We start from the raw sequence: 128,415 nt of genomic DNA, 5'->3' as shown, positions 1-128,415 counted from the left end.
AGGCAACCTGTATTACAATAAGGTAACAAACATAAAAATCAACATAAACATCCCACAAATAAGAGCAATAAGGTCCACTCTAAATCAAGATTCAAATTAATTGCTTAAACATTACAAAAACCATATCCAATTTTGTTCTCTTTGGACATGTATATATAAAATAATAAGTTTATACTTTACTTGAGTGGAAGCAAAAAATCTATGTTGACCCAATTGATCAAATTCTAAAAAATGGATAATTAGCCATTACCTATATAGCTTTTTGACTTGTAGTGGCTTTTGCTCAGCTCACCAGACTTTAAATCATTCATCTGACTTTAGCAAAGCTAACCTACTTCATTATCATCATTTGAATGGCTCGAAAAGCCTGTAAATAGAACAAAGAATCCAAAAATAGTGAAAATTTCTTAAATACGACATAAAGATTCAATTTAAAGAATTAGGCTACAACCAAAAATAATTTTTTTATTATGTTGGAATTGTAATTACAATACTTTCAATTGTAGATGAACTCCTCCAATTTGTTCATATGGGAAGTACTTTTAAATGTGGTTAGCATCCTAGCTAAAAGGTGGAGAATTATCTTGCCATTCTTGTTTTATAAGTTGCAAGCATTGGATTTTTGTTCAATAACCAAATAGTTATGTTTGCATTGAAAACCAAGAAAAACGTTAAGTTAAACAAAACAATTAATAATCATAATTACATTGGTAAATGGTGAAAATAAAAACATATACCAAAGTTTTGGCGAATTACTGCATTATGAAGAATTATGACTCTATATTTTCTTTTATAATGATTATATAGATTTCCAACATCTTCAACTTGTTGCACTAAATAATTTACCATTGCAGTTTTACTAAATTTTGCAATCCTAAACAGTGGCGTTTCACCTAAATTATTTTGATCACCTAAATAGTTGATGCAATGCTACATAATGGGGGATTCACAATTCCTTATACATGGGATGTTATTCTCCATTTTATATGGTGACAAAAACAACAAATAAACTACATCCTTATTTTTTTTAGTATGGACATTATTTTCCTTTTACAATTTTCCCAACCTCATGTATATTTATAACCCTCATTCAAAACTGTGTTGACTTGAGAATTTACATAGTTGCGTTAATTCAATTCTAAATTGAAGGCTAATTATAGTGATCAGTTCAAGTTATAGTGTGTTTTTATCAAAATGTTTTACTTACTCATTTTTCTTCTTCCATTTTGACCTTGATGAAAAAGTACATTACTACTCTAGCAATTGCTATGGCTGTTTCTATGCCGGTCTGTGTTGAAATCTTATTCCATGTAAAAAGTAAATTGTTAGATATTAGCTCAAAAAATTTAAGTCCAAACATAAAAAAGCAAAACAATTCTTTAAAGGAGCATAAATGTGTAAGATATAAACCTATCAAAGACTAAGATTAAGAAGCCAATGACAAACAAATGTTTCAGCACATTGCCAACTACATGGGTAAGTGGTGCCACTTGTTTCAAAGTGTTGGTAGCCAATTGAAAAGCCAAAAAAAAAAAAAAAAACTTTATCTATTTAGTATAATAATGTTAAGATGCATTATGTCAAATAGGTTTGTATAAGGCAACAATAGGAATGGAGTTACTTGAAAACAATAAAACTTGTAAAAAAAATGTAAAAACAATGGTACTTGATTATAGAGATGGTAAATCATTCTCACCCAAAAGATATTAGAGATTAATTTAATCATACCCACTTGTGTAATAGTATCATTGAACACATGCTTCATTAATTAAGGACCTTTAAATTGTAACAAGCAGTTGGGAAAACATGGAATGCTTTAAAAGACTAATGCTTAATGTTTTAATTTTTTTAAAATCTCTAGTTGCCCTAAGAATAATTTTTACTTACAATGATGGCTGGTGGATTATAGACCAAGAGAGCAATGATGAAAATATAAGCATAGTCAATTGTATTATCCATATCGGTCTGCATATGAAAAAACAACAATTACTATAAAAAGTTTATTAGTTAAAATAAAAATTTTAAGTCATGCACAAATTGAGAAAATAAAAAGGATGTATATAAGAGAAGGAAATGAACAACTCTGTTTGATTCTTTTGAAAAAAAAAGGTAAGAGTTTTAAAGAAAGTCACAATGTGTTTCTTGGAATAAATACCCTTGTAAGTGAATGAGATGTTGGAAATCATTGCACTAATGAAACCTGTCTAGTTGAATAACAACTCAGTCATTGATGCCATTAGGGGTATAAATAATATATTAGTACTAGCAAGCTGTTCAGGTTCGATTCAAATAAAACTTGAATTTAGTTTGGTTATTATCGAATCGAGCTAAAGCTCAAGTAGTTTGAATTTTCGATCAAACCTAGTTTGAACATTCTTATACCAAGCTCGAATTGCTATCGAGCCTATTTGAGCTTTTATATTTTAATATATTCTAATTATTTTAATTGATAAAATATTTTGAATTTGAGTTCAAGCTCAAGCATATATAATTGAGTTTTTGTCGAATGTAAGAATCAAACTTATTTTTACATGTTAATCAAGCCTAATCGAGCTAGCTTGAGTAACTTGATTTTTATCTTGAGTCGAGCTCGAGCTAAAAAAATAAAATTTGATTAAGTTCAAACTGAGTTTCGAGCCTTAAATTTGAAGTTGAGCTTGAACTCGAGCTTAATACTGTATAACTCGAACTTGATCGATTACACCTTTAGATGCCATAGATACACCTACATTCATTTTGTAATTAATTGACACCCAAACATGGTGACACATTAACAATTCAAGTGCAATATGCTATTATAGTAATAGAGTATATAGTTTGTTTATCTACACAATTAGAAGGAGAGCCCATTAAGAGAACATATTTTACACTTAAACTGATTTGTATAATTAGGTGATCAAAACAACAAATAGAGAAAAAAATTAGCAAATAAAGTGATGTTCTATTTACTTTTTTTTTTTTTTTCCATACTAAACATCATCATCTTGATCCTAAGCCATGCTTTATCTATTGGTTTAGCAATCTTGTTGCCAGGCATAACATTTTGCTAACTCTTGCCTTGTGTAAAATCTTTTTTACTCTTATTTTTCTGTCAGTATCTATTTAATCCCATGCAACTTGTTCATACAACATGCTGAATAATTTGGCATATGATTTATCTAAAATGTGAATAAAATGCCAACTAAAATCGATCAAAACATTTATGTTCCTAGCAAAAGCAATTTACAAAGAATGGATAGAAGTGCTCATAAACATATTTTCTAGCTTTTCTCAATATTGCAAATTTGCATTCATCCTTTTGTATCAATTCAAATTTAGATAAATTCATGATAAGGTGTGTAAAATTATAAATAATCAAAAGTTCATACTTGCAATGTAGGTAAATTTAGATCTTTGGAGTTATCAAGGTCATAAATAACAACAATTTTGTACTTTACCTCTTCTTTGGGAACTTCAACTTCCCTGTAAGCCAAATGATTCCTATCATTAATCTTAACTCTAGGAGAAGTTACAGAAGACCCATTTGGTAAGTCACATATATTTGGAAGGGGTGGCTTTGTAGCTTAATAAGCTCATCTTAGGAGACCTACTATCAAAGCTACCATTATAGGTACAATCATTGCTGTAAAAGGAAAAAATATTATAAAATCCATCAAATCAGAAAGAATTTAAAAAGAAAAAAAAGATGGAATACCACTGTTAGAGCCAAATTTTTTATCATTTTTCTTGTGAAAAATAAAAAGAAAATGAAAGTAAACACAATTCAAAGAGCCAAAGATCACTTTTGTACCCAAAACATGGATTGATTTCCATTTCAATATGATATCTTCACCAAAATCCAACCCACCCATCTTTTCAAGCACTTTAATTCTCCAAATACAAAATCTTTATCATCCAAAAATGAATCTTGAGATTTGTATATTATTGATCTAGGTAAAAACATTGGAAAAAATACCACAAAGAACACAAAAACAAAAGCTATGCAAATCCGTTGAAAAAAAAACCAATCAATTAAACCTCTAATTTTTTTTTTTTTAAATAGACTTATAGTGCTTCTCATAAAATCATTAGCTTTTTGGCAATTACTTCTTTGCAAACAAAATAGACAAAGAGAAAAAGGAATTACCACGTTTTAATTTAAAAATTAAAAAAAAAAGGAAAAAAAGAAAGGAATAAAAAAATTATCACTCCTAAGTGAAGATTGAAGAGAACAGTAATGACGGATCAAGGAGGGTAGAACTGATAAGTTTCAAAATTTGCAATTGCTGTCAATGATCCGTTAAATAGAAGAGATACCATTGCTTTGTATGCTTCAATAGAAACTTTTGGAGAAGCTTTGGTTCAAGCTTTTGGAGAAGCTTCTAGAAAAGATTTTTCCAAAATTAACCCTTAATTTCATAAATTTTTTCCAAAATTTAACCTTCAATTGAATTAAATGACATTATTTAGCTGTCCCCATCTCATCTTAAAGTGACAGCTTTAATATATAGCTATAGTTTAGTCTAATGAGTAACTAGTTTTGGAAGCCATGAGAGCAACCCTAGACCTAGTAACATGATTCCGTTTCCTACCTTATATTTTTTTATTTCACTAGTATTCTGTCATACGTTTCTAAAAAATTTTGGAGCCAAAAGTTTTCTATGATGAAATATCGGTAATAGAATTAGAGATTTCTTTATCGGAGGGAGACGATCATGGAGGTAATGAGGAGTGATGAATAGGCTCCGACAAATTAGATAAACACGCCATTGCTTTTATTGAGTTTTATGTATATTAGACGTATAAATACATAGTGTATATACGGTAGTCGACAAAAATTTTTATAACCGTCCATCATTTCTTCATGAATAACAGACACATTTTGCACCTTTCAACCTATTACTATTCACCGGTTTCATCGGTGGATACCTTCCCAATTTCAAGCCTTATGTTTATGTGAGTGAGACCCACACATACTTAATCTTTGTTTTTAAAATTTGTACTTAACATATTTTTCTAAAATTTGTAAATATATATTTCTAAATTAATAAAAAGTATTGATATTTGCTTTTTAAAAATGCATATAAATATAATGATAACATGAATAAAAATTGTAAACTTATTTTCATTAATTTTTAACTATATTTTAAATTTATTTCTATAAAAAATTATTTTAATTAATTATTTTAATTTTATTTTAAATAATATTTTTTTATAGAATTTAGAGTATTGAGCTACACAATAAATTGCTCTCTCCTATTTTATAATTTCATTAAATTATCTCAAAATTTAAACTCGACATGTTTAAATTAAAGTTTTTAAATATAATAAAATTTTATTTTAATAATTTTAGATATATTTGAAAGAAAATTAAATAAAAATATATTTATTTATTAATAAAATAATTTAATTGAGCTAATTGAGATGGATTTAGACTTCAAAACTTATGCCTAAACTCTAGTAATTATGTTACAATCCAATATGGAGTTCCAAATATCACATTCTAAAGTTTGCATTTTAATAAATTTAAATACTTCAGCAATCAATAAAATTTAAAATGCAATACTAAATTCAATGAAATTAAAGTTCAATGGCAAAATCGATACTAACATAGTGATAAATGTATAGAATGGCACATTTAAGACTATCGTGAAGCTCGAGAATTTGAATCTTGAAATAAAAATAAAATATATGAGATGAAAGAAGACTACTTCTCATTATGAATGTAGACTAGTGTCTCTCGAGTAGTGACTTGTGGAATTGAGGCAGTGGCCCGGCGGGGGCGTGTGGCTCACAGCATGTAACTGCCTCCTACTGCCGCTGAAAGGTTATCTGGTCATTCACTCCTATCCACACATCTTTTTCACAGCACCAAAGCAGCCACGCCACTTCACTCAACTCTACCTCTTTCCTTAATTTCCTTTTATTTCATTTCCAATTTCCAACCGCTCTCTTCCCCTGCCACTTGTTCTGATATAAAGTTCAAACCATGTCATCAGCTGTGGTTGCAGGTGCCTCTTCTTCTTGTTCTGCCGCCTTCACCAGCAGGAACCACTCCTTCAAAGCTACCCCGACCCCATCTCCCAAGGCATTCGCGCCTTTTACTTCCCAGGTATGAATGAAATGCGTGGGTCATCAGATCCTTTCAACTTGCTTTTACTTCCGTATCCCATTGACAGAAACCTCTCTTTTTGTCCATGCATGTATAGAAAACCACACTCCTAGGCCTGACTCTTCAAGAGGCCAAAAGCGGTGTCTCAGATTTCTTCCTAGCTGAGAGAAAGGGCAGCTTCAGTTCCAGTCATGCAAGAAGAGGGATTGAGATCACTGCAAAAGCTGCTGGTGCTTCAAAAACTGTAGAGGTTGAGGTTGACAAGCCCTTAGGCTTGACATTAGGTCAGAAGCAAGGAGGTGGTGTAGTTATTACTGTAAGTTTCAGATTCGGTTCTCCTTCCGACATTGATACCAGTCATGAGAGTGTTTTGGATTTTTTCTTTTGTCAATTCGGGTTGCAGATGGATATTTACTCACTGTGGTTTTTGAATTGGATATAGGCTGTTGACGGGGGTGGGAATGCAGCAAAAGCAGGGCTTAAGGCAGGGGATCAGGTACTTTACACTAGCAGTTTCTTTGGGGATGAACTTTGGCCTGCGGATAAGCTTGGATTTACTAAAACTGCCATACAGGCAAAGCCAGATTCTGTCTATTTTGTAGTTAGCAGGTTTGACTTCTTATCTAAATTTAACTTCTTTGCTTTATTTGAATAATTTTGATGAACGTATAAAGGAAAAAAAGTTGTTGATAATTTGATATCAATCCATGGTACATTAAACAATTGTAGATAATTTGTAGTGATTATCTACAACTCTACCATGACCATCTACCGTCAATTGTAAATACATTTTATAAATAGCTTGTATATCCTAAACAGACGTGGAACATTAAAAGAAAAAATTGAAGTTCACAGTTAAACATAACAAGTTTAGGAAGTGAACATGATGTTCTGCTTTTCTCTAAAAAATAATAAAAAAAAATATTTTTGAATGATTTGAGACCCATTGACCTATAATGGAATGCAATGCTTATTCATTCTATATGATGCTTCTGAAGCATGGGTTAAGAATTAGCATCAAGCATGTATGATAAAGGAGATGAAAATGTTGCTAACCAATGAAAAATAATGTGATATTGAAGGAGTGAAGTTCCTTAGATTATCTATTAGAGATGTATGCCTATCAAAAAAATTAAACTAAACTTTAATTTGTTGGTAAGAAAACTTTTCATGCTTTATGGTTTATATTGCACGGTAATTCTAAGATATTATGTCTTTAAATTTTGGGTTTATGTAAAAAATTGATTTGCTACGAACAGTTAAAGCTTAGCAAAGAAAGAATATCACAAATGCCTGTGTTAGCATCTTGCAGATTCAGTGACTGGTGTCTGTAATGATAGATGCTCTACACACGTGACAAGAGGACCAATCACTCATAAATTAATGTGATAAATTTGGTAGATTGAGGGTAAGAATTATGTGAATTGGACAATGGGAATTTACATTCTTAGGATACAGCAGAAGTGCCAAACTGCATGCCTTGCTGCTCTGAATGAGGTTTTAGTGTTGCCAAATTGACTTGCAAGTCTGCGACTTCTTCTGTTTGCTGATTGATCATTGTTGCTTCTGCTAGGTTTTTAGGACGCAAATACTATCTCATTTCATAGATATAATATAAAACAAATAAATAAAACTAAATATTTTAGCTGATATGATGCAGAAAAAGACGTTCTTTTTTCTTTTTAGGCCAGTAAAAAGTAATGTTGGTATTTTTTAGCACCTTCACATTTTTTTGTTTTCAAGTTTATGTCATCTTCTGATAAAGCTCCAGTGTGCTGCCCTGGTCCTTTCTGCTTAAAAATCTTATAAAATAACTCTACAATGAGAAAAGATCAAGAGGGAGTGTATTTCAAACGAAAAAAAAAAATCATGCATCAATTAATTTTGAGTTAATACAGTTGCAATTTAGTTAAAGGTCCCTTTTTCCCATTAATTTACTAATAATCACTACCCTTTGCCTAATATGTTTACTGTATTTCTGTACTAGTATTAAAATAATGAAAAGAAAAAATTCAGCGAATTCTCTTCCTTCTTATCTTATCTGATAGTTCTCCTATTTATGTGATGCAGAGGTGCAGAAGTAGATGTTAAACGACTAACAAAGCGACCAGCACCTCCTCGGTTTGGGAGGAAATTGACTGAAGCTCAAAAGGCAAATATATATAGCTTTGGCCAACTAATATTCTACTTTACTTTTAAAGAATACAGATATACATACTCAGATACATTTATGTGTATATTTAATGAGATTACATTGCACATGCGGGAACTAATGGTATGCAGAATTTTGCAGGCAAGAGCTACTCATATTTGCCTTGATTGTGGATACATATACACTGCACAGAAACCTTTTGATGAGCAGGCAAGTTTCTATCCAGTTTCTGAGCAAAAATTAAACTTCATATCCAATTAAACCAAAGGCTTGTGGATGCTTTTCACCTAATAGTATCGCCCACATATATTTATGTTCAAAGTATTGGCTAATGTGTGTTCCATGTAAAACTGTTCTAGGAGATTACTGATCCTCGCATGATCATTTTTGTGAAAAAGAGATTTTCAAATTTTATCATGTTTAATTTTCTGCAGCCTGATACGTATGCATGCCCTCAATGTCGAGCACCAAAGAAGAGATTCGCACCATATGATGTAAATACTGGCAAAGCTATTGGCGGAGGGTTACCTCCAATTGGGGTCGTTATTGGTCTTGTGGCTGGTGTTGGAGCTGTTGGAGCTTTACTTGTTTATGGCCTTCAATGAAAACTTCATTTATTACCTTAAAACTCTGTTTATTCTATATTCTCTTATAGAAATGGCGGTACAAGTATGATTTTCTAACTCATATCTGGTTTCACTATCCAACACAAGGATTAATGAGTTGATAAGTGAATTTTTTAGTGTATTTTCTTATTGCAGCCTACATATTTTAAGTTAGGTTTATATTTGATACTAAATCAATAAATTAAATGATATTAGCATCTCTAATTTCTTTGCTATCTTAAAGCTACGGATTTGGTTAGCTAAACAAGTTCTTTAGTTCTCAGATTTACCTCATTGTATGATTAAAGATGATTCAAGAAAAAGAAGAAAAATCTTTAGAAAGCAAAATAAACGAGATGGTAGGAGATAGACCTGTCTTAATTTTTTAATCCATGATTGGGAGGGGATTACCCAAAGGCAAAGGAAACACAAGAATCAACAAAAAAAAAAAAAAAAAAGACAAATGCATAGAACACTTCTAGCGTTTGGCCTTGTCAATTTCTGAGTTAAACCTTTTTTATTCATTAATTACAATAAGAATTCCGAAGCACTAATTCCTTTTGTAGTCTAATTTTCCTGAACAATTGTTTGAGGCCCTCTTGGTCCTTCATACACTTCTTCCCATTTGTTTTGGCTCCACAAGTTATTTGTCCCTTTATAGCTTTCTAAAAATATAAACAAATGTGAGACTAACATGGGGAATTAATTCCATTGTTTGATTCTTATTAGAAAATGCACATATGTAAAATATCATAAAGCTAAACTCGAGTTAATCAATCGGTTAATGCAATTATAGATGTAATATTCAAGTTTAAAATTTAAAATTTGACACTTACAATCTAATTTTTTTTATTTGTTGGTGGTCTCTTTTATAAAAAAAAAAAATTAAAAATCTTTGTTCTTTCTGTTGCAAAAGAATCCAACGGAGTAAATTGATATTGTTGTTCTGCATCTCCATCAATTTTGGCTTTGCTTTAGAAGTCAACTCTATCAACCTAATCATCATAATTAAGAAAAACTTGTTTACAAATGTTGTTGAACGTTTCATAAAAAATGAGAAAATGCCGTTTGCAAATGTTGTTCAACGTTTGTCCTTTTCTTTCACATGATCGAAACAGTTTATCAAATTTAGGGTTGAGCTTGCTGAACTGTATACAGTTGCATCTGTATATGTTGATTATCTTCTATGTATTGACTTACAAACTAATTTATTGTTTCAGCTTGAGATTGAAACATGCTAAGACCTGAGTATTTTCTTACAAGAATATTGTATGATTATTCCCTTTGGCTTTAGATGATCTTGTCAATCATGGTAATTTTTTAATATTAAAATATGAGAAATTATTTTTATTTAGTGAAATTTTTAGATTTAAATTAGTAGGAAGTGAGATATTTATAATTTTTTAATCATACTTACAAAATTTATATTTGATACATTGTCAGTGTATAAAATTTATATACTATCAGTGAATCAGATGATCACATTTTATTAATGAGTAAATATCAACTTTTAAAATAAATGTACACAAATTAATATTTTTTAAAAAATTTACTCATTAATGAGTTATTATTATTTGATTTATATCATTAATTAAGTGTCATCATCTGATTCATTAACAGTGTATCAAATATAATCTAAAAAAAATATATTGATATTGTATAAAAATAAATTCTTAAAATAATCTAGATATATAAACAATTATGCAAGTTAATTAATTAATTAATTTAGATACACAGCAATGCACACTCTTATCAGAATTACCACCTTCTAATCAATTCATTCATAAATTTGTCTAATGTTATCATGTTTCAAAACTAACAAAAATCTAAAAAAATCTAAAAAATAATACATATTTTTTATATCAAATTAATATAATCCATGTTTGATACTAGCAAACTAGAATATTAGAGAGTTGTTTATTTTGCCTCTTGCTTCTTTTTTTCCTTATTAATTCTGGGCAATTTCATTCCTACATGTATACAAATTTCCCCATCACCTTGACTGAAATATGAGCAACAGTTGTTGATGCAAGCAAGAAGACTTGAGACTTAATGGTGCAAAAAATTGGCATAGGTTGATTACAATGGTTTAAGTTTTTTATTTTATTTTATTATATATATATGTTTATAATAACCATACATATATAATAAGGTCTTAAGTTTTTTAATTGGTTTCTTAGCGACACTGTCAGCACATGCCAGATTGGTAGCCGGTTGGTCTAACCATACAAACCTATACTTATTGTTGCAAATAAAATGAGAAGTTGGGTACTCAATTTTGCTTTATTAATTAAATGCCATTCTTTAAAATAATAATCATCTACTTAAAGCATATACTCCAACTTTTTGTATTTGTAATTTCTTTTTTTATTGTTTTATTTTTTTTCTTATTTTTGCAATTTTGTTTTAATGTTGGAATTTGGCATACCTTTGCAAAATTGCTTTTGTATGGTTATGCTCTGCCAAATAATTCATTACTAATATCTCTTATGCACCTGAGGAAGGCATGGGTTTGAATCTCTTTTCCTTCAAAATAATAATAAAAAAAAAAATTACCAAGGAAGCTAAATAGAATGAAAGAAATTGAGAGTACTGCGATTTAAATTTCAAATATACTGAATATTATTTATTAAATATGATTATATGAAAAAAAATATTTATTATATAGAAATAATAATTCTTTTATTTTTAAGTTCTAAGCCTCTAGTATGCCTGATTACATTATTTATGAACATTGTCATTATTTCTATTTCATTTTTTAACTTGAATTCAAGATCATTTAGGATCCATTTGAATATCATTGCACACCATATGCGATGGTAGTCAGGTTACTTTCTGGTCTCAATTGTATTGTGTGAATAGCACATCGCGATATAGTTGAAGCCATTGTCCCTCTGGTTGGAGATTGGAGACTCTAATGGTTCATTAATCCCTAAGGCAGTCGACTTTTCTATCTAAAACATTCAATTGGTTTTGAATAAAATTTAAAAGATATTTTTTTATGGGTAATCGTTTGTTTTTTATTGGATATTCAGCTATCTCATTTTTTGATGTGATAGTCGATTATCTTTGGTTGATACTTAATTTTTTTGTGATTGTCATGTTTGATTTATATACATATCTCCATCATCAATTTTAATTTTATAATTACAATATCAAATTTCATCATTATTGTTGTTTTTGATTTATTCGAAACAAATCTCATTATCAATCCAAATAATTCCTTAATACAACTCTTAATAAAAATAGCAAGCTGGAAGAAATTAATTTATTTATGATATATATCAGAGATGTGAAAGGGAGAATGAAATGTTTTCAAACTATTCGAAACAAATCTCATTATCAATCCAAATATACCCTTAATACAACTATTATAAAAATAGCAAGCTGGTAGAAATTAATTTATTTGTGATATAAATCGGAGATGTGAAAGTGAGAATGAAATTTTCAAAGAGAAAAATATAATTTTTCTAATCAAACTACAAAAAAATAATTAAAAAAAAAGGAGAAATTAACGTGTTTTACCCATGGGCAATTGTCATATTAATAAATATTAAACCATATTCTGAAATTAATTTTAAAAAAAGAGTTAAATATAAAAATAGTCCAAATATTATACACTTGTTGTTTGTTTGATACTTAAAAAAATAAAATTATCTATTTAATTAGTATTTGAACTTTTATTCGGTCATCACCTTAGTATTTTGGATTAACGTTATTTGTCCATTTGTTAACATGATATGAACATTTAATAAGATGATGACTAGCTCGTGGTGAAAAGTTTAGTTAGTATCATGTCATCAATTGTTACGTCAACATTAAATGAAAATATTTCATATTTTTAAAATTTTTAAAATATTTTAGATTTTAAAAAAAATTTTAAAATTTTTTTGAGATTATATTTTCATTTAAAATATTTTCATTTAAAAAATAGTGAATATTGAAATTATGTTTTCAAAATTTTAGAATTTTAATAAAAATCACATTTTTAAGATAAAAAAATAGTGAATGTGAAAATTTTATTTTCGAAATTCTAAAATTTTAACAAAAATTTTGTTTTAAAGATAAAAAACGTAATTGATGTTGACACTTTTATTTTTGAAATTCTAGAATTTTAATAGAAACCATGTTTTTAAGATAAAAAAAAATAGTAGATATTAAAATTATATTTTGAAATTTTGGAATTTTAACAAAGATTGTGTTTTTAAGATAAAAACATAGTAATGTTGAAACTATATTTTTAAAATTATGAAATTTTAACAAAAACCATATTTTTAATATAAAAAAATATTATAGATATTGAAACTTCATTTTTGAATTTTGAAATTTTAACAAAAAAAATATTTTTAAGATAAAATGTAGTAATTTTTACTACTCATAACAAAATAAAAATATAAAATATAAAATATCTTTATTTAATATTATTACATATAAAATCTAAAATACATTTACTTAATATTATTACATAGGGACATTCTTTGTTAATAATGTGTGGAAGGTCGATCCGCATATTTTATTTTTATAAGGATAATTAATATTAGAATAGTAGTTAGGATGATTAGATTATCTTGTTGAAAATATAAAAAAAAATTAAAATTTTTTATTTTTCACAAAGATAATGTATTATTCACGTATCACGAATTATTCATATGTCAATGTTATGAATGTCATGTGTTATTCACATTTCATCAAAAATAATATACTAAAAAACTTTATTAAATTATTTTACATTCTTCTAAATCAAACATAAAAAAATTTACATATCCTAAATCAACAAAACTTAAGAATCATAAATTTCCTTTTAGTATCACTTTTACCAAAAATCACTTTCCATCATGAAATCTAAAAATCAACGGACCAAAAGTTTCAAAATTTTTTTTCTCTATTTAATTATTAAATCAATATGTAATTTGTAAAAGTTTTATAATATATACAATAGGATGATCTTGATATTAAATAAAAAAAGTGATTATTTCATTTAGTTGCGTAGCTAAAAATTTATATAAGTGAGGTTAATATTATAATATTATTTTTTTTTATAATATTTTGTTATTTAATATAATATTGACAAAATTGAATATAAAAAATATCGGATAATATAATACAACTTTTAAATAAATATATTTTTTTACAACTTTTTATTTTGAAAATTTTATTTCAATGGTTTCATTATTGATGCTATATAAAACTTTTTTTTTCATTTTTCTATCGTGTCAATCAAAATATTAAAAAAATAATACAAGTATAATTCTTAAAAAAAAAATGCAAGTAGATAAATGACACAACTTTTTTAATTTTTTTTTATAATGAAAACATTAGACTTGTATTGTCCAATAACTCACTACTTATGAAATAATTATTACATTAAGTATATTAAACCAATCATTTATAAATTGGATCAAATTGAAAAAAAAAAATATAGCAGTTAAATGTGATGATAATATAGCAAAGAAATAATTTAAATGACATTAGTAAAAAAATCAAGCGAAGAGCTATGTTCTTTGCTATATTTAGTTTTGAAACCTTTTGGTTAATTAATAAATCCCTTTGATTTAGAAATAAAAAGTAAAAAATCAAAATTATAATAATACTAAAAATATGATTAATTAAAATTAATAGAAATACATGCAAAAAAATTTTCAAAATCACAAGTTAAACGTATATTTATAATGAAAAAAAATTATTAGAATTTTCAAATTAAAATGAATGTAAAAGTGAAGATAAATTTTATGCTTTTATTTTTAAAATAAATTTTAGTGATATCAATATAAAAACTGTTAATTTTTTATATTAATTATATATTTATTAATTTTTAAAAATTGAATGAGAACAATTTATTAGATACCCCCACCACTTATTTCATTTAGGATATATTTTAAATAAAATTTAAGAAATTATAGCATAGTATTACCAATAGTACAATTATTATAAATAATTAGAATCCTGCCTGCGCAATGCTGCGGGAATTCCTCTTTGCTAAAGAAAAAAAAAATTTGAATAGAATCATACCACACTAATTATGTATCAATTTATCAACAATAAAACTGAAAATCCTATATTATTAACAATTTCAAGAACAATTAATTCTAGAAAAAGAAATGGCTCGCAGAAAAATTCAAAGGATCTTCAAACTCAAACAAATATTCGTGTAAAAGGAGCTATATGATAATAATAACAAAATTAAAACTAAAAAGATTAATTAAGGCCATTTGATTATCCATGTGTTTAAAGTAATAACATTAATAAATTATAGTGTATAATAAACATCCACAAATATCAATTAAGTAATAACAAAATAAAATATAAATTTCTTATAATTACATATATCAAAATAATTACAACCGTGTATAACAAACCTACCAATGAGAAGAAAAATAAAATTTAATGAAATCAATATATATATATATATATATATATATATTAGAAACAAAGTCTACACTATCAACATCATAAAAGATTAATCTTACTTATCATATAAATATTGATTGAATTTCATAAGATAAAAGATTTAAAAATATTTTTTAAAAAAACAACACTATAAGATTCAAATAAATCCAACCTTCAAAGTATAAAAAAAATAAAAATAAAAATAGTTTCATATGCATTTAAAGAGCTCTAAAAGCCAACAGAGCATGGCAAACTTGCTAATTAAAAAAGAATAAAATTTAATAAAATCAATATATATATATATTAGTAAAAAATTTTACACTATCAATATAATAAAAGATTAATTCATAACTACCATATGAATGTAGATTGAATTTCCATAAGGTTAGAAAAATATTAAAGTATCTAAAAATGCAACACTATAAATTCAAACAAATCCAACCTTCAAAGTGCTAAAAAAAAAAAAATCTAAAAATCAAAATAGCTTTAGATACATTTAAAGTGTTTTGAAAAATCAACAAAACCTTGACAAAAAAAAATCCAAAATAACCATAAAAAAATTACCTACAACTAAAATAATTCTACCAATTTGAGAATAACTTGAAAAAGTAAACGAACAAAAAATTAGTTTACTAAACAAAAAAAAAACACTAAACAAATAACTTAAAAAAAAAACACTTGCACAAAAGTATGGAGATAAAAATCAATTCATTGTATCGAAAAAATATAAGGATCAAACCAAATAGTCAAGCCGTTATCACCATTTCTGTGGATTCACAAAAAAGAATTAACTTTTAACTTCAAATTAAACAATCAAATAAATGTAATAAACAAAATATAAGAATTTAAAAGAAAGAAAAAAAGAGGATAACATGCCACAAAGAAAATAATTAGCAAGTGAAATGGCTACAAACTTAAATTCAAAAAAAAAATGAAGAATTAATATTTCAATCATGAAATACATCTCTTTGGATGCTATTCAAAACATGAAATGAACCATAAATGAATCTAATTGAAACATTACCATAAGCTTACAATAACAAATTCATAAATGAATCTAATTGAAATATTACTATAAGCTTACATTAACAAATTCAAAGCAAAATAGAACTAAAGTAAAATCTTTATTTAACCCTATTGATTTAATAAGAAAAGTTGACATTTAATCATATTACAAAATGTTAAAAAGCTTTATAAAAGTAAAATAATTAAAACAAAAAAATTCGAGTTTAAAATCTCATATTTAAGGTAAAAATTAAAATACTTAGAATTTTATTTGTTGAAATAGTAATAATTATTAAAATTACTTATATTGAAATAGCAATAATTATTAAAATTACTTATAACAATAATGATTTTCTATCAGTCATAGTCATGCTCTCATCCATCAATGGAACAAAGTGAATCATCAATGCCTCTCTTTCCCATTCCCACTTTTGTTGATCCAAGTGATAACATAACATTCACTTTGGGTCAATTTTCATTGCTTAAAAAATATAGTTCCCTTTTAAGACTATACTTGCATTGCAATTTGCAAATAAAATAAAAAAAATCATCAATCATTTTCTGATTTTTAAAAAGAAAAATTTTTTTGTTTTGAATAAAATTTAGGCTATCAATATGAAGAAGCTTAGCTAACCACCCTTTAAAATCAACAAATAAATCTAATAATAATATCATGAAAGTGAAAGAGAAGAAATGAATAAAATGTTCTTGACCTGAAAAGTGAATTGTTTGTAACGAATAGGTAGCAGTAGTTCTTGAAAAAAAGATCCAAATTCTTTTTCAATTCCCTGACCAATCCACTCACAAAATAAGAAAATTATTAAGAATATTAAAGAAAGAAAACATGGAAACAAATAACCCAACAATAGATAAAAGCTTTGAAAAATTGAAAGGAAACTAAATTGTTGTGCTTTAGAAAATTGAAAAAGAAAAGAAAGAACATAAAATAAAAACAAAAAGCAAAGAAGCATGGATCAAAAGAAAGAAAAATAAAAAGAGCTTTCACCTACCCATTTCATTATTTTTTTTAAAACCAAAGAGAATATCTATTAATTTTTTCAAATAAAAAAATAAATCTCACCTGTCTTTTCTCCTCATCTTTTCTTTTGTCCTTTGTTACATTAAAAAAATATGATTTCTTTTATCCCCTGTTACGTGAAGATGTGGGTGAGGTGAAGAAAAACAAATTCAAGTTAAAAAAAAAAAGAAAGAAAGAAAAAAAAAACTTTGGATGGCACGTGGATAGATTAAGGTAAAGTTAACAGTAAGTCAAAGTTAGTAAAATTAATAGTACGAACAATATAACTTTCAAAGTGGGGTTGACAGATACATGCTTTGGCTTTTTCAAAATCACATTTCTATATAAGAAATGGGAATTTTGGATTTTTTGGATTGTATTTTAAAACTACTATCACAAGCAATATAAAGTTCAAAGTGAGGCTGACAAATATTGGTTTTGTCTTTTCAAAGATTACATTCTATATAATGGTTTTTGAATTTTTTTTCTTTTTTTGGATTGTATTCAAAAACTACATATCGAAATAAAGACTATAGTCTTTGTTAGCTTTTCAACCACATTTTTTTAGGTCAAAATGTGGTTTTTGTTAACTTTTCATGTCTGAAATCTTTTCAACATACTTACTTTATTAAAATACTTAAAATCTATTTTTTTTCAAAAATAAACAAAATTAAATATAAGGATAAGATTTAATAAAATTAAAAACAATAATTCAAATTTAATATTAAATTATAATAAACTAATAAATGAACCAAAAAATAATAAATGGACTAAAATTCCAAGAAATTAACATTTTCTTCCATAGGACTTGAAAAATATAGGCTTTGGCTTTTCAAAGATCACGTTTCTATATAAGAAATGTGGTTTTTAAATTTTTTGAATTGTATTCAAAAACTAAATATCGAAAAAAAGACTATAGTCTTTGTTATCTTATAACCTTTGTTAGCTTTTCAACTACGTTTTTTTTTTTTCATGTCAAAACGTGACTTTTGTTAACTTTTCATGTTAGAAACCTTTTACCCACTCTTATCTCATTCTTTCATTGGTTAAATTAAGTAACAGCTACCCCTTTTTTTCTCAAATATTTTTAGAAAGAAAAAAATCAAAAACCAAAAAAAATAAAAAGGACAACCATGAAATTGCTATGTGGCTTAATCTTTTTTCCTTTATTTTGATATTTAATTCTCTTACTTTTTATTTGTTTTGAATCATAAATAATTTTAAAGCTTATGAAAGTAATATAACATTTAAAGTGAGGCTAACAAATATCACATTTCTATATAAGAAACATGATTTTTGGATTTTTTGGCATTATATTTAAAAATTATATATCATAAGCAATATAACGTTTAAAGTAGGGTTGACAAATATGAGTTTTGACTTTTCAAAAATCATGTTTCTATATAAGAAACGTAATTTTGGATTGTATTAAAAAATTATATATCAAAAAAAAGATTATAATTTTTATTAGCTTTTCAACTATTTTTTTAGGTTAAAATATGATTTTTTGTTAATTTTTCATGTCAAAACCTTTTTACTTACCCCTATCTCATTCTTTCTTTGGTTAAATTAAGGAAAAACTAGCCTTTTCTTTTTCTTTGATATTTTTTGAAAAGAAACAAAAAGAAAAAACCATGAAACAATCATGTAACACTCCCAATGTAGAGTCTTATTCTTTGTAAATTTGTAAAATTCATTTTGTGGATGGATGGATTGATGAATGGATTTTTTTTCTTGCTTTTTTATCCTTCTTCTTTTTTTCCCTCAACCTTCTTTTCAATCAATGTTCTTTCTCACCTACTTTGCAGGATTTTACTTGCTCAACCTTTTCACTTTCTTTAAATGAGGTAAGAAAAAAAAAATCTCTTTTAAATCTATTACAAACTATCATACCAGTGAGAAACAAAATAAAAAGAAAAAGGAGAATGCTAATGATGCGGCAACTCTCAAAGAGGGAAGCAAAAAAAAAAAATGAATCAGTGAACCAAAACATAAAGAAGAAAGGCACGTTGAGACAAAAAAAATGGATGACGTGGATAGATCAAGAGTTCAACAATTCTTCCAAAATTAATGATATGAATGCTAGTTTGATGAAATATAATAGTACAACCTAAATAATAGAGGCTTGCAAAAAAATAGTTATGGAGTCGCAACTCATCACAATATTAAGGTCAAACATAACTTAAAAAATGAATTATAGTGTAACATTTTCAAACTAATATACTATAAATATTTACATTATAGATGTGAGTTTATATATATATTTTAAAAAATCATTGTGTGTTGGATTAAATAATAAAAAGTTATTCTGTTTTATTTTATAAATTTGCTTCTTTTATTATAAATTAAAATGAATAGAAATTTATTTTTGGTACACTAATAATAATTTTTTTTGAAAAAATTTGATGAAAATAAATAAGTACAATAATTAATTTTTAATAGTTCAAAATTTAAAGATAAAAATCTATGCATGCTTTATTTGGGTTCATTGTATTTTCATATTTTTATAATCTCCCTTTATTTAATAAGCTAAAAAAAAATCTACTAATTTTTTATTATAAAAAAATTATTTTATACACGAGTCTTTTTTTTAAACTTTAAAGTCAAAGTTAAAGGATTGACATGTGTTATAAAATTAATTAATCAATAAATTAACACACAAGTTAACTTTTTAATTTTAGTTGTGAAGTTTAAAATTTTTGTTTTTAAATAGAATAATATATTCCTCTATTATATCACGCTAGCCCCTAATTGGCGAGAAGAATATTAAAATTACATATAAAGACATCCCAAAGCCACACGCACAATTCGCAGCAGCAACAGCGACGCTTTGGTACCAAGCACCAACTTTTCGTCTTTTTTTTTTTTTTTTTTCTGTTTCCTTCAGACAAAGACTTCCTTAATCCTAAGGAACTTGTCTCTCAGACAAAGAGAAACTCTTAGTTTTCAACAACAAAGACGGTGAAGGAGAGAAAGAGATGGAAAGAAAGGGATTAGTTTTATGCAGTGTTGTGGCTTTTTTGGGAGTATTAGCAGCCGCTACTGGTTTTGCTGCTGAAGCTACTAGGATTCAGGTAAATTACATATATATATATATGGCGTTTTGATTAGATCTTCTGTAATGGGTTTCTTTTAAACTCTTTTCTTTTTGCTTTTTTCTATCATTTTCTTGCTTTGCTTTACGCCTACCCTCTGTTTAGGTGATTATAAAACTGCGCAAAAGAACAAAAACTGTTTCTTTCAACGGTAAATAAAAATCTATCGTGTTGTTTTTTTTTTTTTTCTTTTTATTTGTATGTAGTAGGGGTGAAGAATTAAATTTGACTTAAACAAAGCAGAGTTTCGGAGGTTCAATGGGTTTTTAGTAGAAGAGCTTTAATTCTTTTATGCTTGAATTTACTTGTAATTTCTTATGGCAAGTTCATTCATTTTGTTTATTCTTGTTCGCTCTTACATAATGTTTAGCTAAGTGTTTTTCTTTTAGTTTGTTTTTCCCACTAGACGTCTCCTGGAGGAATTGATGTATGAAACAGAACATAGAAAAACCAGATTCTCAATCTTAACCACAAAAAAAGTAGAAATTCAATGTATAGTTATTATTGAAAACGATATGTAGGAGAGAAATTAGTAAAACCGGGGTGGCATATGGAAATATTGGTGCTTCATTGGTCTGTTTACTAGTGTGAATTGATTTGTAGAATTTGAGGTCATTGGACGTGTCAATTAATGGGAGATTTTCCGACAATGTTCTGATAGGTTTCTATTTCTTTTTTCATCATTTGTTATCATCCTGGCATGTAGAATAAGTATTGGTTTAAATCACTTTCAGTTATACTGGTTTAAGTTTGGTTTTGTGCTCGGCTTTTAAGTTGATTTTGCTCAGGATCTTGCAACAATGATTAATTTGATTTGATTAGTTTGGTCTTTTTTTGCCCATGGAAATCAATTTATTTGTCTCCATTTTCACTATGTTCCGCCATTTTTATGGGGAGCACTATTATTTTTTATAAATGCCTGTTGGATTAAAATTTTTGGACCAATGCTTACACAAATGCTTCCTTGCTATTTTTCAAAGCCCGAGTTAAATTGTTAAAAGGCCAAATATATGGTGTTGATAGCATTATGCTACTAAAGATCAGTAAAGATTGAACAATTTGAATGTTTGAATGCAAGGTTTATTTTCTTCAGAAAAGTATAAATAGTGAAAAGATACTTGGTTTATCTATTTTATCCAAAGTATCTGCTGGTAAATTTTCTTAAATCAGTTTCAATTGGAGCATGTGAAACTGAAAATGCAAATGATATGCTACTACTTATTTTGATATGTTGTCAAATACTGTTTTGTGCATTAGGTAAGTTTACTTCAATATAGTTTTTTGGAATTCTTGCAACTTCCAACTCTTCCTTTTTCTCTTTTATAGGCTTCGGAAGTTAAGTTTGTCTCCACTACACAATGTTCTTATCCCCGGAGTCCTGCACTTGGTCTTGGCTTAACTGCAGCAGCAGCACTTCTGATAGCTCAAATAATTATTAATTTCGCAACTGGGTGTATTTGCTGCAAAAGGACCCGTCAAACTTGGAACTCTAACTGGACAAAAGCTCTTATCTTCTTTGTCGTTTCTTGGTAACTCTTGAACACAACTTGTAGATAATTATTTTTTCCTGATTTGTTGGCCTTCTATGTTTTTTTCCCTCTATTATTTTTGGTAGGGACTAAAATTTGGATCCATGATCTTGCCCTTCCTTCATAGGATCTGTAGCCTTTATCACTGCACTGCTCTAATGGCCTCTTTGTTCGGTTGGATTTCTTTATGATAGTTGTTATTATTTTTTTAACTAGGAGGAGGACACAATGACTCAATCACCCATATAATTTTAAGCCAAACTGGCTTGGTTTGATTTTTTTTTATTTTTTCTTTTGAGAGAAAAGAATAAATCTGTATTTGATGATAGACAGGTGTGTTTTTCTAAAATCAAAAGCTTCCCCCACTTGCCTGCTGCTGGCCTGGAATAGGGCATATTTATAATAATAATAATTATTATTATTAAAATCACAATACAAAAATTGTGAGTGTCATGCATTTTATACTGTCATATGTCTATGCTGTCTTAGGCTACCATATGTGCAGTATATCTTTTTAAATTTGTTAAGATGAAACAAAGAATTCTTAAGTTGTTCGAGTGTGGAAGCCATGGAGTTATCTTTCAGATAAGGATATCCTGTTGTCCTGATGTTTGAAGGTTATTATGCTGGTATCTCCTAATGAAGTCATATATGGCTAATTCATATTACTTCTAAGTCTGAAATGTTTCCAGTCAAAAAAAATTTTTTCGTCCAGAATCTTATCCTGGTTTTCTCATGCATGTTGCAAATATGCATGCACATACGCACATACACTAAAAAATGAAGAGCAGCCAATATTGATTGGTTTGCAAACAATTAGTTTTGAAGTTGAATGAATTTTTTTTAATTTTAAAAGTGGATTCATATTTCCTTTGAAGATGTGCCCAAATACACATATTTCCAGTTTTGGACATATTTTAGCTGACTTTGTGAGTTTGAACTTTTAGTAAGGTGCGAATTAAACAAAGAGGCGGATCCATGCTTTGAAGTAGGGTGTGCATGGTCACCCCCAAAGATTTGAAGGAAAAATTTCCCCTGGACATCATTTCCATCAACAAAATTGGTAAATTTGTCTGTAGTTTTTTATATATATTATAAGTGGATACCTCCAGAAAAATCCTAGATCCGCCACTGACTAAACATCTAGACACATTTTTCTTGGATGCTTGTACCCATGTCCATGTAATGTTGAATCATCTTCTTGATAAGATATTGGGAAGAAATTTCTTAATGAAATGCTAGGCATTTGGTGGGGCTATATCAGTTTTGACTTTACCTCAACACTTATTCCCAGAAGATTGAACCAAAATTTCATCATAGCGATTATGAGGACACCATGTCAATTGGTGCTTCCACACAAGTTGAGTTAGGAGTTTATAGTGACCTTATACTTTGCTTCGGCTTCTCCATATATTGGCAATTGGTTTCAACTGCTTAAAATGATATTAAAGCTTGGAGACTGGTATGTGTTGCCCTGTATGTTCTTTGTTGATTTATATTTATAGTCTGCATGTTAGGCCCATTTATTTCTGTAGGCATTTGGCCTATATGCTAGGGTGCTGATATGTGGAGTTGTCTTGCCAGTTTGGTTTGGGTCTTGTTGTGGCCTTATATTCAAATTGGCTTTATCATCTATTGCCTATTGGTTTTGGGGTGGATGCTCAAAAAGCTACTGCTTTTTGAATGCAACCGTTAAATAAAGGGATTTGGTTTGAGAAACATAGGGCTAAATCGTCAGTTATGTGGGCATTTCGGTTGCTTTTCAGTCCAGCATGTTTGTTACTGATTGCCTGTTGCTTGGGCCAAGGTTTATATGTTGAGAAGGTGCAGCCATTGGACTGTCAATGCTCCGGGAGAAAGAACTTTGAATTGGGGGATATGGAGGTGTATAGATTGCAATTTTTAAAGTATTCCATCTTGTTATCGAAGTGTGTGATATTATAACTTTCGTCCTAGTGTCTTTTTTCTTGCTACTGCAACCTGGGAATCCATTGAGAAATAAACTTCAAAGAGTGAATTGATATCATTTTCCCATGATCCAAAATTTTGACCTTTTTTATTTTTTTCATTTGATTGATATTTTACTGCAGACTATGTACAGGGATAGATGGAAGAAATGGGATCTTTAATTAGATAGGTTCATGTTGGTTTTGACTTTGTAATAAAAGCTTCAGATATTTTTAGTTAGAAAATGGTTAGTGAATAACTTGAGGGGAAAGAGCTCTACCTGTTGCTTAAATTGACCTCTGAAGCTCAGATCTGCAGCTAGTGATTGAAAAGAAATGCCTGAATTCATGTGAACTTAAAAGAGTGCAGAGCTGTTTTACTTGATGATACCATGCGAGTAGTCCAGCTTAGGCTTAATAGTTAAAAGAGTAGAGAATACTTTGTAGGATTACATTTCTGGTATTCCTTCTTTTACTATCAACAGTTATGTAGAGATTACTTTGATTTTATTTATAGGTTGGCTGTTGCATTGCAGTGTTCCGACTCTCTCTTTCGCATAATCAATGAAAATGCTTTTTCATCCAGGAGAAACAGAACTTGTTTCTTGATAAACTTTCATATGAACATTTCATAGCAACATTTCTTAATTATTTACATATTTGTATTGGTTGACAGTGTAGGCATTGATTGCATATTCATGCAGGTTCACATTTGTTATAGCATTCCTTCTCTTGCTAACTGGTTCTGCACTCAATGATCAACATGGTGAAGACAGTGTGTACTTTAGTAACTATTACTGCTATGTTGTGAAACCTGGAGTTTTTGCTGGGGGAGCTGTCTTAGCCATTGCAAGTGTCATTCTTGGAATCTTGTATTATCTCACCCTAAATACGGCAAAGAACGCAACTGGTCCTTGTGGCGATGCACCTGTTCCTAATCAAGGTAGCATGGCCATGGGACAACCTCAATTCCCACCCCGAAGCTCTCAAGATCCTGTTTTTGTACATGAGGATACTTATAACAGGCGGCAGTTCACTTGATCATAAAATTTCCCATCGAAACACTTGATGGATTTTCTCTGGGTGTCGGGCATTTTGGCTCCAGTTATTCTTGAAATCAGTTTCCTTGCATTTTGGGGACTCACCCCCATGGAAAGGGAGCAGGATGTTATCAAGCTTTTATTGAATTGCAAAAGTTCTTTCTTCCTTTTTTTTTCTTTTTTTCTTTTTTTTTAGGGGGGGGGAGCGGGGGTGGTGGTGAATGGGTTCTTTGCATATTGTATGTGAGACTGCTTTTGGCTACATGGATTGTTCGTTGTGATTTTTCTGTCCTGTTAAAAGGTAATTACCATAAAAATGTCCACTTCTATATTCAGAATCTACTTACATTGGTAAAACTAGAAATCCATTTCCTCACTGTTCAAACAAAAGCACAAAATCCAGAACATTATTGTGGTATTTAAAATTATGGAATAGGTTGGACTGACGAACCAGATATGCATATCCATGCAAATTCCAAACTGCCTACTTATGGTATAATTTCTCTTTACCTGTTTGCTACCCGACTATACTTCCAGTACCATTGATTCCTCAGAAACAGATGTCCAGTAAACGTGAAGGCCTGACAGAACTACAAGCAATGAATATAGTCATCATATAGAACTTCGCTTCTATGCCAATATATTCATCAGATATATTCATCTTGTATATTCATCATACATAACCTGGTTAATCAAATTATTGGAAAGAAGGCACCTCACCTTGACAATGCTGAAAATGTGGTGTAGGTGGGAATGCATTTTTGTCAAAAAGAGGAAATTAGCAAATGCTTATTTTGCTTACAATATTTAATGTTTCGTTGTATCAATGTACATTGTAATCTATGATGGATCTCTTACTGCATCACTAGTGGAGAGAATCATTTTACTAGCTGCTTTTGATGGTGGCCTATTGATCTTTTCAAGTAACCTACTGAATACTAGTTTGACAGGTATGCAAGCCACTGTTGTGGGTCCAGATGACTCATGTTTGATTAATCCATCCATTTGACAGTTACCACTATCATGTATGGGCTTAGAACTGAGATTACGTTCTATACCAATTGATGACAGAGTTCTTGTTTTCTGGCTAGAAGATAAGCTTACTTTCTTTGGTAACTTTCTTTGGAACTTCCTGTCGATAGGAGAGTGCAGAACATGAGAGATGCTCTTTTTAACCAGGCCTGCCTTATAATCGGAACTTCCTACAGTGTATTTCTTAAAAGGTGGTTTTCCTTCATGTTCCAAGGAATGATATTCAGCAGCTTCATAACTACCCAAAGCAAATGGTGGGTGAGCACGTGGGACCCTAAAATTTGTCCTCTTGGCAGTCCTCCATGCTGGGGGAAGTGAAGTACTTCCATCATGGCTAATTAGTCCATTACTGAAATAACCATTAGTGGGCAGAAGAGTATCAGTTGAACTGTCTTCTAGGGCTTCAATTGGAATGGGATACCCTATTATTGCCTTGCTATCCCATTTGCTCATCAATGAAACAAAAGGTACAGGTTCTTTCTGATAGCTTGCTTGGACCTTCAAATCCACGTCAATCAACATAGATCTTCTCTTCCCACCCAAATTACGATGGGCAGCAAATATTGGATCAAAGTGCCACATTTTGTCCTCCCACTCTCTTTTCACAGCAGCATGGTTCTCCCAAGGCATGCCTTCCCAATCAAGGGTGTTACGATTAAAACTATTTCTACTTCTGGAGCAACCCCTTGGTGTATGCAAATATCCTCTATCATCAAAACCAACCATGTGGGCCCCAAAATCTTTTGCACTCAAACCAGCCACACCAAAGTCATCATCAAAGTCATCATGATTTCTATGAGAACTCTGACCTAATTTCCTTCTTCTGAAGATTCCCCTTTCTTCATGATACATCCCATGAGCAGATCCATCATAACCTCTTATCTCAGCTGCATCCATGGATCTTTTTCCCAGATTCCGTATGTTCCTTTTCCCTTTTAGCTGCCATTTGGACACTGCTTCATTCACAGAATGATGATCATGAGAATAAAAGTGAGACATCTCACCAGAAAGAGATGACTCATCAGACTCCGCATGGCCTATACTTCCACCTCCTAGTGTGTCAGGTCTTTGAAAGGCACCTAATCGAGCATCCATGCGTACAGTAGCACCTGAATAGAGAAAATAAGAAATTAATAAGAAAGAATAATAAATGGATTACCACCAATAGTTAGACAGGGCATAATACTTTCATATCAAATTCCTCAGGTAACCAAAAGGGTAGCGATGGAGGGTACTTAGGACCATAGAGGGCCATGGCCCCCAAAGAGTTCACAAATTCCTACATTTTTTTTCTTGCAAATTAGGTCAAATTCAAAAAATTATATATATTGGCCCCATAAAAGTGTTAATCTTGATATCAAAATTCTGTAAATTATATTATTTTCTAGCATATTTTTATATTGGCCTCCCAACATGATATACTTGACTCTGCCACTGCAATAGGGTATTTAAGAACCAAGAAGGAAAGAAGAAATTTTAATTTCATATGTAGCCATTAAAACCCACTTTCAAATTTCATTCAGATGTCTGCGACTAATTAAGTCTAACATTAGTTTTCAACTATTAAATTTGACCACTTTACTCCATAAACCCTTAATTTAAACTAGACTGAAGGGTTAAAAATGCTCTTGAATTATAATTCAATAATCATTAAAACCCCTAACATTTTATTACAATCAATCAAACCCTTAGTTTTCTATTTCGACTCAATTGACCCCTTAGAGAAATCTTAAAGAGAGAGGAGAGAGAGAAAATACAGAAAAAAAAAAGAAAAAGAAATTATTTTATTTTATTTTCACATATATTGATTGCACCACGTAATAAATTTTAGTTTATTTTATTGATGTCACATGGAATTTTTTTTAGTTGGGATGTTTAACTTTTTCTTCTAAATAGAGGCTTAATTGGATGCAAATGCAGGTTGGAGGGTTTGATTGATTGCAATAAAAAAATAAGGGCTTGGATGATTTTTTAATTATAGTTCAGCGGTTTTTTTTACCCTTTAGCCTTTAGCCTTTAGCCTTTAAACTACAATGCATACAATATACAACATGAACAAATTTTATAGTAGTAATTAAATTTTTATAGAAAAAAAATGAATTTCAAATATTTCTTAACAACAAATGATTACCCGTACCTGCTTTCTCTACATTATCTCTCTTTTCTGCATTTCCCACTACCCATCTACTTATTTATTTTCATTATTTCTCTTTGCTTCATTAGTTTATTCAGCAACTTATTTATAATAGGTGGCACTAAGCTAGTAGAAACCTTCCAAAAACAGTCAACCAATATAACAAAGTTAGTTCAGCAGAAAACTAAATATAGTAAGGAAACACAAAATCATATACACGTTAAAGTAATTGACCAGAAAACAGAACCACAGAGCATCTTTAATCCAGGTTGTTTTTTGAAAACATATAAATTCCCTTTCCCTAACCACAACCTAGGACTCAAAGAACATAGGCACCTGTACTGCATACATGTCCAAAATTGTTTCAGAATCAATAATCTGAGAGCAGAAATCTGTGTCATGTTTAGAACTAAATACCATTAATGGTTTACAGAGAAGAGTTCATGAAACAAGGTTTTCAAGATAAATCAAGTAACAGCAAAAGCAGGATTGCATGTCTGTAGGGCTTGCACAATCCTAAATGTAGAAGAGAACATTTATCTGGGAGGCAAGATAATCTTTCCAAACAGAATGCATGAAACTAGAATTAAGAATAAGAAAAGTTAACCTGAGTGTGAAGTGATATCCTCATCTATATCTGGTTCAGTCTCAGATGAATCAGAATCTGACTCAGATTCTGAGGAAGTTGATTCAGAAGAACCAGATTCAACATCTTCCAAGAACTCACCAGTATTATCTTCAATCAAGTGACTAGGAAAAGGAAAAGATCCTGAATCACATTCCAGAAAACGGGAAGGTGACACCTCTATCTGGTTTGGAGGAATTTCTTTATAATCCAAAGCATCAAATGACCCAGGTGGCAAGTAAATGCATCTGCTCCTCTTAGCTCGGAAAACACCTCCCATCGGCTCTCCTCCTGAAATAGAAGTAAAAACCAGCACCAAAGTCAGGTTGTAACAAATGAGGGAATTCTAATTTTGCATTACTCTGCAATACTAGAACAAAAGGGTGCCTCCTATAATATCCCTTGACCAAAAACCCCTCAGTAAATCCCTTATGTAACCTTTTCCTTTCATCTAAAGAAGATTTACCGTTAATGTGAGTGGTTCTTCCCATGCTGGAAACCCTTCTTGAAGGAGATAGAGTATCATCAACTTCCAAAGCACCAAAAGATGTAAGCTTTTGTTTTGCAAATGCAGTCTTGGGCCCCAAGTCCTGCAATCCTCTCATCCGGGGTATGATTTCAGCATGATCATTTTCCCAACTTTGCTGATTTCTGACTTGGTCTTTTTGCAAGTGTACAGGGCTGCTCACTGTTTCACCCTTGATGGAAGTATCTTGACTCCTGGATTGATTTGATTTTGAGTTCCCAGGCTTTCCGTTACTAATATCTGAGCCACCAGAATCCTTTTTAGCAGAACCAGATGATTTACTTCTTGCATCAGAAGGTCTATCCAACTTTCCTTGTTTCCTCAACAATTCCTTCTCAAGTTCAAGTGCATGAAGGATAGCATCTTCCCGTCGAGCATATTTCTCTCTTTTCTTGGGTGGCATACCTTGTGAGGATTCTGCCCTTTCAATGCAATCATCAAACTCCCCACATCGAAATGCTTTCACACGCTTAGACTTTTCTAAGTTGTACCAATCACTGAGGAGACAAACAAGGAAGAAAAAAATATCTTACAAGAAGAAATAAATAAAATGGAACAGCAGATTATATATCATAAATATTCTAATCAAAATAAGATAAAAAGGAAAAAAAAAAACTTTTGAACCGAAATTCAGCCATGAAATTGTAAAGATTATATCCTTAAAAAATGGAAAATTATCCCATCCACCGCTAGTGGAGTTTTTTGACTCCACTGCCTTTTAGCAGGGTCACACATAACCCTTTAGGGTATACATTGAAAAACTAATATAAAAGGTAATGGGACATTTGGCAATATTCTAACACCGCTTGTGGAATTCAAAAATTCCACTGGCAGTGCATAGAAAATTAACTCTATAGGAATACACAAAAGAGAGGCAAGAAAGCAAAAGGAAATCTCATGAATTCTCTCCAAATAAAATGGGCACATAAGAATAGTTGCAAAACAATGGAAACATTGCAAGTCTAAAAGGTTATATGCCTCCAAGTTATTGGCACATTTTCCACATCAATTCACCAGAATGAGACAACTTAAAATTTCCACACCAATGGGGAGACAACTTGACTGGCAAGGAAAACAGCCCAGATAGGAAAAGTTATTCATATACAAAAGTTGAAGGGAAGAAGAGGTGACAGTGTTTCCATTCAACAGAAGAATTATTATCAAGGAAAAAGTTATGCAAATTGATTTATTAAACCTAGTGGAATTTATTCTAAGACCAGAAATTGTCCAAAAGATTACAGCAAAGTGAAAAAAGCATTTATAATGCAAATAAATAACAGCATTAACTGATTCTCAGTTAATGACTATCAAATTAGTATAACCACAGGTCAAAGGTGCCTCAAATATGCTACTCTCTTCGTATAGACTTCAGACATGCTAGTGCAAAGTTATTTTGTTGGTCTAAAACTTGAAAAGAGCATCTGCTAACTTATTATTGTGTAGAAAATGATTCAAATAACTACATAAATAATCTCTCAACTAATCTCTACAAATCATGTTTGACTCTCATCTTTCGTGGAAATATAGAATACATCAAAGTAGCATCTATTTAACATGGATGTTAAAGAAGCAATAACATAAAATAACACATATTTTAGGTCCCATTGTTAAGAATAAGGTTAAAAGGGCCATCACTAGGGCAATAAAAATTCAACAAGTATTATATAGGGGATAAATTCAAATCCTTTTGGTCTTCTTAACTAACACAACAGTCTAGACATTATTCTAAGGACATTAATGATGTCGAAACATTACATCAGCCTTTCATTGAGCAATATAACATATAATGTGCCATCAAGAAAAAAAATGTGCATGTGTTTGCAGTGGTGACGGTGTTAAGGTTTTATGAATAATTATCGGTATTTCTTTATAGGTCCAACATCCAAACAATAGATGAATAAAAGATTTGAATGGAAGTTCTGATTAGTCTTCCTCCCTCTTATTCTCCCTCTCTTTAATTGGAAATCATAAATAAACACAGAAATATGTCATTCAAACCCTAGAAACCTAGCAAGAGGGAGCTACAAGTACCTATATTTAGATATCCACAAAACTTTCTGCAGAGTAACAAAGGACTAGACTCCAGAGTAAACCATAGATCATTCACAACTTTCTAAGCAAATCAATGATGAATCAAAACTGAGTTCCACATCATAATGCATCATCAAAACACTTCATTTGTCCTTCACATCTTATATTTGTAGAGTCATTCTCACTTTTCTTTTAAAGCTCAGTTAAACCTTAACATGTCCGTAAATTAAGTTCATAAGACCCAGAACATCCTGACTTCATTTGCCCTAAATTCTCCTAAAATTGACATAAATCCCATTATTCTCTATCCTTCCAAAGTTCAATTCCATCCTTAGTGGCTTAATCCCTACTGCCCTAGGTGTATAAACATCAAGATAAAAACTTCTAAATTTGTAAATTTTCATTTTTGCAATGCTAAAAGTTATTAAGCCAGAAAAACTCACAAATTAAAAAAAATAAAAAAGCAAATAATAAGAGACTTACACGCTCGCATCCTCTCTGCCAAGAAGTTTGACTGGAGTTCCAGACCTTGGAGACGTAAGGTGAGACACCGGTAACTCTTCCGGCCCCAGTATCTTCCCCGGCCACCACGAACCGTTCCTCCTGCGTACCCACACGATTGACCCGACTCCTCCATCTGATCCTGCCCCACTCTCCATCTCTTTCTCTCTAAACACCCTTTCTCTCTCTACCTCTATCCCTATTTCTTTATTTTCCGTACAATTAACAGATTTCCCATCTACATCTATAAAAACAAACAGAAATAAAAGGAAAAGCAATAAAACTTGAATTAGAGGGGTAGCATAAGGGGGTTTAGCCGCCGGTGAAGAAGAGGGAGAAACGGAGGATCCGGAATCGGGAGAAAGCGAGGGATCTGAAGAAGGGGATTAGGGTGAGAGTTAGGGTTAGGGTTCCCATTCAGGAATTAGATTTGGGGATTTTTGTGCATTTCTAAATTTTTTTTGCTTGAATTTGGAAGGGGCTCTCCCCATGTTTTTTTTTTCTTTTTCAGTTTCTAGAAGTTTCTTTTTTTTTTTCTATTCCTAATTAGAATTATTTATTCCAAAAGAGTGCTAAACCTGTGTGTTGTTCATAGTAAAATCGTAATATATCGATCTTATCGTGATATCTCATGATTTGTTATGATAAATTGTCAAAATAATATAATTTAAAACAAAAAAAAAAAAAAACATCTTAACAATACATTAAAAAATATATACATAATTTTATTTAATTTATTAATTTAATAAATAAAAAATGATATATTTTTAATTTTATAATATCAATCTAATTTATAAAATCAACTTAATTAATTACGTTTAATAATATATTTTTATTTTTTTTTCATTACATTTAAAATTATTAATTTTTTTTTCGAAAATAAAATATTTCAAACTTATTTTACATATAATGATATAAATTTTACAATTATTTTTATCTTTTATATTGTCAAGTTAATTATTTATTTTAATTTTTTGTTACACTTGTTCTTACTTTTTATTTATTTAGAATTACCATAATTCTTTCGTAAAATTTTATAACGTCAAATGATATCAATTTTAAGGTTATTTTTATTTTTTATTTTTACGTTAACACTTATTTTTTAGTTTGAACTTACTTTTTATTTATAATAATAATTTTTTATATTACCAATTTAATTATTTATGTTATAAATATATATTTTTATACTTGTCTTTATCTTTTATTATGTTTAAAATTATCATAACTTTTTTTTAAAGCGTTACAATACTTCTAATATATCTTATGCTAAATAATACAAATTTTATTATTATTCTCACATTTTTATGTAAATATTTATTTTTTTGATTGAATTATTTCTTTTATTTATAGTAATTATTCTTTTATATCATCAACTTAATTATTTACGTTAAAATAATATTTTTTAAAACTTGTTCTTATATTCATTATATTTAATATTATCACAATTTTTTTAGGGTATCGGGATAGTTTTAATCTATTTTACATCAAATAATATTAATTTTATGATTATTCTCACATTTTTACGTTACGATACTTTTAATACATTTTACGTTAAATTATACTAATTTTATTATTATTTTCATATTTTTGTATTAACATTTTTTTAGATTTAAAATTATTTTTATTTATAATAATAATTTCTTATGTTGTTAATTTAATTATTTACATTACAATAAAATCTACTACATTTGTTCTTTCATTTTATTACATTCAAAATTATTACAATTTTTTTCATAAGTATTATGACACTTTAAACATATTTTCCACCAATTTATATTAATTTTATGATTATTTTCATCTTTTTAATTTAACACTTTTTTATTTAGAATTATTTTTATTTATAATACTAATTTTTTTACATTACAAATTTATTACATTTCAATAATATTATTTTACATTTGTTGTTATTTTTTATTACATTTAAAATTATTATAATTTTTTTGTTAAAATATAAAATTTCTTTTAACCATTTTACATAAAATAATATTAATTTTATGATTATTCTTACTGTTTTATATTAACTTTTTTTTGTTTAAATTATTTTTTATTTGTAATAATAATTTTTTTACATTACCAACTTAATTATTTACGTTATAATAATATATTTTTATATTTATTGTTACCTTTCATTACGTTTAAGAGTATCATAATTTTTTCTTAAAAGTGTTACAATACTTCTAATCATTTTATGTTAAATTATATCAATTTTACAATTATTCTCACTTTTTTATATTAAAACTTATTTTTTGGTTTAGAATAATTATTTATTTATAATAATAATTTTTTATATTGCAAAAAAAATATTATTTCTATTATAATAATATTTTTTTATACTTGTTCGTACTTTTTGTTAAGTTTAAATTATCACAACTTTTTGTTAAAGTATTACGATACTTCTAATCTAATTTACGCTAAATAACACCAATTTTATAACTATTTTTATCTTTTTACATATGACATTGTAACATATTTTACATCAAATGATTTCAATTTTCTAATTATTCTCAACTTTTTACGCTTAGAAGTATTTTTTTGTTTAAAATTATTTTTTATTTATAATAATAATTTTTTTATGTTATCAACTTATATTTACATTATAATAAAATCTTTTATGCTTGTTTTTATCTTTTATTTTGTTTAGAATTATCATAAAATTTTCTTAAGGTATTACAATACTTCTAATATATCTTACGTCAAATGATACTAATTTTTTTATTATTCTCACTTTTTTATGTTAACACTTATTTTTTACTTAAATTATTTTTTATTTGTAATACTAATTTTTTTACATTACCATTTTTATTACCTTTTAATAATATTTTTTTTACATTTGTTGTTACTTTTCATTACGTTTAGAATTATAACAATTTTTTTTAAGGTGTAACGATACTTCTAACTATTGTACATTAAATAATATCAATTTTACAATTATTCTCATCATTTTACGTTAATTCTTAACTTTTTATTTAAAATTATTATTTTGTTTGTAATAATAGTTCTTTTATATTGCAAACTTAATTATTTATGCTATAATAATATATATTTTTTTACATTTGTTGTTACTTTTCATTACGTTTAAAAGTATTACAACCTTTTTTAAAAAGTGTAATGACACTTCTTACTATTTTACATCAAATAATACAAATTTTACAATTACTATTGCTTTTTTATACTAATACTTATTTTTTAGGTTAAAATTATTAATTATTTGTAATAATAATTCTTTTACATTGTCAAAAATATTATTTATGTTAAATAATATTTTTTTACATTGTTTTTGCTTTTATTTTGTTTAAATTTATCACAATTCTTTATTAGAGTGTTACAATAATTTTAATCTGATTTATGCTAAGCGACACCAATTTACAACTATTTTTTCCTTTTTACGTTAGGACACCTCTAACATACTTTATGCCTAATGATTCCAGTTTTACACTTACTCTCACTTTTTTGCGTTAATACTTTGTTTTTGTTTAGAATTATTTTTTATTTATAATAAAATTTTTTTATATTATCAACTTAATTAGTACTTTATAATAATATCTTTTACGCTTGTTTTGATCTTTTAATAAGTTTAAAATTATTATAATTTTTTAAGGTATTATGACATTTCTAACACATTTTATACTAAAATACATCAATTTTATGATTATTCTTATTTTTTTATGTTAACACGTATTTTTTTGTGTAGGATTTTTTTTATTTATCATACTAATTTTTTCATTATCAATTTAATTATTTATGTTTTAATAATTTTTTTTACACTAGTTATTACTTTTCATTATGTTTAGAATTATCACAATATTTTATTAAGGTGTAATGATACTTGTAATCATTTTACATCAAAATACTACTAATTTTACGATTATTTTCATTTTTTGACATTAACTTTTATTTTTTGTAAAAAATTATTTTTTATTTATAATAATATTTCTTTTACATTACCAACTTAATTATTTTTATTTCAATAATATCTTTTTATGTATGTTGTTATCTTTCATTACATTTATAACATCACAACTCTTTGTTAGGATGTTATGATACTTTTAACTTGTTTTATGTTAAATGACGCTAATTTTACTATTGTTCTCACTTTTGTACATTAACATTTATTTGTTGATTTAGAATTATTCTTTGGGTGTAAGGTAATAAATTATTTACATTGTTAACTTAATTATTTACGTTATAATAATATATTTTTATGCTTGTTCTTACCTTCATTATATTTAAAATTATCACAACTCTCTCTTAAAATATTATGATACTTCTAACACATTTCATACTAAATGATATCAATTTTACGATAATTCTTACTTTTTAACAGTTCATCTAACTTGTTTATGTTACTAATATGTTTTTAAGTTTTAGCTATTTTTCTTATATGTTTAAAAAATAAATGATTAAAAATTTAAATTGACAACTTAATTATTTACGTTATAATAATTTTTTATGATTGTTCTTATATTTAATTATGTTTAAAATTATAATAGCTCTTTCTTAATATGTTACAACACTTTTTATTCATTTCATACCGAATAATACTCATTTTAATTTTTTTTCTCACTTTTTATGTTATCTATTTGTTTTTCAAATTTTAACTATTTTGCTTATATATTTAAAAAATAATAATTAGTTAAAATTTTTGTTACCAACATAATTATTTACGTTACAATAATATATTATTAAAATTATTCCTACCTTTTGTTATGTTTAGAATTGTTATCTCTTTTTCAGTTTGTTACGATATTTTTTATTTATTTTACTCCAAATGACACTAATTTTATATTTCTTCTCACGTGTTTATGTTTCCAATTTATTTTTTTAATTTATAACTATTTTCTTTATATATATAAAACAATAATTAATCAAAATTTTACATAATCATCATAATTATTTACATTATAATAATATATTTTTATGTTTGTTCTTACTTTTCATCATAATTCTTTCTTAGTATATTATGACACTTTTTACATATTTTATGTTAAATGAAACAAATGTTATGTTTTCTCTCACCTATTCACGTTATCTTTTTTTTATTTATTAGATATTTTTATATATTTAGAGGAATAATAATTAATTAAAATTTCATGTTGCTAATTTAATTATTTAAATTTTAATAATTTTTTTTACGATTCTTCTTACATTTTATTATGTTTAGAATTATCATAACCCTTTCTTAGATATTATGGCACTTCTAATAACTCTTTTTAAGGTGTTATGATACTTCTAATATATTTTATTGTAAATAATATAATTTTTATAATTCTTTTCACCAACTTATGTTAATAAATTTTTTTATTAATTTTTTATTTTAAAATATCATTTCTTTTATATTATTTTTTAATCCTTGAAAGTATTTTTAACTCTTTTTCTTATACATTTATAAGAAAAATTATTAATTTGAATTCACATTATTAGCTTAATTATTTATGTTAAATATTCTCCTAATGCTTCTTTATATTTAATTATGTTTAAAATTTTTCATAATTCATTTTTTAGCATGTTACAACACTTCTATCCCATTTCATATAAATTAATATAAATTTTATTATTTCTCTTATCTATTATGTTAATAAAATTTTACTTTTTTTTCAATATAAATTCTTTTAGATTAATTTTTTTTCTTTGATAACTATTTTATGTTAATTTTTTTAAATTTCTTTAGAATTATTTTTTTATTTTATAATACTTTTTAGCTATTTTAGAAGAGGCCAATTACATTAAAAAATTTTTAAAAAGGGATATTTTTAATTATTATTTTTTATTTTTAAGTAATTTCATAAACATGTAATAAAGTAGAAAATAAAAAACTTTTACTTAAAGTGAAAATTATTTAAATTTTGTATAATATTTTGTAAATTTTGTTTTACAATTTCATTACTTGATAAATAGGTTTTACCTTTTTCTATTTTAAAAATTAATTAATGATTGATATTTAACTATATGAATCTAATGGTTATTTCTTACTGACATTATTATAAGATTGAAAAACTTAAACTTACTATAAAAGTCCCCAAACGTGTATACATATCAGACTCCAACTTGATTTTTCTTTGCCAGCTCCAGCCCTGGTTTGAAGTAACTGATTTTTCTAATAATATCAGTGTAAACCAAGATCTCATATTTAGCAAGGAGCTAAATTTCCAATTGACAATAGATTAAGCTTTGAGTCATGAAAACAATATTATTTGTTTACCATTTAGATTTTATTTAAACATGTGTTTCTTTTGTTAATTGCTTTTACCTAATTAGTACCAATTGAATTTTTTTATTTAATAAAATCAATGTTAACTTTTAAATTGATCAATTTAATTTAATAAAATCAAATTTACCTATTTAATAAAATCAATTTTATTTAATGAAAATTGGATGAATTGTGTTAACTTTAAATTGTTCATTAAACTATATTTTATCATTCTTTGAACATTGAAGATTAACTCTTTTAGAATATTTATTGACTGTGATAGTTTAAATGTTTTCATAAAATCGATTAGACTTATTAAGATGCAAATTTTAGTATGTGATTTTTTGAAAAAATTGTATTGTAACACAATTGGTTGAGTTTAAGTATAGATTTTGAAGTCTGAGCTTGTCTCAACTAACCAAATTAAATTATTTTATTAATAAATGAATATATTTTATTTAATTTTAATTCAAGATTATATTTAAAAATGTTAATAATAAAATTTTATTAAGTTTAAAGACTTTTAACTTATATGTGTCAATTTCAAATTTTGAGATAAGTACAGTAAAATTATGAAATAGACAAGAGTAATCTATTTATTATGTAGCTTAATACTCTAATTTCTATAAAAAAAAATATTTAGAAATAAAATTAAAAAATTAATGAAAATAATTTTTTTATAGAAAATAAATTTAAAATATAGTTAAAAATTAATAAAAATAAAATAAATTTTTTATTTAAGTTATTATTATATTTATATGCCATATATGGATACTTTTTTAAGCAAATGATACATTTTATTAATTTAGAAAAATATATATATGCGAATTTTAGAAAAGTATATATATGTTAAATACAATTGCCATAATTTAGTTTTATTTTCCTTAAAAAACAAAGATTAAATGTGTGTGGGTCTCATTCATAAAAGCATAAGGTTTGAAATTGGAAAGGTAACCAACAACCCCACTATTATATATATACATGATCTCATTTACATAAAACTCATTCATTGTGTACAATCCATAAGATAAATTTTACAAATGTACGAAGAACAAAACTTTTCATTGGGGGTGCCATATGCTTGCTTCTTGATTCTCCTTAATTTTTTATGTTTTGTTTTTCTTTTCTTAAAAATATTTAAGAAAAGGACAGAGATAATTGTTTCTTGATTTAACTAAAGTGAAAATGAGGGAAGGGTTGGTGGAAGATTTAATGTTTATTAATATGAAAATATCTTTGAAGATTTGTGGAAGATCACGTCTTTTAGTTCTGAAATATGGTTGATACTAAATTAGCGTAGATATAAGAATTGCTTTTATGTTTATAGTTTTAGTAGCGCAATGATTGATGTGATTTAAAAAAATAATTAGGATAGTTAAAAGTATTGTGTTTAGGACACAAATTCCATGTTTATTAATTGGAAAATGTCTTTGATGATTTTTCAAAGATAACATCTTTTGTATCCATTCTGGTCGATAATGAATAATGAAGATTAAATATTGTTTTTATTCTGTTTCTTCTATTATAAATGTGGTGTTCAAAGAATCAAGACCATGTTTTTTGAATTATAAACATTGTGGTTTAAATGATATTATTTTTTGTAATTATATGGAGCACCAAAGTATTTATTAGGAGTGCCACATGGTTGATTGGTGGTTGTCTTTTCTATTTTTTCTTTGTTTCTTTGTTTCTTTTTTCTAAAGTACGATTTTGTTATTCTTTTTTTTTTATATTTTTGTAATTTGATCAAAATATTTGAAAAAAAAGTGTGGTTATTCCTTAATTTAACTAAAGTCAGAATGAGAATGGAGTTGGTGGAAGGTTTAAGTAATAAATATATATTAATAAAGTTGTCCCTGTAGCTTTTTGAATATTGATTTAGGGACAAAACGTGGTGGATCATTGAAAATTAATATTTTTTTAAGAAAAAAATTACATTTTTTAAAGAAAACATAGTGGATCAATTTACGAACGGTTTATTGAGTTTGAGTTGTATCATATCAACGACGTTTATAATGTAGATAACATTGTAATTGATGTCATTAAAAATAAATTTTTATTATAGTTAAAAATGTAGCATTGACATCTTTAAGGATCTGTAAGAACCATATTTTTTTGTTTCGAAATGTGGTGGACCATTAAGGTTAGATGTATGAATTGTTATTGTTCCCTTTTCTATGTTAAAAACATAGTGTTCAATGAATGAATACCACCTTTTTTTTGTTATCGCTTAAGATGATAGATGTACGAATTTGTTATTACTATATTTCTTATGTTAAAAACATGGTGTTAATTAAATGAACGCTACATTTTTTTTTATCATAAATAGTGTTAATTAAATGAACGCCACATTTTTTTTATCATAAACCAAGTGGTTACAGTAAAAATATTACATTTCTTTCGTTAGCTGTGAGACAAAACTTTTGCTATGTTTTTTTTTCTTTTCTGTTATATTTTTTGTTTCCTTCGTTTCTCTTTTTTTTTTTTGTTTTCTATTCTCTTTTGATTTCATTGTTTTCCAACGTGATTATTGTTTGATTTTGGTGGTTTGAGAATTTGTTTCTCGCTATGTTATTTTGAATTAAAATCTTATTTTTTTATTATCTTTTTCTTTATGAATGTTTTTTTTATACATTTCATTTTTGTCAAAAATTTTTATTTTTTTATTATTTGTGTCTTTTAGTTTCTCCTTAGTTTTTAAAATCATTACATATTTCTTCATTTTCTCATAATTTTGTTGTCATTGATATTTGTAGCTTTTGTTTCTCATGATTTTGTTGTTTGTTATTCTTTTGTTTTTTTGTAGGATGTTAAGTGATTTAGTTAATCTTTTATTTGTGGTTACTAAATTTTGTTATCTTTTATGTATTTTATGATTTAAAAGGATGTCAAGGTTGGTATGAATTTCATGGTTTTTTTATTTTTTGTGATAGTTTTGAAATCATTTTTCCTAACAATTCCTTATTTTTATCATAATTCATATTGTAACCGATGTCGTATATTGTAAGATAGGTAATACTTTGTTACCTGCTTCTTTAAGTTTTTATTTATGCTTCTTTGTACTGTAAGTTTTCATTTTCTTTGTTGTTATTACAGGTACATTTTTTAGATGCTGTGTATTTTTTGTATTATGTTTCTTCTATCTTTGCATTTATTATTCAATTAGTTTATTAGGTAAGTAAATTTTGTTTTTTCTCTCTTTGTTCTTTACCTTCATTAATATACTTATGTTTGTTTAGGCATTTATGGTTTGTTTTTGGTTGTTTGTTATGTATTTATTCATAAGAATTAATGTTTAATGCTTTATTTTATTCTTTAAATTTGATTTATTTTGTCATGTTAACTGATTTGTTAAGCTTTTTAGGTTTTAAGTTTTTTTTGTTATTTATATGAGTATTTGTTTAGTAACATTGTGAACAAGTTTATATGAGTATTTATTTAGTAACATTGTAAACAAATATGACTAAACAGTTATGAAACTGAAGCAACAATAAGAAAATGTTAATTATTTAAATTTATGAAACAAAAAAATATATGAAAGAATTTGAAAGTTAATCTTATAAATGGTACTCCATTCTTAAACTAATGGATTGTTTTTTTTCCTTTTTTTTTTTTTCAAGTTTTTAAGTCATTTTTCTTTGGATTTTAATTGTGTTTGCTTTTTTTATTTTTTAGTTGGATTATATTATTATATTTGTATTAATAACTTTGTGATTTTATTTTTTATTTTTTGTTTTTTTTTCATGATGTTATTTTTTTTTTTGCGATTGTTATGTTATTATATGAGGAAATGAGTTTGTGTTTTTGATTTTGTTTTCTTATGTTCATTATTATGGTTATGTTAATATATTAATTTATTTGTTTCTGTTTCTTTTTTAGTTGAACGGATGGTCTATCCGCAAGTGCTTTTTGGTGTTGCATTTTGTTTATTCATGGTTCTTATATTGGTTTGTTTGTGTGGTATGTTTTAATTTAATATTTATTTATATATTGATTATATTATAATTTTTGTTTTTTTATGTTTGTTATTTTTGTGGTTAGTTTTTTTTCCTTTTCGTATATATTTGATTATTGGAATCTTTGTTGTTGTTTTATTTGAATCATGGATGATAATGAGATATGGAGAATTAATAGATTAAATAGATTAAATGTGTTTAGACATCGTAAGGGTAATCGTGTTCTAAATTTGGTATCTCATAATTTGTCTCTTATGTTACCTATAAACATTCAACATGATGAATCAATAAATGAGTTATCACAAGTGGATTACACTTTTAGTGGTACGTTAAATGGTTCAGTTGTATCTAAAAGTCATAAAACAATGCAACATAAAAGTGTGCGTTCTATTATTGATGCTCAAGGTAATCTTCAAATCGATGAGTTCTATGGAGTTTCTCTTTTATTTTGTTTCGTTTCCTATTTTGGTTTCTAGATTGGATCATTTTATATTAAGTTCTACTTCAAGTGCTTGTTGTTACAATGATCAATGTGTTGATCATTTATCAATAGGATATATTAAGCAACATTCATTATCGTTTGTTAATTCCCAATTCGCTGGTGTACAATCTACTCATTAATCCAAGTTAATGTTAACTACTATATTTTTTTATCATTTTTTAAAGAATTTTTTTATATGTTAGTATTGAATTTTATTCATTATTTATTTTTTGTGATGAAGATCAAAATTTTACTATGCATGTATAAAGTGGCTATAAGATGACTAACAATGATTTTTTTTTTCATTTTATTTCAATTGTTTTTTTTTTTGTTGAGTTTAATTTTAAGATTTTTCTATTTATTTTTGCATTATTATTATTATTATTATTATTATTATCTATTTTTGCATAATTTAGTTTGATGGATGTTTTGTTTGTTTTATTTATTAGTTTATTTGCTATATTTGATGTTTAGGAAAATATTTTGAGCCATTGAATCTTGGTGGTTTAAATCAAGTTTGTAGTAATTGTGGTGCATGAATTTGGCTTGAACAAAGTGTTCAAACAATTAGTTGAAAATGTGTTTTTGTGTTTAATCTTTGTTGCAAGGAAAATAGTGTTAAGTTAAAACCTTTTAAATGCACTCTTCCTTTTTTGGATTTACTTTTGGATTATACTTGAGGTAAGAAAGCTACTAGATTTAGAAAAAATATTAGAAGGTTATTCCAATAGTTTATTGTTAATTCTTATTTTTGTTAAGAGGTGAGAGATTATTCCAATAGTTTATTGTTAATTCTTATTTGTTTGTTGAACGAATATGCCTAAAATGGATATAAGATAACCAGATAAAATTGAGATCAAAAGTCTATCAAAGGGTGAAAGATGCTATTACAAGAGGTGATGTTTATGGTTAAGCCATCAGTAAAAGAATTATTCTTCCATCAAGTTTTGTCTCTAATCTTCAATTCATGTTTCAAAATTATCAAGATGCGGTAGCTATATGTAGATATTATGGTCATCCTAATTTATTTATTATTTTTACATGCAATCCAAGATGGCTTGAAGTTAATGAGGTTGTATCTATGATTCTTGGACAACAAATTAAGGATAGGCCAGATATTTTTGTTAGGTTATTTAAGTTAAGGCTTAAATGCTTAATGGATGATTTAATAAAAAACAAATATTTTGGTAAAGTTATTACAAGTTAGCATTTTAACTTTATGTTTTTCTATTCCTTATTTTTATAATTTTTAACAAAAGGAATTGAATATAAATCTTTTTTCTTTTTGTCATCTAGTGGCATATACCATTAAATTTAAAAAAAAAAGGATTGCCTTACACTCATTTTTTATTATGATTGCATCCAAGCGACAAATGTTTGACTCCTGCTAATGTTGATAGAATCATTTTTACTAAAATCCTTGATAGACATTTAGATCGATTGGCATATGAATCTATTACCAATTTTATGATTCATAAATCTTATGGTGTCATTGATCTTGAAGCTCAATGTATAAAAGATAACAAATGTTCAAAATTTTATCCAAAGGTGTATTAGGAAAAGATTGTTGTATAAGAGGGCGGTTTGGTTTCTTATAGAAAAAGATTACTTGAAAATGATGGTATGGTTGCTAGAAAATGTGGAGTCAATTTAGATTCAAGATTTGTTGTGCCTCACAATGTTGATTTAGTTGTTTAACACCATGCTCACATCAATGTTGAAATCTACAGCAAAACAAATCCATTAAGTATTTATTTAAGTATATCAACAAGGGTCCAGGTCGCGTAAGAGCTGTGATAAAAGAAATTCTTGCTAGGCATGGTGTTGATGTAAAACAAAATTTGATTCAAGTTGATGAAATAGCAATGTTTTTGGATTGTAGGTATATATCAAGTCATGAAGCATGTTAGAGAATATTTGGATTTAATGTACACCATTGAGAACTAGTTGTAATCAAATTATCAATCCATCTTTCCCTATAGCATTATCACTTTTGTTGAAAATGTCAATTTGGCTAATGTTATTCAATAGCTTTTACTGGATAAAATGATGTTCACTGAATGGATAGAGGCAAACAGAAGGTATTCTAAAGCTCAAGAACTCACATACACTAATTTTCCAACAAAATGGATTTGGTTACAAAATGAAAAGGTTTGAAAACATATAGAGTGAGGGTGAGCTATTGTTTAAATTAATTTTATTCATCCAGTAGCTAGTGAACTACATTTTTTTAGATTGCTTCCCAATGTTGTTAAAGGTGTAACAAGTTTTGAAGATTTGAGAACTATTAATGGGATTATATATGCTTATTTTTAGGCTACATGTCTTACGTATGGTTTATTAAGAGATGATAAAGAATGGAATGATACTTTACAACAAGCATCAATTTGGGTTATAAGTTATGAGCTTAGACAATTATTTGATACAATTGTTATGTTTTGTGAAGTTTCTGATGCGGTTGCATTGTGGGAAAAAAATTAGAAACCTTTTAGGGAAGATTTTGAATGTAGATTGAATCATTTGATGGGTTCAACTAGATTTTACATTGTTGACCAACATGTAAAGAATTATGTTTTGAATCTTCAATGATTCATAGGTATTGTTTTGAATCTTTTGAGCCAAGTCTTCATGATATGATGTCTTTAAAATCAAATTATGATCCAGAACAACCTTTTGGTGGTAAAACAGTTTTGCTTGGTGGAGATTTTAGGCAAATCTTGCTGATTGTTCCATCAGGAATGAAATTACAAATTATTAATGCATCAATTAATCATTCATTTTTATGGAAGCATTGAAATATTTTTTCATTGAATATCAATATGAGATTAAAGTTAGAATCTCTTAATGAAAAATCTAGATTTGTAATGCAGTAATTTGTTCAATAAATGCTTAATATTGGTGATGGTAAAATTGAAGATGTTTCTAATATAGTTAATGATGAAGAGAAGTTGATAGAAATACCTAGTGATTTAATTTTGTAACCAACTGATTCACCTAATTTGTCTCTGATTCAAATTGTTTATCTAGATTTATAGCATAAGTTCATTGATTCTTCTTATTTTAGATAATGTGCTATTATAACTCCTTTTAATGAAACTGTTGATTTAATTAATGAAAATGTGCTTGCTTTTGATTCCTACTGATGTTAGGATATATTATACTTTGGATTACATTGTTAAATCAAAGAGTCATAATAATGCTGATGATAATTGTTTATATCCTCTTGAGTTTTTAAATTCATTGTCATTTCCTGGAGTTCCAAAACATGAATTGCATTTGAAAATAGGTTGTGTCATCATGCTACTTAAAAATTTGAATCAAACCTTAGGATTGTTTAATGGTACTTGACTTATTGTGACATAACTGGCTGCTAATGTTATTGAAAGTAGGATTATTAGTAGTAATCATGTTGGAAATAAGGTTTTTATACTTATAATATGTTTCATAGTTAGAGATCACAAATAACCTTTTATTTTTAAAAAAAGCAATACCCAATCAGATTATCTTTTGCCATATCAATAAATAAGAGTCAAGGTCAAACCTTTGAATCTATTAGTTTTTATTTGTCGAAACTTATTTTCACACATAGTCAATTATATGTTGCAATTTCAAGAATGACACATAAAAGTGGTTTCAAAATATTTATTGGGAATGAAAATAATAAATGAAATAGTATACAAAAAAATTGTGTATTCAAAAAATTTTGACAATTTAACACTAGGTTAGTATTTATTTTGTATCTCATTTATATATTTATTTCTGATTTCTATCATTTTATTTATTATTTATGTAACTGTTATGTACTTAAAATGTAATGTTTTATAACTAGGAGGAAAAAATATTATTTTATGTAGTTTACTTTTGTTATAACCTATAAATCTATGAACCTATCGTTAGACATCAATTTATGGAGTCATCATCAAATTTTTTTGTTTAGGTGTGATTAGTTATCTAACTAAATCTATCTCATTTAAAAAAAGAGTACCAAACTTGATTTGAGTATCTTTAAAAGGTAAATTCTAGTATACGAAATCGGATTTAAGTTCAGGAGTGCAATTACGAGTGAGAAAAGTTATAATACCCTTACAACAGTCATCCAAAGGATAGTATAAGTTTGATTTCAAGTTATCCAGCCTTAGATTATCTTTATAATTTGCCAAAAAGTTTAATTATTAAAAATTAATCTTAAAATTACTTTAATAGTTTGATAGCAATTTAAGATAAAATTTTCATCTCTGGAATATTCACAGAGACTAATATTCCATTTTGAAGAGGCTTCGTCATCAAATTCATTTAATTTTTATGAAAAAACTTTTTTTTGTGATAACCAATTAAAATTAATTTTTATAAAGAAAACAACTTATTTTTAAAAATATTTTTCAATATGTTAGTAAGATTTTTTATCTATAATTATTCTCCAAATGTTGGTTAAAAACATATTTTTTGAAAAAAATTTATTAAGTTTTCTAGTAATTTGGTAAGACTTAATTCAATATTTAAATCTTCTAATAATTTAGTAAGATTGGAAATTTTTTGGTAAAAAACCGCTTTTTTTGTTAATTTTAAAAAAATTAATAAAATAAATAAAAATTATCATGCAAAAATTATCATACAAATAATATCATACAATAAAATATAATCATGCAATTATACAATATATTTAATAAATCACACAATAAATATAAAAATATGCAATTAACATTTTAAAAAAATTGTGCAAATATATTAAACTCATTGCTAAAATAAGCACTAAAAAATTCATAAAAAATGCAACCATAAACAATTTTTTCTTTCTCTTTTCTCGCCACTTTAATTCAAACAACCATTTAAAGTAATAAATATTAAAATATTAAAATCAAAATCAAAATCAAAATCAAAATAAAATCAAAGCAAAAAATAAACAAAACAAGAAAAAGGAAACCTGCAAAACAGGTGAGTCACAAGCATGGGTCAACATGTAGGTCAGTTGGGTCACAAGCGAGTCAGAAGCCCTTTAAAATGATATCGTTTTGGCTTAAAATAAAAGGCAAAATCCCTTATTTAGACTTGTCTTTTTCTTTCACGTACTAGCTTAGTTTTTCTCTAACTTCTCTCTAGAAATTCATTTGAAAATTCAACTGGCCAAGCAAATCCAAGATTTTAGTGTAAAAAAATTCAATCAATTGTCGAAAAAATCAACATTTCCTAGAAAATTCAATGAACTCATAATCCGGCCATTATGAAATCCCTTTAGCCATTGTAAGCTTCACAAAAAAATTAAAGTATTTATCGAAAATTTTATACAAAATACCTAGAAAACCCAAAAATTCAAACAACTTTAAAAAAAATCCAAAAATTCACTATAAAATCAACCTAATCCCAGAACTCCAAAAATTACCAAAACCATAATCCAAACCAAAAACTAAAAATCAAAACACTAACTTCCAGAAAACTCAAACCAGCCACTTTGCTTGACTTTGCAATTTAGATCCATGCCTAATTTTCTTTTGCAATCCCTTAAAACAAGGGATTTGAACTTTTAATTAGATCTATAAATTAAGAATCAACTGATAACAAAAAAGGGGTAAAACAGAGAGAAAATACATGAGAAAGTAATTTTACAAAAAAAAAAAAAGAGCCTTGCCATTTTGCCATTCAACACCCAAATTCTCAAAAAAAAAAATCTTTTAGTCAAATCCCTTTGGGGAATATCACAAAAAGCCTTTTATAAAAAATTCAAAAATAAAAAAATAAAAAATAAAAAATTTGATCTACGTATTTTAATATTTTGTTTAGGAAATCTACTTTAGCAAGGAAAAAGTTTAATTTTTCTTTTATTTTTATAACTAAAATATTTTTTGAATATCGCCAAAGTGTTGGAATTATTCATGGGATTATTTTGCTAAGAATAAAAATTTCACAAATAATAAATGAATAAAAAATAATTAATTATTTGGATAAATCTTTTAAATTGCAATTTCTTAACGGAAATTAAAAGAGTTCAGTTTTTTTAATTATTGCAAATAAAAATATTTATACATTTTGCCAATGAGTTGAAGTAATTCAAAAATTATTTTTACTAAAATAAATATTTATTTAAATAATTAAAATAAATAAATAGATAATAAAAATAATAAAAGTATCTTTTTAAATAAATCTCTTAAATGAAAATTTTTAAGAAAAATTAAAAGAGTCTTATTTTTTGCTTTATTATTATCAAGAAAATATAATTTTAAGATTTTACCAAAGAGTTGAGATGATCTTAAAATCAATTTTACAAAAGAGGTTTTTATTTAGATAATCACATAATAATAAATTATTATAATAATTTATAAAAAATAACAATAACAATAATCATAAATAATTTATAATACTTTAAATTATACATGTCATTTGTGAATAAAACATATCTTATGATGAGATTTTGAGAATTTTGTGAATGGTCAATTTTTTCAAAAATCTCATAAATGAAGATATTTTCTATAGGTTCCACCAAAGCATTGAAAAATTTATAAAATATGAAAATAATAATTTTTTATAAAATAATAAAAAATATTTGTCATAAATAAATTTTAGGGAATTAATCTTAAATATAAATATGACCATATTATCAAAGTAAATGAATAATACATGTTTAATTAGTATCGTTCTTTAAACGAGTGATGTTGGGGTACTAATACCTTTTCCATTCGTAACTGTATTAGCAGATCTGATCCTAATTACTCAAGCTAGAATGTCTTAGGAAATCTTAATTAATTGTGATATTTGTATTAAAAGAATATCTTTTGGGTGGCCAATCACACCTTACAAAAAATATTAGTGGCGACTTCATAAATTTTATCTAAGTTTAGGGTCAAGTTCCCCTGAACAAAAAATTGTTACGACAACTTGATGACTCTGTTAGGGATGTCTGAGAGATAGGCCAAAAATTATGTCTATGTTATCCAAACTATGATTTTATGATCTTTCCGATATTTAATTTTAATTCTTTTGTTTTTTTTTTATAAAAATTGAAATCATAAAAAAATTGATATTTTTATTTAGTTTTTGTTATTTTTACGATTGATTATGTTATTTCATTCATTTATTTATTGTCAATAAATTATAGAATGTTTAAATTGTCAATTTTATTAATTAGTGTTACATTCCCTCACACACATGCACATTTACATCACGAATTCTATAATTGGGCACCCAAATCTATCCTTGTAAAAGGAAGAAAAGTATCTATACTTTTATGAGGTTATAAGCATCCACTTGGGTTAGCGAAATACTTTCACTCGAGTTGAACAATTTTTGTTGGCAACCCATCATGGATGAGGATCAAAGGCCTTATTAGTTCATGATGGATGATAGTGAGGATCAATTTGGGAACCTTTTATCCTTTGCTAAATTCCAAACCCTGCATATAGTAAACTTTAAGAAATCAACCTTAGATAGAGTTGTACCATTTTTATAGATAATATCCTAAATTAGGACACATAAGGGAACCTTAGATAGCCTTTGTTAGGGATTGTCAATAAAAGTTATAAAATAAAAAATTGTCTACACTTTCTTGTCTGTATTATAGAATTAATTGTAAATTTCTTGGTGATTTTGCAAAGTTTCTTTTAAAAATGCAAAAAAAAAATATATTTTGCATTACATTATCATTTTCATAATGTATTATCAAAGATTGAATTCTTCAATTTGCCAAGAAATAAAAAGAAAAAATTTTCCTTCTCTCGTAAAAATGTAAAAAACATTATTTTGTTCATTTCATTCTCTAAAAGAAGAATAGATTTTTTTCATCTAAACATGCAAGTTTTTACCTATAAGAATTTTTTCCTATGGTTCTTGTAAGTTTAATCTAGATTGCCTTTGCTTTTTTTAATTTTAGCATTTTTTTAGGTTTGTTTCAAAATAATGCCACATTGCAAAAAATGTTTTTCTTAAAAAAATCTTGTGTGCGTAATCCAAAAAGGAAGGGTGTAAAAAAAAGCATGTTTGTTATTAGTCGAATAAGGTAGAACTAACAAAAATAAAGTTTTAAGTTTGAAATCCTTTGTTTTGATTTCTTTTCAAATAACTTCTACATTTGTAAATAATATGATTTTTGGATATGTTGCATTTGGTGTGAATATGTCTCATTATTATACATTTGAAACATCATTGTAAATATTGTTGCATTTCATGTGCACCATTAATATTGCATATATGTAAGCCATCACTGTAAATATTGTCGCATTTCGTAAACACCATCAATCATGCATACACATAATTTATTGCTATAAATAAACTTTTCTCTAAAAAAAATAAAGAAAAATTTGAAAGATTAAATTTTTTTGCTTTTCTTATACATCTAATGATTTTTCATCAAATTTGAATTTTGACACTAACTAAAAAGGCTTTTCTTATTTAGTTGAGATTTTGTATATGTTTAACATTATACTTTGACACTGTATAAATAAATTTTTGAGAAAAATAGTATAACAATTCTCTATTTGTAAAAAGATTATTTGGAATAAAACCCCTACGTAGTTTAATTGTTGGTTAATGGAATAAGGCACATGACATTAAAACAAAAAAATTTTTCTTGTGAGTCTCCAAGTAATTGGTGACCATTATTAAGAATGAATTTAACTCAAAAACCATTCATTTTGCTAATGCTTTATGGTAAATCCCAAATAGGTTTAGTACTTTGAGTGGCACGAGTTTAATATTCATGAACCTTGTTCTCACGATACCTAAAAAGTCAAGCTTTATTCTAGGTGATGAACAAAAAAGACTAATTTTGAAAAATCATTTTGAGTTTTGAAAATTAGGCATGATACTCTTTCAAATTTTCAATTGGTAATTTAATATGTGTCAAAATTTTATTCAAATGATCCTTTTCGATGACCATAGATATTAAAAATGCTTGAACTTTCTTCCTCAAACTGTTTTTGTTTTACGTCTTAAGGCACATTAATCAAAAGAAGCAAAATTCCTTATTATCTAAGACAATTTGTTTCATGCCATAATACATTTTTCTCTCATTTTATCAAATATGCCAGATAATTTGGAACCAAAGTGAGCCTTTTTATGAACTTTACAATGAAATTTGAGCCACCTCATACAACATGATTTTCATTGTCATAGGCATCTTAAGTGGTACACAAGATGGGGCATCATTCATGCAAAAAAAAAAATGATTGATGGTTGCATTATACATTTGATATCAATGTTAAAAATAAAAAGTTAAAAATGAAAAAAAAAGTCTTTTTTACCTACTTTTTTAAGAATTTACTTTTCAACCTAAGTGATCATATTAGAGATGATGAATGGCCATAATTCTCTATCTTTCATATATAGAAAATTATTCATTTACAACCCATTTAAGCTTATTAATTTTTTTTCCAAAATGACAGCCAATGATCATCCTTTATACTGAGGGGTAAAATTGAGACATACTCAAGAAGCATGGGCAATAAAGCCCTACTTCAAAGAAAAATGTATTACATTGAGATCTTTTGACATGTACCTTAAAGATGGAACTTAGGGTAAAAAGTGAATGAATTAGGTTTCAAATTAGGATTTTAAATGAAAAAAGATGAAATTCAAGAAAATGGAATATTGGAGTTGAAGTTGAATGTTTTCAAAAAGAGAAAGCGAAAAAAAAAAAACACATGTTTTTTCATAAAAAATGCTCCGTAAAGAATAATACGAACCTTGGTCTAATTACCTTTAAGAATATATTTTGGGCCTATCAATATATTCTTTTAGAATCTTGAACCTTGGGTTATGTTTCATACCTTAAAAAATCCATTTTGATTAAACATGGACACTTAAATTGAAAAGTTATGATCTTGAAAATTTGTATATACTTGTAATTGATTGAAAAATTTTTACTAAGTCCTTTTTTGTTAAAAACTTCTATTTAGTGTAAATCTATTGCCTTAAAAGAACTCTAAAGTTTTCAACATTCTATCTAGAAGAGAAATTTATGATGAAGAAACCTTTTGAGAGATCAATACCCATTAAAGACTTTGCATCTCCTAAAAAAGCAAAAATTGAAAGCCAAATCTATTTCTCTTCCAAATCTTTGCAAAATAATAATTGCTAGTTTTGATGCACATTGAAGTATCTATAATAACTGAAAGAGCACCAAGTCATGCTTGATTTTTAAGAAAAGAAAAGTGTTTTGAAAAAATTATTTCTTTTATGAGCCTAATTAAAAGATAGAAAGAGTTAACTCTTTTTCACTACAACCCTTGTCAAGCTTTTTTTAAGATCTGCCCACTAGTGAAAAGAGTTTAATTGTCAATTACCCAATCCATGGGCATTCTAAATAGTAGTCACCAATTTTTAAGAGACTCAAAAGTCAATTTACTTTGGATATTTTATTGATCTTAAAGACTATGTAAGGCAATTTTGTGACTATTTTGGCATATTTTATGTTGAATAAAATTTTGAATAATGAAAATTTGAATGAAGACTTTCTTCTTGAAAAATAAAAAATGAAATAAAAAAATCTTTGCATTGGTTTTATAGTAGTCAATTATTTAGATCACTACATCGACATCATAAGAAAAACATCTATATATGTATCATTGCATCTATATTATCGAAAAAAAATTGCATTTGTATCATTGCATTTCATCATAAAAAAAAAAACACTCACATTTGTATCACTACATATGCTTTAGAAAAAATATTTGCATTTGCATTATAATAAAGATATTTTCATTTGCACCAACATATGCAACATGAAACATCATTGGTATGAACATTTTCATCGTCTACACTTACATCATAAGAAAGACATTCACATTTACTTCACTTTTGTTTGTTTTATAAAAAAGACGTTTGTATTTGTATCATTGCATTTGCATCACCAAAAAAAAATATATTTGCATTTGCGTCATCTACATTTGCATCATGATAAAGACATTTGTATTTGCATTATTGCATCTACATTATAAAAAAAGCACTCACATTTGCATCATAACATTTTCATCATAAGAAAGATACTTGTATATGCATAATTGCATTTGCATAAAAAAAACTCACATTTACATCCATGCTAGGACATGTGTGTCTATATTTTAAGTCCAATTTTAGTGGTATCCATATTTTAGGCCCAGTTTAGATGGCACTAAGATTTTAAACCAAGTTTAGTTAGCACCTATGTTTTAAACTCAGTTTAGTTGGCACTCATAGTTTAAACCTTGTTTAGTTGGCACCAATAAAATTTAAACCCAGTCTAATTAACACTGAGATATTAAGCCCAGTAAAGTTGGCACTAATTAAGAAAATATTATGATTGAGTCTTTTTCAAAATCACTTTACGGGGATATCCGAGCCTTTATTAAAATCACTCGGTGGTGATATTCGAGTATTCATGCCTAAATATCATTAGAATCAATTGGTGAAGATATTTGAGTATCTTCAAAATCACTTGATGGTGATATCCTAGTATTTGAGTTTTAATTAAACTCTCTTTATAGTGATATATGAGTTTTTATCAAAACTCTCAATGTTAATATTTAAGCTTTAATCACATTCACTCGGTGATGATATCTGAGTATTCAAGATTAAACTTTTATTAAAACTTTTTCGGTAGTAATATCCAAATTTTAATCAAATACACATGATGGTGATATCTAAGTATTCAAGATAGAACTTTCATTAAAACTCTCTTGATGGTGATATTCAAGAATCCTTCGATGGTGACATCCAAGGATTTTTACATTTTTTTTGTGATGATATCCAAGGAATTTTTCATTCTTCTTAGTGGTGATATACAAAAATTTTTCGGTGGCAATATCTAAAGTTATTTTGTATTTTCCTTGGTGGTGACATTTGAGCTTTTATTCAAATTTATTTTTCAGTAAAGGAATCTTTAAAACCATCGCATCTGGGTAAATATTCAAAATTTTAAAACTTTTCAAAGTTTTCCAAGCATAATTACGAAGTTTCCTGGCTAAATTTAAAAGATCTCTGGGCATAATTTCAAAGTCCTTAGGGTAGAATTACAAAGTCTTTCAGGCATGATTTAAAAAGAAAATCGTCGAGCATGATTTAAAATACCTTTAAACATGATCTTAAAAAACCTTCGAGTACTTCTTTTAGAATTTTTTTAGCCTTTAGTTAGAATAGTTTTTTAAGTCCAAATGTCTCTGATTAAAGAAGTCTATCAAATCCTATTACCTTTGGCTAGAGGAATATTCTAAATCTTAAGGTCTTTGGTTAGAGGAATCATTCAAAAATCATCATCTCTAGTTGGAAGAATATTCTAAATCTTAAGGCCTCTAGTTAGAGAAATCTTTAAAAAATCATCACCTCTAGTTAGAGGAATCTTTCAAATATTATCACTTCTAGTTATAGGAATCCTTCAAAAATCATCACTTTTGGTTAAAGAAATCTTTTAAATCATTACCTTTGGTTAGAGAACCCTTCAAAAATCACTAGCTTTAGTCAGAGGAATCTTTAAGGTCTCATATCCTCTGGTTAAAGGAGTTTTCAAATATTGTATCCTTTGGTTAGAAGAGTTATTTAAAGTCTCATTGCCTCTGGTTAAAGGAGTTTCCAAGTATAGTAGCCTTTGGTTAGATTAGTTATTTAAAGTTTCATAACCACTGATTATAGGAGTTTTCAAGTATCATAGCCTCTGGTTAGATGAGTTATTTAAAGTTTTATAGCCTCTAGATAAAAGAGTTTTTAAAAGTACCATAGCCTATGATTAGAGTTTTTCTTAAAATTTAAGAGCCTTTAAATAGAGGGTTTTCCCAAAACTAGGCATGATTTGTAAAACCAATTGGCATAATTTATAAAACCTTTCAGGATTTAATTTTAAAAGTGTCATAACCTTTAGTTAGAGGAGTATTTAAAGTGTCATATCCTTTAGTTAGAAGAGTTTTCAAAGTTTCATTGCCTCTGGTTAAAGAAATTACTTTTAAAGTTTCATAGTCTCTGGTTATAGGAGTTCTTCAAAATACCAAAACCTCTGGTTAAAGAATATTTTCAAGTGTCATAACTTCTAGTTAGAGGAGTATCGTAAAGTTTAATTGCCACTAGTTAGATTTAGTAAAATTTAATGAAAATGATATAAATATAAAATAATAATAAATATTTATTAAGGAAAATTGAAAAAGTTCTATTTTTTCTTAATTTATATAATTTAAAAATATATATTTCTTGAATTTCACCTAATTGTAGGGATAATTCAAGAAATTATTTTTGCTAAGAATATTTTAAAAAAATTTATGTTCAATATGTGTTTACCTTGACAAAATTGTCATGTTTTTATTTTTGCTCTATTCCTAATTTTCAGAAATGTGCAAAGAAGTATAATTGTAGATATCTATTTTGTTTAGGAAATCGAATGTTGTGTTAAGAGAAGTCTGAATCAATTTTTGATTCATTCAGGTCTACTAGAGCCCTTTAATTAGATTTATCAGGTTACTTTTGTACTGGCCATTTTAGGTTTTATTAAACTTTTGATTTGGTCATTGTCATTTTTAATTTTGAATTAATTAATTATTTATTGTTATTATTATTAATTAATAAAAAAAAGGTTAAAAAAGTCAAACTTTTTTCAGATTCTGGTAGCTAAAATCAAGCTATCTGAAAATTTCTTTTTTCTTCCCTAGAATCGATACAGTGATTGCATCGAATTCTAGTCCCTTTGCTTGAGTTTACAGGTTAGATCCATTTCTAATTTTCTTCTGTAATCCCTTAAAATAAGAGATTTGAACTCTTAATTAGATTTATAAATTAAGAATCAATTGATAACAAAAAGGGGATAACATAAAGAAAAAAAAAAAAGCAATTTTACAAAAAAAAATAGCCTTGCCACTCTACCTTTCAACACCCAAATTCTCAAAAAACTCTTTGGCCATATCCCCTAAGGGAACATTATAGAAAAGCTTTTTATAAAAAAAATCAAAAACAAAAAAATTCAAAAATAAAAAATTTGATCTATGCATGTAGAGATTTTTTTTTTTTTTGGAAATCTGTCTTAGCAAAAAGGCTCAGGAGGTCAAAAAGATCATTTTATGATTTTTTAATATTTTTTTAGGTCACTAAAATATGAAAAAGTTTAAACTTTTTGGTGATCAATTGATTGTTTTGACAACCAAAATCTAGAAATGAGGTTGGATTCTAAAAAATCTTTGAAATTTTCGATGCCAATTATGCATGACTGGCAATAGGAAATAATTTTAGAGAAATAAGGTCTAAGGAAGAAAAAGAGAGGGAAAAGAGAAAATTGAAAAATTCTTCTAATTTAAGCTTTATATAGGTGTTCAAAACGATATTGTTTTGGTGTTAATATACTCACACACAAACCCATTGTTCGATTTGACCATTTTGATTAGTTAGCTTTCCTTTTTTATTTTCATTTTATTTTTTTATTTTTTTTAAATAAAAATAAAAATAAAAATAATTGTTTTAAAAGAAAATTATAAAAACATAAAAAAATCTGAAGTGAATAATAATTTTAAGTAAGATTTTAAAAAAAAGTAAATCTTATAAAGTAATTAATAAGGAAAAAGTTTAATTTTTCCTTCATTTTTATAAGTGAAATATTTATTGAATATTATCAAATTGTTGGGATTATCCAAAGGATTATTTTACTAATAATAAAAATTTCACAAATAATAAATGAATAAAAAATAATTAATTAATTGGATAAATCTTTTAAATTGTAATTTCTTAAAAAAATTGAAAAAGTTTACTTTTCTTTAATTAATGCAAGTAAAAATATTTTTAGGTTTCATCAATGAGTTGGGATAATCCAAAAATTATTTTTATTAAAATAAAAATTTATTTAAATAATCAAAATAAATAAATAGATAATAAAAAATAATAAAAACAATAAAATTGTTTATTTAAGTAAATCTCTTTAATGAAAATTTTTAAGCAAAATTAGAATAGTCTTATTTTTTAATTATTAACAAAAAAATAATTTTAGGATTTTACCAAAGAGTTGGGATGATCTTAAAATCAATTTTACAAATGAGATCTTTATTTAGATAATCACATAATAATAAATAATTATAATGATTTAAAAAAAATAACAATAACAATAATCATAAATTATTTATAATACTTTAAATTATACATGTCATTCGTGAATAAAAAATATCTTATGATAGAATTTTAAGAATTTTGTGAAAGGTCATTTTTTTTTTTTTAAATTTCATGAATGAAAATATTTTTTATCGATTCTGCCAAAGCAATGAAGAATTTATAGAATGTGAAAATAATAAATTTTTTATAAAATAATAAAAAATATTTTTCATAAATAAATTTTAAGGAATTAATCTTAAATATAAAAGGATTATACTATCAAAGTGATTAGATAACACATATTTAATTTGTACTATTTTTCAAATGGGTGATATAGGGGTGCTATTACTTTTCTCACTCGTAATCGTACTCTCAGACCCAATCTTGATTTTGCAGACTAAAACATCTTTTAGGAAAATTTAATTAATTCTAAGATTTTTATTAAAAAAATGATCTTTTTGGTGATTAATCACACCCTACAAAAAAAATTGATGGTGACTCCATAAATTTTTTCTAAATCTAGCGATCGAGTTCCCCTATGTTAGCTTTGAATTGATCCTTATTTTGAAATGAAAAAACATTAAGCTAAATAAACTTGATCAAGATTTGAAAAAGATTTATTTAGTACATGTTTTTAAGTTTTATATTTTAGTACTAAATAAATAATATGATTTTCAAAGTTTAAACAAACCTTTTTTAGTTTCATATTTCTCAAACCAAATCTATCTTTAAAGATTATTTATTTGAGCTTAAATGAAAGTCCAATTGTTGTTTTTAAAGTGAGCTTATTCATTTTGGACTTAATACAATTTTAATAATATTGGTTTTGAGAAACAGATTAACTTAAGAAAGTTGTTTTACAAGAACAAAGTTTTCCAACATTGAATTTTTTTTATTTTTTTTGTATTAATTCACAAAGTTTTAATATTTGAATTTTGTACGGTTGGAAAGCTCTTTGAGTCTATTTTCTAATGGATTAAACAAAATCAAAATCCAAATTTTCTAAGAAAAGATTTTGAATTTTTACTAGATACACTGTAGTTGTCTAAAAACTACACAAGGGGTAGATTTTAAAATTCACTATAATTTTTACACAGTGAATTAGGTGATGAAATTTACATGGATAGAAAGCCCTTTAAGTCTAGTTTCTAAATCTTCAAACGGTTTGTAATTTAGATTTATATAACTCAAGATATGATCAATTTAGTAAGTAGAGTATAAAATAAAAGACTACCACTCAACATAGATAAGATCGATCCCGTCTAGAAGGGATCGATTGATTTTTTATACAAAAAGCTCCTTAGGTCAAAAACATGAAGAAAGGATCGATCACACCCTTAACCAATCAATCCCTTACATAAAGAGATCGATCGGGTAGGCTATTTTCAAGCATGAATTAGTTTAAAACATGAACGAATCGATCCCCTCATGGAAGGGATCGATCGAGTCATGCTCAGAATGTGTCAAAAAGTTAAATTTTTAAGTATTCAATAGCTATTTTCTTCTCCCAAGCATCTCCAATGGCTAGCTTTTTATTTTCTCTATATATTAGCCATTCCAACATACCAAGAAGGTGGATGAAAAAAGAAAGTAAGTGCTAACAAGTTGTATTTTTATTTTCTCTTAGAATTAAGAGTTTTTAGAGCTTAAATTCATTATCCTTTATATTTCTTGTATCCAAAATATTTTTCTGTTTTTATTTATCATTTTCTTTATACTTCATTAGGCAAACATTCAACCTTAAGAGGTATTTTAGTTTACAAAAATTATTTGGGTTATTTTGTAGGCAAGAGGTGAGGTATCTTATTGATATTGTAATGGTAGAGGTTATTATCTAAGCTTTAAGAAAAATATAGAGATTTAGTACAATATAGGTTTGTATTTTGTAAGAATTTTTCTTCAATTAGTGGATTGAAATCTTAGTGTGAACAATCAAGAGAGAAGACGTAGGTGCCCTATAGAGAAGGACCGAACCTCTATAAATCATTATGTTTGATTTCTCTATCCTTATCTCTTTACAATTTATTGTTGTTTATATTTGATTTTAGGTTCATTAATTGTTATTGTTTGCATTATATTTTCATCAAAAGTGCTTATTATTTTAATTTTCATTCAATTATATTGAAATCATTTGTTTGGAAAGAATTTGGAGAAATCTAATTCACCCCCTCTTGGATCACCATCTCACCTAAAAAGCTAACAATTGGTATTAGAGCTTTGATCTCTTTTTATAGGTTTAACTAACATGAGTAAAGATCATATGGCTCAACTTAAGTTTCAAGATTGTGATGAAGTCCTCAAAGCTTTTATAGTTAATAAATTTAAATTTTGTGAATGGAGAAGAAGGATGAAGTTGTTCATAATGGCCTAAAATTTTAGAGCTTAGAATGTGGTTGAAAAAGGGCTTGGAATTCCTTCAATTGATGTAAACTACATGAGGCAAGTGATGGATGATGCCAAGGTCAAGTGCTTACTATATGAAGCTCTTGACTCTTACAAATTTAACTTGGTATCAAAGTGTCCAACCTCAAATGAGATATGAAAGAAGTTGGATGAAATACATGAAAGACAACAATCCAACTGAAATGCATCATGTCTTATGGCTCTTGAAGATCTGAAGGTAATCTCTAATTCTATTGATTCAAATTCATATACTTTTGATAAATTACAATATGCTTATAATGAGTTATATGTTGAATGTGAATAAATGAAGAGGAAATATAAGAAAATGATTTCAAAGTTGAATGTAGAGAAAGAGTTTTTAATGAATGCAAAAAATGCTTTGGAAAAAGAAAATAAAAAATTGAAAATAGATTTTGAAACCTCTCAAAATAGGTATGAAATTTAAAAAAAAATTTGATTTGAAAAAAAATTTTGATGTTTTGATGAATGAAAAATAAGAGTTTTTAGATAAGAGTTTAAGTGCTAAAATGATTAAATGAAATTTTTGTAATTTCATGGTCATATTATACATATTTGTCCTATAAAAAAAAAGTTTCATTTAGAATTAGGCAAGTATGGGTTCCAAAAGGAACAAGAGACTTGGTGACTAACTTTTAAGGACCCAAAGCAATTTGGGTACCAAAAATCAAATAAAAAATATCTCTTGTAGATGTGCTAGACAAAAAGCTACCATGTGAGTTGAAGATTGAATACTCTAGACACACAATGGAGATAGTCTATGTTAAGAGAACTTGAGATGAGCATAAATGAGCCTATATTTTTTAAATTTCAAGTGGAACAAACAAAGCAAGTCATCTTCATCAATCAAGCCTAAGTACATCAAAGATTAGCTCAAATAATGCGAAATAGAAGATTCAAAGCCTCACGTAACTACAATGAGCACAACAATATAGCTTGATAAAGATGGAGGTAATTGTATTAAATCTATGCTATGTGCCTATGATTTATAATGTTTAATGCATGATTTGATAAATGTTTGTTTTGATTGTGTGCAAAAATGAGATGTTGTGCTAGAACATATGAACACATTACACAAATTAATCACCAAGCTACTTGATAAAATATGTCTTAACTTTGTTAAATGCTTCGATTGATTAATATTCATACTTAGTTCTTGATTGCTTTGATTAATAGTTTTTATAGCATGAATATTTGTTTCAATCTTTGAACATGACTATGAGTTAGCTATGTTGATTTCTTGATTTTTAAATTGATATGACTCATAGATTATGAATTATAAATTTGAAATTTACATATGTTCATTGATTGAGATCATTGATATGGCAAGTTCCAAATTGTGCCTAAATGCTTGCATATTTTTTTAATTAGGTATATTGTTTATGTATTTTGCATATGCTTGTATAATTTTGATTGAAATATATGATTGAATACTTGCATATGTCTAGATTAGAAATACTGTTTTGCATTGAAATAATTTGGATTATAATTGAATAATTATGCTTTCATTATTTCTTTGCTATAGCTTATGTGCTCATCATGTTTGAAAAATCATGCTTATATAATCTTTGTTAGGACATGATAAATGAACCTTATTGCTCATCAATACTTATGATTTATTATATACATATGACCTTTTGGTTCTTGCTTGGATAGGATAGCTTATGAAAGATTACTATTATCATTTATGCATGCATTGAATGAATCTTTCATATGCTTGAAGTATGTTTGTTCTATGAAAGTTGTTGAATAAAATTACTAACAATTGATAACAATTGATATCAAAATTGCTAAAGATTTTTTTTTAACTTTCATTGATGCTTATTTATGTGCCTATCTTTGATATAGCTTATACATTTCATGCAAATTTGTGTGTACCTTAAATTGATTAATCTTTATTTTGAAAAGGGAGAGAAATCTTAGAATACAATTTTGCTTGATTTGTTTTGTGATAACAATTGGTATACTTTGTGATAACATATCTTTAACAATTGGTATTCTTAATAATTAGTATGAGCTTGTATGCATGTGCTTGAATTTATGCTTAATTGCTATTGATGTTTTAAGCTTTAAGCACATCTTATAATAACATGATTTATGAGTAGATTGCATATCATTCATTATCGTTTGCCTATAAATTTCATGTAGTAAATTTGTTAACTTATGCTAAAATGCTAAACTTGGATACACTTATGCTTTTATGCTTGAATACATGTATATGAACTTCATTGTGTATATTATACTTGATTACTTGTATTTAAAATACTCTTCATATTATTGGTATCAAGCATTTTGTCCTATACCTTGAATTGATCTCTCTTTCTTTTGAAATGACAAAAAAAGAGATATTTCTTCTTGTATGCTTATAGCAATTAATATAGGAGTTTAAACATTTGGCATAAAGAGCATAAATAAAAGGAAAGAGAAATGTTTCATGAATACATTTGTTAATGATGCATCTTTGTGTTTATTTGCTCATTTATATGCTCATGCCTTTTTATTATGACAAAAAAGAGAAAAATTATCATATGGACAAATTTGCTTGTGCTTGACATGCATATGTTTGATTATGCTTATTTCATATATTTGACTAACATATGTTTGTTGAGTTATGTTGGATTAGGATGCATAAATTAAGAGGGAGTTTTGCCATGCATTGTTTAAGAGGGAGTTTTCCAAAATGTCATTCAAAATCTTAAATGTTTTAAAGAAAGTTTTTCATCAAGCAAATTTATCTTCAAGTTTTGTCATATCAAAAAAGGGGAGATTGTTAGCTTTGAATTGATCTTTATTTTGAAATGATAAAATATTAAGCTAAATAAGCTTGATCAAGATTTAAAAAAGATTTATTTAGTACATGTTTTTAAGTTTTATATTTTGGTACTAAATAAATAATATAATTTTCAAAGTTTAAACAAACCTTTCTTGGTTTCATATTTCTCAAACCAAATCTATCTTTAAAGATTATTTATTTGAGCTTAAATGAAAGCTCAATTGTTGTTTTTTAAGTGAACTTATTCATTTTGGACTTAATACAATTTTAATAATATTGATTTTGAGAAATATATTAACTTAAGAAAGTTGTTTTACAATAATAAAGTTTTCCAACATTGAACTTGTTTTATTTTTACTGTATTAATTCATAATTTTTTAATATTTAAATTTTATATGGTTGAAAAGCTCTTTGAGTCTACTTTCTAAAGGATTAAACAAAATCAAAATCTAAATTTTATAATAAAAGATTTTGAATTTTTACTAGACACATTGTAGTTGTCTAAAAACTGCATAATTTTTTATTTTGATTGGTTAGTTTTCCTTTTTTATTTTCTTTTATTTTTTATTTTCATTTCAATTTTTTCTTTTTTTAAATAAAAATAAAAATAATTGTTTTAAAAAATATATAAAAATGTAAAAAAAATATGAAGTGAATAATAATTTTAAGTAAGATTTAAAAATATATGTAAATCTTATAAAGTAATTAATAAGGAAAAAGTTTAATTTTTCCTTCATTTTTATAAGTAAAATATTTATTGAATATCATCAAAGTGTTGGGATTATTCAAGGGATTATTTTACTAATAATAAAAATTTCACAAATAATAAATGAATATTCAAATAATTAATTATTTGGATAAATATTTTAAATTGTAATTTCTTAAAGAAAAATGAAAAAGTTTAATTTTCTTTAATTAATGCAAGTAAAAATATTTTTAGGTTTCGTTAATGAGTTGGGATAATCCAAAAATTATTTTTATTAAAATAAATATTATTTAAATAATCAAAATAAATAAATAGATAATAAAAAAACAATAAAAAAAACAATAAATTTATTTATTTAAATAAATCTCTTTAATGAAAATTTTTAAGGAAAATTAGAATAGTCTTTTTTTTAAATTAGTAATAAAAAAATAATTTTAGGATTTCATCAAAGAGTTGAGATGATCCTAAAATCAATTTTACAAATGAGATCTTTATTTAGATAATCACATAATAATAAATAATTATCATGATTTAAAAAAATAACAATAACAATAATCATAAATTATTTATAATATTTTAAATTATACATGTCATTCATGAATAAAAAATATCTTATGATGAAAATTTGTGAATTTTGTGAAAGGTCAATTTTTTTTTTGAAAATTTCATGAATGAAAATATTTGTTATAGATTCTACCAAAGTATTGAAGAATTTATAGAATGTGAAAATAATAATTTTTTATAAAATAATAAAAAATATTTGTCATAAATAAATTTTAGGGAATTAATCTTAAATATAAAAAGATCGTATTATCAAAGTGATTAGTAACACATATTTAATTGATATCATTCTTTGAATGGACGATGTGAGAGTGCTAATACTTTTATCACTCGTAATCATACTCTAAGACCCAATCTTGATTTCGTAGACTAAAACGTCTTTTAGGAAATTTTAATTAATTTAAAGATTTTTATTAAAAAAAAAATCTTTTTGGTGATTAATTACACCTTACAAAAAAGATTTATGGCAACTCCATAAATTTTCTCTAAATTTAGTGATCGAGTTCCCTCAAACGAAAGATCGTTATGACATTGCCTTTAACTTAAAAGGCATGTTGCAATCGCACGGCACAATCGACGCATTTTACCATTTCATTAATCTTACTTGAATCTTATGATTTACATCTTTTTTTATCTCAACATTACTTTGAATAATTGATTCCATGTATCGAAAATAACTACTTTTTCATATTATAGCACTTGCTTCTCTATAACTACTAAATTTATATTACATATATTTAATTTTAAATTTATTCAATTTAAAACTTCGAAACTCAGATATTATTTCCATGTCTTTTGTACACCTTTAAATTTTGCTAGTTAAGAATGATGAAAAAGGAAAAGGATGGATAATTTATTAATCTATTGATTAAGCTACAAAGGAAAAAAATAATTATAAATTTTAATTATTAAATTAACAAAATTTTCATCATCATATATTTTCATCGTTCCTACGAACAAAAGTCTTATTTACTTTTAAAACTATTATTTTTACTTATCTCCAAATAAATTCTCTACAAATTATACATTTTAAGATTTGTTTTGTTTTATTTGTGCAATTCTACTTTTGTTTAGTGATGAATAATAAATCTTATGCATCTATTCAGAGAAATAGTACGAATGCCAATAAGTATTAAACAAATTTCACTCATTATTCAATGTCTTTTAATGATTTGTCATATTTTTTTACATCACCATTTCTAAGTTTTGTTTTATAGTTTGACGTCTTTATGTATTTTTGGGTAAATATTTAGACTATGCAGCTATTACATTATTTTGAAAGATCATTTAATCAGTTTTCACTTACAATTTATATATCAATTTTTAATTATGGTAGGTTTAGGATTGTTATTACATAGGTTCAACAAGGCCTTTTCAGATAAACAAACTTCTACTATATTTTACCATAAAAAAAATGGTTTTGAACTCTTTAATCTCATGTTAGTACACAAGAATTATGTTTGCTTGATTTGATATAAACTCCTTTTAGATTTATTTCAGATATAATTGTGTTGTTAGTACAATAAGTTAGCTGTTGATTTGCACATTAATTATATCTAAACTCTCTATCAATTTGTTCATACCCTTTTAAATAATGTGTTTTTTCTTTGAATTAGTCTTTACTTCTATGGTTTTATAAAAAGAATAGATCTACAATTACTATAATACAAACGAAAATCAATCAAAACAAAAGAAAATGAGGAGGCAAATTAGATTGAATTCAACTAGACTGATACACATGATGTGCCTATCATTATAGATAATGTCTGTTAGGCTATTGTGAATAAGCTTAGAAGGCTGAATATAGTTAAGTCGAATTAAAAAAATCATCGAAGGACATTTTTGACATGTTATTTGCATCAAAGCATTAAAAGGTTCAACAGCATTGCTAATGAAGAAAATATATTTGCATGCAAAAGTTCTATGAAATTAAATTTCTAAGATCTAAGTGATTATGTGAATATGATAACGTTATATAGGTTGAATCAAAAAAGGAAAAATTGGAGCCTGCTAGAGATGAAGGGTTAAGACGACCTGAAGAATACCGAAATGAGTGAAGCATCACCTGTTATTCATGCAATTAATGCAGTGTCAAAAACTTCGATGAATGAATCTCCATGATCCGTTTGGGATTCAACCCAGTTGATAATAATGATGATGCAATACGAACTGTCTATTCAAGATAGGAATGCAACGATTGAGAGCTTAATAGGAAATAAAGAAATTCACCTTAGTGTTTTTTTGATCGCACGGGCTTGTTCTTCTAACAGTATATTCAAGATCCTTTTTGAGTTAGATTTAAAATCCCAATCAAGTGGCATTGGAACAAGCTGTGGTTCCTGTGTTAAAAAAAACCTCTATAATTCCTAACTCAGAAGATGCTTTTGGTAAGCTTTAGACCTTTGAATTCATTGTAATAAAATGCTTTGGATCATTCATTATTAGACCCAGATGATCAAATTTATTTGTAAAGTTTAGTTTTTACAAATTGCAATTGCTGGTCATATAGTAGAAGTTAACAACATTGATGATTACCAAACATCTAGAGCTTTAAATAGAAGAACCAATTCGAGCCATTTGCATGAGTATACTTGAACATAAATGGACTATATATCCAGTAATATGTTTGCAGTATTATTATTTATGATTGTTTCTTTGTTTTATTTTTTTCATAAAATTTAGATATTCTGTATGTTGAAGCGAGAAACACTTATGATGCGTGAATACTATGCTTATATAATTCAACAATAGTGTTTTGTTAACAACACATTATAACAAAACACTATTGAGTTGGACACTTATTTCAACAATTTATTGTTGATGGCAACTGCTGAGGAGTTGAGATTATATTATGTTAAGCATCTAATTTAAAATTAATTGGTAGTAAGTAGATGAATTCAACATGAATATAAGATTATAGAAAAGTAAATGTTTATTAAAATAGGATTACACCACTTTAATAGATCCCATCACGTGTAGATAGAGATGAAAAAAACTTATTACAGGAAATTGAATATTTATTAAATATAGGATTATACCACTTTAATAGGTCTCATTATGTGTAGACAGAAATGAAAGAAATTTATTACGTGATAGATTTGGAAAGGGGAACAAAAAAAAAATCTTGACTCTGATACTATATTAAGCATTCAACTTAAAACTAATTAGCAATAAGTAAAAGAATATAACTTGAATATAAAACTATAAGAAATTGAATATTTATTAGATATAAAATTACATTACTTTATATTTATTAGATGTGAGATTAAACTACTTTAATGCAGTACATGACAGAAAGAACAGCAAGGCCACTTCTTTTACTCCCACCATAAGAACAAACAGAGATTGATAAACTTCTATAACCATCAACAACAAGACCTCTCCATTGTGAAAACAGAAAAAAAAATCCAAGCTCACCAACAATCAGCCACATTCCAGAAGACTTTCCCAGAAGAATCACCTGTAAAAAAACTCAAGTATGTATGAAAAATACAATGAATTCTACTTACAGTTTACTAATCAATATAGATGCCATGGACATGATATTGATAACTCTTATATACAGGGCAAAACATATTAAAAAAGGAATGAAGATGTTGTTGCAGCTGACAGAAAGTCATGAAAGTTGGTTTGATGCATAATTGTCTTCATGAAATATGCATGGACATTTAAATGTTTATATATTGTTAGACTTATGTCTTATGTTTGTTTTAGTTAATAATCTTATTTAGCACCAATTATGCACAAGCTAAAACTACTTAAATATTTGTCAATTTTGAGTTTTAATTAAACATTTATTCCATGAACTTTTTAAAGTTTTGATATATAATATGTTTCCATATGAAAGTACTCTGTTAAAGGCATAAGCATGAAATATATATATATATATATATATATTTCTATATATAACTTGATAATACCGTACACAAGTTATATAGTAGTCTAAGATGCTTTAAGCTTATAATTTAATTAGCAAGCAAGTAAAACTTTAGAAAATATATTCACTTGATAGTGTTAATTATTACATGTAAATCTTGTAATTTAAAAAATATTATTAAAAATGTAAAAGCATATTAGTTTTTATTATTTTTGACATTTTGTTCGACAACTTTTTTATTTAAGTCATTAAAGAAAAAATTATAAATAATTTTATTTAACTTTTAAAAATAACATTTGTTTATAAAAAAAAAATGAGTTTTTACTTCTATTTTTATTATTTTTTACATTTGTTTGGCTCATGCATGAATTTTTTTATTGAAGACATTAAAGAAAAAAGTGTAAATAATGTTATTTAACTTTTAAAATAATTTTTTTGTCAAAAATTGTAATGAATTTTTATTTCTATTTTTATTAATTTTTACAATTTTTTTGGCTCATCATAAAATTTTTTTATTGAAGACATTAAAGAAAGAAGTGTAAATAATGTTATTAAGAGTTATTCAATAAATTAAAATTTCAATATTAAATATTAATTAAGCATTGAATTACTGAAGAGTAATTAAGTGTTAAAAATTGAACAAAATCTTATTCTATTTTTGTGTTAAAAAGCATAATTTTATAGAGGTTTTACATTTTGTAAAAAAAAAAAAAAAAAAAGAAATAAAGTATTTTAAGTAAAATATAATAATGTTATTAAAAAAAAAAAAGAATTTGTTTTTTTTTCCCTTACATATTTTGCTAGAGCGGCCTCTTAAGTGAAAGTGGAAAAAAATAGAAAAAGAAATTCCGTTGTTTCAGCAACACGAAAAGAACAGAGAGATGGATCCACAGCTAACCGAAGTTTCGCAGCTATTCCAGCGATTCAATGCTGCGTTTATCAGAAAAGATTACGATTCCTGCGCCAATCTCCTTTCTCAGCTCAAGGTTTTTGAGCTTGTTCAAACCCTAATCTCTCTCTTATTATTTTTCTTTTTTGGGAGATATTTTAGGTTTTTTTTCTTTCTTTCATGTCGAAAAGATGGAGCCCATGTTGTAGACCGTCAGTTTCTTTGAAGGGTTGAATTTTTTAGGTTTTAGGAATTTAGGGGTTTTGTGTTGGATGTTTCAATTATTATTAGTTATCTTTGAGCTTGAAAATTTGATTGATGAAATTGATTGGCTTGGAACTGTAGGAAAGCAATAAAAAGAAATCTTTCTTAAGTTCTCAAAAGTTTTGATATTGAAATGCTGCTCGAATAATTTGCGTTTATTGTTCCAGGTGTTACTGACAAAGTTCAGGAGCCTTCCTCCATTATTCGAAAATACGCCTAATGCGGAAAATGAATTGCTGTTAGCAAGTATTTCTTTTGTCTCTTTTTTTTTTTTTTTTGTCATTTGTATGTTACCCCATCTTTATTTGAAGCGCTAGCTTTTTGTAACTTATAACTTGAAACTTCATGTGCAAGAACTAAATGTAATCTGGTTTAGAGTGAGGACTACCATGAAACCATAGCTAAATCTCAGATATGATTTGGGATTTGCAAGTTTGTTTCTTTCTTTGTTGGGATCATTAAGCCTGCTTTTTGGAGTATAGATGTGGTTGATAATTGGAGTGCGTTTCAGCCGCTATATGAAAGTTCTTTTAACCAATTTTAATCGAAATGAGAATTTAAGTCTCTACTTGTTTGATGATTATAAATTATGGGTTTTTTACTTCTTTTTTTTTTTCCACTAACAATTTCAGGGGAAATTTATGAGCAAGCTGTTGTTCTTAGTGTGAAGATTGAGGATCAAGATGCCTTTGAGAGGGATTTCTTCCAGTTGAAGCCCTATTATACAGATGCGGGGTTAGTTGCTTGTCTTTTGGAGTTATGCTTAAGTTTTGCTCCAAAGTTTTGGAATTATGTCTTGTCACCTTAGTGTAGCTATTGTCCTGTATGTATAATTTTCTATCTAGGCTTAGTTTTCTTGTTGTTGTTGATATAATATCACCCCCCCCCCTTTCTTTCTAGGTTTCTAAGTAGATGAAAATATAAGAGGTGCATTCTATAAAGCCCTTTATAATGATTCATAAAAGAAGGATAACGATTTGCCTAATTAGAAACATCAAGCTAGAATGTTTATATAATCCTTAAGGACTTGTAGGTCTGAATTGTGCAATGAAAGTGATGACAGAAAAGATTGAAGAAATTTTTTCCATGTGTACGTTCAATTGCTTTGGTAATAATTTAAGAATGGCCTAAAAGCATACATGTTACGATTGAAGATTTCCTGCTGGCTATCATCTTCTTTAATAGAACTAAGGGAATATGTTGCTTGTAAATGTTTATATTAAGGTAGTATCTTCTGGATCAGATCTACACTGACTATTTTGAGAAGCCATTTTGGTTGGTCAATGAGTCTGCTAGGCACAAGCAGCCAATAATGCTGCGAAGTGTCATAAAGAATAATAGTGATGTAGGACAGCTTACGGGGCTAGGGTTTACGATAATGATAATTTGAAATTCTTAAGAAAATAGAAAAAATTGAATAAAGAAGAGAAAAAACGGAAAAGAAAATATAGCCTAAGCTTCACACCTAGGTTTTCTTGATCCTTGATCTCATCATGCAATCTAGAAGAAAGAAAACCTGAGCATCACATCTAGGCCTGATTGCATTGCACAATCTGAATAGCAATAATGCTAAAAAATTCTAATAATCATAATTTGCTTTTGATAAAAGAGGCTACTAGCCTACTACCAACCCTAATTCTAAAAGAACTAGAACTTCGATTCTAGGTAGGACTTTAAGGAAAACACTTAAGACTTTTAATAAAAGACTAATAAACTTGACCTAAAAAACCTAATAAGATAAAGAAAACTATACTAAACCCTAATATAAATGTAAAAATATCAAATATGACCCTAGATCTATAAGATATTACAATTAGCCTCATAAATACAACAAGAGTAACTAAATAAAATCTCAAGTAAGCTCATCCCACAATTAGCTTAATTGTGTCCTGCATCAAATTGTATGACTTATCCCTTATTTCCTGAACTCGTCTGCTGGACCCTGATTAAGTTTGTTGTCTGCTTTCCAGATTCTATGCTTCTAACTCTTGCACATTTATTGAAGTGTTGGGAAACATATGTAAATGATGTCTTCTACACTTCAGATCTTCTGGGATGTACTGTATTGCAATTCCAATTTTACACACTTTTCTTTATAAGTAGTTATATTTATCCAAAGTTCAATGTAGGAGCTCATCATTTTGATGAGCAATCACATTTCTTTTTTGTAGGACTTTTAATACCTAAAGATATTTAAACAGTTGTTGGATCTTGCATGAGCATGTTGTTAAATTGGGTTTGTTAAACTCAGGCCATTTAAACAAATTGTCTTAAGTAAACTTCCACTCCTTACAATGTGTTTACTCGTGTGTGCTGAGTAATCTCTTATGTAGAAGCCTCTATTATTTATTCTTGGGAGGTGATACTAATTATTTACTTTTCTTTTGATGAAGCAGTAGCCGTCTTCCAGCATCCCCTCAAGAGTACCCGATTTTAGGTCTTAATCTCTTGAGACTTCTTGTCCAGAACAGAATTGCTGAGTTTCATACTGAACTGGAACTGCTTTCAGCCAGTGCTCTGGAGAATCCTTGCATCAAGCATGCTGTGGAGCTGGAGCAATCGTTTATGGAAGGGGCTTACAATCGTGTGTTGAGTGCTAGACAGACTGCTCCTCATGAAACTTATGTTTATTTCATGGATCTCTTGGCAAAAACAGTGAGGTAAGCATTTCTGTTTGATGCATGATGATAATTTGGGGATAAGAAGATCAAAACTTGTCAAACCGTCGTTTTAATTTTGGTTGTGTCTGTAATCATGTTGAACCTAAGTTCATTTAATGACATTTATTACATCAGTGTTGATGGTACTACCTGTTTTGACAACTAGGATATTTTTTACTGGTGGCACTTCCATTTTCATATGCTTCTTTAAAGTGATAGAATCTACTGTGTTATGTATTCTTGTTCATTGGCCAATGGTTATTAGTTTATTTATAACTTTCCAGAGATGAAATAGCCGGATGCAGTGAGAAGGCATATGACTATCTTTCAATTAATGATGCTCGACAGATGTTACTGTTCTCATCCGATCAAGAACTTTTGGAATACATCCAAGAGGTAAGAATTTGTGTTACGGCCATTCAAAGAAATTTGTCGAAGGCTTTGTCATGCCAAGCTTACTTGTACCTGTTCCCTTGATTGCAGGAGCATCCTGAGTGGGAGGTGAAGAATGGATTTGTCTTTTTCCAGAAGGCAAAAGAATCTGCACCAAGTAAGGAGATTCCATCACTACAACTGATCAACCAAACTCTTAGTTATGCAAGGGAGTTGGAGCGGATTGTCTAGGGAAGTTGCTTCCAATGGTTGCTTTTGCTTCTTCTTGAGACACTCATGTCACTTGACATCGATTCTGTTGTTGATTTTACTTTCTACATTCAGTATGAAACTGAAAAAGTTTTTCATATTTCAAACTATATACTTTAGTGGCTCCAAATTGCTATGATCATGTCACTTTTTTTTTATAATTTCCAGTAGGAAAAATTTTTTTTTTACATAAAAAGTACAGTAGGGAAATAGACTCGACAATTTAAAATACAATATAGTGGTTTGATATAAAAATGATACGAATAAAAGACATGAAAATAACATGATTTAAAATTTTAAAAAAATCATAAATAAATTTAATAAAATTAAAAAAATATGTTTTATATTTTTTTATCGATACGAATTATAATATGTGATTTTTGTGTAAAATATGATATTAATATAATATGTTATATGATATGTAATATGAATTGTTAGGTTTATTTAAAAATAAAAGAAAGAATTATGAGTGATAAGATTTGAATATTAGATTTGTTGAATGTTATTTTTAAGAGTAGTTATATCAATTAAATAAATTAAATTTCGAATTTATTTTCAGCAAGTTGTATATAACAAACTTATCTATCTTGTGATTTAAAGAGTAGTCTGATGGTTGATAAATTAAAATCGATTCAACTTAGGAAAGAAATAACGAAGCAGTCACTTTCAATAGGTGAAGAGGGAAAACAAGGTGGCCATTTGATGTCAGTGATCAGTCTGTGGAAATTATTATGACATGCTTAACGTGTGGATCATCATTATATTTGTGTTGTTTTGATCGTCATCCCTTTTGCTTCTTTGCCATTGGAATAAACCATTGTGTAATGAAACATTAGTTTCCACATACTTGATTAAGTTTTTGAAAAAGTTTAGTTGTTATCTACTATATATTAGTGGGAGCAGTTTATTGTAAGGTGACCCACTGGGTATAATTATTTAGTGGACTGTTATCGATATTGGAAGCAAGCTTGAAGTCTTTTCATACAAGAGGGTTTTTTTTTTTTTTTTTTTGTTAATTGAGTTGGATTTTTGTGAAAAACATTTGTGAGTTAAATTTTGAAATAGTGCGGAGAGAAGATTTGATCTCGGCAAAGGTGGAGACACACTGATTGCCTTATGAAAAATGAATACTACTTTGTTTCAAATCATGTCTTAGATTGACTTTTAAAAGTTAAATTTTTATCAACTTTAATTTTATTTTCTTTTAAATAATTATTAATTAAAATATAAAAATACCTTTTAAAAATTTTGAATAGGTAGTTTTCAAATATAATTTAATAAAATATTTAAAATATTAATGATCAAAATTGATAATATTCGACTGTAAAAAGTCAAATAAAATTCATTGTAAAAAAAAAAAATGAAACGTAATTAATGACATCATCTTTAATTAATGAGTGTTTGTTTTACCTGGGAAAAAAGAGGGAATGTTTTTTTTTTTTTACTGGCCAGGGAGGGTTTGGCGATGAAGGGAGAGGAGAAGTTACTGTTCCCTTTTCAATTGTAGTGGGATTTTAGCAGCAACTGGAGGAATTCTAAATTGATCTGTAATTGTACACCCATTTACAAAACAAAACCAAAAAAAAAAAAAAAAGGGAAACACTGTGCTGCTGCCATTACACACTAACATGGAGATGCGGTTTTTATTTTAATTTTTTTTTTGACGGACCAGATTATTAAAGATTGAATTTTAATTATTAAAAATTAATATTTAATTTATTAAAAAATATTTTTCAAATAATAAAAAATAAATTAATTATTGAATAGACATTATTATAAACGTTAAAAACTCTATGGACTATGTGTAGAATGAATAATAATCCTGTCAATTTTTCCAACAATATTCTCCAAAAAGATTTTAAGCATTTCATAAAATGATTTACAATGTGAAGGGTGAAGATGTTAGTAATCACCTTCTATCACAAAACCTTGCTTCTAAAATACATTACAAAAATTCCCTTTGTTTCTAAAGTTGTAGCCAAAAGACAAGATGAATAAATTCTCAGGATATTGAAAGCCAGCTTTCTTTCAAACAATACCAGAATCTACCTTACGCGGTTGGAACGCTTTCTCATTTCTCAAAACTTCCCGTAGAAAAATTTTTAAAAAAATAAAATTAGGCAGTTATGTTTAGATAAATTTAATAATTAATGTCATTGCATCGTGTTTAATGTTAAATATGATTTCAGATATGATATAAATATAATATGAATAACTTAAATATAAATATGATATATTTATTATATATGTTATATATAATATAACACGATTAATATATTTAAAATTAATTTATACCCAATTAACATGATACGATATGATTAATATGATTTATATACGAATAACACGATTAAACACAATTAACTACTCAAATAATATAATACGATACGACATAATTAATACGATTATATATGAATAATATAATTAAACAATATTAATCCATTTATTTAAACAAAAAATATTATTTAAATTAGTATTTAAACATCAAAATAATTTGATAAATATGATTATTAATTTATTTTTTAAATAAATTAAAATAAATTTTAAAATTTTTTATATTATGAACAATATTGTATTTTAAGTATGTCATTACTGTTGAACATGAATACAATATAAATAATATCGTATCTTAACCATATCGATACGATTAAAACATAAAATACGATTACATTAAATTTATACATAATTTTTTTGAATCATTTTTATATCATGTGAAATTACTAAATCTATTTTTAAGGTTGAATCTAAGATATCAATTTTATATTGAGCTTATGACACTTGTTCATCCTCATATTCGAATAAAATATATTAATTATCGGTGATTTTTATGTCAAATTCATTCGTTCTGTTAATTGCTCCAAAAAATAAAATATATCACTTCAATACTACGTGGATATTCATGTAATATAAATTTTAATTTAAAAATTAAATAAAACCACATTTTCCCTGTGGCATTTAGGTGATAAAATTTTGTCATGTTTTAAACTAAAAATATTTTTAAAAAAATTACAAATTTAAAAGTTAAATTTAAAAAAATCACAAATGAAAATAAAATGTTAGATGAACCTTATAAATGTATGGTGAAACAATGGAGGCTAATTTTTTGGATGGGATTTTTTTTTCCTTGATAATTTTGAAATTTGAATTTAAATTTAGTAGTATTACTTTTTTTTTCTTTTGATATTATATATTAATATTATTATCATTATTTATTTAAAATATTTACAATGATTAAATATTAATATTAATATTAGAAATAATTTTAAATTTTAATAAAATAAATATATGTAAAGTGGAATTATTTAAAAATATCGTACTAAATTAAGATAAAGAAAATTTATTTTATTTTTTTCATAAAATTAGTACACTGCTTTAACGTTAGAAGCCATAAGTAAAGTTAGATGAAACTTCCTCCCATCCAAATCTCCACAAAATCGTTTCTCCACTTTACGACATTTTCACGAAAATTCCACGTACGCCCAAATTCCACGGCGCATATCAAAAGACCGTACTGCGGTACCGATCAAAGTACAAAATTTTCATCCATCTAGGACAAAACCGTCATTTCGGTAAATACCGTTTCCTTTAACCAGCAACTAACACCGTCGATTAACACCACGTTACCCGACAACCACCAGCCTACCAGAATATTCCATCCTAGATCCGTAAAAAGTGTAATGAATATTAAGAAAGGTTAGTTCGTGAATTTTTAAATTTTGTAAAATAAATTATTTTTAGAGAAAAATAATAATTAAAGAAAATAGGTAATTTTTGTATTTTATGGAATTTAAGAAATATAAAATCTTTATATTTGATTTATGAAATTTAAAATTATCAAATGAATTTTTTTACTATTTAATAACAAAGAAATAACATGTAACACAAATATAATTATTTATTTAATATTTTTATAATATATTAATAAATGAATATAAATGAACGAAAATAATAAATTGACATAATTATATTTAGATGAAGAGCACATTTTGAAGTTATTATTACACATTATCTTTGTGTATGATTTGCTTGGTCTGAGCATTTGTATGAAGTGTTATTCAAATAAAATTGTTTTATAAGTGTTGTAAAAAAAAATAAAAATAATATTGACCGAACTTTATGCACAAGTTCGATAAAATTTTAAAAAATATATTTTATATTCTTTCGTATATTTCTAATATGAAACAAAAGTAAAATATTCAGCTTTATTACAATAAATCATAAGTTTTTAAATGAAATAAATAACTAAAATAAAGAGATATTTTTGTTAATTAGTATTTGTTGTCACGTTGTTTGTGAATTTTTTTTAATTATAATTATATATTGAATATATAATTGCATATTGTACAAATATATAAAATTAATATGATAGCTAAAAATAATTACAATTAATAATATGCACATTAACATGTAAAATTTATTGATTAATAGAAAGTACTTTTAAGTTAATGTAAATTAAAACTAAATAAATTTTTAAATAATAATTTAAATTCATTTACGAACATTTTACTGAAGATTTTTTAATTATAAAATAAAATCTTTTAGCCATTTATTCAAGTGGTGTATATTTTATTGGATATTTAGGATTGTCAAATATTGAATTATATTATTAGAACTAATGGTGCATTTGGATTAGATAAGGAATTTCAATAAAAGATTTAATTTGTAGAGAGATTTTTAAAATTTTAAAATGAAATTACATTTTTTTGGTAAGAAAAGACTTAGATTAAATTAATTTCTTTCGTATAGTTTGTGAAGTTTCTTATTAAGAATGATTAAATAAAAATTAAAATTAAAAATCAAAATTGATATATTGAAAAATCTTATTATATATATTAAGTGTGTAAAATTTGAAAATTTTTTAAAAATTTTGGATATATTTTTATATAGATATTTTTAATAAAATTTTTAACATAATTTTTACTATTGAATAAGTAGTAGTACTAATCGAATTTGAATTATAAAATTATATTTTCAAAATTTTTACATATTATTAATATTTTATTGAATTTTATAAATTTATCCGTTTAAATTTTTTATTAATGTTTTTATCACATCAATTTTTTTTTTAGGAAACTCAATGGACCACACTTAAAAAATTTTTATCTGTCTTGTTTTGTTTAACAAAATAATAATTAAAATAATCAAAATCCTTAAAATTTGAATGAGAAATTTTAGAGAGCTAAAATTCTTTTTTCAAATTTCACCACCTCAACCGACGGAATTTGTGAAATTAATTAATTTTATAAAGTAAGAAACTAACCTTTATTGTATTTTCAATTTTTATGCTACTTTTTTTTTTCAATTCCAACTTCAAAATCTCATTATAGTTTTTTTTTTTAATTTTTTTATATTATTAGTAATATTTGTACATTTTAAAAATTTAATAACATCTATATTACATATTTATAATATTTAATATTTTTTCTAATATTATTATTTATCTATTATAATTATATTTTGACACATATATTACATTTTTAATATTTAATATTTTTATTTCTAATATTATTATATCTATTATAATTATATTTTTATCTCATCAAATTTTAATATTTAATTTTTTAAATATTTATCCAAATAATACAATTACAAATATTATTTTTTTAAGTTGATATGTTTTAAAATTTTTTTATTTAAACGCATTATAAAAATCTAACATTTTATTAACAAATAGTAAATGCAAGTGGCATAACTGAGATGAAATTGAATAGAAATCTTAGTGCTCCCTTTTATGAAAAAATCAAATTGAGCTCAACGATTTCACCTTTCTATGGAGACTTGAGATATATAGGATTTGAATTTCCGTTGCCCTTATTTATTATTACTTATTAATTATATCACCATATTTAATGTTTCAAAAAAATGTTGCTAAAGTAGGATAAAATTTTGTTAAAAAGGCGTAAAGTCAGCAGGGAGTCCGTTGTAACGGTAGAGTGAAAGAAAACGGTTCGTTGGTGAAGGTGGGTTAGCGGTTAGGTGCGGTGTTAGACGGGTAGGAAAGCGAGTCTGCATCGGCATGATCCTTCTACTTAACTCTCTTTTCTCTCTTTATATAACCCCACCTTGGAGTTGTTTGGACTAAACAAATCATCATCTTTGTTTCCTTTCCTCTCTCTCTCTCTGTTTCTTTTTCTTACTTGTATGGCAGCCAATTGGAAGAGTGGTGGAGGGATCGCCGTCTTGGGGAAGCGACTTCTTAACCGCACCTCCATTCGCCAACCATCCCCCTTCAACGACTTCGCCACTCCCTCTCCTCCTGCTGTAGCTCTCACTATCAGGTTCTTTTTATCTTGCCCTTAATTTTCCTTCATTTCCTTTACACTTTTTTCAGTTTCTTTCTTGTTAAGGTTGTACTGTTTGATGTGATTCGTGCTTTGCTGAATTTTGTACTATGTCTGCCATGTTACATTTTTTCTACTATATTTTTTGATTTATTGTTAAATTGCCAAACAATGTTTTCATTTCTTTTTCGATCATTTTCCTTAGAAGCTTCATTACTTTTGTTTTTTATTTTGATTTCCTCCGTTTAAATCTAGTTATTAAATTAAATTTATACATATTTTATTTTTATCAAGAAAAATAGAAAGAAAAGGGGCTGTTATTGATAGATCCAATAATTTTAAATAAAATCAAAATACATGAAAAAATAAGAAACGATACGATTTAAGCTTTAAAAAGAAATTTTATATAAATAAAAAATTGTTCGATATTTAATATATTAATAAAATAAATAATATAATAATTTTTATATTTTATATTTAACATAAAATACATACGATATAAAATATAAATGCATAAATTGACATCCGATTAAAATAAAAGTGTAGAACTGTTAATTGCTTCAATAAAAAAATCTCGTACAGAGTGGAAATGCCGTACTCGGTGCAGGGTGGGGCCTGGCAAGGGAAGCGATAAATGGATAAGGACACACGACCCTTTTGTCGCCTATTGGACACCTATCGTTTATTCACCTTCATTTCTTTTTCTTTTCGATTTTAGTAAAAATTAAGTTTTTTTGCCCTTTTTTACACAAAATGATTTTTAATTTTATAAAAATTATATATTTTTTGTCTTAAATCTTCTGATATTCAATAATTATTTTAAATTTCGATTACTTTAAAATTAAATCAGATCAAATTTTATAAATTTTATTTATTTTTTATTTATAATACTCAAAATCTAAACTTACAAAAAATCATAATTTTTATCACTCAAATCAACAAACGTTAATAAAAAGTTACATTCTTTTTGCGTAAAGAATACTACTATATAGTCTGAAAATTTTTAATTTTATAAAAATAATTTTTAATTACATTTAATTTAATTTAATTAGAATTTATTACCCTTTATTATATGGGGCTTTTGTAGAAAAGTGATTTCTAATTTTCAGTTTACATTTTATTTAATTTTATGGTTTTATTGGTTTCGCCCCTTCTATGGTCTTATAATAAAAACCCTATTCTATGGTTAACATTGGCTTTAAGTTTATTTTTAAAAATATGTTTAATGAATATCACATTAATTATATTACTAACCATGTAATTTGAAGCATAGGAGGATTCTATGGGGTTTCAAACAATGCTTGTGAGAAAATAATAGGAAAAAAAAATCACTTAAATATACAATACAATAATTTTGATTAATATGTTGATTAGTTACGATAGCATACTATTTTCAAAGCAAATGTTAGCCAGGGTACTAAGTTAAAAGAGATAGTACTAATTAAAATTTTTTTTAAATGAAGACTTCATCTGATAATAAATTTTTTAAAAGGTTTTCAACGTTTTTTATTTTTAATTTATCTTTAATTTTTTAATTTTATAAAACTTAAATTTTTTAAAAATTGTAATCTTCAAAATTTTAACTAACATGCATTTCGATTTAAATATTATATTGGGCTTTTCTAGAAAAGTGATTTTTAATTTTTAATTTTCAATTTACATTTTATTTATTTATTTGTTTGTTTGAGATCTTGTCTGACAATTATTTTGGATTTTAATTAATTTAAAATTGAATTAGATCAAATCTCATAAGGGATTAAGTTCTTTCAAAAAAAAAATTTTATTTACAAAATTTGAAATCGAAACTTTACTTAAAAAAATCAAACTTTTTATTGCTCGAATTGAAAGCTTGCTTAAGAAAATTAGGTTCTTTATTACTTGGATCAACATGCGTTAATTTATTTAATTTTTTTGGTTTTATTGGTTTTGCCCCTTCTACAGTCTTATAAAAAAATAAAACCCTATTCTATAGTTAACATTGGCTTTAAGTTTAATTTTTAAAATATGTTTAATGAATAATCACATTAATTATATTAATAACCATGTAATTTAAAAGCATAGGAGGATTCTATAGGGTTTCAAACAATCCTTGTGAAAAAATAATAGGAAAAAAATAACGTAAATATACAATACAATAATTTTGATGAATATGTTGATTAGTTACAACAGCATATTATTTTCAAGCAAATGTTAGCCAGTGTACTAAGTTACAAGATATAATACTAATTAAAATTATTTTTAAATGGACACTTCATCTGATAAAATGAATTTTTAAAAGATTTTCAACGTTTTTTATTTTTAATCTATCTTTAATTTTTTTAATTTTATAGAACTTAAATTTTCTCAAAAGTGTAATTTTCAAAATTTTGAGTGACATGCATTTCGATTTAAAATTTAAACTAATGCTCAATTAACGAAAAAAAAATTCAACGCATGATTTGTCATGTTTCAAAAAATTTTAAGTAACACGCATGCTATTTAAACTAATGCTCAATTAACAAAAAAAAATTTGAAGACTTGATTTGTCATGTTTCACGTAAAAAATTTTTATATAGTGAAACATGATAAATGTTTTAATCAAAACATTAAATGCAAGAAAATAAACAAATAAAGATGGAAAAGTTTGGTCGGTTGGAGGTAGTTATCTGATCGAGTCAGACGCTGGTCACGTGTTTTATCATATTCATTTTCTTCTGGGTATTTGAATGGAATATCTTGACTCTCTTGGCTTTTGATGCTTCACCTGCCCTTCACTATCTGCCACAAAATTTACACACCCACCCTTGCTGTCCTTTTTACTGTAGTTTACTCAACTTGTAATTAACAATCATTTTTAAAGCTTTTAATTAAATTAAAGGGAAACGTTAACTGGTGTTTCAAAAGCACTAGTTAAGATTATATTTTTATAAAAGCATATTAATGGGGACTATAAACACCTGTTAATTAGATCCTCTATTAAAATGAAATTCAAATCTAGAACAGTGGTTCAAAATTTGATTTTTTTTTTTTAATTTGTAAATTGAATAAACAATGAAGCAATTGAAAGTAACAATTTTCATAGTATCGTTTTTTATTGACATTGTTGCTATTGATGGCATGTTTGTTTCTTTGATCAAGCATGGTCAATGTAGTGTTAGCTTCTCTGGTAGTAGCAGAACTATTAGCATACAACTTTAAGACGGTAAGATTGAAACCAATCCTGATCATGGAAGTTGTTATGATATGTGCAGGAGTGCTCACGCATCGGCATATGACAAGAACCTGGACGATCAGGTCCATTCATCTGTTGTTCCTGATGATGTGATTCAGCCTCAATCAGACAAGTACTGGGCACCACACCCGAAGACTGGGGTGTTTGGCCCTGCTACCGAGCTTGACGCATCTGCAGGTGGGGAGCAGGGCTTCCGTTCCTCCCTTGCCAATGGTGGCGTGAACTCGGTCCTGGAGGAAAAGGCCTGGTTCCGCCCCACAAGTATTGAGGACTTGGAGAAGCCACACCATCACTAAGGAGAAAGTCTAGATAACAGTAAGTGTGATTTTAAAGTCTTGCTTCAATCTAATAAAGTACTGTTGGAAAACCCTGGTTTAATGTCTATGTTTTAGCTAGTAAAAATATATAGTTGGGGTATCTGGATGGCTGTTATATGGGAATTTGTGTATCTAGTTACTATGAACTATGTAACATACGAAGTTTTCTTTGCAATGCTTGCTCGGTATCTTCCTATGAAATCTTTGGTTATTTCGTCTATGGTATCAGCTGTCATTTCTATGATTTTCTTGCTCTAACTCTTAATTTTTAGCTGCTATTCATTTGTCTGTATTTTATCTATTTTATATTAAATATGTATAAAATATAAAAATTATCGAATTATAATTCATATTAATATATCAAATATAAAAAATATATATTTTATTTTTATCAAATTTATTATTAATTTTTATTAAAATTTTAAATTATACAATTTATTTCGTATGATTTTCGTATCATTTACATTTGCAAGCATTTACAGCAGAAAATTGGTTTCATATTCCTATTTTCCTGACTTCGAGCAAGCCCGTCATATCATGACATCCCGGGACAAAAAATTGTGGTCTATTTCGCGTGGGTGAGACATGTGGGATTTGTTTGATCGCACCAAACCTTTGCAATTGCTTTCTCTAATTTATGTTAATGTTTTGCCTATTGTTTTGCCTTATGTTTTCACCCCTCAACATGATCACCCTGTCAGATCCCAGACAGGACACCCTGTTCAATTTCAGAGTTTTTTTTTAATGATTTAAATTCAAGATTTTTAATATAAAATCTTTAACTTCAGTCGAAAACAATTTTTAATACATATTTTGCTTCAAGATTATGCCATATAGTTTACAGCAAAAGAAGAATAAAAGGATTTTCCACTTTGAAGGTCATATATTTTCATTTTTTTTTCTTTGTTTTGTGGGCCAAAATTTTTTTTTTCTCGATAAAAGGATTTAATTAATACAAATAAGATAAAGCGTTTAATTGAAATTGCAAGTGGTATGATGAGATAAAAAAATTTCCAGTCAAACTTTCTAGACAATGGATGCTATTTCAGCCCTTTATATTCCATAAGAGAGAAAAGGTCTCATGCTAGTAGGTCAAATGGGGATAGAATTTGTATAGCAGGAATTTTTTGAAAAAAACAAAAAAAGAGGAAAACCCAAATAGACATCAGGGTTTAGCATTTTGCTTATTGCCTGCCAGTGGTCTGTGGTCCTGCTTTTATTAAAAAATAAAAATGTAGCAGGAAATGAGAGCCCATTGGTTGTGGAAGGTGTAGGCGATTGAGCAATGCCAACAACAATAAGCTAAAGCCGGCCCCTTCTGTTTTCTATGCTGGGTTAGAGGTCATTTTTCAACCATTTTCATCGACCTTTCAGGAATACAGCTCTTTAACTAGAGTAGAAATATGACCTTTGTAAAATATAGAAATAAACCATCCTTTTAAGATATCCTTCAATGAGGAAATATTTTATTTTTGCTTCATATTTTCCTAATTTTTCAGTTTTATATACTTGAGAAAACCTAAAAAAAGTTAAGATATGATGGAAGCTGCTATCCCTGGTAAAGGTAAAGATAAGATGGACCATCCAAGTTGGCATAACACTTGCCAGAAGGGACCATGTTGGATACAAAATAATTATGAAAATTTAACCATTCCACGAAATAAGATATCATGCAATTGACATTAGACCCACATGAATTGACAACCATGAATGATTAAGATATAAATCCATGTAATAACTTATCTTCAAAGTATCATCAAAACAGATGCGCAAGAACCATGCATATCATGACAATAATGATGTCATTATCGCCGGAGATATCAGTAACAGTTGAAGCATAACTTTTTTAACAATGAAATCTCAGGTTTAAGTAACAACAGTAGTTGGAAATTTGAAATGTCTACTAACTACAAATATAAAGTCTCAAAGATCAAATCTTTGAGAATAATATAATTTTCAATCTGAAGTTGTCTACTTGTTTCTATTGTAGAACAATATGTAACAATCTTCAATTATATTCTGATTAAGTGATAATAATACAAATCAATTAATTTAACAATAACATAATACTTTTTATATTTTTACCAGAATGCCAAGGGTAAGAAGCAGAATCAACTCGGGATATTTGGTGAAGTGAAGTGAGTTTTGAGGAGTCACATTGGTTGAAATTGACTGGTTGCATAAGGAGGCCGCACTGCCTGTAGCATCTCCTAATATAAAGATTTTGTTTACTCTTATCCCAACACCCGGTGAAGAAAACAAAAAATAAGTATTGAGAGTGAAGATATTAAGAAATTTAAGTGATGAAACAAGGTTGTTAAGGTAGACAGACTTGCCAAAAATCAAGGAAAGGAGAAGCAAAACAGCACTATTTGGGTCTTCCTGTTCTGCCACCTTATTACTCTGACAATTCGTGAGCCCAAAGGAATTGAAGTAAGAATAACTACTACGGTTCAGGATGCATTCCTTTTCAACAATAAAGCAATGGTCCTGTTCTTGTCTCAACATACCAAGTAGACTTTGCTTTAGTATAAAAATCAGTTTAGAATACTTTAGAAGTTCTTCCGGTCATTCATAGTACCTTCTACCTCCACAAAGATGGGGTAATCTATTTTTACATCCCTAATTCGATCATCAACCAACTAAAGTAATTTTGAGCAATTTATTTCAGACAAATATCACAGAATGCTTGACGACCACTTAATAGAGTAAAATCTAATTATCCATGCAGCCTGAAATCTGAATATCCCTTTTCTGTCCAACGAGCATCAGAGAGTGATCTGAACTAACACAGAAAAATCAGATTATTACAGTTTCACTAAGTAACTCCCTGATGTTTTGGATGAATCAATATAATCATTCAGAGAACTCCTGATTTCAAATGCAGAGGAAGGAACCGATATTAACAGTTGCTTTGATAAGGACATACTTTAAAATTCTGAATGCAATCAGTTCTCCAATAAACTAGATTGTTTCAACCAAAGCTTTCTTATCACTTAAATCAGGTGAATCTCACCTATAAAATCTTGTAAAGCTCACTGCCGTTACATAAGAGCAGTTTAATCTAGGTTCTCTCTCTTCATTTCTGCACTAAAAAACTGGGGACACAATAGTAGATCATATTTTCACCCTTTCAGTTTTCACAGCTCATTATTTTATCCTTATGCAAGTAAAATATACCATCCCATCAAAGACCTTCATCACAATTCCACCTGCTTCCTACTAAATTCTCTTCAGTTCATAGAAGTCATTAAACACCCTTTTTCCACAAGTTTCACAGCTCCATTTTCTCTTTCTCTCAGTTTTCAACCTTCCATCAAGGATACCATCTTGGACCGTACTTGGATTAGCTTTGATGAAATCTCAACTTCAGAGACAAGCCAATCAATGGGGGGCGGTTAGGAAATAGCTTTCAGAACCTTCATCTTTTGGAGTCAGACAATAATTCCTGCAAGTCATCAATGTACTGTTAGAAGAAAATTCTTTCGACTAGGGATTACTACGTCGCAATGCACCATTACCTACTTAATTTCCAAACATCGGTATATTTATAGGTGCACATTTTAGCAAGGTGTTCAATAATCAATTCCGAGTGACAAATCTATATAGTTTACAAACTTATGCATCTTTGTTCTGAAATTTTATAAAACAATAAGTGCAGCTTAGTTAGAGCCACAGCATTTGGGAAGTGAACATAACATGAGTAGACAATATATCTTTAACATCAAATTAGGTCACCCGTTATTAGCAACATCAATCAACTCCTGAAACAATCAAACTATAAAGAACTACGTGGTTCCAGTCTTTAGTTATTACCAACATTAAAACCAAATATATACGGTATTAGCAACATCAATCAACTCCTGAAGCAATCAAACTATAAAGAACTATGTGGTTCCAGTCTGCGTTATTAGTTGTTACCAACATTAAAACCAAATATATACCTAAGACTCGTGTAATACCTACAATGGCTCTGTTCAAGAACCATCAAGGCAGTTTGTAACATTTGCCAAGCCTTCCTATCAGGAGTGCATCCATAGGATTCCATTTGCTTGTATATTTCAGGAACCTAGCTGGCCGAAGACAAACATGCATTAGCAAAATATCATAAATGACAAATATGCAGCTAATCAAGTAACTTCAGAGACTTTGCACTTAGCACCTTATCAAATTTCTTGGCTCAAATAAAAGCTTTCATGAGCGTGCTATAGGTAACCACATCTGGACTAATATCCTTCAAAACAATAAGAAAGTCAAAATTAGAAAAAAGCATCTTGAAAGATAAATTGATGGAAGAAATAGAGGGTCCTGCACCACTAGTTATCATTCCTAACATCCCCCCTCCTAAAGTTAAAAAAAAAAAAACCACAAGTTCATTCTAAATCATGCAAAACAAAAAGGCTCACACTTTCTCTTATATGTTGGTAAATTGATAATGCCTCCTCATATCTCCCAGCTGTACCAAAGGCATTGATCAACACATTCAGCATTACAATATTGGGTTCAATGCCTTCTGCTTCCATGAGTTGAAGAACCTTAACGGTCTGTTCACAAAATACCTGCACAGCAAAAAAGTTTTAGACCAGCATGCAGAACAAAGGTTTCATCTACTTTTATCAAATAAATTTAGCATTCACCAGATCAAAGTTGAAAGCAATGGCTCACCAAGATGCCATCCAATATTATATTACTTAATCAGAGAGAGGCTTCTTATCAGTTATTAATCAGCAAAAAAAGATAAAAAAAAAATTGCAAGCCTAGTTCTGTTATCCCTTGCAGCCAAATTTACTCTCAGACTAAGCCAACTTAGAGCAGCTAAAGTCTCTTAGCGCTTATTTGTGATCTGAACTTTTTCAGTTAATCCTCAGTAGCACTTATAGAAGAAGAGCCAGAATTCTAATTTTAGTCTTCACAAGGAAATTAAGTTGTTTTGGTAGGTACTGAAGCCTACTGCAGCGGGATTGTTTCATTTGAGATTATATATAAATGTTTTTATGGGTTCAGTGAATGAATTGTTTTGTAAAATTCAAAATTATGTGCAACGGAAAATTTAGTGTGCTAAATTGCAATGTAAAAGAAACAAAGCATCATCTCTTGCAAAAATAAATACACATCGAAGACCAGACCCAGAAAAAAGTTGAAAAGGATTGAAAATTCAGAAAGGGGACACTGCACCTGCTGAGCATAAGCATTTGCTAAGACACAAAACATGCTGGCGGAAGGTAGGAGGCCTTCTGACTTAAGAGAAGATATGCAATTCTCAGCATCCTGAAATCTCCCATATTGTCCATAAATATCAACTAAGATTGCATAAATGGTCCCAACTTCTCGATATCCCCTACATTTCATGTTCTCAAAGTTCTTTTTTATTGTGTCCCACTTCCCAAGTTCTCCCAATCGACTAATAAGGCTCATGAAGATCTTTGGGTCAGGATATAATCCTTGTTCCTGCATCTCAGTAAACAACTCAAGAGCCTTACTGAGATCTCCAGCCTTGCTGTGCCACCGAATCAAAGAATTCCATGTTGCTATATCAGGCCTTATACTTTCTTGTTTCATTTTCTCAAACACCTCTAAAGCTTCACTTAACTGTCGATATTTTCCAAATGTATCAATAATGCTGTTATAAATATGCCTGTCCAAAGATATCCCCTTCACCCTAATCTCCTCCACAAGGCCTATTGCTTTCCTCCACATTCCATTGTCCCTATAAAGACAAATAACCTTACCATACACAAACGAATTCAGTTGGATCCCATTTTTCTTCATCTCATTCACTACCATCCATGTATCTTCCAACCATCCCGCGTTAACATATAATCCAAAAGAATCTCATACGTTTCCTGATTTTTACAAATACCTATTTGATCCATTATCACCAAACCTTAACAGCTAACCCCAACAAACCTTTCCTCAAAAACCCTTTAAGCAAAGCATTAAACAATCTTATCCTAGGTATAAATCCACAAGACATCATTTCCTGAAACAAGGCATCAGCTTCTAATGTCCTACCAACACTTCCCAAACTCTCAATCAAAAAACCATAAGAAATAGAATTCGGATGAAAACCCAAAGCCTCCAATTGAGCAACAAGTTTCATAGCCTTATCTATATTTCCTATTTTGCAATACCTTTGAATCTTTTGGTTGTGTAACTCTGTGGAAAGCTCTTCTCCGCTATTAGACCCAAATGGGTGCTTAAAAATGGGCTTTTTCCTGTTGAATTCTGTTAAAGCAACTTGCTCGACTCTGTTATTATAGTTATTATCCGTCTGGAGAAGCATAGAGGATTAAAGTGGCTTTGGTTTAGACCAAATTTGAAACAGCTACCATAAGTTAAAAGAGGAACTGATAAAGTAAGATGCATCTTACATTCTCATGTAAACTTCATATGTCTTGAATTTCCAAGTTCAAACTACGTAACTGAAAAAAAAAAAAGGAATACTTGAAGAAATAAACAAGAAGGAAAAGAAGATATAACTAAGTTGAAGTTCTTACCTTTGGTTTTTCATTCCTTGTTCATTCGTTTGCTACTTAAAGAGAAGTACTTAAGCAGAAGTGGAGAATCAGAAGCTCCCATATTTCGTGTTTTGAGTTCTCCTCACATATTCTTTGTTTGAAAATTGACATGCAGGGACGGGTTTTGAAGGAATTTAATTGGGTCAGAAGTCGGATGGGCCGCCGAACCCATGCCCAAACCCATTCTCTACCCAGTAAACATATCCGCACCCCCGCCAAAATCAGAGAAATATCTTTTATCTTGTTTTCTTCTCCAGCATTCGACTTGAATGTTTAGGGGACAAGACATTGGCCATGGCCATGTCCTGCACTGGAGGGCTTGTACCCTTTGCATCTCCTATTCCAAAGGTATGCAAAAACATCTCTCTTTCTTGCTTTTCTGCCCACCTCTCAACTCCTTTGCCAAATGAACAGGCTAATGATAGCAATGGTGCTAATAACAGTTCTAGCAACGAATTTAGCTATAGCAGAGCCTCCCCATCAGAGAGATGGCCTCACCTTCAACTTCAACTAGCTGAAACTTACCCTTTAAGCCAAACCCAATTTTCAACTACCTCGCCTCAACTGACCCATTTAGTTAAAGAAGCTGAATTATCTTCAGAATCCTCAGAGTCTGAAACTTTGGAAGGGAATGACGAGACCCAGGAAAAGTTGGGGAGAATTAGTAAGACTAGAGTTAAGAAAACGACTAAACTGGCCTTAAAAAGGGCCAAAGATTGGAGAGAAAGAGTGAAGTTTTTGACCGACAGGATTTTGGGATTGGAACAGGACCAGTTTGTTGCTGATGTTTTGGATGATAGGAAAGTTCAGATGACACCAACTGATTTTTGCTTCGTAGTGAAATATGTTGGTCAGGAGAACTGGCAACGGGCCCTGGAAGTGTATGAGTGGTTAAATTTGAGACATTGGTATTCCCCTAATGCCAGGATGCTTGCTACTATCTTGGCTGTGTTGGGGAGGGCCAATCAGGAGGCTTTAGCTGTTGAAATCTTTATCAGGGCTGAACCTGCTGTTGGGAATACAGTCCAGGTTTATAATGCAATGATGGGTGTTTATGCGCGAAATGGGAGGTTTCAAAAGGTGCAGGAGCTGCTTGATTTAATTCGCGAGAGAGGGTGTGAGCCTGACCTTGTGAGTTTCAATACTTTAATAAATGCTAGATTGAAAGCAGGAGCTATGTTGCCTGATTTAGCTGTTGAGCTTTTGAATGAGGTGAGGAGGTCTGGTCTTAGGCCAGATATAATAACGTATAATACTCTTATTAGTGCTTGTTCAAGAGAACCAAATTTGGAGGAGGCAATGAAGGTTTTTGATGATATGGAAAGTCATAATTGTCAACCTGATTTATGGACTTATAATGCTATGATTTCGGTATACGGGAGATGTGGGATAGCGTATAAAGCTGAGCAGCTTTTTAGAGATTTGGAGTCTAAAGGGTTTTTCCCAGATGCAGTCACGTATAATTCATTATTGTATGCTTTTGCAAGAGAAGGCAATGTGGATAAGGTAAAAGAGATTTGTGAAGAAATGGTTGAAATGGGGTTTGGTAAAGATGAGATGACCTATAATACAATTATTCACATGTATGGGAAGCAGGGCCAGCATGATTTGGGATTGCAGCTTTACAGGGACATGAAATTTTCAGGGCGGAATCCAGATGTGGTAACATATACTGTCTTGATTGACTCCTTAGGTAAAGCAAATAAGATAAAAGAAGCTTCTAATTTGATGTCAGAAATGTTGGATGTAGGTGTTAAACCTACTGTGCGGACTTATAGTGCTTTGATTTGTGGATATGCCAAGGCTGGAATGGCCGTGGAGGCTGAGGAGACATTCAATTGCATGCGAAGGTCTGGGATTAGACCTGATTTCTTGGCATACTCTGTCATGTTGGATATCCTTTTGAGGTGTAATGAGATAACAAAGGCATTGGCGTTGTATCGAGAAATGGTTCGTGATGGCTTCACACCAGATCATACCCTTTATGAGGTGATGCTTAAGGCACTAAGAAAGGAAAACAAAACGGAAGATATTGAAATGGTGGTCGGAGACATGAAAGAACTATGTGGTATGAATTCTCAGGCTGTTTCTTCTTTTCTTGTCAAGGGTGAATGCTACGACCTTGCCACACAGATGCTGAGATTGGGCATAAGTAATGGAGATGAACTAGATGACAAGAATTTGTTGTCGATTTTGAGTTCATACAGTTCATCTGGCAGACACAAAGAAGCATGTGAATTACTTGAGTTCCTGAAAGAACATGCTGCTGGATCTAATCAACTGATAACTGAAGCTCTAGTTGTCATGCTTTGTGAGGCTTGCCAGTTAGATGCTGCCTTGAAGGAGTACAGTAATGCTAGAGACTCTGGTTTGTTTAGCAGGAGTTCTACCATGTATGAGTCCCTTATTCGATGCTGTGAAGAAAATGAACTTCTAACCGAAGCTTCTCAGATTTTTACTGACATGAGATTCTGTGGTGTTGAACCCTCCGAATGTATCTTCAAAAGTATGGTGAGGGTATATTGTAAAATGGGCTTCCCTGAGGCGGCACATTGTTTGATTAATCAGGCACAATTGAAAGATATTCTGCTTAATGATTCCTTTATTTATGTTGATGTTATTGAAGCGTATGGAAAAGTGAAGCTGTGGCAGAAAGCTGAAAGTGTGGTGGGTATTGTTAGACAAAGATACATGAATGTGGATCGGAAGATCTGGAATGCCTTAATACAAGCTTATGCTGCAAGTGGTTGCTATGAACAAGCGAGAGCTGTTTTTAATACTATGATGAGAGATGGTCCTTCGCCAACAGTAGATTCCATTAATGGTCTCTTGGAAGCACTGATTGTCGATGGAAGATTGACTGAGCTTTATGTGGTAATCGAGGAGTTGCAAGATATGGGTTTTAAAATAAGCAAGAGTTCTATTCTTCTGATGCTTGATGCATTTGCACAAGCTGGAAACGTCTTTGAGGTGAAAAAGATATACAGTGGAATGAAAGCTGCAGGGTATTTTCCTACAATGCATCTTTACAGGATAATGATTCAGCTGTTTTGCAAGGGAAAACGAGTGAGGGATGTTGAAGCAATGGTCTCTGAAATGGAAGAAGCAGGATTTAAGCCTGATCTTTCAATTTGGAATTCTATGCTAAAGCTTTACTCAGGAATTGAGGATTACAAAAAGACAGCTCAAATATATCAACAGATTAAGGAAGCCGGACTTGAACCAGATGAGGACACTTACAACACTTTGATAATAATGTACTGCAGAGATCGTAGACCTGAAGAGGGATTATCTCTGATGTATGAAATGAGGAAGGTGGGTTTAGAACCAAAACTGGACACCTACAAAAGTCTGATTTCGGCATTTGGCAAGCAGCAGCTCTTGGAAGAAGCTGAGGAATTATTCAACGAGTTGCATTCAAAGGGCTATAAATTAGACCGCTCTTTCTATCATACAATGATGAAAATATTTAGAAATTCTGGAAACCATTCCAAAGCTGAAAGCCTGTTAAGCATGATGAAAGAAGCCGGAGTGGAACCCACTATTGCCACAATGCACTTGCTTATGGTTTCTTATGGAAGTTCTGGACTGCCACAGGAAGCAGAAAAAGTCCTTACTAATTTGAAAGAAACAGGATTAAATCTTACTACACTACCATATAGTTCAGTCATTAATGCTTATCTCAAGAATGGAGATTATAATGTTGGAATTCAAAAGCTTATGGAAATGAAGAAAGAGGGCTTGGAAGTAGACCACAGAATATGGACATGCTTTATCAGGGCTGCAAGTTTGTCCCAACACACAAGTGAAGCCATTGTCCTCTTAAATGCACTTCGAGATGCTGGATTTGATCTTCCCATCAGGTTTTTTTTTTTCAGTTTAGAGCAAGAGAATGGTCTTGAAGACAGATTTTCATTTCCTTAGTTTCTTCCTTATAATTACTGATAATTATTGTTGTTATATAGGCTTATGACAGAAAAATCTGAGTTACTATTTTCAGAGCTAGAATATTGTCTTGAGAAGCTAAAACCTGTAGAGGACAATGCAGCCTTTAACTTTGTCAACGCCTTGGAGGATCTGTTGTGGGCATTTGAGCTTCGAGCCACTGCCTCATGGGTTTTCCAATTGGCAGTCAAGAAGAACATTTATCACCATGATGTTTTCAAGTAGGTTCTAATAGTGATAGGTTCAGTTTTTCATCACCTCTTTACCTAACTTTTTTGAAACTCTGTTCCCATGTCAAGAAAGTTCTTAAAGCTCGTCTGAGAGAAAGAGGGTTTTCAGAACAATCCGAGGATTTTTAATATTGAGTCTACTTTTACATTACCATGTCACTTTGCTGCAATTTTATTATATCTAGGGTTTCGTAGTTTCTTGACTCAAACATATCTTGATGATTTCAGATTATGCTGGAACTGTGATGGAGTATCAAAATTTTTATTATATCTTAAAATGCAGTTTTAATTAGTTTACTGCTGTGGTTTAGTCAAATGGAGTTTTTTTTTTTTTCTCTTTCTGCCTAATTTGGAGGTCTAGTCCTTTAGGTATTAGGATATGCTTGCTGTAGCAGAAAATTTTGTTTGCAATTAAGCTGTGAGTGCCTTCTCCTGTATAAGTTGAGTAGCCTGGGAAACCCTAGATGTGATGTGATTTCTTGGCTTCTCTATACTGCATTACTGCTTCTCTGATTCCAGCACCCAAATACCCCTAGACTCAGTATTTTGTGTTTACCATTATAGATTGTGAGCATAATTACATCCTTAAAACTCAACATCTCCAATTTATCTCAACAGCTAGTGCTGATCTGAAAGATCCTGCATCAAAACAAAATTAACCATAGGAAAGTACTGAAGCTGCAAGGAACTCTGATACAAATGTAGAACCGTAGGGTTTTGTTACTATTTTATGCATGCATAATCATAGATAGGAACTGAATGCTAATTGGACTGATATAATTTATATACAGTATTTCTTTCCCTTATCATTGTAGCATCTCTGATTCAGGGTGGCTGTTAAAGATTGGGGTGCTGATTTTAGAAAGTTATCAGCTGGGTCTTCTCTTGTTGCTCTTACTTTATGGCTTGATCATATGCAGGCAAGCTCTCTTAACCATTTATTAGTTTCTTTTTGAATTGTTCTGAGGTTGAAAATCAGAAGGTGTAATCTTACTAACATATAAACCACACCCGCTTGCAAATAACAATAACAAAAGTAAGTTATATCTTTTACATACCTAACTTGTTCTTGTTAATTATTATCATTAGTTGCTATTGCTGCAATCAATGGTGGTCTTGGTGATGCTAATATATAACTGTAACACTACAGGTTTATTTTATTTAATGCATTTCCAGGGTCTAAGGAGATTCGAGATCTATTAATATGTGTATCCATGCCTGTTTATTTCGTGTCTAATATATGTAAAACATGAAAATTATCTTGTCACTTTCATGTGTTTGTTTTGTTTTTGTATTGTATTTTAAATTATCAGGTTTAAACATTATCGTAGTTTTTCTTTTTGCAGGCCAATAAGGAGATTGATTTAGTTTAATGCATTTTTATTATATTTATTTTCGAATGATGCATTTTTGGATTGAGGGTGGTCTTGGGGGCTAAGGATCCAAATTCTGGCACTTTGTTGATCCCACTTATATGCATCCGTGTTCTCAACCAGGCTTTTTGGTCATTATTATTGTATCTCTAACTTAGGAATGCTTTCATATGGAAGGATGCTGCGTTGCAAGGGTATCCAGAGTCTCCAAAATCAGTTGTCCTGATAACTGGGACGTCAGAGTACAACATGGTTTCTGTTAATAGTACATTGAAAGCATGCCTTTGGGAGATGGGCTCTCCATTTCTTCCTTGCAAAACACGCAGTGGCCTCCTTGTAGCTAAGGCTCATTCCCTTAGGATGTGGTTAAAGGATTCACCCTTCTGCTTGGACCTGGAATTAAAGGATGCCCCATCTCTTCCCGAACTAAACTCAATGCAACTAATCGAAGGATGTTTCATCAGACGTGGTCTTGTTCCTGCATTCAAGGACATAACTGAGAGACTTGGATTGGTGTGGCCAAAGAAATTTGCAAGACTGGCTGTGCTATCTGATGACAAAAGAGACAAAGCCATTCAAGCTGAAATAAAGGGACGTCAAGAGAAATTAGAAAAACTGAAGAAAGAAGTAGGGTACAAAAGGACAAGGATGATCAAGAAAATGAGAAAGAGAAAATTCATGCGGAGACCCTTGTTAAATGTTGATTAAACTTAATTTGTTTATTGCCACGTTCTTGTTGATAAAGTAATGGACTTTTAATTTCAATAATCAAGGTTTAAATTGTAATGGTTTCAACTGTGGAAAAGAAAATCCTGATTAAAGAAATTACAAAAGAAAACCTTGTGTAAATTCAAGCTTCAGTATACAGAAGATGGCATAACTATATTAAATATTAGCAAATTTTACCTCTATTATCTGTAGTTTCGATGTCAGCATGGTAAATATTTAGGACTTACAAATATTTGTTCCCCGGTAAACCTCTACCTTTAACATCTGTTAAATGTGCATTATACTTCTGATCTTTTAAAAAATGCAATTGACAAATTAGGAGACGAGTGATTGTGCACAGACAGACCCACAAACAGAAAACTCCCATGCGAACCCAATAGACACATGAGGGTATACAGTCACAAACGACAAATGCATCCATATCTGTTCATGTGTGTTCATGTGTTAACACACAGGTATAAAATAGAGAACTGTAACTGCTTACATTTAGCATTGAGATGTGTGCAAATTTTTTATTTGACAGAATAGTGTTTTGTTTTAATACCAGGTGCACCATCCCCTATGGTTTTTCCCCTTGAAATCAGGGTTTGCACTATCTGCTAATACTGGTTTTAGATCATTTAGAAGTACCTGAGTGGAAAGTAGGCAACGATGATACCTGTCATCAATGAATATACAGCTTGCTGGATCAACTTTAAGACGTTCCACAGCAGCTAAATAGAAATCAGGATCAGGCTTTCTCTTTCCTAGATGCATGGTAAACCAAATCATTCACTATAGCAGAATGAGCTACATGACAGCCAGAAAGCATGCAACATTCTCTCGAGATATATATATTTGCTCAAGAACACAATTATTGACAGGTGTACAGTACTAAAAAAATCTTGATATATTTAGAGACTGAAAAAAAATGAAAAAAAAAACCAAAAGCAAAATCTTGTGTTGAAGACAAATAGATATCTTGCATCATTTGTCTTTGACTGATGAAATCAGAAGCAACAAAACTGCTCACTTGCTTCTGCAAGCCTAATAATCAATCAAGACCTATGAGTTGACCATTTAGCATAAGTGTAAAAAAACAGGGTGATAATTTGGATTGATAATCAATTAATTAGAGCACAGAAGAATGTTACAGGCACCGTTAACTTGCTAGTTCATGTTCATCGAGATAAACGGAATGGGAACAGAGTGACCAAATTGGGAATAGAACATCCATTTAGGTGCTCTCTGTGTATAGAGTTCATTTTCGTCCCCACAACACATTCATATGATCAACTTCAAAAATTTAGAAAGATTCAAACCCAGTTAAAAGGAGAGGAGAAGCAGAATGTAAATGTCCCTATATCAGGAGTAATAAAATTAATGGGAAGAATAGTGACATTTCCATTAAACAAATTAGAAGGTATTAAGCACAAATTGTCTTTTCCGTTGAAATAAAAATTATATATAGACTCTTTTACCTAGTACTTTCATAATGCCGCACACATCAGCCTGATAAACAACAAACTATCTAGGAGTATATCAGCAACATTAATCATTATGAAGACATTGCATTCACCATTGGCTTTAGAATTTTTACCATGACTTCAGAGAGAGAGATTAAAGAGTTAGGAAATCATCCTTTGGCATTATTACTTAGACATTATAATGTGAAACATGAGGCAACAGATTAAGGAACTAGGAACTAATACGCATAAATTTAAAATTGACATTCTCTATTAGGATCCTGTGCAGAAGTTATATTTTAATTTGGACAGGAATTAAAGAATATCTAAAGAAGACCATACATAAGAGTTTTACTAGTCCATTATAACGTTAAATATCCACAAACAATATTACAGAGCTTTTCTACAAATGAAACAGTAAAAGTCAACTTGAAAGGAACAAAATATAAGGATGAGAAAACATGAAAGATGCACAATTAACACAATCAACCCAAGCCAGAAATATAACAGAAACCCGAACACAAGCACCTTGTCTCATGAATGTGCACATCCACAACTAGCACATACATGAGCAAAATGTCCAGGATAAATACTTCGAAATGTTTAATTTGTCCTCGATTATTTTGTACCTGAAAAAAGACTTACACATCTACATCTTTGATTAATAACTACTGAATCAGAAGCAATCAGGAGAGGCATTCCATCTTACCAGATGGGGTAATTTGTAAAAGCATGCATCTCATAGTTGTTTTGCTTCAAGGCTTGAAGCAACTGTTAAACTCCTTCTATGTAGGGATATCCTCTTTTGATACAATTTTTTAGGCCTGAAAAATAAAGTTCGTGAAATGAACACCTTAAGACCATTAGGGAGGACAACATAGAGATATCAGATATAACTCACGGGCACAAACTTAAAAAAATTATAAATGAAATAAGAAGAACAAATCATTTTTGAAAATCTACTGCAACAGAATCATAGTTTCCTCTTATATTCAACAAAAGCAATCTGTTTCTCTAAACCTGAATGGAAATGCATTTATAATAGCATAACCTACTCCTCCTTCCATGTCCAGATCTCAAGGATAAGACAACATCAAAGCACAGTCCTGAGTTTTATGTATGATTAGTTTATTGATTATCAATCACAATAACAATTATATTAAAAAAAATCATATTTCACTTGAAAATCAATATTTTCTTTCTTATATTTTTCTTAATATTACTTGTAAATATATATATGGCAAACAATTGATGTATTAGAATACTTTTCATTATTTGACAAAAAAATGGCGAATACCGATATTCATTAGAATTAGAACAAATACAAGTGTAATTAGGGATGTAAACAAACCGAACATAGACGTATGAATGTATGTCCGTGGTTTGTTCGTTTATTTTTAGAACTGTTCATGTTCGGTTCATGTGCGGTAAGAAAATTGTTCATTACATTTGAGTTCGGTTCGTTTAAATGGTAGGATATTTGCGTTCCGTGTGCTTAAGTTAAACGAACTCATTCGTGAACATTAAATGAACATGTTCACGACCATATACAAAAAAACATGTTCATGAACAATAAACAAACTATAACCAAACAAATTTAAAAAAACAAATATACAATTATAAAATTAAGAACAATCGAACATAAACGAAGTTTAAACAAGCTTGTTTGCAAACATAAACAAACCAAACAGACCTTAGTTCGTGTTTTGTTCATTTAATAAATGAATGTAAAAAAGCTGTTCAAGATCGTTTGCTTAGCTTAATAAATGAACATAAATGAACAGAAACCAAATATGTTCACGAATGGTTTGTCAAAAGCTCTATTCATTTACACCCCTAAGTGTAATAATCACTAGTTTTTCACCAAATGAGCCGCATTTCACACTTGTTCTAGCATCAGTCTTTCTAGAGCCTAGAGACTAGGAACTTAATTACCACTATCGGACGTTTTGTACATGAACTACCTACTGCACATTTTGTTCTATCTGTTGCTACGTCATAGAAGGTCTTCCATCGAAACTAGCTCTGTTTCTGTGCTTTCACTTTTCCTCCAGCTCTCTCAAGCTCCTTTAGGAATGCATATTTCTCTGCTCTAATTCAATCTCATTACCATTGTGCAACACTATCTAACCCCCATTACCAACTAAAAATGAAAAGAGCACACTGCAACATGTACATATTGACTCTCTTCCACATTTTGTGCAAAAAAGGTATTTTTATGATACCAAAAGTGTTAGCAAACTAAACTTCTTATGTTAACTTTCTACATGATATCATAGATTTCTATACGTGTTTGTGGTCGGTTAGACTATAGCATTTCTAAGAAAAGTCCTTTCCTTTTGCTTAGGGTTAAATGCTAAAAAAAGACAAGCTAATAATTAAATTTATATCCTAATTTCATTGGATGAAAATTTGACACTGTTTCAGGACACGTGCCTATGCAAAGTCTCTTTAACTCTTTGTCTCTGTCTGTCTAGCCACACACACCATGCAAATGCAGGCACAAATACATACATGCATATACATCCAGAATTGTAAACCAATAAAGCACATATCTAATTGCATTGACAAGCAGCTGTATGTATGCAAACACCATACAGCTATCCACTCACCCATCTATCAAGATATCCATGCATTATATCAACATAGGCAGTCATATTCAATGGCCCGTTTCTTTTGTACCTTCTTTAACCTCCAAATTGCCATGCTTCTCTTATCTTGATGTCACCAAACCATTAACCTTGAAACCACTTTCTTCTACTTTCCAGAAATATTTTCAACATACTTCTTAACCACCACTACTCAGATTCTTACCTCCAAACCCTCCATTGTCAATATGTCTGGATCCAAACTTGTTTAACCATAAAAGCTTCTATATTAGCAAGGTAGATTTCTTTATTAATGCCATCAAAATTAGCACTGTGGTTGTAAAATATAATGGAAAAAAAATCTGTATGTGTCATATGCAACAAAAAGAAAAGAAAAAAAATGACACAATGAAACAATCTCCGCCGAAATTAATATCAAATACTTAATTTCAAATTTATTTGAGAATTTATGCTAAAATCAAGCACATTTTGCATATATCTAGTGAAAATGCTAATCAAACTCGATACAACTGACTGAGAGAACGACATCAAGAAAAAAAAAATGCAAACCTACCTTCCAAATCAAAAGTCCTTCCATCTTTAAAGAATTTTTGTGCTAGCTCCTCCTGAAAGGAAATAAGATAACATTCTCACACTCCACACCAGAAGGTAAACGAGAAGGCAATAAATCAGGAGAAAAGAAATGGCTCAAAAGATGAGGTGATATTGCACCAAAGAGATCTCTAAGGGTAGAGACGAAAAAGGGGGAAAAAACATAGACGAAAAGAATGGAATCAATTTACATGTTTTCAATTACAAGTTATATTTCTAAAATACTGTATAAAGTACCATAGCAAAATAAAAATCCAAAAGTTCCATTGATAAAAGTGGAATTGCATCTGCAATGATTAAGTAATCCTTCGTAGTGGGTTTTTGGTGGACTAAAACTTTACATGTGCCAGTAGACTTTTGTCAAAGAGGTAACTATATGGATCAATATAATAAAGGATCATGGTTATGAATAGGTTAACAATGACATAAGCCTAACAAGGCCACTGCATAAATAAAGAATAAAAATAAAAATCAATGCATGTAGTGATAATTAATCTAAAAGAAACAGACAAGTGTTGGGTCATGTATTGGTTGATCAGACAAGCTTCAGTAGTTGATACATACACAAAAGGTTTGTTAATAGAACAATAGTTAGGTACTATATCCGACTTATCAGAAAAGCTGGTAGTGTATCAGAGACAAGAAAAAAAGGACTACAAAAGGCTAGTTAATTTTGTGTTTAACAGCTAAATGTTATTTGACAGGAGATGTACAATAACTACAATGATGGAAAAGTAAGAAAAATCGAAACCACTACAGTGTCTCCAACTTGTGGTGTAGGGGAGTCAAGTTGCAGTGCAAGCTCGAGGCTTTTACTTTAGAACTCTACTTTATGTACAACAATTCAAAGGTAATCAACATCCATCATAGCTTCATTATTGCTTTGAAATGGCAATCATCCTAAAAGTTGACAAGCCAAACATATTTCAATAAATATTTTAATCTTGTTAAATACCTCCATCAAACAGTTTGAAAGATCCCACAACACAATACTCATATGACCACTTAATTCAATAAATATCTGGCGAAATATAACTAAATTGTTCCACATTATATTTCTAGGTGGCATACCTCATTAATCACCCCATTTTCGAACTCAATCCATGAAGTAGGATGCTTGCAGTCTATTAGTTCCTTCAAAGACATTCTGACCATCAAATATAAATTCGATCACTTCCAAAAACATTTGCCGGCAGGGACAATTATATTGGTTTTAAATGAAAAAAATCATAAAAACCCAACAAACCCAATTCAAAAAAAGAATTAAAAAGAAAAAGAGCGGAGAGAAATGAAAAACACAGTTACCCGAAGAAGGCAGGCATGTCATGATAAAAAGGGTCACGAACAATGGTGTCCATGATGTCAAACAGCAATATGGGAGGCTTCCTGTTGTGGGTTTTGTTGTTCATGTCATGTTTTTTGGATTCAATGCCATCCTATTTCTGGGGTGTTTAGGAAATAGTTTAGGATGGAACGAGACTATTGGTGCTGCTGGTGCTCCCACCAATTGAGCCATCCAAAATTGTTTTTAAAACTAAAATTTGAGGAAGTATCTTTTACATATATTTTTCATTTTCAGATTCCGGGAAGGAAGGGTCAACATTTGTAGCACATTTCGACTCCGGGTTTGGGTTTTACCATTTGTTTGACCCATCTGTGCTCTTCTGGAAAAATTCGTTGGCCCAATCTTATCTTTTTATATATTGTATAATATTTGTGATGGCCGATCAGATATATATATATATATATATATATATATATATATATTTGCACACTTCAACTAATTTTGTTATGATGTCTGATAGTATATTGAATCAGGCTAAAAATTTTTCCTTTACTTTATCCACTTAATAATATCTAGTTGGACATGCCATGCATAAACGTATGCTGGTAGCTGGGCAAATTATTTTGTATAATATCCTATTTCTATCATGGGTCACGATGAGACTTACGCCTTCCAATCTCATCCTTTGTTCATGGGTTTAACGAAAACAGTGCTACATTTAATAATTTTAAATAAAATATAATAATATGATATAAAAATATTATAAAAAATTTAAAAATAATATGATTTAAAATTTTTATTAAAATCATATATAAATTTGATTAAAACAAAAAATATGTTTCATATATGACATATCAATATGAATTATAATATAATAATTTTCATATTTTATATATATTTAATATAATACAAATATGATAAATATACGGAAATTATAAAGTTTAAACAATGCTACATTAGTTGACATCCTTTTGACCGTGTGTAGACATGTGAGAAAGAACTCATAAGAAATAAGAATCTATTGATTATAAATATATGCAGAAAGAAGCAATTAGTTTCTATCAGTCCAGGCACTCGGATTCAAGGTTTTATTCACTTAAAATATTAGAGTTGTTTTCTTTTCAGTCTTCTTCCCACTAATTACTGCTTCCAAAATCTCCAAATTTGTTCTTTGGGCTAAGCTTGGTTGATTCGTATTGATGAAATTCTAAGATCAGCACACAGACCAGAATCAATTGAATGTTCAGTTAAAAACTATTGATTACATTATCAAAGTTAATGAAACAACAATAAAATGTGAAGAAATATATTCACCAAAGATCCACAGGCCTGATCGTATAAATACTACACTTTCAGATTCACATCTACACACATCAAAAGTCTCTTTCTGCAATCAATATCGATATTCCCTTTTCACTCCTCCTTTGATCATTTTTCCATAATTGATACAGTTAATCATGGGTGTCTTCACTTATGAATCTGAGGTTGTTACTGCAATCCGACTAACCAAGATGTACAAAGCTTGTATCCTGGATGGTGACAAGCTCATCCCAAAGAAATGTTACCCCATTAGTGACTTTGAAATTAAAGAAGAAGGTATCAAGGCCGGCGAAGAAAAGACTTGAGTTGGTGATTGTATTGTGTATGAATGATTCGTTGAGGAAATTGCATCTTCCTCTCAAGCATATACCATATATCTCTACTGTTTTTTTTTTTTTTCTTTGCACTTCTTACTCACAAAAAATAAGCACAAATCTTTTCTTTCAAGTTAGTGCGAAGATGTATGCTAAAAACGGTTATTAGATCAGATTTTCTGAGTACGAGGTAGCATTAATGTCAAACGACCCAATGGAGATTCCTAGAAACCTCAATAAGAGAAAGCCTCAGAAGTCTCTAATAATGAGCAACTTTGGGTCTTGATTAAATATCCATTTGAAGAGTTACTTTCGATAAGATTGAAAATAATGATAAAATATATATTTAAATACAAAAGCGATAATGATAATGAAATAAAATATAATGAAAAAAAAGGACATTACAGATATTAAATTAAAAAATATATATAATAAAAATTTTAAATTATTTAATATTTATAAAATTAATAAATAATTAAAAATTAAAAAAGTATATTTTTAAATAATAATTTTAAAAATAAGTAACTAAAATCTATTTATTTATTAATTTATTTATTATTTTATAAGTTTAGATAAGAATTTAAAATGAAAAATAAAAAATGAAGAAAAACTAAGTTCTTGGGATTTTTTTTAATCTACAACTTAACTTAAGGGACAAAATAAGAAAAAAAAATACAATAAAAGCAAAAAAAAAAAAAAAAAAAAAAAGCTTCATTGAGAGTTCACTAGAGGCAAAATGGGGGATGGTTAGCTAGAGATAATTGTATTGAAATATGAGTCTGAATGTAAAAGATAATAATGACAATAAAATGAATTATAGTAAGAAGAAAAAATTATCATTAAAAATATTAGAAAAAAATTATATGTAATAAAAAATTTAAATTATTTAATATTTATAAAATTATAAAATAATTCAGTATTATTTTTTATTTTAAATAATAATTTTAAAAATAAATAATTAAAATTTATTTATTAATTTATTATATGATAATTTATTTATTATTTTGCAATAATAATAATAATAAAAAAAAAACAAAGGTACGTTGAGAGTTCACTAGAGGAAAAATGTGCAGCAATTAACCGAAGATAATCGTGCCTTATCGAAAATCTGTTTCGATCACAATTGATTAGTTGACACAAAAATTTAGGAGTGATAATAGTTTACATTTAATTCAATTTTTTTTAGAAAATGCATAATATTTTAAATTTTTAAAATTTTAATTTAAATTTAAATTAATTTTTTATATAATTCGATCCGAAATAAATTTTATGAGCTAGGTCCGGTTTATTGATTTTTTATATTTAAAATTTTTAATATTTTATTTTAATATATTTAAATAAATATATAATAATTATTTTTATTTTATAAAAATTTTAAAAATATATAAAAAATTTACTAAAAGTATATAATTTGATTTTTAAAAAAATTTTTGATATAAAATTTGATTTAAACTTAATATATATATTAAATATCTAAATTTAATTCAAACTAAATAAAAAAATCAAATCAAATACTATAATTTTAAGTTAAATTTTTATTTTTCAATTTTTTTCTCATTCTTACAAAAACGAATACCAGCTAATCTCTCATGGAAAATCCGATTGCATTAAAATGGGGCTTAGGGAATTGAAACAAACAATCCCAATCACCGGAGATCCAATTACATCCGAACGGTGTCTAAGGAATTGAGTTATGTAATAAAAGGTACGTGTGCCACTTTTTACTCTAATAATTTTTCTTCCAAAATTATGTCAGTCTTCATGATACGTTTCCGAAACATCTTCAGCTGTGAATCCAAATTTTTTTTAAAAATATTTTACCTATCATATATATATAAATTATTACGATAAACTATTACTAAATTATTAAAATTTTCATCAGTGCCCCAAAATTTTTTATCATTAGCGTCAAACAAAACCTTAATAAACTATACACATGCTCGACTATATAAGCCGAATTGCACTGGTAAGTAGAGAGAATAGAGAGAAACAGGAGAAAGAACAAGAAGTTGCATGAAAGTAAACTGAGTTACTTCATTTTTTAACAACCACGGTTGTTTAGGAAGAATAAAGAAAGTACATTAAATGGGGTATATTAATTAAATTTAAATATTAATTTTAATAAGATTTATTTAATATAATTTTTTTAATTATAATTACTATTTTTAATTTCATCAAAATCAATTAAAAATGATAGTTCAATCCTTCTCCGACCCTTTAGAGGTTTTTTTTAATTATTTTTAAATCAAATTTTAAGTCAAATCGTGTCGGATAATAATAAAAAAAAAAATTAAGATTGAATCAGAATCAAATTTTAGACAAATTTATCTGAATCCAACCCAGTATATGTATAAAAAATTATTTTTTAATTATTTATTTACTTATATATATTTATATATATTTAATTTATATTTATATTAAAAAATAATATTTTATATTTTAAAAATAATAATTTATTAATTTTAAGTCAGATGAGATCGGATTAAATACAATTTTATATAATATCATATCAGATTCAAATATTTTAAAAAATCATAAGATCAAGCTCAAATATTATAGATATAATAAAATAAATTGAATTCCATACAACCAATAATCTACTCCAACCTGAACCATTACCATTCTTAAAACTAATGTCACTGTTATCTGAATAGATCCTAAATACTAAATACTTTACCTTTGTGTCAATTTCATTTTTCTATTTTCTCTACTCAACCTAAATTCTAGAGTAAATAACATTTTATTTTCTAAATTTTTAGTCAAATATTATCTTAACTTTTAAAATTTATTTATTAATCCATAATTGATAAGTACCGTAATAAACTGATACTTTCCTTATTAGCATAGTCAACTTTAACGTTCAATGCCAAACGATGACAGATTTACTTTTTACTGTTTTTTTCTTTCTTTTGCCAACAGAAGTAAATCATGAAAATTCTTTCCTTGTGACCCAACATAGACTTTTTTCCACCTTATTAAATTACAAGACAAGCAACGTTTTTTTTTTTTTTTTTGTTGGTTTTTCTTTTCAAATTAAAAAGAGAGAGAAATAGGTCCTATTTGCACTCAAGTTCAAACAAAAAGAGATTCATTTCTTTGTCTTAAAGTTTTTAACTCATTAATTAGTATTCTGTTTATTATACATTTCAAGACTAGAAATCCTCTGAGCCTTGAAATCTCAGTGCATTATCCCCGTCTTCAGAAACGGTGAGTTCAACCACAAAATCTCCTTTTTATTTTTATTTTTATTTTTTATATTTCCACTGCAAAATCTCCTTGCTGTGTATAACTTTGCCTCTCTGCACGTCAGATTTCCTTACATTCAATATCTTACTCTGTTTTTTGCCAGCATTTGTTAGACAATTAACAACACAGCTTTTCATCAGGTGCTAACACAATAATTGTTCTTTTTTATTATTTTTTATCTATGATTATATTCTTAGCACTATTAATATTATAGGACTAATGTGAGGAACATTACTTGAATTATAATAAAATGTTAAATATAATATCTAAATTTAAAATTTTTTTAATATGATATTTAAATTATAAATATGTTAATTAATGGTGATACTTACCTCTAATATCATTTACTCCAAATGATTTTACAAAGCCGACAAATAACTCTTCAAATATCATATTAATTAACAGATTCATAATTTATTTATCAAATTAAAAAATTTTTAAAATTTAAGTATTACATAAAACTTTTTACTATAATTCAGGTCATTCCTTATTCGTAACATTATCCCAATATTATACTTAGATATCTCTAATAGCATACTGTTAAATAACATAGGGTGAAGCTATGGCTGAGACTGCAGTGAGGATAGTCATTGACAAGTTAATTAGATTGTTGCATGAAGAAACGAAACTAATGAAAGGTGTGGAGAGAAAAATTGCAGACATCAAAGATGAACTGGGAAGCATTCGGTCTTTCCTGAGAGAAGCAGATGAAAGGGCAGAGAAAGAGGATAGTACCAGTAGTACTACAGGTGTGAAAACTTGGGTGAAACAAGTCAGGGAAGTAGCTTACAGAATCGAAGATATCATCGATGAGTACACATTTCGTGTTGCAGAAGGCAGGCAAGAGCATCAGCATGGATTCAAGGCTTTCCTGCAAAAAATAGTCCACTTGGTCAAGATTTGCAGACCACACCACGAGATAGCCTTAGAGATTGAAGATGTAAAAAGATCAGTGTATGAAATCAAGGAAAGAAGTAAAAGATACGGCTTCAGTTATACCTCAGAACAAGGAGGCCCAAGCTGTACTTATGATGAAAATAATACATGGCATGACCCTCGAGTTGGTTCCCTTTTCATTGAGAATGATGCACTTGTGGGAATTGAGTCTCCTAGAAAAGAGTTGGTGAACAAAATGTTAGAAGAAACATCTGGACGCTTAGTGATCTCACTAGTGGGAATGGGAGGAATTGGTAAGACCACTCTTGCCAAGAAAGTTTGCGACGTCCAAACTATAAAAGATCGCTTTGACTGCCATGCTTGGATCACAGTGTCTAGGTCATATCAGTTGAAGGAGCTATTAAGGACCATGATAAGACAGTTTAATGAGGAAAGGAAAGAGCGTCTGCCTAATGAGATTAACACCATGGATATGGTGGAGCTTATTAGCACAACTAGAGAGTATTTGCGTGACAAAAGGTACATTGTCGTGTTTGACGATGTGTGGAAAGAAGACTTCTGGGGAGATGTAGAGCATGCTTTGTTAGACAATGACAGAGGTAGTAGAATTATGGTCACAACAAGAAATGAGAATTTTGCTGATTTTTGCAAGAAATCTTCACTTGTTCATCTCCACGAGTTGAAACCTTGGCCTCTAGATTTAGCCCATGAGCTTTTATGCAAAGAAGCATTCAAGTTTGATCGAGAAAAGCGCTGCCCTGAAGAGTTGCTAGAGCTGTCTTTCGACATTGTTAAAAGATGTGAAGGATTGCCCCTCGCAATTGTAGCCATTGGCGGACTTCTAACTACCAAAGGCAGGGATGTTTTACAATGGAAAAGCTTACGAGATAGCCTCAGCTCACAATTAGAAAGCAATCCTCACCTTGCATGTATTAAAAGGATTCTTTCTTTGAGCTATCTTGACTTGCTTTATCACTTGAAATCTTGTTTCTTGTACCTCGGGATATTTCCAGAGGATTACTCCATTAACTGTGCAACACTAATCCGATTATGGATAGCAGAAGGTTTTGTGGAAGGAAAACATGGCTTAACTGTGGAAGAGGTTGCACGAGAACATTTAACCAAGCTTGTCCAAAGGAACCTAGTTCAAGTTGAAAGGATTGATTTTGGTGGCCGTCTTAGACTATGTCGAGTCCATGATTTGATGCATGAGGCCATTCTTTCAAGATCAGAGGAACTCGATTTACTTCAAATTTCTCTTGAAAACTTAACTAGCCTTGGTGGGACAGCTCGACACCTCTCAATTCACAATGGAGCAAAAAGTCTTTCTGGGAAAGTTAGTAACTCTCAAACTCATTCACTTATTTTTTTCAACATAGATGATTTATCCAAATCTTTGTCTTGTATGCTATCTAAAAAGTTTAGCCTCTTGAAAGAACTAGATTTTGGAGGAACTCCACTGAGTGACATACCTGAAGAAGTTATAGGAAAGCTGTTGAATTTAAGATATTTAAGTGTAAGAGATACAAAAGTAAAAAAGATCCCAAAGTCAATAGGGAAGTTGCACTGCCTCCAAACTTTGGATTTGAAGCGATCCCTCGTGTGTGAGCTACCAGTTGAGATGAAAACACTTTGTAATATGCAATATCTTCTTGGCTACTCAGTTGATTATGACAGTGAGTACAACATCTATACCAGACGAGGGTTGAAAATGCTGGGTGGAATCCGGAGTTTAGTTTCTTTACAGAAATTGGATTCTATAGACATGGAGGCGCACAAGAGTAGTGCTAGTTTTATTGCTGAATTGGGGTGGTTGAAGCAGCTGAGAAAACTGGGGATACATAAACTGAAATCAGAAAATGGAATGGATTTGTGCGTTGCAATTGAGCAGATGCACCAGCTTCAATCACTTGATATTGCCTCAGTGGATGAGGACGAATTTCTTCAGCTACAATCAATGTCTTCTCCTCCCGTTCTCCTTCAACGCCTCTGCCTTCGAGGGAGATTAGAAGCGTTGCCCAACTGGATTCCCAAAATGAAGAATCTTGTCAAAATTCGTCTGTATTGGTCAAGATTAATAGATGATCCTCTCAAAGTCCTTGGGGTTCTACCAAATTTACTGGAGTTTTCATTTTATAAAGGATTTGATGGAGAGCAAATGCAGTTTGAACGAGGACACTTTCAGAAGCTGAAAAGACTAGCACTTGTTAAATTGAATGGATTGAATAGATTGATCATTGATGAAGAAACTTTGCCACAATTGGAGTCATTGTCAATTGGCCCTATCCCAAACCTACAAGACCAGGTACCTTCTGGTATCCATCATTTAAAAAGCCTTAAAACCTTGCAATTAAATGACATGCCAAGAGAATCTGTAAGAAGAATGTTGCCAGGAGAAGGTTCCAAATTCTGTGAAGTGCAGCATATACCACATGTTGTTTTCACTTTCACAACTAAAGGAGCAAGATATGATTCTTACAACCTCAGTGATCCACGCCTGTTGGAATATTTGCGAAGTTAGGAGTCTTGTGCAGAGAGGAACAACCGGTCCAAACAGTTTCATCAAATCACAGGTATTACATTTCTAACCAATTCCAATATTCTATGGCATAGAAGTTCTTTGTAATGTTTTTAAGGGATCAATTTTATCATCAGCATAGCTGCACTATCATTAGGACAGGGCTAAGAGAAAAGGACTAAACAAAAATTTATAAATTTGATTCAATTTCAAACTCAGAAATTCATAGTGTCTGTCTAAGTAGCTAGTCATATATTCTAGTTTTACAGTATACAATGCTTAAATCATACAAGGTTCTTGTTCAAAAGATATTTTGAAACAACCAATGGGAGTTGGTTGAGTTGATAAGAATTGAATATTTCACTTGTAAGGCCTAGATTCAATTCCTATTGCCAGTAGTTTCCCTTGGAGGGCGTTCTATAAATCCAATGTAAGTTATTTTTGAGTCTTGCAGTTTTCCCAGCCCTAGAATGAAAAACCTCCCCTCACCTTAAGCTTTATGTACCAAAAAAACAAACATATTTTGAAACTGGAGCTAAACATCAATCACCAAATAAAGAAAAACACATTTAAAGTTTAAAATATGCCTTAGTGAATCTTAAGTTCTGTCGAGGTTTGACAGAACAAAAGCCTAGAGCAAAGCTGTTTACCTTTGTATTGGTGGCGTGTTTAGTGATGACAAAGGAGATATAAAGGTGTGTTTTCTAGGTCAGTCGGCATTGTGGACTCAAATGTTGCTGAGTTCCTTGCTATTCAAGAAGCTGTTTTAGTTTTTGCTGCATCTTAAAGGACCAAAACACATATTTTGAACATTGAAAGTAAACTCCTGAAATGCAGGTTTTGGGAGAAGAATAATCATGGTGCGGTCCCTTGGTATCTAAAAGAACTTCTCCAACCATCAAACAAATATGAAGAAGCCAATTCGGCAGGTTTCAACTGTGAAGATGCCTAGAGAATGCAACTCTTTAGCTGACCAACTAGCCAAGGCAGGCTTTAACTGAAATCATGATCTTATTGCATGGTTGTAACTGAGGTTATTGCAGAGGTGGATGGAGGCTATTCAGCAGTGTTGATGAACTTCGTATATACGAAGATGGGCATGCTTTTCTCTCCTTTGGTATTGTAACTTTGACTTTTGTTGTGTGCTTCCTATTTGTGGTAATTGTTCTTCCTCTATGCATGATTTTTTATAACAGAAAAAAAAAAAAAAAAAAAGGCCAATGGGGAGATGTGTGTGTTTGTAATACAGGTTTGTGGCCATGTGAGCATATTGACCTCATTTTCATCTTAGTATTGACCATTGTTCACACACAAAAAAAAAAAAAAAGCCTCTCAAGATATACTGATGTTTTCCTAAAATACTCGCAAGAGAATGATCATTAAGTCAAATTGCTTATAGAGGAGCTTACTCTAAAATATGAATGGTAGATTTACAGCTAGTGCCAGTAAATTGGGAATAAAACCCCGTCTAAATATAAATAAATCCAAATGTTTCCTAGGCATCAAGACCGTGCTGTGCCCTACTTAAATTGATCAGTGTTCATGGAAAAAGAGATTAGTGCCACCAATTGGTAAAGCTCCCAGATAGTATAAAGATGCCATACAGTTGTTGAGAACTCCAACAACCATCAAGGAAGCAAAGGTTGATCAAGTTACACTGCCTAAAGTGTATCCTTTCTTCTCCAACGCTCCTTTATTTTCCCCTCTATTTATTTTCCAACCACTTTTGTAATCAAATTTGTATATGCAGCAAAATGAGGAAACAAAACAAAATCATAGAAAGAAAAATTAGAAAAATAAATGGATATGGAAGTCAAATAACTGGGCAAATTAGATGCATGTTTAGTTCAAGTGAAAAATAGAGAGCCATCTCCTCACCTTCCCAAAATGAAAAAACAGGAAAAGTCCAAACCACAATTCTTCCCCTCGGCCCTCCATCTCCAAAGCTTCAAAGATGAATGGCATTTTCTGTATCAGGAAAACCAGTAAATAAAAAATTCAACCAAAAACAAATGATAACAAAGACTGCCTGGTAAAACTGACAAAAGTTGATGTCAGATTTAAACCTTATGCTTTATGAGATCGTAGTAGGCAGTAAAGTCCTCAAAATCTGAATGCGTTGCCAAATTTAACTGTATATGCTTGGTAAAGTTAGCTTAACTTGTTTGCACCTCTAACTGTTTTGAAAGCCATAGTTGATCTGATTGAACAAAATTTTTCTTTTTAAATAACCTACAGTACACTTATTTTGGTGCCATACTGTAACCTTCTAACGTATCTATATATTGACCCTCCATTTGAGAATCTTCGTCCATGATTTTCCTATAAAGTAGAAAAATTATTGGAAAGATTGTCATAAATAATGGTTATTCATGCATCATAATATAAAAAACAGAGGCAAATACTTGCATCTCATGCGGGCAACTATATCATTTTCTTGACCTCCGATAGATTTTTGTTACCCCATCATCGTACAGGCTGCAAAAGATAATCAGGACATTTTGTTAACATAGATAACTAGAGGAAACAATGAAAGAAAACAAATTGACACAAAGATTGATAATGTCTTTTTACATAAGATCACACACTTCCCACTTGTCTGCATCATTATGTGCATTGATCAAACAGAAATTATTTGGCCAAATCTGCCTCAGTGCCATTCTCTTGGCCTTCTCATGAGTGATTTTAGTTACTTCTTCAGTACAGCCCATAAAACATGCATGACTGATTTCTGACATACACTAATGTGAACAGCATCATCAAATATCCGTACATTTATCACCCAACAAATAGACTTGTATCTTTCTCTCTATCTTCAGTCCAACTATAACCAGGATCCTTAACAATCTGTTTATCACTCATCAGCTCTCTAACAGCCCTTACATCTTCCCATCTTCCTAAAGAAGAATAGATGTTGGCTAAAAGTACATAAGGCACAGAGCTCTCAGGATCCAGGCGGAAGAGTTCCTTTGCTGCCTGTTGAGCTAAACTGATATTACCATGAACTCTACAAGAACTAAGCAGAACTTCCCATACGATTGGATCATCTTTGTATGGCATCTTGTTCATAAGGAGCTCTGCATCATGAAACCGACCAGCTCGGCTAAGACAGTCAATGATGCAAGTATAATGATCCAATTTTGGCTCAAGCCCATAGTTGCTCTGCATTGAATTGAAAATTCTGACTCCTAGATCTACCAATCCTGAGTGGCTACATGCAGTCAAAACCGCAATAAAGGTTATGCCATCAGGTTTCTCACCTGATGCAATCATGTCTTGGTATAGACGAACAGCCTCATCTCCACGTCCATTCTGAGCATATCCATGTATCATTTCATTCCATGTAACAATATTTCTAACAGGCATCATATCGAAATACTTCTGTGCCCCATCTATGTCACCACATTTACAATACATACCAACAAGAGCAGTGCCCACAAAGACATCATTCTCATAACCATCTTTTACTATCTGAGAATGGACCTGCCTGCCTTGAAATGAAGAAGATAATTTTGCGCAACAGCTCAATACTGTTGCATAAGAGAATTCAGTAGGCAACATTCTACCCTGCCGCATTTGCTTAAAGAGCATGAAAGCTTCTTTGTCGAGAGAATTAAGGGTAAGACCTGCAATCATAGAATTCCAACAGACAATATCCAGTTCTGGCGCATAAGAAAATATGCACTTTGCCATGTTTATCTTCCCACACTTTGAGTACATGCCAATCAGTCCACTCGCGACATAACTATCAGTATGAAGAGCAGCCTTTAGCGAGGCAGCATGAACCTGTTTTCCACCATCCAAAAAGTCCATTCCAGCACATGAACCAAGAATAATAGCAACAGTAGTCCGGTCAGGTTTTACAGTTTGAGACTGCATTTCCCTAAAAAGCTCAATTGCTTCTTTGTGGTTCTCAGTCTGGGAATAGACAGAGATTATAGCATTCCATGAAATCACACTCGGGCATGACATGCTGTCAAACATCTGACGTGCAGCTTCAACATCCCCGCACTTGACGCATGCTGCAAGCATATTAATATAAGTAACCTCATCAGGTTCAAAACCACAATACTGCATTCTTTGCAAAAACTCCACAGCTTTCTCACTTTTTCCTTTTTGGCCATATCCGGCAATCATGATATTCCAGGAAACAACACTGACTTTACCCAAATTATGAAAAACTGTCTCAGCACTCTTCATAATCCCATTCTTAGCATACATATCAAGCAATGAATTACTCAAAAAAAGATCACACTCAAATCCAAGCTTAACTGAAAGACCATGTACTTGTTCCCCAAGTACCACATTATAGAAAAATCTATCATTCTCTTCATAACAACCAAACTCACCATACTCTCCTCCCTTGGCACAAACATTCAAAACAGCTGACAACGAAACAGAATCCATCCGAACCCCTTTTCTACGCATGATTCTAAACATTTCCAAAGCCTCAAAAACCCCATGAATATTTCCTAATCCACCCATCATTGTAGTGAAACTAACCTCATTAGGCTCATGAATGTCCCAAAAAACTTTAACAGCTTCCCTCATAACCCCACATTTAGCGTAAACAGACAACAATCCATTACAGACAAAGATATTCTTATCAAGACCAATCTTAATAGCAAGACCATGACATCTCTTCCCAAGCTGCAAATCCAAAACGCTTCCACAGGCACTTAAAACACTAGCAAAAGTAACATGGGTGGGCAAAAAACCTTCCAAAACCATAAGTCCATAAACATCCAAAGCTTTTTCCTGGTACCCATTTTTTAACATTAAACTAATCAGGTTGTTCCACGAAACGACGTTTCTTTCAGGCATTTTTTCGAACACTTTACGTGCGAAAGTTAAGTTCCCAGCTTTGCAGTGGCAACTCAAAATGGCATTCCAGGAATAAATGTCCTTTTGAGGGGTTTGATCGAACGTGCGATAAGCTGATGTTGGGTCGTTGCATTTGGAGTAGAGTTCAATGAGACGGTTACAAAGGAAAGTGTCGGTTAAAAGATTGGTGCGGAGAATGTAAGCATGGAGGACTTTGCCTGCTATGATAGATTTCTTGTCTATGCAAGTTTGCAAAAGGTTAACTATTTTACTCCCCATTCTGCTTTCAAAATTTTTGAGTAATTTTTGAAAAGTTAAGAATCAATATGATATTTGATTGAAAGTTTAGAAACTATTATTGTTATTTACTAAAAAATTTGTAAATAAACTCATTAATTTAATAAAATAAACTCAATATTAATAATTTATAGCCAAATTTAATAAAAAATTAACAATTAAATATGGAAAAATATTAATAATAACATTTGTTTCCTAAGGTATTCTAACTCTTAACCTTTATTTAATAAAATGAATAAAAAAATACAAAACTTATTAATTATTTAATTTAATGATTAAATTACAAAATAAAAAATTAATTATGAATTTTAATCATTTAATTAATAAATTTTTTATTCTCACTTTTTTCCCATCTTCTTATTAAAATAAGTTTTAATAGTGAACCCTTATCAAAAATTATTTCTACTATTCCAAATCCAATTGTATCAAATTTATAGATATTCGAAATTTCATTAATTGATTTAATCATATCATTTATCCAAATAAAACTCACCCAAATTGAAATGGACCCTTTTTAAAAGAAGGATGGAAGTATTAAAAGTTAATATATAAATGTTATATATTATTAATGAATTAAACAATATTTCTTAAAAAATTAATTTTAAAAAAATTAAAATCATAAAATACAAATACATTTTATTCTAAATATTTAAAATTAAATTTTTATTAAATATTACTTATGATTTTCTAATAATTTATAACATTTATACACAACTCATCATCAAATATAAAATTTTTAAAATAAAAATAAATTTTGAAACAAACCAAATTTTTTCTTTTTCTTTTTTTTTTTTTATTAGTTTAGAAAGAATACCGTGTTTCAAAAGTAAGGAAAAAGCAAAGATCATGTGTGGCTACTTTGGCTAGAGTGAAATTTACAATTAAATTTAATAATTTTAAATATAATATAATAATATGATATAAAAATAATATAAAATAAATTATGTATAAATTTAATGTAATTATATTTCGTGTTTTAATTATAATGATACAATATTATTTATGTTATATTCGTATTAAATAATAATGATATGCTTAAGTCACAATTATTTGCTTCTCTAATAAGGTGATTGCATTCTGGCTTAGTTTCCACCATCTATGGTTCCATGCATTAGAACATTGGAAAATCATCAACTTAGGGGTAAAAGGCCCTGAACATATTAGTTTAAATTACATTGACATTGCGATCTTGAAAAGAAAATTTTTTTTATATGTTTCTTTGTTTTTTCCTTACATGGTGGCAGGAATATGTCATTTATTAAAATTTTAACTTATATCATTTTTCAAAAAGACAATAATTGCGAGAAAGTTATTGTCGTTAGCTACTTTGCTACTTGAGCATTGTCATTTTAATTGAAGGGCTAGGCTGAGGTAATTGGAGCTCTAGATGAAGTATTTGAAGTTTTGGTTCACTACAAAACAATTAAAACATATGAGGGCAGTCATTTAAGGCAATTGGAGGGTCTAACTAAAATAGCACGAACTAGAATGCAGCACAATGCTTTGTAGATATTGAAACTACTAAAATATGTGTTTTGAGATTTAACTTTGCCTATGTCGATAATCTTTTTTTTTATCAGTTATTAAACATAATTATATAAAATATAAATAAAATTAATTATATTTATTAATAATTAAATTTTTTTAATCAACGTGAGATACATTATATTTTAAACTATCAATAATTAAGACACAAAATTTTATTTAATTTTTAAAAATTTAAAAAAAAACTTTATGCCATTTTTGTCTTTGTTGAGATAGAGTCAAGATTAAGAGTGTAAATGATATATTAGTACTCGTAAATTATTCAAGTTCGATTAGAATAAAATTCGAATCCGGTTCGATTATTATCGAGTCGAGCTCGAATAATTTGACTTATCGATCGAGTCAAGTTTGAGTATTCTTACACCCGACTTGAGTAGTTCGCGAGCCTAATCGAGCTTTTATATTTAAAATTTTTTTATTATTTTAATTAATAAAATATCTCAAATTCAAGTTCGAGTTCGAGCACAAATAATCAAATTTTTATCGAATATAAGAATCGAGCTTATTTTAACATATTAATCGAACTTAATCAAGCGAGTTCGAATAGTTCGATTTCGATTATGAATCGAGTTCGAGCTAAAAAAATAAAACTCGATATAGTTCAAGTCGAATATCGAGCCTCAAGTTAGAAGCCGAATCGAGCTCGAGCTGTATCAACTCGACTCCACTCGATTACACTCCTAGTCACAATAAGATTTTCTATGGCACCACACTCATATTATCTAACTTCCATTCTATAAACATCAATGAATCTCTTCTTACCAAAAGCACTCCTAAATTTTACGTTGTCTCTGAGTATATTATATTACCTCAAGGATCTTCAGCAAAGGATAACTAGACTTGCATCATAAAAAGGAACTCCAACATTTAGGTCCTAGGTTCAACTTAGGAACTTTTAGTTAAGGTACAATGCTTCTACACCTTAAAACAAACAATTCCAGTACAGATCAAATTAGCTATAAAATAATCAAAATTTGAGAGATATTTCAATGTTTGAATTTTATTAATAAGGAATCACAATACCTTGAGTGTATTTAATTAATATATTAAAACAACCAGTTGCCTAATCTGTAAAATTTTAGCACTGAGTTATTCAAAAAAATTTTGTCAAATAAAACAAAGAAAAGAAAAATAAGAAAAACATTAAAATGTCTTATGTATATACAAGATTACAAGTGTGTGTGTCACGAGTCAAGACTCAACCTCTAAACTTGTGTGATTTTAAGACTCGGGTATAGACTCATTCAGGGTCTCATATCAATTTAATTGTTATGATTAACACTTTTATGAGATATCATCTATTGTGACCTCACGATTTGATCTCACAAAAAAATTTCATAAGTTGAAGGTAATGTAAATTCTTATATCTCATAATTAATCTTAGTACATAAGATTTATAACTTTTCTCTAAGACCGTGACATGTGCGTATGGCAAGAGACCTGTGTCAAGTTTGGAAAAGAACTGCTGTTACCTTAAATTAATAGGTATACATTCTAAGGGTGTAATCTCAGAATGAATAAATATTGTCATTGAAATTCCTCAACAGTATTCGTACTAGACATGTTTGATTGTCGTTTATGGAATTGACATTTAAACCATTAGCTGTTGTTTCTTTGGTAATGTTCTCTACTGCAATTTCTCTTCCATAAAGTAGCTCTTCCAAACTCGTTCATGGAATTCATTTAAGGTAAATTATTGTGGTGTGCCAGCTTCAAGTTGAGATTTAGAGAAAGAATGCTAGAAGAAATTTTCAAACTGCTCAATTATGGTTTTTTTTCCCCACAGAAAGCATACCACCTAAAGTAAAATAAATGAAGTGACCAGATGCCAAAGAAACTAGATTATGAATGTCATCAAAAGTTGAACATATTTTCACCAATCTTATAACACTCGATACTCATTAATAACTTCAAGAAACTATTGATCATAATCGACTTTGTTCTAAGCTTTCCAGCTTCACTAAGGTTAGATGATTAAAAACAAATCATCTTTTATTTTGAACTATAAAAGTTTTCTAAGATTATTAAAGTACTTTCAAAGATGCATAAATGCTTCTTGAAAGTTTCTCAATTCTCTAGGACCCTATATAACCTTCACAATCATAAGTACTTTCTTTACAATGATCGAAAAAATAAAGAAATTATGATGTTTTTGAATTGCACTTTCTGAGATAGAATTTCAGAGTCGAGATATGGCAATAAAGTTCCATTTAAATGGTCAGGTTGCCAACAAGATCAGCAAAACAGATTTTATGAAACAACACATTGGGTACAACATCCAAGTCCTAGTCAATGAGCCAATACAACCAAAGTAGAAAAGCATGAATGATAAATGGGGCTGTAATTCGATATAACAGAACTGAATTAGGACTCTATGATGTTCTAGCTATTTAAAATCATTTCATGGACACCGATTTTGCTTTACTAGAATAAAATGTCAATTTCATCCCAAAAATTCTAATGTCATGCTGTAGAAAAGTATTACTAACTTCAACATTTTGGGCTAAGATATTTTAAAAGAAAGAAAAACAAAACAAAAATGGAACATCCTTTCCTCAAAGTATAGTTCAAATTGTTTACCATCTTATCAATCTGCATTCTTCTCAAGAACAAAATAGAATGTCCAGTGTTTAATCTTGATCTGAACCCGATTTTTGATATCTCTAAAAGCCTTTTTTTTTTTTTTGTCTCCCGCCATGGTTGGCAGCCGCAAATACTTCTTAGGATTTGTTGTAGCCTGGATGCCAAGGATTTGCTTGATATTATCGCGACTGTCCTCTGTAGTATTACTGCTGAAAAACAGTAATGACTTTGCGAAGTTGATTTGTTGGCCTGAACCCTTCTCATATCTCTATAACATGTGCCTCACTCTTCCGCATTAATTGCTGTTGGCTTTTATAAAAAGTAAGTTAGTTATGCGAAGAACAAGCTAGTGCGTCAGGGCTCATTCCTACTTGCACTTACACCATTTATCAAGCCATCTCCTTGGTATTTTGATAGCATAGCTGACAAGCCTTCTGTACACAATAAGAACAAAGAAGACGATAGGGGGTCTCTTTGTTTGAGTCCACAGCCCTGATAGAACTTGTCAATAGTGCATCAATTAAAAACAACAGAATAAGAGACTGAAGTGATACATTTTATGATAAGAGACACTCAACGATTATTAAAACCCAATTTCCTCATCATGGCTTCTAAAAAAGGCCACTCCACTCTATCATATCCTTTACTCATGTTTAATTTAAGCACGACATGCCTTTCTCTTTCTCGTTTCTTCATTTTTAGTCTATGAAGCAACTCATCGGTAATGAGAACATTACCGGTAATCAATTTCCCCGAGATAAAAGCACTTTGGTTTTCCCTAATACAATAGGGAAGGATATGTTTAAGACTATTAACCAAAGTTTTGGCTACAATCTATAAATGACATAAAACCAGGGGCTAAGAGAAAGGCAGAACCTGATAGGTTGAAAATTAGCCATTGTGGTTGGGTTATTAGTCTTGGGTTGAACCATCACCATTTAAAAAGGATAAGCAAAAACTAGTAACATCAAGACCAACAATGGGCCAAAATTTTTGAAAGAATAGAGTTGGCGTACAATAGGTCCTGGGCATTTGCTTAACAGCTGCCCGGATCTCCTCAACCTTAAAATCTGCGAGGAGAAAATTGTTTATCTCGCTTGTGACTTGAGTATCCACTATCCACTGCCACAAGAATATCTCAAAACTAGATGGCCTTCGGGTCTTAAACAACTGCTTAAAGTATTGGACCGCTACCTCCTGCATTTTTGCCTCATCATCCCACCATACTCCCATTTCATCCTCCAGCCCCCTAATAAAAATTTTCGGCCTCCTTGTTGACGCTTGAGCATGAAAGTAAGAGGTGTTCTTATCACCTTCACGAAGCCATGCAGCCCTGGATCGCCGTGACCAGTAAGTCTCCTCCTTTTCCAGTAAATCATTAAGTTGGTATCTGAGCTTTTTACGAGTATATTATATACATAGATTATGGAATTAACTGTTATTTACTAAAGAAAAGTTCTAATCAGATTGGTTATGATGAAAGTTGGTAAGAAAAAAAAATGGAAATGATGAAAGTATTGGAGGCATAGAATAAATATTGGATATGGATATGACTGCTTTTCTTCCTGGAAAAGCTATTGAGAAAGAGACATTGTTTTTATTTTTATTTTTATTTTTGTAAAATCAATAAGAAATTATTATAAATGATGACATGGCAAAAATCATTATGAATTAAAAAATAAAATTAAAAACACTATATTTTGAGAAATAAGTTTTTGAATTACTATAATTAAATAAAAAACGCATGTAGTCGAGTCACAGCTTTTTTTATTTCCCGATAGATAATGAAAACAGTCAGACATCGTTTACCTTATAGTACATGAACCTATTTACCTTATCATTAAACTAAAAAGTAGAGTACGTGCCTTGATCTACTTATTTGCAAAAGCAAACACTGCACTGTTTTCGAATGCATTTGGAATGCGGCAAACTGTGTAGCTTAATAGTTAGCACATTTAAACAAGACAAGTGCTTCTGTGACACATTGACCACTCCTGCTTATTTTTGCCGCTTGAATCAATATAAACAAAAATTCTTATATAAATCGAAAGCATTTGTGAAACAGTGACGGTTTCATCAGAGTTCAAACTACAAGCTAGACCTTATGAAATGAAACATTCTCTATGCACAAAAGATTACCATCTTCTTTCTTTATTGTATGTAAGGGACTATAACTGAGAATGAACTATACAATACAGGCACTAAAAGCAAGAGGAATTTTTCAAAGAAATTAAATCTCAGAAGAAATGATCAAAAATTGTCTTTCGGTCTCTTTTGACTCCATAAAAAGTGAAAGATCACTTGTATATTTTGAAAACATCTTGTCATTTCTCCTCAAACTCAACATCAATAATTTCAGGTTCTTTCTTTCTTGAAGTGGAGTCCCTACTATCTCTGCCAAAGAAGTCTCCTTCTGGTTGCCAGACAATGTTTCCACAGCTCGCGCAATGTATTATTTGGTTTTTATAACCAGCAAACTGTCTATTACAAGCTGGACAAGCACCCTGTCCAATTTAACATAAAAAGGCCAGTAAGCCATTTTAAATAATGTTTACCCACTAAAATAAAAGTTGATAGAAGGTAACACATGGATTTCAGAACATAAAACACTACAAAGCACATTGCCATAAACCAAGCCACAAGCACACCCAAAAATTTTAAAAAATATTTGGGATGAAGTCTAGAATAAATACCCTAGTTTGCTTCTGCAACCATATTTTTTATTATCTTCTACTAAACTAACACAATCTTATGCCCTAAAAGCTCCACATTTCCAAGAACTTATTAATCCAATCCACGGAAAAAGAAACCAAAAAATATAAAAGGAAGAGGACAGGAAATGGAGTTCTATAAACAAAACCTAATTAATAGGTCTTAACAATTGACATCAAGCACAAAAGAATGGCTAATTCTACTATTTACATTTCATTTTCATATTACTCCTCATAGTTAAACCAAGCTAATAATGTTATTAGAAGGAAGATCTTCCTACAAACTCAAGTCATAAGGATGGTAGCAACAAGAAGGAAAAGAGACGTTCGAAGTTGTGAACATCCATTGTCACCATTCTGCACCTAAACAACCATGTCGAAGCAATTTTAAATGTAACCATCAAAATAGCAAGTAAAATATTAGTTCATATACTAACAAAGTAAAACTAAAGAATCACATACATGACTATACTTTTATTTTGATCCTATGGTTCCATATGTTATGAACAGAACTTACCTAGAGTCACCTTTTACAGGGTAAAAAGGGATAAAAAGTAAACAAATAAAATCATGTTATGAAGAAAGATGAACATATATGTTACGTAAGTCATCAGTTATGTCCTGCATTTTATGTGCCATGTTATAGCAATAACCAATACCTTAATAACAAGATTATTGGCAACAGTTCCAATGAGAAGAGGTCCAGCAAATGGCAGTATCCATGTGGCAAATATTAAGAATCGAAACAGCCAACCAGATAATGCAAACCAAAGGAAGAAAACTGTCTGCAAGCAGATAAAAAGAACTCTTATTATCATGAAATGAACTAGCAAATGATCTATAACCAATGCACACAATGTATTTGGATCCTAGCACTTCCGGATTAAAAACCTTCAAAAGAAATTCAATGACCCATTTTCTCTGCATAGAAGAAAAAACCTTGAAAAGATTAAATTTCTAGGCAAAAAGTATTTCAGAATGGGTGTCATAGGTATCTTACCGGTAACCAATTAATAATAAGTTAAGTGACCTAACTTGAATATAAGGCCACCTATACAAACCCATATACAACTGACATCACATGTAAGACCGCATAACACTCTCCCTTAGATGTAGGCCTGATAGAACAATTGAGAATAATAGGCCAATTACATTGACTTCCAAAATGAAGGCAACAAAACAACTAGAGCATATGAAGTTTTCAACCTGAAGCACAATAGGTGTTGAAGCTCAACTTGGATACAAAGAAAGATAAACCCCAAAGACAACTGATGTCAGATATCCGCTAACATATGTAAATGTTCATCCTCTTTAATTAGATACAGGCAACAAAAACATGATATTGGATAGTGCAAATTACAGTATAGGTTTTAAAGAGTTTTTGACTTCACCAATTGGTAAACAACCCCCACCTGCAACAGCACATGTTAACAATTTACTTTCTCACAACAGAATCATTTTTTAAACACCCCCCCCCCCCCCACAAAAAAAAAAAAAAGAAAAATGGGGTGGGGAAGGTGGATGCATGAACACAAGGAAAAAAACAAGCATTGGCTAATTCTCTGTCTAACTTTTACTTTTGCTACTTACTTTTTGGCTTTGCTTTCTTACTTTCAAAAGCAAATCATGCACTACGATGTAAATTGCAATGAAAAGTTTTGAGAAATTAAAAATTTAAGAATAAAACTTTCATAGACAGTAAAATGCATGAATTTACTTGCAAACAAAACAATGATCTTTGAATAAATCCTTGCATCATGGTCACTTATACATTTTTAATCAAATCCATTTGATTTCACTATTTTCTTTTTCTTTATGAAAAAATGTATTCTAAGAAGCAATTAGGAAAGGGAGCCCATAGATATAAAAATTACTAATTAAAGTAAGAAAAGTTTGATACTTGGCCTAATGTTACTTACAGCAAAACTTCTTCCCAATGGAGTATCCAAGAAATCATTCAGCTGCTTCCTGTACTGTAAACCATATTAATAAAATCCCCCAAAAAGAGAGAAAAATAGTTAGTATAAAGCTTCCAAATTATAAAAATAAAAATAAAAATAAAAATATAACTGAAATTTGAATGAGAAATAAAAGAAAACACGAACCCTAGGCCAATTTCTACTAAAATCCATAGAAAAAGTCCTCCAACGGGGTCCAATCTCGAACTCCCGATCGATCTCACGAGCACGGTCAGTTGCTGATCGGGCGACGGAGAAGAGCCGGCGGGAAATGGAGTACTGACGGTCTAAACGTTCAGCAGTCTTTTTAGTTTCGAAGACGAATAGCTCGAAGCCGTCGTTGGCGGTTCGCCAGGCTTCCTTCCAGGCCTCACCCGAGGCCATCCGCCGAGCGAAGGTGTCGAAGTCGCTTCGCCTAAAGGATTGGACTAATAAGGGACGCCGTCTCTGAGGAAGCGGAGCCTGCGATTGAAGCTTTATTGAGTGCCATGCCGTTGATGGCAGAGCTGTGGCCATACCCAGAATCTCAGACGATGATTATTTTTTTGTTTTTCTCACTTTCCATTGTGCCCTTTTATTTATCCTTTTATATTATAGACTTTTAACACTTAAGTTACATCCATTTATATGAGCGGTGTGATTGGCTTGTTGAGATTGAAGAGATTGGATAAAAGTAAAATTAATTATTATAATAATAAAGTTAAAAATATTATTAAAATATATATTTGAATTTAAAAGCAGCATTAACCATAAGGTAAATTGTATAAAAAAATTATTAAAAACTTTAATATAAAAGTGAAACTAACAAATTATTGCTTATATGTACTTTAATGTTATATAACATTTAAACTTTTAAAAAATTATTAAATTAAAATATTGACATTTATTAAATTATATTAAAATAATAATTAAAATTTTAAGTATTAAAAATTATTTAAAATATTCAATAACAAAAAAATTATTAAAATAATAATTAAAATTTAAAATCATGTAGAAAAACTAAAAAAATAAAATAACAAAAAAATGAAAAACAAAGATAGGATAAAAGCTATTAAGTGTAAGGATGTTTTAGTGTAGATTAGAAAGCAAAAAAAATATATAATATAGAAAAAATAGAAAAGGCATAAAAAGAAATAGTATCATAGTTGGGAGGAAGAAAAATAAACCTACATTTAAAATATAATTCTCTTGTTTTTTTTAAATACATTACATCTTAACAACATCACATTTCTTTTCATATCTTTTTCACTCTCTTCTTTATTTTCTCACTTTCAATCCAAACTTAACCTTAAAATCATTAAACTAACCCCTAAATCACAAATTTTTTTAGTACCTCATTCATTGTAAATAAGATTTTGAGATTTTTTTCATTAATCTGGTTTAAATCATGCGAAAATTAAGATTCTTATGAAATATTTTTGTCAAAATCGTATTTTTCAAAAATAAATTTTCGAGAGCTTTGAAGGCTTCTTGGAAATCCATTTCTAAGAGCCTTTTCAAGTTCTCAAAAATATATTTTCGAGAGCCTTCAACATTAAATGAAGTGTAAATGGAGAATAAAGTTTTTTTTGTCAAATTCTTACTTTTTGAAAATGGATTCTCAAGAGACTTAAAGCTCTTGAAAATCCATTTCATAGAGTTTTAAAGACTTTTCAAAAATGAATTTTCAATAACCTTCTAAAATTTTTAGAAATAAATTTTCAAAAGCCTTCAATATGAGGTGTAAAAAGAGCAAAATTATAATTTACTAAAAGATAAAATTGATATTTTATATATGAATATTTTTGAAAGAAAACCCCATTTTATTTTTTTCACCCTTTTTTTTCCAAAATTTTTTATGAGTGAAATTATTTAATTACGATTTCTCACAAGTTTTTGGATATCCATATCTGATAAATTATACAACTTACGAAAATTGATTTACGACAAGATATATAACTTTCCAAAAATGAGTTTCGAAGAGAGAGAATGAAAGTTTAAGGAAATTACAAAAAAAATGAAACTTTATTAGAAATTTTTATTACTTAGTGTAAAGACAAAAGTTTTATTAAAAAATTATAAATTTTAAAAGGGTAAATTACATAAGTATATCTTAACGTTTAATGCGATTTAAGTTTATACCCTAAAGTTTAAAAAATAACACTCAATCACCTGAGTTGTGTATCTGTGACATTTTCTTAGTTTTCATTAATGCCATTAGCGCCTAATCAATAAACCTTAACTTTTTCCCCAAAATTTTTTTTTGTTTGCTTTTTTTCATATTCAGACTTTTCAAACAAAAATTGGGTTGGAATCATGAATTCTTCACAATGGTCAACAAGTGGGGGATCAAATGTTGAAAAAGTATATTATTATGGCATGTATTGCTAGTCGATCTTCTCTGGCTTCTTTTTTTGTCTCTATTTTAAAAACCAAGAAATTTTTAAAAAATTTAAACCGAAACCCACAGAAAAAATATCCTTATTGATGAGTTATTGTGACTATTATGTGGATTTTGTATTTGTTTTGTGGGTTTACTCTATATGAGTAATTTAGGATGAATTTGAAATTTGTGAGTTTTTCTAGTGGGTGCTAGATTTGTATCTAGGTTTCTAGGTTTGTTAATAGTTGTCTTGAGTTTTTAGGTTTCTAGTGGCTGCCGAATGAAAATTGATTATTTGTTTAATACTTGATACAATTTCTAATAGCAAAAATTACATTCCCCAAAAAACACAAAACTTAAAATTTACATATAAATAGATAAGCAAAAAAATTGAAAGTCTTAACCAAGAATAATCAACATAGTCAAATAACACCATTAACAAGAACATTCAAGAACAAAATAAAAAATTTGGGTCTTGGTTTGAGATTGCTTTTCTAGATTTGTGAAGGAGAGTTTTTCTATGGTTTTTGGTTAGGTTGTTTAGAGAGAGAATTCATCTAATTTTAGATAGAGAAGATGACTTGTAAGAGAGAAGATGAATTGAAGATGAAAAAAAAATAAAAAAAAAAGAAAAAGTGATGATTTTGGGTAAAAATACAATAAAACAAATAATACGGTAGTTAAGTATCACATTTTAAATCTCAAGGGGTAAACTCAAATTGTGTTAAACTTCGAGGTATATTTATGTAATTTATCCATTTTGAAATTAATAAAAAATTTTAATTTTACAATTTTGATCTTAAAGAAAAAAAAAATCTTACGAGGTTCTAATTAATTTTAATATAAAATAGTAAATACAATTTTTTGTTATAAATTTAAAATTCATCATTTTTTAATAAATATTTTTTTTTCATATTGATTATTAAAATTTTATAATAAGTTTAACTAAACTGAACTTCTTGAAAAAGTTTCTTCATCTACTTATCACGATATTTTTTTTAGTTAGCATATTTGACTTTGACAAAATTATGTAGTATTTAATAGTATTACTTGTATATTTTCTTAGAGTTTCAGCTTTCAGATATTAATCCAATATGATAGTTTTTTTATCATCTCTCATAATATTAAAAGATGAAATATTTAATTAGGGTTTCATAAGATTTTTTTTTTTAATGTCAAAATAGTAAAATCAACTTATTTTTTATTAATTTTAAAATTGATTATTTTTAATAATAATTTTTTCATGAACACCAATTAATAAAAATTTTTAATAAAATTTTCTTTTTGTTAATTTTTTTAAATTTTTATCCTTTTCGAAAATCCATTTTTAATAAGTTGTAAAATTTACCGGATATGAATATCTAAAAACTTATGAGAAAAGGCAATCAAATAATTTTACTTAAAAAAAAAACTTTGATAAAAAAAGTGAAAGAGTGAAAAGAAAAAACAAAAGAAGTTTCCTTATTAGATTCTTAAAAGATCCAATCAAAAAAGAAAACAAAAAAAAACCTCTAGCACGATGGATTAGATACCATCACGCCACACCGTTGTTAAAACAGGCACCTAAGGGGGCCTTGGCCCCCCAAATTTTGAAAGTCCTTTAGCATATATATATTTATATTAAATACATTTAAATTGGTTTTTTAATAAAAAATGTATTGTTTTATAAATTAAAGTTATAAATTGTAATTTAGGATATGTTCAAATCACATTAAAATTAATAGATTTGTCAACAATTTTAAACCACAATCAAATAATCTTAACAAAAGTCAATTAATTTTTTAACTTTCTTAATAAGATTTAAGTTTTCAACCAAGCACCAAATATGTCTTTATTTTTTTTTTCTTTTTTAGTATAAAGAGATCAAAGTTTAAGAGATTTAAAGAATGGGAAAGAAAGATTTAGCTTACTACAACTTCTTTTTTTTCATATATTTTTTACTTTTATTTTTACATTGGATCTCTATTACATATTGTTGTAATTCTTTTTTCAAAACAAAAAAAAAAAATCAAATTTGAATTACTTTACAAAAAGATAGAAAAACATCAAGCTTTTAGTCTCAAAATTTCATCTTCATTCTTTTAAAAGTATATTTAGTTTTTCTTGTTTGATAAAATATTTAATTATTAATTTATTCCTACGTTTTATTTCATTTTTAAATTGTCAAAAAAATTTTAAAAATTCTATGTAATTAGCAATTTAGCAGTTAATTATAAATTATGTTATTGTTAAAAGTATAATGCTGTTATAGTAATATTTTTGTTTTATAATTTTATATGTTTATTGTGTCTTATTAGTATATTGTTTGTGTGTGTGTGTGTGTGTATATATATATATATATATATATATATATTAATAAGTGTAGACACTCAATTTAATCCAAAATTTAAATCAATTGGGCTTGATTTAATTTCAAGGCCAAAGATCCAAATCAATTGGGCTCAGATTTGATCTAAACATAATTGTTAAAATTATATTTTTATTTTATTTATCTATATATTTTTTTAGCCTTTTTATTTTATTTTATTACTTATTTATTTTGCTTATTTGTTGTTTATCTTTAATTGTATTTCTTTATATTTATCTAATTTTTTTAAATGTATCTAGATATTTTTTTAAAAAAATGAATAATTGAAAAAAAGAATGAATGGCTATAAATTAAAAAAGAGTTGCTAGTGATAATATAGTTTTAACATGATTAAATTTGAAGTTAGACTTTTCAAAGATAAATTTTATTTTTTATAATAATTTTAATTTTTAGAGTTAGAATCAATCTAAAACTCTCCCTATTATATCTTATAAATAAACTTTTAAATCATAGAACAAAAAGACAACAATCATAGAGTTGTTGGAAAGAAAAATAGAGGAAAAAGTGAGAGCAAGAGTTTGATAGCAATTGAGCATAAAAATTTGATGTAATTACCTAAATTCCGGTGGTCAATTCCAAGATCCAGCAATCCATACCTAAGATAAGTCAAGCCATTTCTCAAGCCTTTTTAACTAGTTTCATGCCTACAACTGAGCCACACGCACTAGCCAAGCCGAGTCGATTTCTGTTTTAGTATTTTTTTTTATTATTTATTTTTAAAGTATTTTTGCATGATTAAATTTTAGAAAAAATTAAAGAAAAAAATTTTAAAAAATAAAACAAAATAAAACATTA

At 28.7% G+C, this 128,415-nt stretch overlaps 9 protein-coding genes and 3 pseudogenes across 20 annotated transcripts; 6 read left to right on the top strand and 6 right to left on the bottom strand.

Moving 5' to 3' along the window:
- Window positions 1–1,207: 1,207 nt before the first annotated feature.
- On the bottom strand, window positions 1,208–2,237 carry LOC149518071 (triose phosphate/phosphate translocator, chloroplastic-like; annotated as a pseudogene).
- Window positions 2,238–5,834: 3,597 nt separating this feature from the next.
- Window positions 5,835–9,066, top strand: LOC111277726 (uncharacterized). Its single transcript, XM_022864137.2, has 6 exons — window positions 5,835–6,091; window positions 6,189–6,407; window positions 6,534–6,700; window positions 8,162–8,243; window positions 8,385–8,453; window positions 8,678–9,066. The coding sequence occupies exons 1-6, from the start codon at window positions 5,969–5,971 to the stop codon at window positions 8,846–8,848; spliced, it is 831 nt and encodes a 276-aa protein (XP_022719872.1). The 5' UTR covers window positions 5,835–5,968; the 3' UTR covers window positions 8,849–9,066.
- Window positions 9,067–20,056: 10,990 nt separating this feature from the next.
- Window positions 20,057–25,185, top strand: LOC111276881 (protein VASCULATURE COMPLEXITY AND CONNECTIVITY-like). The gene is made up of 3 exons (XM_022862818.2): window positions 20,057–20,332; window positions 21,680–21,882; window positions 24,533–25,185. The coding sequence occupies exons 1-3, from the start codon at window positions 20,237–20,239 to the stop codon at window positions 24,867–24,869; spliced, it is 636 nt and encodes a 211-aa protein (XP_022718553.2). The 5' UTR covers window positions 20,057–20,236; the 3' UTR covers window positions 24,870–25,185.
- A 311-nt stretch (window positions 25,186–25,496) lies between these two features.
- On the bottom strand, window positions 25,497–32,184 carry LOC111276880 (uncharacterized protein At1g51745-like). 2 transcript variants are annotated; one of them, XM_022862815.2, is made up of 4 exons: window positions 31,700–32,184; window positions 29,126–29,682; window positions 28,642–28,950; window positions 25,497–27,009 (listed from the first exon to the last, which is right to left on the bottom strand). In XM_022862815.2, exons 1-4 carry the CDS (start codon window positions 31,873–31,875, stop codon window positions 25,709–25,711), a joined length of 2,343 nt encoding a protein of 780 aa, XP_022718550.2. In that variant the 5' UTR covers window positions 31,876–32,184; the 3' UTR covers window positions 25,497–25,708. The 2 variants fall into 2 exon arrangements, with proteins under 2 accessions (XP_022718550.2, XP_089619836.1); XM_089763710.1 differs by having other exon boundaries at window positions 28,762–28,950.
- Window positions 32,185–68,473: 36,289 nt separating this feature from the next.
- On the top strand, window positions 68,474–72,307 carry LOC111276879 (26S proteasome non-ATPase regulatory subunit 8 homolog A-like). 2 transcript variants are annotated; one of them, XM_022862814.2, is made up of 6 exons: window positions 68,474–68,677; window positions 69,012–69,090; window positions 69,477–69,579; window positions 71,241–71,504; window positions 71,789–71,900; window positions 71,988–72,307. In XM_022862814.2, exons 1-6 carry the CDS (start codon window positions 68,573–68,575, stop codon window positions 72,126–72,128), a joined length of 804 nt encoding a protein of 267 aa, XP_022718549.1. In that variant the 5' UTR covers window positions 68,474–68,572; the 3' UTR covers window positions 72,129–72,307. The 2 variants fall into 2 exon arrangements, with proteins under 2 accessions (XP_022718549.1, XP_022718548.1); XM_022862813.2 differs by having other exon boundaries at window positions 68,487–68,677; window positions 71,238–71,504.
- A 5,760-nt stretch (window positions 72,308–78,067) lies between these two features.
- On the top strand, window positions 78,068–82,172 carry LOC111277725 (late embryogenesis abundant protein At5g17165-like). The gene is made up of 2 exons (XM_022864136.2): window positions 78,068–78,421; window positions 81,655–82,172. Exons 1-2 carry the CDS (start codon window positions 78,285–78,287, stop codon window positions 81,929–81,931), a joined length of 414 nt encoding a protein of 137 aa, XP_022719871.2. The 5' UTR covers window positions 78,068–78,284; the 3' UTR covers window positions 81,932–82,172.
- Window positions 82,173–82,870: 698 nt separating this feature from the next.
- Window positions 82,871–88,569, bottom strand: LOC111276878 (uncharacterized; annotated as a pseudogene). Its single transcript, XR_016343535.1, has 6 exons — window positions 88,450–88,569; window positions 87,128–88,374; window positions 86,359–86,511; window positions 86,115–86,186; window positions 85,897–86,021; window positions 82,871–85,400 (listed from the first exon to the last, which is right to left on the bottom strand). The product of XR_016343535.1 is annotated as an uncharacterized LOC111276878 (transcript).
- LOC111276877 (pentatricopeptide repeat-containing protein At3g18110, chloroplastic-like) lies at window positions 88,456–94,977 on the top strand. 2 transcript variants are annotated; one of them, XM_022862809.2, is made up of 4 exons: window positions 88,458–92,333; window positions 92,436–92,636; window positions 93,475–93,565; window positions 94,196–94,977. In XM_022862809.2, the coding sequence occupies exons 1-4, from the start codon at window positions 88,765–88,767 to the stop codon at window positions 94,724–94,726; spliced, it is 4,392 nt and encodes a 1,463-aa protein (XP_022718544.2). In that variant the 5' UTR covers window positions 88,458–88,764; the 3' UTR covers window positions 94,727–94,977. The 2 variants fall into 2 exon arrangements, with proteins under 2 accessions (XP_022718545.2, XP_022718544.2); XM_022862810.2 differs by lacking the exon at window positions 92,436–92,636 and having other exon boundaries at window positions 88,456–92,333.
- A 1,530-nt stretch (window positions 94,978–96,507) lies between these two features.
- Window positions 96,508–101,045, bottom strand: LOC111277428 (flavin mononucleotide hydrolase 1, chloroplatic-like; annotated as a pseudogene). Its single transcript, XR_016343536.1, has 5 exons — window positions 100,698–101,045; window positions 100,464–100,539; window positions 99,355–99,406; window positions 96,902–97,016; window positions 96,508–96,821 (listed from the first exon to the last, which is right to left on the bottom strand). The product of XR_016343536.1 is annotated as a flavin mononucleotide hydrolase 1, chloroplatic-like (transcript).
- Window positions 101,046–105,822: 4,777 nt separating this feature from the next.
- Window positions 105,823–110,217, top strand: LOC111276873 (disease resistance protein RPM1-like). The gene is made up of 2 exons (XM_022862797.2): window positions 105,823–109,027; window positions 109,810–110,217. The coding sequence occupies exon 1, from the start codon at window positions 106,120–106,122 to the stop codon at window positions 108,973–108,975; it is 2,856 nt and encodes a 951-aa protein (XP_022718532.2). The 5' UTR covers window positions 105,823–106,119; the 3' UTR covers window positions 108,976–109,027; window positions 109,810–110,217.
- A 134-nt stretch (window positions 110,218–110,351) lies between these two features.
- Window positions 110,352–114,191, bottom strand: LOC111276874 (Pentatricopeptide repeat (PPR) superfamily protein). Of its 6 annotated transcripts, none has more exons than XM_089763706.1 (5): window positions 111,547–114,191; window positions 111,378–111,450; window positions 111,039–111,294; window positions 110,851–110,940; window positions 110,352–110,695 (listed from the first exon to the last, which is right to left on the bottom strand). In XM_089763706.1, exon 1 carries the CDS (start codon window positions 114,073–114,075, stop codon window positions 111,751–111,753), a length of 2,325 nt encoding a protein of 774 aa, XP_089619832.1. In that variant the 5' UTR covers window positions 114,076–114,191; the 3' UTR covers window positions 110,352–110,695; window positions 110,851–110,940; window positions 111,039–111,294; window positions 111,378–111,450; window positions 111,547–111,750. The 6 variants fall into 6 exon arrangements, with proteins under 6 accessions (XP_089619832.1, XP_089619831.1, XP_089619834.1 ...); XM_089763705.1 differs by having other exon boundaries at window positions 111,382–111,450; XM_089763708.1 differs by having other exon boundaries at window positions 111,561–114,191.
- A 6,046-nt stretch (window positions 114,192–120,237) lies between these two features.
- On the bottom strand, window positions 120,238–123,488 carry LOC111276875 (uncharacterized). Of its 2 annotated transcripts, XM_022862806.2 has the most exons (4): window positions 123,038–123,484; window positions 122,852–122,905; window positions 121,592–121,717; window positions 120,238–120,725 (listed from the first exon to the last, which is right to left on the bottom strand). In XM_022862806.2, exons 1-4 carry the CDS (start codon window positions 123,404–123,406, stop codon window positions 120,546–120,548), a joined length of 729 nt encoding a protein of 242 aa, XP_022718541.1. In that variant the 5' UTR covers window positions 123,407–123,484; the 3' UTR covers window positions 120,238–120,545. The 2 variants fall into 2 exon arrangements, with proteins under 2 accessions (XP_022718541.1, XP_022718543.1); XM_022862808.2 differs by lacking the exon at window positions 121,592–121,717 and having other exon boundaries at window positions 123,038–123,488.
- Window positions 123,489–128,415: the final 4,927 nt, after the last annotated feature.

This window comes from Durio zibethinus, chromosome 7, assembly GCF_047325235.1.
Source record: "Durio zibethinus cultivar Kanyao isolate XHJ-2024 chromosome 7, ASM4732523v1, whole genome shotgun sequence".
Classification (NCBI taxonomy): Eukaryota; Viridiplantae; Streptophyta; class Magnoliopsida; order Malvales; family Malvaceae; genus Durio; species Durio zibethinus.
Note: the sequence above shows the minus strand (reverse complement) of the source record. Positions and strands in the feature narration are given on the sequence as shown.

Coding starts and splice junctions, on each gene's coding strand:
- LOC111277726 (XM_022864137.2), top strand. CDS start 5,969: ATGTCATCAGCTGTGGTTGCAGGTGCCTCTTCTTCTTGTTCTGCCGCC. Junction 6,092..6,188: donor TCGCGCCTTTTACTTCCCAG/GTATGAATGAAA, acceptor ATGCATGTATAG/AAAACCACACTCCTAGGCCT. Junction 6,408..6,533: donor GAGGTGGTGTAGTTATTACT/GTAAGTTTCAGA, acceptor AATTGGATATAG/GCTGTTGACGGGGGTGGGAA.
- LOC111276881 (XM_022862818.2), top strand. CDS start 20,237: ATGGAAAGAAAGGGATTAGTTTTATGCAGTGTTGTGGCTTTTTTGGGA. Junction 20,333..21,679: donor CTGAAGCTACTAGGATTCAG/GTAAATTACATA, acceptor TCTCTTTTATAG/GCTTCGGAAGTTAAGTTTGT. Junction 21,883..24,532: donor ATCTTCTTTGTCGTTTCTTG/GTAACTCTTGAA, acceptor ATATTCATGCAG/GTTCACATTTGTTATAGCAT.
- LOC111276880 (XM_022862815.2), bottom strand. CDS start 31,875: ATGGAGAGTGGGGCAGGATCAGATGGAGGAGTCGGGTCAATCGTGTGG. Junction 28,951..29,125: donor AAGAACCACTCACATTAACG/GTAAATCTTCTT, acceptor CTTCTATTTCAG/GAGGAGAGCCGATGGGAGGT. Junction 27,010..28,641: donor GGATATCACTTCACACTCAG/GTTAACTTTTCT, acceptor TTCTCTATTCAG/GTGCTACTGTACGCATGGAT.
- LOC111276879 (XM_022862813.2), top strand. CDS start 68,573: ATGGATCCACAGCTAACCGAAGTTTCGCAGCTATTCCAGCGATTCAAT. Junction 68,678..69,011: donor ATCTCCTTTCTCAGCTCAAG/GTTTTTGAGCTT, acceptor TTATTGTTCCAG/GTGTTACTGACAAAGTTCAG. Junction 69,580..71,237: donor CCCTATTATACAGATGCGGG/GTTAGTTGCTTG, acceptor CTTTTGATGAAG/CAGTAGCCGTCTTCCAGCAT.
- LOC111277725 (XM_022864136.2), top strand. CDS start 78,285: ATGGCAGCCAATTGGAAGAGTGGTGGAGGGATCGCCGTCTTGGGGAAG. Junction 78,422..81,654: donor GCTGTAGCTCTCACTATCAG/GTTCTTTTTATC, acceptor TGATATGTGCAG/GAGTGCTCACGCATCGGCAT.
- LOC111276877 (XM_022862809.2), top strand. CDS start 88,765: ATGGCCATGTCCTGCACTGGAGGGCTTGTACCCTTTGCATCTCCTATT. Junction 92,637..93,474: donor TATCACCATGATGTTTTCAA/GTAGGTTCTAAT, acceptor TCTCTGATTCAG/GGTGGCTGTTAAAGATTGGG. Junction 93,566..94,195: donor TATGGCTTGATCATATGCAG/GCAAGCTCTCTT, acceptor TTCATATGGAAG/GATGCTGCGTTGCAAGGGTA.
- LOC111276873 (XM_022862797.2), top strand. CDS start 106,120: ATGGCTGAGACTGCAGTGAGGATAGTCATTGACAAGTTAATTAGATTG.
- LOC111276874 (XM_089763704.1), bottom strand. CDS start 114,075: ATGGGGAGTAAAATAGTTAACCTTTTGCAAACTTGCATAGACAAGAAA.
- LOC111276875 (XM_022862806.2), bottom strand. CDS start 123,406: ATGGCCACAGCTCTGCCATCAACGGCATGGCACTCAATAAAGCTTCAA. Junction 122,906..123,037: donor TTAGTAGAAATTGGCCTAGG/GTTCGTGTTTTC, acceptor TATGGTTTACAG/TACAGGAAGCAGCTGAATGA. Junction 121,718..122,851: donor CATTGGGAAGAAGTTTTGCT/GTAAGTAACATT, acceptor ATCTGCTTGCAG/ACAGTTTTCTTCCTTTGGTT.